This window comes from Stylophora pistillata, chromosome 14, assembly GCF_964205215.1.
Source record: "Stylophora pistillata chromosome 14, jaStyPist1.2, whole genome shotgun sequence".
In the NCBI taxonomy this organism is placed as follows: Eukaryota; Metazoa; Cnidaria; class Anthozoa; order Scleractinia; family Pocilloporidae; genus Stylophora; species Stylophora pistillata.
Window position 1 is genome coordinate 23,426,025 of NC_142532.1, and position 122,249 is coordinate 23,548,273.

The window sequence follows — 122,249 nt, forward strand, 5'->3', positions numbered from 1 at the left end:
AGCATTGTAACCAGTAGCGAACATCGTGAAATTCAACACAATTTTTTTTTCTATTCGGGGTTACCTTGTATTCTAAAGCACCGCTTAAGGGAATTATTACAGCTCCGCTATCATTAGAGTCCACCCACTCCTTTATTTTTGCCAGCCTAAAATGCAAAACAAGAAGATTTCTGTCAAATGTTGAGGTGCAGTTGTTATAAGTTGTTCCATGATATGCAAGTGACAACGACGTGAACGCAATATAACGAAGCCACCATACTTTCGTAAAAAGGTTATGTTTGTTCAATTAATTATTATCGTTTGTCTCACGCTGTGGTCTTTTGTGATGCTAATAGCGACGTTACGACTGCATACTGCTAGTCTTCATCAGGCAATAAGGTCGACTAGTTGCGGGTCTTCTTGTAAAGCAGGATGCTCCGCTGTGATTGGTTGATATTCCACAGCTGTGACTGGCGTGTCGCGATTCACATCACAAGTGAGACAAACCATAATTCGTTATCATTATTTAAGACACCTAAGTTAGCGATTGTATGTAAGTCATGTACAATATCGAAGAGCATAAAACACTGACCATTTGTTCTTTTTCCTGATGTAGTCTTTTTCAGATAAATTCACAAGATATATCACAGGTTTTGATGTGAGTAGTAGATGTTTGTTTAGGACTTCGATCTGAAATCAAGAAAACAACTAACATCATCGTTTCCATAATCATAGCAGATATGGATGTAGAATGGAATCATGCATGGAATTGTTTAGTTAATGGAGGGACAATTTTTCAAAAAAATCAATGAGCATGTAACTACTTAAATCTTTTTAATTTGCAAAACATTTGAAAAAATACCAAATAGTTATGCAGTACTTTTAAAAGGTAAACCACTTGAAAAAAAGGTTTCTATTGCTTCAGAAAATACAGTGGCCACAAAAATCAATAGCACTTCACTTTAAATGGTTCTGAGCTACTCTCCCTGGCATATATAACTGACTGGAACACCTCTCCAGAGCAACATTTGTGATGTTCTTGCACCTCTTCCCACTTTTGATGTCGTAAATTGTTTCTATGCCATCTTGACAACCAATTTTGAGAAGGCTGGGCGGAGGTGCAGGGGAGATGGAAAGAGGGGGAGAGAGAGGGGAAGTGGGAGGAGGGGTGAAGGAGGGAGAGGGGAGGAGGGGGAGGGGAAAGGGGAAAAGGCAGGGGAGAGGGAAGTTAAGTGTCCTAACAATCGTGTCCAAGAGTGTAGCTTGTTATTGTCTGTGACTTGGTCTGAAAACTTCTAAAAAAATCCCCTTGAGCTGATAAAAAGTTTGACACACAAGAGGATGCATGATTATGAAAAACAGTCAAATGCCTTACAGAAAATGGGAATGGCCCCACTCGTTAAATTTTGGTAGAAATAAGATTGCTCTCAGTGTGGATGATGATATATTATACTTACCTCATTGGTAGCCCAAGTTCCAAATCTGACATGCTTTTTTTCTTCAGACACCCAATGGTAAATTTTTTTCAAACTTTCCTACCAAAATTTAACACTCAAAATTAACTAATATACCAAGTGGATAAGAACATGCATGAATTTTTCTTCATAAAAAAAATTGATTCTCACAACAAAAATTACTTAACAACCAAGAGAAGAGATCATAAAACATAAGAAAACAAACTAAATTAATTACCTGATGAGGGAATTCCATGTTAAATTGCACATGAAAGCCGATATTATGCGAGTCGCACAGCGAATTTATGAGTCACATAATTGATTTTCTTTGAATCGTATAATTGAATAAAAATAAGAAAAAGAAAACAGCAATAACAATGTTTGTCTTTATTCTGAGTGCCAAACAAGAGATACCAAAAAAATATCACTTAGCCTTGTTTTCAACTTGCAATTCTACACTTAATACCTCACTCTTCATTAACCAATCAGAATGCCAGATTTTATGCAATTATGCAATTCTACTTTTAATTAAAAAATATCAAAATTACAGTTCAGGTTAAATGAAAATATTTCTTCTCATCCCTTTTATCAATTCATTACGGTAAAAAATTGACGACATACAAATTCCCCTAGTCTCTTCTTGTCGCCTCCTCTGACAACTGTTTTGTCCATATTGTTCTAAAACAAGAGATCAAAGGAGTAAAAACAATGTGTTAAGAAATGAAAATATCTTTTAAACTTTTTCTCCCAAAGTTTCATTTCACAGAGTCTCTTGTAACTTCTTAAAAAATTCACAATTTAACCCCAAATCTCCCCTAAGAATGACCAGCATCTAATTTCTCCTTACAATATCAGCCATGAATCACACATTAAGGTGAGGAGAATAAAGGAAATGATCACCAACTAATTTCTCCTTTCAATGCCACCTCTTAAGCTAACAAAATAGGTGTCATAGGGACTTTAATGTGTTAGTAACACAATTCTTTCAACCTAAAAACTATTTGTAGAACCAGTACATTTCAGGCCTCATACTTTAATTGCATTGTTAAACTTTGGAACCTTATTGCTCCGTCTTACCATCTACCAGCTTTGACAACCCAGGTTCGCACCAGAAATCTGTCTGCAATGTAATGCTAGACCGCCTAAAAACTATATGACATTGATTGGCCCTGCACGTGGACACTAGCCAGTATGTGCTCGTGCCACTAAGTTGAAATTATTTATTTATTCTGTATTTTTGTAATTTTCTACTTTATGGTGTTTTTTTAATTCATAATGGATGGCACCTCGCATGGGACTTTACGTCCCATTCGCGCCTTCCCTTTTGGCTGCAGTTTTATCTCAGTTTCTCTTCTGTTTTCTATTTGTTATTGTATTATTGTACTTTTGCCTTGTTCAAATATTTATCTGATATGCCCAATAACGTCATTTAAAAAAATAAAAAAATAAAAAAATAAAAAAATAAAGTCCCTATGACACCTATTTTTTTAGCATTAAATTATAAAAATAGAAGTATGTAGAGGGTGTCTGGTAAGATTTGTGGGGGATTCTGATACGTCTTTGTTATTTTACAAGGCAATAAAAGTCTGAAATTGTATTGAACTTAGGCTCCCCGTATCTCTTTGGCCATGTTAAAGAGGCACCCGTGACGTAACGGTAGTAACACCAAGTTTATCAAAGAAGCAAAGTGAGTGTGGAAGCTACTGTTTACAATCTTTTTAGCCAAAAAATGCCATTCTGATGTGTAGTTTGGGGTTTTTCGAATGCCCCAGACTAGATAAAGAATATTTCTCTCCACAAGATTCCTACTGTGATGTCATGGCACCCAGTCCCTCTTTGCTCGGCCTGACATTTTATCTGCGGATTATAGAGCTTGATAGAAAATTCAGAAAAGGGCAAAATACCACAAATGCTGCGAAAACAGGTTTAAGAGTCATTATATTTTGATGTAGAATAGAAATAGAAAAAAAAAAGAAGTGTCATTGGCACTTTAAGGTCAGGAGAGTAAAGGAAATGATCACCAGATAAAGCTCTTGATCGTTAAACAAATTCTCATTGTCAGCAAATAAGGAAATGTTTAGAGGACAGTATGGAGAATATGCATACTGATGCTAGAATGTAAATGGGTTATAAGTAATCATTAATTGGAAGTAACCTTCCAGTTACAACTGACCACTTTATCTTTGAGATACTCCTCATCCTAAGAGAAAAGAAAACCAGAACAATATTTAACTGAGAAGGCAAAATAATAAATAAAGGATATTACATGGTCATGCAGAGATACGAAATGTCTCTTTGAGTGCTGAAATATTTTTCAACACGAGAAGAGAAATTTTGTATATCTGAGCAGCTATTTATCATTCTACATAAACACCAATGAAAAACCAAACCACTTCACTTTTGCTATGAAAGGCACATTTTATAATGAACCATAGTTACTGTGTTATGTGAAGATAACGTGTTATTTTCATGCGCGAAGATATCACATTTTCACATGAAAGTCCACCTGGTATATCACTGGTGTTTATATAATAAACTAGATTATCTCACTCTTGTAATTGACTCTTTAATAAATATTCTTTCTTAAGTGTACCTTTTTTCTTAATTCCTCAGAAATAATTTCCAAGTCGCGTACAGGGTTCACATCACCCTCCACGTGAGTTACATCTTCTCCTTCAAATGCACCTACAGAGACAAAAGTCATGACTTAACCCTTTTAATCCCAAGATTCATTTGTAAACTCTTCCCTCCTACTGCTACACATTTCCTTGTATATCAGTTACCAGTTTTTGGCCTTGGATCAAGATAACCACTTCTAACTGATCAATTTGAGTATTCTCAGCACCTGTTTGCAGGATACCCTATCAATATTATTGGGAGAAGTTAGACGTCAATCACTTCTGGGAGTTAAAGGGTAAAAGTAAATGTGAAAATACAATGACCCCGCTAATCTATGCCTTTAAGAAGCATTTTACATTAGAAAGTACAAACCTACACTCAATTCCCGGGAAGAATGTAGTGAATTCGCAGACCTTCTATTTCAGTATTTTATTTTCTAGACCATTCTTTAGCGCTCTTAGAGGTCCTTTGTTTAGAGACAGTCCACCATTAGAGCCTTATGTTCCATTCACAGCTTATTTCTATAGCTTTCATACATGGTCACATCTTTTACACACTTCACTGTACACTTTCTTTGCATATATATAGTGCACCTGGAACATCTTCTTATCCCTGATGATGCCCTTGATCAGCAAAAGCTTGGATTTTAAATTTTGCCTTTTAGACAGCAGTTTAAGGCCTCACTGGAGGTGCTGTGGTCTCATGGTTGGTGCGCTCAACACCAGATCGAGTGGTCCAGGTTCGAGCCCCGGCCGGGGACATGGTGTTGTGTTCTTAGGTAAGACACTTTACTCTCACAGTGCCTCTCTTCACCCAGGTGTATTAAATGGGTACCGGCAATTTCAATGCTGGGGGGTAACCCTGCGACGGATTAGCATCCCATCCAGGGGGGGGGGGGGGGGTAGAAATACTCCTAGTAGCTTCATGCTACAGAAACCGGAGTTTAGCGCTGGCCTGATGAGCCACATGGCTCCTGAGTAGGCTTTACCTTTTTACCCTTAAGGCCTCATTGGAACAATTTGTATGAAAATACAACATTCACAAAAAGATAAATTATAAGAAATTGGTGGCCTCTTCTCTTAACCCTTGACCACACCTGGTTAACTCAATTGGTTAGAGCGCCAGATTGTGTTGTGCGGGAGGTCAAGGGTTTGAGCCCCGGCCGGACCAATACTCATGGTCTTAAAATAACTGAGGATAATTTGCTTTCTATAATATCAAGAAATGGATAGATATTCTAGTCTTCTCAGATAAGGACGAATAAATGGAGGTCCCGTCTCCTGCAGGGTTGGGATGTTAATTTCCCACGCACGAGATTACTGTGTGATGGATGTCCTCCCCTGGGGTGGGATGTGTGGGGGGAAAGGTGAAGTCGTTACATGGACTAAAGCGGCTGCCAGAGGCGCCTGATAATGCTGACGTCTGATCTCAACCTCAATAACATTGTAAACTTTAGCAATTCAGCCTATGCTGTTATTAAGGTATCGAATTAACTATTCACTGACACTCTGCGATCAGTATTCATATTCTCCATAGTTACTCTTCTCTATACATTTCCTTTACAGAGAGAATTGGTTTAACAATCAAAGCTTCTTAGGTTGGCAATCTCTTTATTTTGGTGATCTTAACAAGTGATTCTGCAGTATTACTAAGGGGAAATAAATGTTGGTTACTCCCAGCATTTAAAGGGTTGAAGGAGAGAAAGTACAAAGCCCTTTTGAGTTTTTAAAAGAATAAATTTTTTTCTAATGCAAAAGAAACACTTTTCACAAGAGAAGTTGACATTAAATTGGACAACACTTTGAAAGTGAAAGGGTTAGATAGATCAAACTAAATACTCGCAGACACGCGTGCAAGTTTACAATGTTACTAAGGTTGAGATCGGACATCGGGATTATCAGGCACCTCTGGCAGCTGCTTCAGTCCATGTAACGATCTAACCTTCCCCCCACCCAGACCACCCCAGGGGAGGACATCCATCACACAGTAATCGTGTGGTAAATTAACGTCAGTAATCGCGTGGGAAATTAACGTCTCCGACCCCTAACCCTGCAAGAGAAGGGGCCTACGGCTTATTCGTCCTTATCCGAGAAGACCAGAATATCTATCCATTTCTTGATATTATAGAAAGGTAGCAAATTCTCCTCAGTTATTTTAAGACCATGAGTATTGGTCCGGCAGGGACTGGAACCCTCGACCCCCCACACAACACAATCCAGTGCTCTAACCAATTGAGCTAACCAGGAGGCAGTTATTAGGAGTCCCAAAAGACATCTAGTTTGTTACTTACGTATCATATGAAAAATGGCATCACATGCCCAAATGTGTGATAAAAATGCATTTCCCAGACCCTAACAAAAACAAAAAACATTCACTGATATGAGCATAAGAATTCCCTTTTCAGCATGTCCCTAACTCATGTACAATCACTTTTCAAAACTTGACATATTCCCTTAATTTTTGTCTGTTTTTAATGGAAGGTAATTGTAACAAAACATGCCGGCATTAGTGCCACCAACGTTCACAAAATGCTGGCTGTTCTAACCTGTCCTTCGTGTGCTCCCTGAACCAAGCCTGCAATATCTGTCACGTGAAGGAAAGCTGGGACTTTGCTGAGAGAATCAATACAATTAATCATGATAAATCTTCACATTCAATTAATTTTGAGAATACCTTACTCTAACCTCTTGCTATTTAAAGATCAATAGAACCATAAACTAGTACAGATTATGAAAAAAGAAAACTATTTACCTTGCTGGCTTGTGGTAATCACATAGAAAATCCCATCTCACATCTGGAACTGCCACTCGACGTGCAAGGAAGAATGAAAAGAATTAGAGAATTATCTTTCATCACCAAAATATCTAAATGTCTGTGATTTAAAGGATCCTATCTGCCAGCAGTGGCCTGAATTTGCAGTCCAATCACAGAGTGTAGAAGAGTCAAGTCCATGAAATCAAAGATTACCTTCAACACTTTGTCGAAATTGCTATAAGGGTGCAGATTTAGTCTAGGAAATTCCAGCTCTGAGAATTTGGTGTAGATTTGCATAATTGAATAAAAACTTGCATTCTGATCGGTTAGCGAAACAAGGTATTTAACATGGAATTACTAGTTGAAAACAAGGCTGAGTGATATTGTTTCACATCTCTTATTTCGCACTCAGGTTAAAAACAAACAATATCTATCTGTTGTTTGTAAATAGAGTAAGGTGGTAAGTTTTTTTTTTTAAGTTATTGCTGTATTCTTTTTTTCTAATTGTTATTCAATTATGCATTTCATGGAAAATCCATCACCTGACTCGTGTAGTCCATGATAAATTGCACATGAAAACCAATGTCACATTCACCACTTGAAATTTGTGCAATATCACTTTCGTTTTTTCAAGCAATTTAATACAGAATTCCCTTGTCAGGCAATGAATCATCCTGTAAAATCATCTAGTATTCCCTATTTGATGATTTTCTTTCGTTTCAATATTTTTCTGGTTTGAAATGTACTGGTACTGTTTGGAAGAACTATTTAATGGTCACAGTTACAAGTGCAAGGGCAGTGGCAGATCCAGGGGGAGGGTCTGGGGGTCCGGACCCCCCCTATCAAACCTGATGCTTATAACTTTGCGACAGGATCGTATATCACTTTTAACTGGCTGATTTTTTTAATGAATCCAAATAAACGGTAAGCGGCCAAGGAATTATAACGTGCAACTGCGACTGGTGGGAGGGGGTGTGGGGGGGGAGAAGTAATTTGCCTCAAAGAGTCCAACAGTCCTTTCTGAATCAAAGTTTGGACCCCCCCCCAATCAAAAATTCCTGGATCTGCCTCTGAAGGGTTAAGCCCAAACGACAAAAATTTTTTTTTTAGCTACATCAACAATATACAGAAACTGTTTGGTCTCCTGAGATGGTCTCCTCTTCCTATTAATACCAAATTAACCAAAGAATTATCAAATATCAAACAAAAAGAAAATACTTATTCTCATTAGGATCTGAAAGAGAAAGAAGAAAAAAAGTGATTTTAATTCATCTGAGAGCTATAAAGTTTTCATAAGTATCTTTTTCATGCTGATGAGTAAACAGGTGACAATAAAAAAATCTCATTTCTATTGATGAAATGTTTAGATGTCTGGATGCACAGGTTAACCAGTCCCTCACTCCCCACCAAGCATTTGCACAGGTTAACCACCCCTTGCTTCCCACCAAGCATTCCCATTTTATCAGGTTGCCTTAACTTTTTACATCCTAATGTTGGTATGCATTTTCTCCATGCTGTTCTTTATACATTTCCTAGGGTGTTGACAAGGAGAATTCATTGAACAATCAAGAGCTTCTTTAGTTGGTGATCATTGCCTTTATTCTCCTGACCTTAATGTGTGATTCAGGGGTGCTATTGTAAGGAGAAATTAGATGCTAATCACTCTTCTTGGTCAAATCAGAAACAGATTATAATGAAGAGTTCTTCAGTCTTTTCAAGAGAGCTGTGATTTGACAGATGTGCCTCGTCTCGTATCTACAAAAAAGTACGGATCTATGCTAAGGGCGTTTCGATCCGAAATGGTGCAAGTTTTAGATAAAACTTTGTTCTAGCTACAAAATGTGTACGAATGAAATCACTGTACACTGACCTATTGTACAGAAGGGGAAATTTTCTGCTGCTGCTGCACTCTTCGTTAGCACATTGAAAAACGTTGATTTCCTGAAAAATACACGTGTATAAACAACAGGCCTCATGTGAATTAAATTAATGATCGAGTGTTCCGATCAAATGTTCCATATCCCACGTGAGCCACTCACCCAACGTTCGGAAGCCCCACGATGCCACATTTCAATGAGGTTCCAAATCGGCCCATCAGAGGCGTAGGTTTTTCTTCTTCTTTCTTTTTAGGGGGCATTTTTAAACGGAGTGAAACAGAAAAATACCGTAAAAACAACCTGCTTTCAACGGTTACTAATGTCGGTGGAATAGCAAAATGGCGGAACAACATCACAGAGCATACTCAGTTTTGTACGCCGCTGAGATACCGAACCGACTGCTGTCGACAAGGGAAGGATTCGCATTCTGATTGGTCCCTGTTCAGCAGATAAAATTTGGCGGGAAATCTGCGAGGTATTTCACTCGTTCCTAAATCGCGTTTAGCGCTTTCTTGAATGTCATCACTTATTTTCCCTGATCTGAACGAGAAGAGTAAACCATTCATTGTTCAGAGCGTTGCTAAACGATTGAAAACTGTTTGAATATGATAGCGTGACTCGATGACCGGGCGCGCGCGCGCGTTATCTGATGAAAGATTTCCCACACAGACACAATCGGCAGAGTATCGAGCAGTCGTTGGGCAAGGCTTTTCGACAAACTGGTTCAAGACCAGGGTACAGTTGTCTCAATACAAAAGCAGATCAAGAGCAGATCTCTATGCTCCATCGTATGACGCCATTAACTTCACCTCGTTTCTTGGAAACCTGACAATCGCGGTCGACAAATGTCTGGAGAATGGCGTGGTGCCATCATTGCTGATAATGTCAAGAGTATTAGGAAACATTCAGAGTGTAATGTAAAAATCATGCGAAGCAGTTTTAGCTGAAGAGATGTTACCTTAAGCTCTAATTAATTAAGCACAGTGATTTGATGACGAATGTGAAATATAGCGCGACTTGCAACATCGCTGGATCGACTGCGCCACACAGGTGATGGGTCACGAAATTCGTAACTGTTTTATGTAAGATGAAAGGTGAAAACCAAGTATAATCCCTACAACTTTACTTGTGGTTAGTTCTATTTTATTTTCTCGCATCAATTTCCACTCTCGCCGTCTTGCATTTATTTAGTAGGCATAAATATTTAGGCTTCCATAATTCTCAGCCAATACCTGATTCTGGAGGATTCATTTAGACCATTTCTTGCCGCAATAGATATGTCACCCTGAATAGTCCATTTCACGGTTGTGTGCTTGGTTGCCAAGCCTTTGAATGGGAGTGAGGCTAGGGTTGACCTTGTTATGATACAAACCTTGCTGCCTTTCAAATGTAAATCACTTTGTTATCATGCTAAGTAGATACAGGTTTCTATCACAACAAGGTCACCTTCTATGAGGGGTAATCCCCGCCATAACTGTCTTTTCATTTTATGGCACTGTTTTCCTGTTTATTGTAGCACGTTTCATTTCACTGTGGACGTCTCTTTTCCGTGAAAGGCATATTCCGCAGTTTTGCACAAGTACATTTTATACAATTACATTAACTACACCTTAAAGCGCTAACAAATACAGTTGTGACCAATTTAGAATTGCCACTCTCGTAGAATAGGGAGGCTTAATTTTTGCAGAATTCGGCTTCGTGAATTTGTCTCTTGAATTTCGCGAAATTTAACTCCCTGGGCTGCGTTGTCAGCGGTTTTACTGCAAATACAAGAAGGGGGCGGTCACTCAGCATAAAACATGGCCTCCGTGTGCAAAGTCGGGGAATGTCTCCGTGTTCACCTCAATGATATAGTAAGATTTTTAGAGAGTGGTAACCACAACTGCGATACCTTAGATTATGTAATTTTCCGATTAGATTGGGTCTTAAATGTGCTTGCGAGATACTTGGACACTGAAGGTACAGGAGCGATAAACGCACGCGTAATCGACCTCGTTTGCGAAGCGAGAGAAGCGGTTATGAACGCTGACCATAGTATGTTTAGTTGTTCGGTAGCCAGAAAACAGTGACCTGAAATTTTCAAGCACCCGGTTTTGGTCATGACTCGAACTGGATACAGAGTTCGTCACCACTGTTTCAGTCCCTGTAACAACTCTTCCTGCAGTTGAAACAGCCGTGTCGTCAGACTCTCTATCTCCACCGAGAAAACTAGCTGCTTCTCTCAGAAGACTAACAACCTTGTCAGTGTTACCGTTCAAGACATCTCGCAAACCCAAAACTAAAAAACGTTCAGTCGTCCAGTTATTAATCTTCCAGTTCGCGCGCCAAGCTGAGTGACCGCCCCCTTCTTGTATTTGAAGTAAAACCGCTGACAACGCAGCCCAGGGAGTTGAATTTCGCGAAATTCAAGTGACAAATTCACGAAGCCGAATTCTGCAAAAATTAAGACTCTCTATTCTACGAGAGTGGCATTTCTAAATTGGTCACAACTGTATTTGTTAGCGCTTCAAGGTGTAGTTAATGTAATTGTACAAAATGTACTTGTGCAAAACTGCGGAATGTGCCTTTCACGGAAAAGAGACGTCTTCAGTGAAATGAAACGTGCTACAATAAACAGGAAAACAGTGCCATAAAATGAAAAGACAGTTATGGCGGGGATTACCCCTCATAACCTTCAGCCTCACTCTGAATCAAAGGCTTGGCAAATAAGTACACAACTGTAAAATGGCCTATTCACTGTATGCTGTCGCATAAGATACATTGCTGAAGATTAAGCAAAGTGGGGAATGGGTGAACTAAGCAGAAGCTGTGCAAAACAATGGGTCAATTTAGCAAAAAATATTTCAATATTTGAATTTTCTCCATCTTGTTCTTCAAACCTTTCTTATGGTGTGGACAAAAATAATTTGCTCCCTTTACAGCCTAACATCAGTATGTATATTCTCCATACTGTTCTCCATTCATTACCTGAGGTGCTGACCAGGAGAATTTGTTTAACAATCAAGAGCTTCTTTAGTTGGGCATCATTTACTTTTTTCTTGTGACCTCAATGTGATTCAGGGATGATATTTTGGGAAATGTTAGATGCTACTCACTGTCAGCAGTCAAAGATTAGTATTTTGTTCAGTTGTGATAATGCAATGAGAATTTAGATGCTAGTCACAATCAGGAGTCCAAGGATAATGTAACTCCTGGTTGATATTCAACTTGTTTTTCTCACCACTTATCTGCTAAATAGTTGGCCAATACTGTCAAGTGTAATTTTTTTCCCAAATAGTTACATGCATGTTGAACGCATGATTCAACCTCTGGGATTACCGTCATTTCCAAACAAACACAGAAACATCACAGCTGTTCTGTAGGCTACACAAGGTAAAGGTTAATTCTTTAAATCCCAAGGTCGGATTGTGAATTCTCCCCTCTAGCAGCTACACATTTCCTTGCAAATTAGTTATAAGAATTTGGTACTAGATCAGTGCCCAACTTCTACTTGGTAAGTTCAAGTATTCTCATTACCTGTTTGCTGGATAATGTATGGATATTTTAGGGAGACGTTTCATGTTAATCACCACTGAGAGTTAGAGGGTGGAGTCTAGAGCTTATCTCCAATATCCTCAGCACAAAGCCGCAAAGAGCATCACCACCCTCCTCTAGATGGGATGCTAGTGCATCACAAGGCTATCCTAGACTTCCTTGATCATTTCCCATTACCCTTTTACATTCCTGGGTGGACAGAAGTGCTTTGTGAGTGAAATGTTTTGCCTGAGAGCTCAAGATACTGACCCTGCCTGGTCTCAAACCTAGGGTGGGGTTGTTCAAAGCTGGGATAAGGTAACCCAAGGCTAGCATGAAATTTCATATCATATCTGAAAGCTTAAAAGGAAGATTCAGTTTAATACCCATTGTCTACAGTTTGGTGATTGGATGTCCTCAAGACAAAAGAGAAAATTTTCCCCAAAATGGCTTTTGAACAGAGCTATGATGAAACCTGGATTAATATTTAACCCTGGGCTAGTGCTACTCAGCCTTCAAACAACTAGGCCCAAACCTCTTGCCTCAGAGTCCAGTGCACCAACCACTTGGTCACCACTAGGCTAAACAAGAGAATACTAAAATCTTCAAATTCATATAATTACAACACCAATGAAATGCAGGAAAAGAGCATATGAACCAAAGCTGCACTGGAGGCTTCTAGCCCCAAATTTGCAAAGAGCAAAGTGCTGCTTACTTATTCTGTTCATTAATTTTTTTTTATTGCATCAAGAGAAGCTGTCAATAGCTTGTGTGAAAGAAGCAAAATGGGATTTTTCTGGACTGTGGACATTGAATCAATACAGCTTAATTCTGACATCATACATATAGTGTACTGGTTTCAGGTGGATTGGTAGAGAAACACTGGATCAGCAGGGCTCTTTCCTAACCCTTTAACTTGTGGGAGAGACCAACCATTCTTACAACTTTAATACAAAATCAAGCAGACAAGTAACAAGAATGGAGAAAAATATCAGGGGATTATTAGTTGATCCGATACCAAATTCTTCAAACATCATAAAAATTCTATTGCAGAAAAGAGATTTACTACTCAGACCTTGGTAGTGAAACGATCATGCACCCCACAAAAAGATGTTTCACAACATAACAATGAAAGAAAAAATTCCAATAAGACAGTTGTAAATCATTTTACTGACATTTCAAAGCCATAAATTCCTTGACTAAGTTTGATAAAAATAGATTGGTCAGAATACGACTTCCTCTTTGTACAAATATACATTTTAAAAAAAGATATCCATGATTCCAGCAAAGATCTTTTTCATTCACAGCCAGCAACTTTAAAAAAATCCTAGTTTTCCATATTTGTTGTATTCTGTACAGGTCACTTTTGGCAAGATTCTTGTTATGCTTAGAAGTATGCTTAGAAGTATGATTACAACTTTCAAGTAAACTAAAGCTGATATTAAAATTCCTTTCTGTTTCGGGTGAAACTTTCAAACAGTTATAAATAATTCAATAACTTCTTACAAGGCCTCAAAATTTCAGTTTGAATCGTATAAAAAAATAATCACACATAAAGTGATTTCTTTGTGTCCAGAAGATCACGAATCCTTTGACTTGAAGACAGTAACTGGTGCGGTGATTTTAGAATTTTCTTACTTACTTCGCTTCAGTTAGGACATCGCAAGCTTTTGTTTACTTTCCAAAACATACCTACATAGATTGTTTGAATAAATTGTATACACAACGCTTTTCAAATTGGGTTTGATCCAATTTTTTTGATCGACTCGATAGAAACACGAAAATCTTGCGCCCTTTAAATCGAAAAATCATTTCATACCCGTTCTCCATAAATCTAAAAGGCCTAAATACTTCTGCAACATGTTTCAAATTTAAATATATTGAACGAAATGTTGCCGCGTTTACATCGATGCTTTTTCTCATCTTCAAAAAACGGATAGTTTTATTACCTCCCCATTTTCCTTAGACATCCTGACTAATGTTTAAGTTTTGAGCCTGTACTAAAATAGCTGTGCCAGGAGTCCCATCCATTCGAACTGCAACGAATTCGTGAGCAACACTCATGTCGTCTAGATAGTGTTCTGTCGCATCGCCCGTAAAATATTCATTCTCACTCAATTGATTCTGTTCAACAGCGACCGCAACATTGGGAAGATCTACTTCCACAACTGCCGAACGACCACTTTCCACTTTAGTTTTAATCTCCTCAGGCCGTGGTTCAATTGCTGGCAAGTTTGAAATTTCTTGTTGCGGGATCGGTCGAATCGCGATGGTTTCTCCAGAACCCATCACGCCATTCCCTTTGACCGTCTTTCCGTTTGAGTGTGTCCGTACATGCTTTGACAGATGGTCGCTTCGCATGAAACGTTTGCCGCATTCTGGACATGCAAAACGTTTTTCACCTGTATGAGTTCTTCTATGGCGTTGCAACTCGTCGGATCGAGTGAATCGTTTTCCGCAAAATAGCCAATTGCACACAAACGGCCGCTCGCCCGTGTGCCAACGCAGATGCGCCCGCAAGTGAGATGTCTTGCCATAAACTTTTCCACAACCTGGAATATGACAGATATGTTGCTTGCGGCCATCAGCTGTTCGTCCTTCGCCTTCTCTACAATTAGGACAAGTGCATGCGACCCGTCGAAGCCGCCGATTGTTCCCTTGCCCGACACCAACGCTGACATTTTGCGTTTCTTGCGGCGATTCGGGATGGACTTGTACCTGAATAGCTGCATTTCCGTTCGCAGCATTTGATGCCGCAGCGATTACATTAACCGTTCCAGTAGAAAGCCATTTATTCGGTTCTGAGCTTTCTTGAGTTAAAATAATCTGCCCTTGTGGTGTCCTGGTTACTTGAACGTAGGCGGGATTCTGTGAATTGTTGTCCACTGCCGCATCTTGTCCCTGTTGTTCTACCATGGAAATACCTGCGTCGCTAGTTCCCACAGTTGTTGGGTAAGAAGGAGACACCACAAATTGATGCGAAGGGCTACTTGTGCTTTTAGCCCAAGATAAAGGCTTTCCGTGCCACCACTGTGTTCCGATCGCAGTATTAGTTTCTCCTGAGTCGGATTTTACAGTCCATACGCCATCCACCGTTTTAGACAAGTCGTATTCCGGGGTATATGCGAGATTAACGCTGGCTTCGGTGTTTGTTATAAGTCCTTGTTGTGAAAGAACAGGACTTGACGTAACGGCTGCATAATACATCTGGCTTTGTTCCACCTGGTTTATGGAGGCATATAGACCCGAGTTGGAGTGATTTTGCGTCTGGAGAACGTTCGGTGTATTGGAGTTGTAGACATCGTCATTTGTATGCGTCGATCCGCTCTGTTCCGTAGCCCACGAGGTCGCGAACTCATGGTGTGTCGCTAGTTGGTTGATCGGCGCTTGTAGGATGTTTTGAGGCGCTTCAAATCCCTGTCCGATCTTACTACAAGTCGCAGCTAGCAGGGCCAGAGGAGAGGGTTGGATTTCCTGTCGATTAAAAGCGTTTAGTGGGCGGGCACAAGGAAAAGGGGTGTGAGTTTGAAAAGTTGAGTACATTTTACGTGTTGCAAATCAGAATGCTTCACAAAAGGTGCACTCCATTTACCTGAGAATTCTGTGGCGGTTGTATATACTCCATTTGTCCCCGATGGAATGTCATGGCCGTCATTACGTTTGAATAGTCTTCTGATTGCTTTCACAAATCATTTTCTGTTCCTGCTAAACGCTGCACTCGAATCCACGAGCTCCCTTTTTATGACAAACGCTAAGTTCGAGAAGACAGCTGCTTACAGAAGCACTCAAATGGCTTCGAGATATTGGCCAATCACTGAGCGTTCTGCTCCTTTTGACTGACAGCTCTTAACGCAATTGTAAAAGGAAACCATGTGCCTCAGCTGTCATTTTCGCTGCTTCGCAACAAGGCCTTTTAAAGCGAGAAAGAAAAATTTACTTATCGAGTAAACATCACGTTTAAATTCGTTCCACTATTTGTTTAAAGCGTGGGTGATCTATAAAAAAATTCAGTTTTGATTGCCAGTGTCTTTTCTTTCTGCGGAATTTACTTCCTCTCGCAGTTCCGTTTACTGATCGAGGCTCTGCCCTAAAACGGACTTTTTCTTTCAATCAAACGTTATAGATTCAAAAACTAATTTTAATTTTAGTCATTTTAATCGTGTTTTGAAGGAAGCTTCATTTAATCTTATCACTGATCTCGCCGATAAACAACACTTCGTCGCTATTTATAACGGCTGGTTACCCCGAAAGTTATTAATTACGGTATTTTGACAAAAAAGAATTTCCCGTCGATCAAAATGCTCTCGCAGAAATCTCCTGGAAAGCCTTTTAAAAGCATTCATACCACAGTATTTTACAATCTCCGCTGAATCATCTGAAATCCTCCGGTAAAATATTAACCTTTTTTTCGGTTTGTTTTAGCTTTGATCGGGCTAATGCGCTTAATCATTATAATTAACTCTTTGATTACTTTTCGGGAGATGTTTATTTGAATCAGACAGTCCTAACCCCATGAATGACGAATGAAGTTTGACATAGAAATAGCTGTAACCATGTTAGGAACTGGTTTACAAGAACAACAACTAAACCAGTACGCCTGTATTTCACCCAAATCTACTTTGTTTATGCATCAGGGGACATACAAAAGAGAGCATTGATTTCATTCTTTAATTAAAATAAACTCCGTCACGGTTAATCCCTTACGTTGCTCTCAGCTATGCTCATCCTCGGAGACCCAGGGGCTGAGTCGATTTCAAGGAAATCGACTCACAGCCCCTGGGTCTCCGAGGATGAGCTATGCTCAGCTGCGGCCGTATAAAGCAGCAAACTTAGAAATGTTACGAGGAGAAGCAGTAAATTTTTGACGAGCTTTTTCCCATAAATAACTAATACTAGGTGTGACATTCATTTTCTGTCCAGTAGTTTTTTTTTACCGCTTCGGAGAGCTAGAGATTAAAAGTGAAAGTTTTTTTTATTGCTGGAACAGTCCTGTTATAAGTTTTTTAATATGAAAGGTTATTTTCGAATTTACTTGCATATCGTAGTTATAAAGTTCTCTTGTTTATATAGTATTTGTTTAAAGATTATAGCATCACTCTGTGTTTCATATCCTTTCACATACTTTGAGTGTTTTATCATTTTGAAATATTGGATCCGAGTCAAGCTATTCGTATGCAATATTTTCATGGAGTCCCCTGTATCATAAAAAATTAATTCCGCTCAAGCAAGGTCTAATAAGCCCATCAAATAACCATTTGGATAAGTGTAAGCCTAGTAAATCTCCCATAGGCAGAGGTTTTGTCAGATTTCTTTTGTCTTTGCACTTCGTCCAATTCATTCCCAAACCGGCTTTAAATTTTTCGCAGGGAGGGGAGGGAGGGGGGAAGCGGATATAAATATGAGTTCACAAACGCGCTTGGTTGCATTGTTATACACTAGCAAGTTACATCGAACGTTAAATTACAAATTATCAAATTCTATTATCAGTCCGTAGAATTCTATTACAAAAATTTCTTACAAAGCTGTTCAAAGTTACAGAATTGTTGATACATGCTAATATCAACTGGTCTGAAGTTTCATTATGGGTTTACAGTCCTAACTTCCACAGATGATCAACATGGAACTCTTTCTTAATTCTTCTTAATTTTCAATGTCTACTAACTGAGTTTGATAGAGCCGGCCGGGAAATTATTTAGCTCACGGTTATGATTCATGGACCGTGCGCAATCATAACCTCGGGCCAAATATTTAGGACCCGTCCGGCCCTTCCACTCAAGCCGGCAACAAGTCCATAATATTCCATACGATTTTTATAGACGAAAGTATTTAAAAAGGAAAAATAAAACAAAATTCAAAACACTGCGGTGTAACACCTAGTAGGTGAGTAAGACCTTGGTTTATTCGGCGAGGTGAGTCTCAGAATTTTAGATTTTTATTTCGAGCTTGTCCGAGGAGAAATATTCCCTTAAAAGAAAGATAAGAATAAAATTATAGAAACTAGATGAAAGTGAACAAACGTGTCCAATACTTGGGTGCATTGGACAACCCTCAAAAATGAAGTAAACAACGAGAAAGTATCAAATCTTACTGAGAAAAAAAATATATATATTTAAGGGCATCGGTCAAAATATTAGTGCTATTTCAGGTGTTTATACGGCATCACAGATCGAATAATACTCCGGGTAAATTTTGATGGCCCTTTTGTAAAATCTGCATTTCATATAACAATAAAACCTTCCGAAATCTTTTCTTCTTCACAATATTACTGTCTCTATTTGAAAATATAATCTTTCTTCGTTACCGCTGTTTTCCCTTTTTCGTCTTACCACCCTTCAGGGCCTCTATTTCGTCTTGCTGTGAGGTGAGCTTTTCGTTCATTCCACACAAATGATCGCTCATCATTGATAACTGTGTCTCGTAGCTTCGCTTGATTGTCTCCGCCTCGTCCTAAAAAAACGCGGGAGACATGTGAGCGCACGCGTTCAAGTGGCGGGAAAGCGGTGAACACACACGCGTCAAGGAGAGGAAAAGCGATAAGTATAGGTAATCGCATGGGGCCGAGTAAAATTAAGGATTAATATCACGCGTGTTTTCGGAAGTTGCTGAAATTTCTGCAACTTCCGAAAACACAAGTGATATTAATCCTTAATTTTACGAGGAACCATGTGATTACTTGTTTATAATATAAGGGGCAAAATGTTTTCTTACTGATCTCGCGCAAAACGGGACGCCATTGTTACAAAACAAACAGAAATTTCTTTACCTTGGGAGCCGTTGCCAAGCGATTTTCAGCCAATCATTTTCAAGTAATTTTGCCCGGGGCAATTACAAAAATTAAAAAAATATTCCCTCTCTCTTAACCAATCACAATTCAGTAATTTTGCCCCTTATATGATAAGTAAATACACGCGTTTAGAGGCGGGAACACAGTCAACAAAGGTGTGTTTAGTAGAGGAAAACAGTGATCAAAGACGCGTTTGAAGGCGGGAAAACAGTCAACAAAGGCGCCTTAATTGTGGGAAAAGAGTAAACATAAAGACTTTAGTGGCGGGAAAAGAGTGAACATACGCACTTAGTGCGGGAAAACAGTGCTCATTTTCGCATTGATGGAAAAACAGTGAACACAAACGTGTTTGGTGGCGGGAAAAATGTAAACTCACGCAAAAAAAAGTGAGTACACACGCATTTAATGAGAGGAAAACAGTAAACAAAGGCGCGTTTAGTGGCAGTAAAACAGTGAATAAATACGCGTTAGTGAAGGAAAAACAGTGAACACATACGCCTTCAGCTGGAGGCGGGAAACGTACGCACATAACAGCGTTAAATTGCCACGATCAGGTGGCGGGAAAATATACATCCCCGAGAAGTAACTTTTTTTCTGAGAGATTCTCAGCGAAATATCGTGAAAAAAATTGGGTACATATTCGACATAAACAATCTTGTAGGCGTTTGTTGCCAGTTTTAGTTTACCTCAAGTTGGCTGACTTTTGAGGTAGCTGTCTTGAGATTTTTTGCGAGTTCTTGTTTCGTCTTTTCAGCCTGTTTCATGCGTCGGTACAGGGCGCGGCACTGATAAAAAAAAAATGAATGAATAAAAAAATGAAATAAACGCGTAACTAAATTGGTATATGGGTGGATTATTCCTTTAATTTCTACCATATCAAGGAAACAACAGTGGATTGCGTTGGTTGGTTTTACTTCGCTCGTAATTGGTCAAGAAAACTCGCGCCAACCTCTCGACCAATCAGATGAAAACTATAATCAAGTGCGACAAGTTCTGATGAGACGTTGAGATTATCTAAGTGGTTTTGGCTTTAGGAGCCTTAATCGAGGTGATTTCAATCACTGAACAGACTGCCTCGAAGTTTGACTCTACATTACTCTCAGTAAGACACATTCACGCTAAATAAGGACTTAAGTAGCCTACAGTGCAAGCGTCTTATTAAGGGGAATTAACAATAAGAAGCGCGCGATCGTTTCTTCAACCAGCCATGTTTAATTTGGAGTTGAGCCGATGGTTGAGGAAGGGGTAGTAGGTGCTTCACTCCCCCACCTTCATCCTCCTTCTTATTATTTCACTATGGCTCACCCCCTTGGTACAAATTCTTTTTTCTCCCCAGCCTTCCGCTTCCATTAAAATCAAATTGAGCGCTCGGTCGCCAAAATTACGCCCGCTCTACTGGTTAGGACTTAATTATCAGGTTCACGAATCACAATATGTGACTACAAACAATAAACGACTGAATAATTAAATGAAGAACCAAATAAATACTTGAAAAAGTAACAAGAGAGGACTTGAAAAGCTGGTTATACCTCTGCAGTTATGGATACAGTCTTGCTCTCCGCAAATTGCATCTAAGAAAAATAAGCAATCATTAATTATTCAAGATCCAAGAGGTCGAGAATTGCAAAATATTTCCCGGTTTCTGTAACATGAAGTGACCAAGAGTACTGCTCCTCACCCTATCAGGGGGGAGGGAGAAGAGAGGAAATGTGACGGTACAGTGTTTTGCACAAAAACACAACACAATGACCCAGCTAGGTTTCGAACCCAGACCCCGTGATTTGGCCTCACTACCAGGCCACCGAGTTCTCTCTCTACACCCCTTGTACTAGAAGCGTACTATACACTAAGACAACTGAGAATTTATAATTTTGGTAATTTACCTGTGAAGTAAGCTCAGCTACTCTTTGCGTAAAATGATTTTTGATCAGTGTTTCCCGTGTTACATCCTCTGCTCCCTAAATTGCATTGAATAAAAGCAAGTCACTTTACAGTCTCTTAAAAATCTTGGGCAAAATATCTCAAAAGCTGTGACCAGCGCATGCGCATTAATGGCTTGCAATCGTGGCCACAGCCAACCAGAGAGGTATATCGTCACTTCATCGTAAAATGAGTATAACTTTATTTCTGTATAATAGATTCAGGCTAACTCCCAACCAAAACGAGAACAGTGAATTTAGCAACGAAGGAAGAAGGCTTCACCTTCAAGTTAACAAGAATGTACAAACTCGGAAAGTCACTTTAATTGTGACAAAATGCAACATCTTGGTTCTCACCTCGGCTTGGTTGAGTAGCGCCACTTCTCCAAGCTACAATCATAAATTTAAAGTGAAAAACAGCACAACAGTTAGCACTTGTGTTCAATGTCATTTATGATAGTTCTAGATAAGCATAATTTGTCTTTTGGCCAGCTGGTATAGGAGGCCTGGGAGAGAGAAGAAGGAGCGCACAGAGTCATGAGATTGTGGCTGGTCGACGCGGCCAGAAGAAAAACAAAAGGTCCCAAGAAATGAAAAGAATAAATTGGAGCAAATCAAAGGCAGAAGATAAATTCATACATCAGACGGCGGGGCCTGGACCTCGTAACTATGTGACGTCATTGATGAATGCGATGACGTAGATCCAGTTTCGTCCGAGATAGACTGGAACAGAACATAAATAAAAACATGGCTGATGAAGTAAAGCAAAACCAAAGCAGTTATGTATAACTTTCGACACCCAACTGGGAAGAGAATTGCCACCTACCGACAGGCCGTCTACTGCTGGAAGTACTCCTTTCGCAGTCTGCAGTTTGTTTATCTCTTCCTCCAGAACTCGTACTTTCTAATGAAAGTGTTACGAAAATGAATCAATATACGACAAAAAAAATAATGAAATTCCTAGTTTGCAACAAAACTGTTTGGTAGAAAAATACTGAAAATATCTTACATATTTTATAGTCAATGCAAAGCCTTGGGATCTTTTACTGTAAACTTAATCTATGTAGATGCAGAGGCGGAACAAACCTTAACTTCCTTTTCATATTTTACTTGTGAAAGTTGAGACTCTAACATCCAATGTTCCTTGGCTTGTTCCAGCTTGGAAACTTTCTCGCGCGTCAATGCAATCTGTGCAAGTGAAAAAAAAAAAGTCTTACACATGTAGAGATCCAATGTTGCCGAAGCATATCCCATTTTCAGTAACAAGAAATAATTAGGAGTACTGTCACTTCTGCTGGATGGGGTGCTTGTTGAACGCTTCGTCAACTTTCCCTAGCAGCTGATACTTCTAGGCGGAGAGAGGCACTGTGAGGTGAACTCTTCTTTTCCAAAGGGCAATCTTCAATTGAGTGTCTAAAGTTAATTCCGGGACTAAATCTGGTTTGGTTTTGCTTTACTTCGCTTTGTGATTGGTCCTGAAAACTTGCGCCATTCTCTCAACCAATCAGATGCAAAACTAAAACCAGACTTGGTCGCCCACGTTTCCCGCGCTTTACGAATTTTTTCTTTGAGTTCTTATTGGCTTTTAGGAGTATTTTCCTTTCTTCTGATTGGCCGTTGTGGTTACTTTGGTGTTGGTTTTACGACACTTAATCGAAAGGCGCTCCAACGCAACACAAAAATCTGGCCAACGCTCGAGAAAGGAACTCGCGAATTTGTTGACGATGAGGCCCTGTGTCTTCCCAGGTAAAGAACAACGAATCAAAATCATACAAATATAACAAGTTCCCGACTGATACCCTATAGCCTAACCATGGAAAATTAAGCTCCCTATGAAAAAATCCCAAGATCTGATCCCAAGATCTGAGAAAGTCAATAGGACGTTCACCGAAATAAATTTTTTTAATCGTAACACGGATTCACTCAAGCAAAAGTGAAGAAAATGTACAAGAACCTAAAGGAGAATGAGTATCTCGATGTTGGCTTACCTGCTGTTCTAAGGAATCTTTGCTTTCTGTCGAACTTATCAGGACCTTGTGATTTCGAAGTGCTACTCTGTAAGGAACTGACTCCGGGGATGGCTTAAAGAAACAGAACAAACATCATGCTTTTTTCCTTTCTTTTTTATCAAGGTCTCCTTCCCGCGAATCACACGAGAGGGGAGGAACGGGTGACTTTCGCTTAATCCTCGCCTCACACTTGCCTCCTTTGTCTGAAAAACGCAAAAATTACGCCCGCCGGCCAGGATGTTTATCACCAACTTACCCGCATTAGTTTTTGTATGTAGTCGGCAGCGTGATGTCTGAATTCCAAGACAGCTGGCGATGAAGTGAGCTAAAAGAAAATGAAGAGAGAGGCTCCTAGTACATCATGCGAAACAGGCAAAAGTCTTCTACCTGTTCTATAACTACTTCACTCTTGGGGATGATTAGCGTGGAATTTCTACTTAAAAGAGTTATACACAATTCAACAAACAGATCAAGAGAATAAAAAATTCATCAGCTAAAAGATTTCATCTCGACGAAGGACCAAATTATCTTTACTGCTTCACATGGAAGCCTATAGAAGCTTGAAGGGAGAAGAAAAGTGTTGATGTCACAACACTCACCTCGCTGTCTGCAGCAGAAGTCATTCCTCTTGTTCTGACGCCAGATTTTGTTGACAAGAAATCCAAGTTGCCACTCATAAATTTTCCTATCTGAAATTTGGTTTAAACGAACACTGAGTGAGTAATGGGAGCGAAATTTTAACTTTTTACACCCCAACATCAATATGCATATTTTCCATACTGTTCTCTATACATTTCTTAAGGTGCTGACCAGGAGAATTTGTTTAACAATCAAGAGCTTTTTTTAGTTGGTGATCATTTTTTCTATTCTCGTGACCTTACTGTGTGATTCAGGGGTGATATTGTAATGAGAAATTACATGCTAGTCCCTCTTGAGGGTGAAAGGGTTCAGGGCAAAACTGCTGACCATAAGGCAAGGGCGTCTTTTAGACTTTACAGCAAAGCAAATGTTATGGCAAAAAATAAAAAGAAGAAACAAAGTCCTTGACGCCTTTCAACTAACAACGATAATAAAACAAATTAAGAGGTACCTTGGCACTTGTGGTCAGCAGAGACACTAAAGAAGAAACAATACATTCGTCTGTACTTTTCATAGTCTGCAATATTAAAAAAGGAGGTTAACTAAGCACGACTACAAGTTTTGCAAATTTAGGCAAATATGAATGACTATTTCTAGTTTTGGGTCTTCGTTCTCCTTTTTTCTCACCTGTGTTGCCGTGGGTAGCTGATGCTCAAGAGATACCTTGGACTGGAAGTTCGTTGATAATACTGCAAAGAAAAATAAGTGCCTGGTACTGTTAGATCAATTTTTAATTCAGTATTTAAAGTAATTCGATGTTGCTTAGGTTTTGCTTCATTACAATTGGCCCAGAAAACTCGCGCCATTTTCTTAACCAATCAGATTAAAAAATTAAAACCAACTGCGCCTTGACCACCTGTACTTTGACTTCTTCCTAGTTGCCTGTTATATTTCTCTTCTTTCTGATTGGTCAAGAAGTGCTCCAAATCTAACTTAATCGCACAGGTTATAGGTCACGCACAGTTCACTAAGGGGATAGCAATGAATGTGAATATACCTTTGACACATTCATGAAGTTCCTGCAGGGCAGAGTTAAGATGCATAAAGGAAACATTATAATTGGTTGATAGAATTCCTTCAGATCCAGAGCCTGGAAAAAAGAAAAAGAAACGATTCACATGTGAAGTGTCACATAATGCGGTGCTACTACAGAAAAAGACAGAAGACAAAAGTAATCCAGGTTTGCAATGGTTTTGCTACGTGTCGATCTATGATTGGTCTACAAAACTCGCGCTACCCTCTCATCCAATCAGAAGCAAATGCAAGAGCTCCCGCTGCTTGGTCACTTGCGTTTTCCGGCACTTTCTATGAGTTCTCATTGACTCCTTGCGATATTTTACATCGTTAGCGGAGCTGGGAGGTCGGCGAAATAACACGCACATGGCTGTGTGCAACGAGCCCCGAGCCCCCCCTCCCCTCCCCTCCTCATTCAATACGCTCCCCCGTCTCTGTTTTTATTTGATCTAATGAGCAATAGTGATTTTTTTTAATTCAGATTTTATTTCATGACACTGGATGGAAAAGCGCCTCACTATCGACTCACTTGCTGAGGCCAAGGCGCCAATGTGAGTATCGATCTTATTGAATACTGTGATAAGCTTCCTGAGAGAGTGCAGCAGAGCGTTGTTGTACGCTTCTAGTGTGGTGGAACAAGTTGAGGCCTTACATTCCTCACTGGTGCTTGAAATTAGAAATAAAAAATACATATTTTAGAATGAACTCATTTTTTCAACAGAAATAAATTTGAAAATCATCATGCAAACAGGACTGGCCTACATAGCAGCCAGTGAGTGCTTCACTCAGTTCCCGCAGTGTGAAGTAACTAGATGTATTGCTACTCCCCCCTGGATGGGATGCTTGTCCATCAGAGGTCTCTCCCCTCCCCCAGCATTTCATCAGGTTTCCGTGTGTTAAGAAGACAGTTACCGAACTTGCGTGACGCGCTATTTGCGCGCGTGCGCAAATAGCGCAAGTTACGCGTACGATTTCCACGTGTCACGGCGAGTTTTACTTTTTGAGTCGCAATTTTCGAGGTCGTTGGTGTTTTTATCTGAATTCACTATTTCACCGTTTTTCCCTCGAATAAACCTGCCTGCTTTTTAAAGAGATCTTCCATTTCCGCTTCCGAGCACCCCGTCAGCTCACTAGTACCTAAAACCACTTGGGTGGGGAGAGACACTGCGCAAGTAAAATGCCTTGCCCTAGCCTCCCCCCATTCCCCTCGCTTTGTCACGCGTCTTAAATCTTCCACCCGTCCAACACAGCGACCGAATATTCACCGAGCTGAATCTCGCGCTTGAAAACACAAACTACCGCCTGCAAGCAGATTAGCCTTGCCAAAGAATAGATCACAATGATTAAACTCCTGACTAAGAATCAGAATTTAACTTTTCGTTCCCATCTGGATTTTCATGTGAGCATGTTAAGTATTCAAAGTTTGGCCACCATTTCCTCACAGATAATACAAATGAGAAGAATAATGATAACAACAATAATGACTATAAAATCAAAATCCTTTACCTCAACACAAAGTATGGAAGAAGCTTCTTTAAGTAATTGCTGTATCTATGGAAAGCTTCAGAAAAATCATAAAAACCAGGTATGGTTTCCTAGAGAGACAACAAAAACAACGGCAACAGTTATCCATAATTTCAAGGAAATACTCTACTTAACTTCGTTAAAAAGAAATTATATACCTAGACTACGAACAGTCCCTCTCTTCGGCAAAGTCCGTGGCACAAGAAAAAAAAATTAAATTAGCAAAAAAAAAAAAGAAAAGAAAATGATGTTAGTGTGCCAAGCAGACTTCTTGGAGTGAGGGGCAAAACAAACCAGTCAGATCTTACTGGTGGAGATCCAGGAATTTTCCATGGGGGGGGGGGGGATTCTCCATCCAAACTAAGGATATTTACCTTTGTTTTCTATTGTTTATTTTTGTCACCCTTTTAGTTGATAACTGAAGTATGACTGAGTGGTGTAATAAGCTTACATTGTCTGCCTGTTGTCTTAATATACCAAACAACTTAAAAAGCAGCATGGTCACTCTTACCAAAGAAATCAAAGAGTCTGTTTTGATGCTACTGTAGAATGAAACAAATGCTTGATCCACAGCTCTCAGTACTGTTGCATTTCCATGAAGGTAATCACAAAACTGGAAAAAAACAGGATAAATAAATAAATAAATAAAAATGTGTAGGCCCCATCAATCAAGTAAAGCCACAAATTGTTTAGATCAAATTAGATTCTCTTTACCCTTCAACTTCCAGAAGTGATTAACATGTAACTTCTTCCTTTAATATCCATACATCACCCACTGAGCAGGTAATGAGAAAACTTAAACTTATCAGGTAGAATTAATCTTGATGTAACACCAAATCATCTTAACTAATTTACAGGTGAATGCATAGTAGCTAGAGGGGAAAGTGAACAATCAAATCTCCAGAGTTAAATATTCCTAGTAAAAAAATAAAAAAAATAATAATAATAATAAAAACAACAGAAAAATTAGAGAGTAGTAAAATTACTGACAACGTATCGCAGGCATATTACAACCTGCCTCGCAACCACTGAACACAGGTCAACAATTCAGTTATTATTGCCCTAAATTTAGTTGCAAACATTTCTTCTACCAGCCATGGTAATCAAAATGGTCATAGGAGGGTTGTTTCTACAACATTTCATAGCAACAAACCTACTAATTTTCAGGTTATGCATATACTACTAGAGGTAATCACAACTTATCAAGTGTGTTTGAGTTAACAGTTGACTCTAAAGTCTGGTGCGGTTGTACATGTCTACTTAACATAGGAGTATCTTAATCTGTGCATATGCAGAACCCACTTATTGAAAAAGAGAACAGTAGAACTATCACCTTCTGTGTAAGAGGGCTGATCTGCAACTGAGCTGATTCTACAAAGAAGGTCTTGAGTCGCTGTAAAATGGAGAAGAATATTGTTTAAATTATTTTACAAAATCTATAGTTACTTGTTATTCAGGGCAAAAAAGGAAAAAGTTAAACACAAAACTGACAAAATCTTCACAACACTAAAATGCTATTTAAAATACAAGTTAGCTTGTTTGAAAAAACAATACATGACACTCAACAATTGAAAAAAATAATAATTTTTTTAATACCTGTTCAGTGTAGGTAAGAAAGTTCGACATTCCTGACACCAGCTCACGAACAAGTTCAACTGCTTGGCAAATTAATTCCTTTGCTTTCACCTGTGGGAATCCAGCAAATAATAAAAAATTAGTATTCCTTGCTTAGGGTTAGGGTTCTGAATTTGATAATTTTAGTGAAGGATTACTACATGTTTCCTGTTGGGGGGAGGGAAGAGGGTGGTTGGAAAGTTGTGGTAGAAATTATAATAAGTATAACTGTTATTATAATTGTATTAATTTATTATTTTATTTATTTATCTTTTTATTTTGTGGGAAACCTGTAAACTAGCCCTACAGCTAAGTGTTTCGTCCCCGTTGAACAAATATCTATCTATCTTGAGATTCACAGATAACAGTTTAACAACCAAGCTTTCAGTTGCCCATTCATAGATAATAATATAATAATAATTTACATTTCTAAAGCGCTAAAATTATAAAATATTCTAAAGCGCTTTACAACATTATTAACTACAAATATTAAAATGATAAACGACAAAATATCAAAACAAACTGTAAGCCAGCTTGAATAGATGTGTCTTAAGCTTTGACTTAAAAATCGTTACACTTGGACTGTTTCGAATTTCAAGCGGCAGTTCGTTCCTCAAAAAAGGTCCAGAACAGGCAAAGGCACGATCACCAAAGGTCTTAAAGTTAGTTCTTGGGACCTTAAGGAGACCCTGATCGCAGGAACGTAGCTGATGACCCTTGACACTATGTGGCTGCAGATATTCTTTTATGTATAGTGGGCCTTGGTTATTTAAAGCTTTATAAATTAAAAGTAACAACTTAAAATGGACGCGATAAGCCACAGGAAGCCAGTGAAGATTATATAAGGCGGACGAGATGTGGTGAAACTTGGGAATCCTAAAAATTAGTCGAGCAGCGGCGTTAAGCACCTTCTGAAGACGCTCTGTCTGGTACTTGGGTACGCCAAATAAAAGGGAGTTGCAATAGTCTAAATGCGAAGTCACAAATGCGTGAACAAGAGTCTTCGTGGACTCAGGACTGAGGAATTTCCTAATTTGGCGAATTTTATACAATCCATGAAAAGCTTTGCTGCAGATCTTACCAATGTGAATGGACATGGACATATTGGAGTCAAACCAGGAACCCAGGTTTCGAACACTGTTGAGAGGCTGAATGGTAGAATTACCGACTGTGATGGAATCAATTGCGATTTTTGATAATTGATGGCGGGAACCAACAACTAAGAATTCGGTTTTAGAATCGTTAATTAACAGGCGATTATAAATCAACCATGAGCGGACATCCGAAATGCAGGCTTCAAGAGCAGCTATGGCGTGGTCTTGCGAAGATATGTCATTGGGTCTAAACGACAGATAAAGTTGTGTATCATCGGCATATCCGTGAGCAGAGGGGAGATGGTTAGCGATCACGTGATATAGTCGAGATATGTATAATATGAATAAAATAGGACCCATACAGCTGCCTTGTGGGACACCGCAGTTCAAATGAAAATCATCTGATGCTCGATCGTTTATGAGAACACGTTGTTTTCGGCCAGACAGATAAGACGCAAACCATTTATGGGCAGAGCCAATGATTCCAAAATCGCTTTCAAGAACATTAAGGAGAATCTGATGATCGATTGTATCAAAAGCAGCGCTTAGATCCAGTAGCACAAGAAGCGTAATTTCCTGATGGTCCATTGACATAAGAATATCACTTTGAACCTTAAGCAAGGCAGTTTCGGTAGAGTGAAATCTTCTAAACCCTGATTGTAACTTCGGCAGAGGAGCATTGTATTCACAGTGCTTAAACAATTGAGAAAGAACCGCCTTTTCGACGATCTTGGAGATGAATGTTAGATTGCTTACCGGACAGAAGTTTTTATAAGTTAACTCTAGACCGGGTTTCTTTTAATAGAGGTTTCACAATTGCAGTTTTCCAATCATCGGGAACATAGGCGTGGCGAATAGACAGATTTACCATGCGAGTAATGGAGGGCGCAAGGACGTCAAGACAAGACTTCACAAGCCATGTAGGGATTGGATCCAGGGAGCATGAGGCATTAGACGATGTACTGATTATATTGCAAACATCTTCCACTGATAACGGCGAGAAACTGTCAAGTTCTACAGCTGGAGCAGCAGTATCAGAATAAGGAGGATTAACTTCAATATCACTGATGGAATCTTTGATGAGTTCAATTTTTTTAACAAAGAATTCCCCAAATTTATTCGCAAGTAGAACTGGGTCATCATGAGGTGGTAGATCATTAACATTAGGACCCTTACAAAGGAATGAAACCAATTTGAACAACTTCCCGGAGTCACCAGCGCACTGACCAATTAAATCTGAGTAATAAGAAGCTCGAGTAGACTTGAGAAGAGCAGAATATCTATTACAGATTTTACGATAAGCAAGCCAATCTGAAGAAAGACCACTTTTAAGAGCTTTCCGCTCAGCCTTGTGACGAATACGTTTAAACTGGAGAACATCAGCGTTAAACCAAGGGATCTTTGCACGAGTAACAAGAGTTTTTGTCTTTATGGGAGCATGTTTATCCAGGATTTCTGTTAAAGTCGAGGAGTACTGCTTGGATAAATCGCCAAGGTTGCTCCAGTGTGCAGTGTGTGTCACTGCAAAGTACAGACGAGGTGATGTCCGATTTAAATGCATCAATGTCGATGTTCTTTAACCTGCGATATGACACAGACTTGGTAGAGATTGATGAACTTGGGAAGCGAATAAAACACTCAACAAAAAAATGATCCGAGATGGGTAAGGTGACGTTAATGGGACCCAAAATTAAGTCACTGGTGGATCGAGTGATGATAAGGTCCAAAATATGCCCAGAAATATGCGTGGACATCGTTACGTGTTGTGAGAGGCTGAAGGTTTCCAGCAACTCTTTAAATCTTATAGCACAATTGCTATGCACCAAATCCATGTGAAAGTTGAAATCCCCAGCGATAATAAGAGGTTCAGGACACATGACAATGTTTTCAAGATACGACGAAAACTCATCAAGAAATACCGAGGCAGAAGAGTTGGGAGGGCGGTAAACAGCAACAATACGGATAGAGCGATTTGTTGTCTTCAAAATCCATTCGGAAAATTCAAAAGAATTATGTTCCTTCCCGTCCAGAAGTGTGGCATCAAAAGAGTCGCGGAATAAAATGCCTGTACCACCGCCAGATCGATTTGATTGCCGTGGAAAACTCTTGAATAAATAGCCATGACGAGAAAGATCAGCAATGCAGACAGAATCTAAATCATTTAACCAAGTTTCAGTAAAAATACAGATACCGATATCATTGCCAACAGCATGGTCAATGATTGTTTCCACTTTGTTCCTGATAGAGCGAGCATTACAGATTGCAAAGCGAAGATTATTTGAAGAAAGACTCGATGACAGCAATGATCTCAGAGGCTTCAAAACGGACGGATTGACACCATTAGAGGTGACAAGTTGAATATTTAATGATCTACAATCCCGGCGTGAAGAAGAAATCGGAAGAATATTATGAACAGCATGTTTCCTAGCTTTATCAGCCTTTCCAGCGCGACATCCTCGGTACTTAAAAATACCAAGGGCTTGAAGTAGACATAATGAAGATTGATACAAATAGCTTGGACCGGAAGAGCGCAAGCGAAGAAGATCAGTTCTGGAGTAAAACTTTGTAGCAATTTGGGCTTGACTTGATGGCTTATCGGCAAGCAAAATAGCAGAAGGAGGCGGGTTAGCGCGACCAGTAGAATGATGAGTAAGTGGGCCAGGATTCCTTTCAACGTCCTGACAAATAGTAAGGTCAAGGGACGGCAATAAGAAGCAAACGTAACCGTGTTTGTGCCAGGAAGAAATTGGTCGTCGACGAAGCCCAAATGAACTTAGTCTTCGAAAGTGAAAGGAAGGTCGATCCAATCCAGCTGCTTGAAATGAAACAGGAGCTGTGTTCAAAGTGCGACCATCGTGTAACCAAACTGATAAAAAAATTGACTGAAATCCGAGTAAAATTAAAAATTTTCGCAGAACATCAAACGTGGCAGCCATACTTCGGCGCGCATACATTATCATTAGAGAAAAAAGATTGTCACAAAGTTAACTATCTCACAATGATAACAGTGCTGAGAGAGATTGCCATGACAACCGCAAATACAATGATGATAAATATGACCACCATAACACAGACAAAGATGACGATGATGACCTCAGTCCATAAAATCCCACCACAACATACACCGCTGGCAAAAAACTAAACAGGCAAAAAGCCATAAAAAGACATGCTTCATTAAATTAAAGTGATTTTTTTTTTACCTGGTGCCTACGATCATGTGTTGGTACATTAAGCTTGTTTAGCTCTCTGATGCCTGCAATTTAAAGAAAGGGGTCATGAAGGGAGAAAGGCAAACTTTAATCAGTGCAGCGACTTTTGCATTAACAATCAACTGGTTTGTAAAGTTCCAGGGTTTGTACCCTTTTTCAGAGGATATATTTTAAGGACTTTTCCATGTATTTTCCAGGACTCAGATTGATTTTTTGTGACTCCAAAATTCACCTTTCATTCCAAAGACTGTGAAATCATCATCATTTCTATATGTAAATTCTGAAAACTTTTACTGTTTGAGTAAGGTAGATTTCTGAATCTGAGTGGATTCAGGAGCGAGCACTTAGGGCGATGTACAAAAACTAGATCAGCGTCCTATCAAGAACTGCTAAGTCGCACCAAACTACCGATGTTGAACAATTGGTGCCTACAAGACATTGCCACTTTGATGTTTAAAGTTAAGCACAGTCTCGTACCCGAGAATATTTCTGACTTATTTAATATCAAGAACACTCAGTATAATTTACGGAACAGTGACTTCGAACTGCCAAGATTCAAAACTGTAAGATTTGGTAGGAATTCTATTACATATATGGGACCTCTCATCTCTTCGAAGTTACCAAGACACCTAAGAATGATAGAAACTCTAAATTCATTCAAGAAGAACATAAGAAAACTCAACCTTTCAACTCTCGTTGAAATTTAAAACTTAACTAAATAACTTTATAACCTTTTTAATTATCTACTGTAAATAACTATTATCTACATATGTAAATGTATTTGACTTTTAAATTTTTTAGTCTCCCCCATTAGCTTATAGCTAAAAACATACACTTAATTAAATTTTTTCTTTCATTCATTCATTCATTCATTCATTCATTCCAGGACTTTCCAGAAACTGTATGAACCCTGAAGTTACTCAACTGCCACGATGAACTCACTTGTATCATTAAATGGAAGTTTTTCAGTGACAACTTTAGAAACATCATCTGAAAGGAGAGTGATTAATTAAAAATAATTATTTAAGTCACTAATGTAAAGAAACATGTAGCCTTAGATTTTGTATTTTGGAGGTTCAGTTGCCATTCTATATTCAGCAAAACTTGCCACGTTAACACTTAAAATTACATGTAAATAATTTTTGCTATTAAGACACAAAACTGGAAATGTGCATTTTTGTGACAAAAAAAAAATTGGAATCAGTGAAATCAAGAACATTTTTTCAACTGCATGAGGAGGTACAAAAATCAGTGATGTATCACTGGTAAAAAATGGCTGATCACCAACAATTTCATCTAAGATTTCTGATTTCTGTTCCTGTAACCCCCTCTCAGTAAAAGAATCTATGTTTAGTGGTCACAAGATAGTAGTAGTAGTAGTCTTTACTTCCTCACAAGATAAAAAATACAAATCTTATGTTACAATATTTGAATAAAAAGTATAGATATCTAAATTATAAGCTCACATAGCTAAACTGTATTTAAAAATTAAGCGATTAATGAAAGAGTTCTTGAATCTATCTGTATTAACTTTCGGATACTGACTTGTTCGATTCCTCAAATTGTAAGTCAATACTTTCTTCTCGGGTAATAGTCCCCTTAGAGGGTGTCGGTCTATGCCAGATACTTTACCTTTTCTCCTACTTAATTCCTACTGGTAATACACCGAATGCAAATATGGTATCAAAATTTGAATTGCCATTGTTCTGGACTGACTAGCCTCATCTTCATGTGGAAACACAAAAGGATTGTTACATGTGTGAGAGGCTAGTCAGTCCAGAACAACAGCAATTCAAATTGGATGCCATATTTGCATTCGGTGTATTCTAATATGCAAAATAAAAAAATAAACTGAACAGATGTGCCCAAAATTCTGTCTCACCATATCTGGATGTCATCTCCTTGTGTAAGAGCTTAAGTTGCTGGTGACTGTCAAATAGGAAAACAAAATTGTCACTCATAGCTGTTACTGTTACAGTAACATTTATTAACCCATCTACTATCTCCTGCTTTTCTTTCTTGAGTCATCCTAAGCCTTTAGGCAGTGTCAACCCTTCAACTATCAACTGAAGATGTAACTGTGAATTCTCCCCCCTAGTTACTACACATTTCATTGTCAATTAGTTATGAGAATTTGGAGCTAAATCAAGATTATCATAACAACTTCTACCTGATGAGGTTAAGTATTCTCATTCGCTGTTTGCTGGAGGACATATGCATATTATAGGGAGAAGTCACATGTCAATCACTTCTGGGAGTTAGGGGGTGAAAGCAAAGAAAAAGTCCTGGTGCCAGGAAGTTCTGTTACTATAAGACATCACAGATTTATAATCATTAAACATTTTACCCTTTTTCTGCTTTTAAACTTGCAACTTTTAATTCTTCTTCTGTCTTATGGAGTTTTGCCTGTTGAAACAAACAATGACTAAAAATGAATCTTGGTCACTGGATGCAAGGGTCATTTCACTCCTCATACCTGATTTATACTTCACCTTTCCACCTCTTTTAACTTTTCTTATTGATCAGATGGGAAATTTTGGAGCTATGTTTGTATCTAAGCAAATGCACACCCACCCCTCCCCTAACCCAACATTATCCCCCACCCCTCCTGATATCAGTCGACTGTTGTTGTATTAGGGGAGGGATATATACACAACTGCTCAGGTTTGGCACCTGTAAATTGCCTGAAAACCTGAGAATCAAATGGTTAGGGTTAAGGATCAAGATATAAGTTGTACAGAAATTTGGACAATTAATTCAGCTACTAGGCTAACAAAGATACATGTAAAAATACTGCACAAACCTCAAGTAAAGCTCTCTCCTCATTGAGTTTATCAACAACCATTTTGTGCTTCCCATTAGCTTCATCTAAAATCTTTTGGTGATCAGTTGAATTTCTGAGAAAAAAAAAAGACCATTTTTTATTATAATTATATATATCAGAAAGGGCATCCCATTGAGTATATATTATTATACTTATTTTTAACTATCATCATGATTATTATTGCCACTCTACTCCTCTCTAATAAGTCCCCATCTTTAATACCCTCCCTCTCCACTGTGGCCCCAGCCCCCCCCCCCCTCTCTTGAACAGGCACCCTGCTATAATATATGCCCTTTTCTATGGGGCCTCATCTCTTATAAACCTCTTTCTATCGGCTCCCCTCCCTATCACGTACCACCAACAGCTTTTATAAGCCCTATCTTTAATAAGCTTCCCTCCCTAGTAAGCCCCTTCTTGGATAATAAGACTCCCCCCTCCCTCACTAGTAAGCCCCAAGTGACACTCTCTTCCTTTTAGAAGCCCTTGTAATTACTAAGCCTCCTTGATTGGGGTACGAGACGTTAATTTCCCACGCACGAGATCACTGTGTGGTGGATGTCCTCCCTTGGGATGGGATGGGTGGGTAATAGGGCCCGCAGTAACTGGCGCAAGCTGTTGGGGGGTCCCTACCTGTTAGCGAAGCTAATAAATTAAAATCAAATTAAATTAAATTGATTACAAGAAAATTTACAGCATTCTGATTGTTTGCAAATTCTAACCTTTCAAATGATTCTAACTTTTCCTGAAGAGTCAATATTGTTCCTCTGTGTTCCTGTGTGGTTTCGTACAACTGCAAAATACCATGATTAAACAGGATTAAATTTACTTAATGAACTTGTGGCCCAGTGAAAGCAAAATTTTGATAGCAACCTCCCGCTGCAGCCTCTCGTTTTCTTGGATTTTTATCTGAAGTTCTTGATCTTTTACATCATTGACATCTCCCTTTGCCACACCATCAATTCTTGACTAAAGTGCATAAAAGAAAATGGATAAATAAACAAAACCAGATGACAAAGAAGCAGTAGATAAAATCATCAAGAAAGACTGATTCATTCATTTTAATTCATTAACTAATTTTTTCCAAAAGGGGATAACAATTAACACTTCCCATCTGATAGAAAACCCACTTAATAGTGGCTTGTCCCAAGTTGTCCTAAACTTCTGCCACCCAAAATGAAAAAAATCAGTAAGTCTGCCTCTTTATAAAAAGCTGATCACTTTGCAGGACTCAACACTAATAGTAGCCAACTAGCCACAGACTTGTAGAAATTCAGTTTTGGCTGGTGTTTATTTCCACTAGCCAGTTTGGCTAGTAAACAAACCGAAATTGTCATAACATCTGAGATGTCGTGAGCCATTTAGCTAGTAAGTTGAAAAGTTGGTGTTGAGCCCTGGTTTGTCATTGCCCTTTTCACTTTCAGTTGTTTGCTGTTTGTTTGACTGGTTCTGAGAATTTGTTATTACACAATCATGTATCTAAACAAAATACAATTTCATTTTCATTCAAGATAGGGATTTCAAAAGTTTTGAAAATGATACAATAAAACTATCAGCTAAACAAGCAATAAGGATTGGTTTGGGTGCCAAAACCTTATTTCCTATCTATTAAACTTTGATTTTAAAACACGACTTTGAGCATGTTAAGCTACCAGGACTTTCAAGAAACAGGCCCTAAGCCCTGGAGTCCAAAGCACTGACCATAAGGCCACTATGTCACCCAAAACCCTAAATAGTATATGAACAATAACAACCTTTCCTCTTCTATTCTTTCCATCGTAATCATCAAGCTCTTCCTGCAACACTGCCACTCTCTTTGACAACTTGTAAAATCAAGGAGACATACAGAAGCTTCAAAAAATTTTGTTTTAATAACTTGTCGTGAAAACAGAAAAGTACTGTATCACACTTCTTTAAAACAGTTAAATCCTTTGATTTTTATAATATCCCTGTATTCATCAAACAGGTAATGAGAATACACAAACTTATCAGGTAGAAATTGTGTCTTGATCTGACACCAAATTCTTATAACTAATTTACAAGGAGGAGTATACCAGCTACGGAGGAGAATTATCAATCAGATCTTCAGAGTAAAAGTTTAATTCAGTGATTCCTGTCTCACCTGGTCATTTCTGAACTGTAAGCTGTCGATCTCCTGTTCATATTTTCTAATGGCCTGGTCCTTCTGCCGCAATGTTTCCTAGAATCAGTAAACAATTTTAAGACAAATCAAAGACCATTGAAACGAATATTGATGATGAGTGTGTGTATCCATTAAAAAGGGACGCTTAAAGATATAATTAAAATACTAAATCTCCTTACTTGAAGGGTCTTGGTTTTTTCTTGTTCCTCGATAACTGCCTTCTTTAAAACCGTGTTCTGTGCTCTTTGCTGAATGAGTAGAAAAATAAAAATTATGGATCAATTACTGTGATATATTTCTCTTTAGCTGAAAATCGCTTAAGGTGACTTATGGGTATAACATGGAAAAGTCAACTTTGATTCAAAAATGCTTCATACATTCTTTACATGGACGATCGAAGAAAAATATCTTAATGAAGTTGAGTCATCTTAATTAGTTTTACTTGACAAGTATATGATCTTGACTAAGATGTTTCGTCGCGATTCACTGTAAAGGTCTATGAAGTACCTTTGCAAACTCTGCAGCCAATTTCTGATACTTGGCTTGAAGCGTTTGAGAGTCCGCACTCATCGTAGCAACTTGGATGTCTTCTAATGAACATCTGATCGCAGAATATCTTCAGAAGACTAGATTATTTCAGATGTCATTTCCGTACCTCCAGAAGCGGCCATCTTCTTTTTCTCGATGAATGATCACGTGATTTGCCAACTACTTCAAAGTCTCATGGGAGGGGTAACACAAAACAAAGATGGCGGGAGCAGCTAGAGACAGGTAATGCGAGAGTTTCTCTTTCTTTGCAACACCAAAGGTGAAACTGAATCATTCAATGTTTGAAGAAACGCAAGAAATTAATTCGACTTAAGTGAAGCGCTGTCTTATGGCTCAACTTTGGTTAATACTGAACCGATTACACACTACTTTCACTTTAAGTTCGACTCCACTCTTATTCATTTGAATTTTGCGAAGATCAGTGTGTATCCAATGGATTTCAAAAAAGCAATTGCTAGTAACAGCGAGGGGAAAAGAGAGGCAACAGAAGCTACAGATTGCACAAAGCCCGCCGAGAGCAGCGCTCGTGCTGAGAGCATCGATGAGCGTGCAGGAACTAGCGATCCACGTGCAACGATACCGCAATCAAAAGAGAAAGCAAATTTCTTGCCTGATGCGACACATGTGGACAGAGACGATCATGCGGGGAAGGAAGAAGATGCTACAGATGGCAAATCTCAAAATCAAAAGAAAAAACGGAGGAGAAGGAAAAAGAAAAAACAAGATTCTGAAACTGCAAGCGCTGCGTCAGCGGGTACAACCTATGATGCAATCGTAGCCGATTGTGATGTTACTAAAAGGATTTCTCCTGACTCAGCCAAACAGCAGAGCAATTTTGCTGATCAAGAACACAATCGTGCTGATTCAGAATTAACTGCTAGTCAAAATCAACCAAACGCGGACGGCAAGAAGAAGCGAAAATCGCGAAAAAGACGAGGAAAAAGTGCACAGCTCAGCGAAGAACCACCATCATTACAGGGAACAGAACTACCAGTTGAAGTAACAAAGGAAAGCATGGCGAAAGGAGACGGTGCGAACGCAAACTTCGCTGACAGTGGAGAGAGAGAAGATCGCCGAGATTTGCAGACCACTGAGAACGCGAGTAGTGGTAAGAGAAAAAGGAAAAGACGAAGAAAACCCAATCGAGGTCAAGATGGCGAGGAAGCTAGCGAGGGAAGTAGCCATCAGGACCTTGTGGGAAATGATTTAGATCGTGGTCAACTAGCAAACAACAGTCCACGCAGCGGTGAAGTGTCCGCCAGAGATTCAGAGACGAGAAATGCGGATCAATTCAACCCAAGTACTCAGGGGAAATCTACGAGTAGAAATTCAAATCGAAGAACGCCCAACAGTGGGAAAAAGAAACAGAAACCTCTCTACGAAAAGTACTGGTCTGTAGAGAGAGTCTCAGATGGATTAAAAAAAGGACAGCTTGTGAAAGGAATATTGAGGATTAGTCCCCGAAACTATGAGCTGGCCTGGGTAACAGTACCTGGTATAAAACGCGATGTACTCTTGGAAGGCATGTTGAATCGTAACCGTGCTCTCAATGGCGACATCGTTGCGCTGGACATCTTTCCGAGGGAGAAATGGAAAATAATGCTGGAAGAACTGGAATACAACGGTTTGGTCGCGAATAAAACGGAGCATAATCACGTTGACAAATTAGCTGAGAGTTTGGACACTGTTGCTATGAGCTCTGGGAATGTTATGCAATCCCCTTCAGCAAGGAGGGTCCGTATGGAGAATATGGCTGGCCATACCCCTGAGTCACATTACATCGATATCAATCAAATTCCTGACGAATTTTTGCAAAGAAGAGCCAAAGTGATCTACATCATTGAGAAGAAACACTCGCGAGTTGCAAGCGGACACCTAACACCTTTCTCCCACCCCAAGGAAAACCCCGACGGGTGTTTCTCCCCAACTGACAGTCGGTTGCCAAGGTTTCGCATCCCGCGGAACAACTGCCCACCGGGATTTTTTGACAGGCCGCGTGACTTCGAGAACACTTTACACGTGGGACGTATTGTGAGTTGGCCTGAGAACTCTTCAAGGGATTCGTTTCTCGCTATTGGTTCAGTATCGCGGAGCCTGGGCGAAGCAGGTGAAATTGAACCGGAAACAGAGGGGATCCTTTTGGAGTATGGCATAGATTCTGGGCCATTTTCGGACGAGGTTCTGGCGTGTTTACCCCAACAAACACCTTGGAAAGTACCCGAGAAGGAACTCGAATATCGAAGAGATTTCCGTGATGATTGCGTCTTTACCATTGATCCTCTCACAGCCAGGGATCTAGATGACGCCGTTCACTGCAAGAAAATTGCAGATAACCTCTTTGAAGTTGGCGTCCATATTGCTGATGTCAGCTACTTCGTTCGTTCGGAAACAGCGCTAGATGAAGTGGCTGTCGAGAGAGCAACATCTACGTACATGGTACAGAAAGTGGTACCTATGCTTCCGCGGCGATTGTGCGAAGAGCTGTGCAGTTTGAATCCTGGGGAAGACCGCCTGACTTTCTCCGTTGTTTGGAAAATGACAAGCAAAGGAGAAATTATCGACGATTGGAAGGGGAGGGGAATCATTCGCTCGCGAATAAAAATGGCTTACGAGCATGCGCAAGATATGATTGACAAGCCGAACAGGAAATGGAATGAAAACGAGCTTCCCCCGATATCAGACGGCGCAATTGCTGAGGAAATTTCTGCGCAAGTCAATCAGCTTCATAAATTTGCAATTCGTCTCAGGCGCAACCGCTTGGAGAAGGGCGCGCTTCGTTTGGATCAGGCAAAAATCCGGTTTGAGCTGGACAAAGAAACTGGTCTGCCTAACGGGTACCACGTGCACCAACAGCGCGACGCGAACAAGCTAATCGAGGAGTTTATGCTGCTGGCCAACATGGCGGTCGCGCACCACATTTACAGCGCATATCCCGAGACAGCGCTTCTAAGGCGACACCCAAGACCGCACCAGAAACAGCTCGACGATCTTCTTGAGCTGTGTAAATCGCTTGGTATTAACTTCAACACTACTTCATCTAAGACCATTCACGAGTCGCTCGCCAAATTTCCGCTCTCCTCCCCTGAGCGTGAAGTTCTGGTCAATTTGGCCATGCGTCCCATGAAGAACGCGGAGTATTTTTGCACGGGGTGCGTAGATGACGGCGAATATGGACACTATGCCCTAAGCGTGCCTCTGTACACTCATTTTACGTCCCCAATAAGAAGATACGCAGATATTGTGGTGCACAGGCTTCTGGCTGCGAGCCTTGGAATCGATGAACCGCTGAACCAGGATCCCTCTATCGTAGACATGATCGCGCACCATTGTAATGATCGCAAAATGGCAGCGAAAAGAGCCGGCGAATTGAGCACTGAAATGTTCTTTGGTATTTTTGTTCGTGAAAGCGGCCCTCTGGAGGAAAATGGGATTGTACTTAACGTAATGGACCAATCAGTGGATGTTCTTGTGCCAGAACTGGGTATGGTCAAAAGGGTGTACATGAAATTCTGTCCCGGGGTGAAACGCTACGCTTTCACCAAGGGTGAGAGAGGAAAACCAGCCGAGTTGCGTTTGCTTTGGAGCGTCGAGTTGAAATCAGGTGATGTGATTCACGAAGAGGAGCAAGTGTTGAAGACTTTCAACCAGGTACGGGTCATTTTGACAACTGAGAGTGAAACGGAAAGTAAGACTACAAATCCCTTTAAGGTTATGGCCAAACTTGCTCCATCTCTCAAGTGCGGTCACGAATTTTACACTCCATCAACCCCAGCCACTGAAAAACCTGTAAAAAAGAGTGGTGCCAGGGAACATTTGAGAGAAACCGGAATTCCGAACTCTTCCGACGACGTACGAGAAAAACTGTTTGATTCCGAAGACTCCGATGCCATTGTCGGGTCTAAGAAGGCTCAAGAGGTCAACCGTTTACTCGTGAATCAAAGATCTGATGAAGAAGAGACTGCGTCACATGGCTCCGATGACGTCATTATAGAAGAAGAAGACGAAGAGGCGAATGAGGGCACGTCACATGACTCCAACGACGTCGTTGTAGAAGACGAAGAGGCAAATGAGGGTACGAACCTAGCCGACGATGATTCCGATGATGTCATCGTGGAGTCGGAATCCGATAACGAAGTGCATTGAAAACTGTGGTGCGAAGTATTTTTACTACCATCCCCATTATTTGAACTGCTCTTAAATTCTAAAATTTGTATGTAAAGAGATTTTTTCTTAATGGTTTTACCATTGGTCGAGTTTTTTTAACTACGGAGTACAACTTTCACGTATACCTTTAGAAGCAGCTTAACTGTAGGACACTTAATGCAAAATGTTCTTGTTTGAAACCTCGCTCGCTCCTTATGAGGAACTGTTAAATTAGCCCATAGAATACATTAATTAGCTTCGGAAAGGTGAAGTAGATCTGATTTAGAAAGTAGAAAAATCTCACGGTTTTATAGAACACTGACAAATTTTCCAACATTAGCTTCCCAAGAAGGGAAAATAAACGTGAAGAGGAATTATGAGTCGAGTGTCAATAGTAACCCGGGTTTTCTTTGGTTTTGCTTTACTTCGATGTGTGATTGGTCTAGAAAAGTAGCGCCAATTTCTCAACCAATCAGATGGAAAGCTACAGCTAATCGCGCATTCGTCAACCGCGTTTTTCCGCGCTTCGGAAAGTTTGGTTGATTTTAGTTTGAGTTCTTTCCTTTATTCCGATTGGCTTTCGCGGAGTATTATGTAAAATAAAGGACGCTATCGGTACAACTATTCCTTTGTTTAATTTTTCAATTACGAGCCGTTGCTCCTTCCCAACGCGAGGAAAGACTGAAAAAAAGAAATGGGTTGGTTCAGAGAGTGCGAAGCACACTTAAGCATAGAGCCGTGTTGTAGTTTCTCGCTGATTCTTTTCCTTAGCGTTACAGATTGAGATGCTACTTTTTCATACAATTCTTTTAATAGTTACAGTTAAATAATGGTTTTAAGAGGAATTTCAGTGGATTTCATTCGGTCCAAAGTCGGTTCGATCAATTTTTTTATTATTCTGGATCTTGAAAGTTACAACTTCTTTGTTTCGAGACAGTTAAATAATTATCTCCGGGTCGGCATTGTGTTAAGAGTATGAATCAAGTTTACAAAAAAGGAAAGAAAGCCGCTTACTAAATATCAAACCAACAAAAAACAAATCAACAGACACTGATATACAAGAACGATGACTTCTAATAAGTTGGAGAAACGACACAAGATGGCAACAAAACAGTTGAACAGTTGAGTTGATTACTAAGTTCGTGGAGCGCGGCTTCATTAAGTAGCATAGTCTTTGGTCCACCGCCATCCTTCATCTTGAATAAGTTAAAATGTTTATTCTTTATCATTATAGTACGTTATTTTATTCTAGGTTTCCTCAACTTCCTCGGTTTCTTTGTCGGTGTTCCACTCACTTTGCAGCTCAGACGCAACTTCAGTGAAGAGTCGGTCCCAGTCCCACCGTTTGTCTTCCTATGGGATAAAATAATAGAAAAGAGAGCAATTGAACCCTTTCACGCCCAAGAGTGACCAAAAATGAATTTCTCCTCACAACTCAACACACTTTCGAGCGCCTTACATACCCAGGTCTCGAACCCATGCCTTTCGCATACACGTCCGGCGCGGTAACTGTTCGGCTACAATGCCTCTTATATCGTAAAATAGTGTTTTGGTCGGTCATCGTGGTAAATAACACTTCAAAAGAGAAATATATGTCGTTTGTGATCTTGAGACAAACGATTATATTTCTTTTACAGTCATAGTTCATTTGCATACAAAAAAAAACCAATTGACCTTAAGTCAGCCAGCACCATGGTATTGACTAGGTTGATCGCAGGATTCTGAAAGAACATTTACTCAAGTTCTTTCAGTGGCACAAATTACTGCTTTTTCTGTAGCGCTACACTTGCAACTTCAACATTGTGCCTAACAACTAATAGTGTGTAAACATGGCCATTATGTCCTACCTCAAATACCTCCGTTTCTGGTGACAAAACGTTCGTGAGAAGTTTGAGGTCGATCTCGCCATCCTTCAAATTCAAAACAGAAAATTGCAATGTTAGTTAGTTTTCCATTTCTAGGAATAAATCAAGTCCAGTAAAATAGATAGCCAAGAACAGTTTTCAATTAAACTAAAACCGAAGTAAACACAACCACCAATCAGAGAAAGGATTACATCATTAACCAATGAGAACTCCAAGTGAAAACAGGCGGCTACCTCGAGGCGCGGGGAAACGCGAGTAACCAGTTTGGGATTGGTGTGAGTTTTGTAGCTGCGGGACAACGCCAGTAACCAGGTTGGGATTGGTGTGAGTTTTGTAAGCGCGGAAAAAGGCAAGTGACCAGTTTGGGATTGGTGTGAGTTTTGTAGGTGCGGGACAACGCCAGTAACCAGGTCGGGATTGGTGTGAGTTTTGTAGGTGCGGAACAACGCCAGTAACCAGGTTGGGATTGGTGTGAGTTTTGTATCTGATTGACTGACGTGATGGCACGAGTTTTCAGTGTTAAATCTAAAACGACTGCTAACGAAGACAACAGAGACGAATATTTAGAAATACTCCCTTCTTTTCGTACGTGGGCAGAAATTAGCACCGCAAGGACTGCTTGGAATTGAAAATAAAACTAGTTCAACAGATTCCCATTTTTAAGATATCTGAGGATTTCCCGGTTCACTCTAACACGAAAGTACCTCCGTTGCGTGAAAAAAGCACTAGTATAATCCTCTACGTTAAATTTGAATACTGCTGCATGGTTTCAGGTTCTCTGCCTCGAACTTCCCTCCCCTCCTGAAACCCAGATTTTTCTACCCTTCCTGATCTTTAAAAAACACTCACCAGTAAGTTAACGTTGAAGAGTGCTGATTGTTTCTGAAAATAACTATCCAGTTCTTTGTAGGTAGCCACTCTGTTCACTTGCACACTATGAAGGCAAATAAAAGAAATCAGATTTTCGAGATAGCTCGTTTGTGAAACGATGGTTCTCTTATGACACAGCTAAGATAATTTTTGTTTAAAAGAGTTTCCTTTGAAACGACTCCTGTTTCTCCTGCAAAGAATTCACTCTACTCCAATGGGTGGAGCACCATCTCACCTAGGCGGGGCTGCAATCTGTGTCATCATGTCCTCTTCTTGTACATCCTCTAAGTCGGGGATCACAGGAATATCTGGGGAAATTTTTAAATTTTGTACAAGAACAGGGAAATAACATTATTTTCTTAATCTATGCAGACTAGAAAAAGGGACCGAGCACTGTGAGGGGGTTACGTGTTCTGGAGCAAAACAGATCATCGACATAGGACACATAGACTAACTGATATTATAACCATCGAGATATTAGTAAAATATAATAACAATTTTCTGGTAAGTGTCAATTTTACATAGTCTTGGATTGCTTTGGTTTTGCTTTATTTCGCTCTCTGATTGGTTAAAAAAAAACTCGCACTGCCCTCGCAACCAATCAGATGCAAAATTTAATCCAATTTGATTTGAACACTAGGATTTTCCCGCGCTTCAAGCAGTTTGTCAATTGAAACCTTGAGTTCTCATTGGCTTATTGCAGTGTTGACCTTTCTCCTGATTGGCCGCTGTCATTTTGAAAAATATCTTATTAAACTCCAACGGTGCACCAAATGCAGTCATGCTAATGCCAGAGAAACCGCAAAAGTGCCAAACGATAATGCGACTTAACACGCATAAAATAAACCTACCGCCTAGCAGTGTGCCAGTAAAATAGAACAAAATTTGATAGAATTAATTTTAATCTTACCACCATCATCGTCCTCTTGAGTTACTGAGTTATCAATTTTGAGTCTTTCACTACACAAGAAAAACGAAAGATTTCAGTTTAGTAAAAATGTGCGTTACTTTGGATCATTTAGAAAAAAGAAAAAATATAAACATTTTTATCAAATCTCACTCTTCTTCTTGGAAGGTTTCCACGTCTCTTCTCCTACAAAAAAAACAAAACAAAACAAAAAAAAAAAACAAAAAAAACAGAAAAAGCAATCAATCGTGTCTATAAATTCAGCTCTACAAATTCAGCTCTACACTAACTTCCGATTTCTAAAACTAACATCTGATTTCAGATGCTACTGTCTGAATTCAAACACTAACATCCAATTTAGGATTCGACTTTCAGATTTTGGATACTTCCATCCAATTTCTGACACTACTGTTCGATTTGAACAATACCTTCCAATTTCAGGTACTACACCACGATTTCGAACACTGCACTCCGATTTAAGATAATACTGTCCCATCTTGGACACTACACATTGATTTCGGACAGTACTAATTCCAGTTTCAAACATTTCTGACTAATTTCAGACATTCCATTGGAATTCAGATGACCTCACCCTTTCTTCTTCTCTTTGGGTGTGTCATCTGCCCAGCCTCCCTGCCTTCTTGATGGTTTTGGCGGAGGCTAGAAGATAAAATCCAGAATATAAATGCAAATGATGGTGCAAAGCTGCCCTGAGCCCCCTACCCCAAATGATGGTGCAAAGCTGCCCTGAGCCCCCTACCCCAAATGATGGTGCAAAGCTGACCTGAGCCCCCTACCCCAAATGATGGTGCAAAGCTGCCCTGAGCCCCCTACCCCAAATGATGGTGCAAAGCTGCCCTGAGCCCCCTACCCCAAATCCCTAGTAATTTCTTAATCTGTATCTGTGTCAGCATTAACAAACCTGATCCTTTTCTATGGCAGCTGATGCACTGTTACTTTCAGTCGCTATGTCTCCAAGAGCTGCATCTAAAACATCCTCGTCAGCGTCCTGTTGAGGTTGGGTATTCTGTACAGCCCGCCTTCCCTGTTTGACCTCCTGTTTAAAAGATCAAAATTAAATTTAACCCCCCATCCTTTATTACTCAGCACTGGAACCTTAATTTTGAGAATATTTGTCAATCAGAAATGTGACTCAGAGAAGACACTTTTCAGAAACCCTGATTTTTCCAGTCCCTCATTTCCACACGCTTTTAAATACAACTCCTAGAAAAGATGATCTGCTTAAAACTGAATGAAGAATTAAATATTACTTGATTCTCCCACTTGTATGGCAATCTAGAGACAAGTTTACATTGGCAGATTGGCAGATTCACTTCATGTCCAGTAGATTTTCAGAGAGATGATTTATAAGTTTCTGTGGAATTTTGCAGTAAGAAAGTCAGGGTTGGTCTTGATGAAGAACCTCTCAAGGCAGAGAAATGAGCTGGAAACAATTATAATTATAATAATAATAACTATAAGAATAGTGGGAATTTAAAGGTGGACATTCCACTAGGTGACTCTTCTTGTCCACTGTTTCCAGGTCAAATTAATTATTGTGAAGGGAGAAAAACTGGATGACCTGGAAAAAAGCCTCAGAGCATGGAAGAGAACTAACAACAAATATAACAAGCAGATTAACTCCACAGACTATGAATGGAGATGATAATTAGCCAGAGGATCCACAGACAGAAGGAAGAGGTGTTACCAGATTGAGGTTTGTACCGTCATCAGCATCAGAAGAAGCAAAAGATGGAGGGAGATCAACTAACAGCATGTTATGACCAGCAAAGTTCCCATTACTTCCCTCATCAGATGAAGACTACTCAGGCATAAAAAACAGAACACACACCCAGAGTTACTCTCAAAATGGTTACTGAATAGATTAAATATTAAGCAAAAGAGAGTTGTCTTCTAATTGAAAAAGTTGCCAAATTTAACCTGAAACAGATTATTCAGAGGAGAAAGGTAACCACCAAGAACACTGGATACATGTAGGTAAGATGAAAGATAGAGTACAATGTTAAGAACTTCTGTCAGTGTGAAAGAACAGATAATGTTACTTTGTATTTGATATAAACTAAGAAATATTAAATTTTTTGAATAGATCATATGCATGTTGGCTGTTTGGCATTTGTAGTAGCATTTCTCCTGGTCAGAATGGATTTCCAAATGGGTTCAATTTCAATTAATGATACTTATCTGTTACAGATCAAAATTGTTCTCAATTTAATTTTGACCATGCATGCAAACCAGAGTTGATCTTTCTTACTCTTAGCCTTACATTTATCATAATTTGACACAAATTGAACAATTGTTAACCTCACTTTAAAAAATTTAAACAATGAAAAATTTGAGTTGCAAGATAAACAATACCAAAGAATTAATTAAAAGAAAAACTGATAACATCTCATGTTCAGGTTTACAATGATTTTCAATTTAGAAGTTACATATAGAATTAAACTGAGGTTTGTTTGAATTAAATCTGAGTTCTATGATAATCATAAGAATTAATATATTCAAAGTGTTACTGACAGTAACTCTTCACAGCCTAACATCAGTATGCATATTCTCCATACTGTTCTTTATACTTTTTTTAAGGTGCTGATGAGGAGAATTTGTTTAACAATCAAGATCAGCTTGTTTAGTTGGTGATCATTTTCTTTATTCTCCTGACCTTAATGTGTGATTCAGGGCTGATATTGTAAGGAGAAATTAGACGCTTATCACTCTTAGAGGTCAGAGGGTTAAAATTAAAGTAAAAATTTAACATAATTATATTTCAGGGGTTTCATTGAGGGCTGGGTACCAGGCAAATTTGACTGGTTATATGAGGACAGTTTTGCCAACCTGGTTTGATGATCTGGAGGAAAATTCTATTCAAAAAGTCTTGCCCACCTGCAAAAACCAATTGCTCTCCTAGGCCTGCTGAAAACATCAATGAAACCCCTGACATTTAGTGGAAGATTTAAAAGTTTATAATTACATTTAATTTACCAATACCTTAGCCATGTCCTTGTTTGTCTTTAAATTGTCCTCGTTGAGTGAATTAGATTCAAATGAATTTTTATCAGAAGGTGCAGAAGAGTGCAATTCATGTAACAGAGTATCTGTCCACTCATTAAGTTGCTGTAATCCACTAACTCTCCTATGTGTAAAGTGAAAGACACATAAAAAAGAGATAAACTGTGCATCAAATTTAGTTTACCTTGGAGTAGAATCACTGCGAGACATGATATTATCATTGTATATCTTACATGCAGCTACAACACACCGTTTAATACAAAATAAATGCAATGGCCAGCAGTGCAGGCATCTCATTAAGGCAAGTTAACATGATTAGCTTGTGATCATTTATCTGAATGCCATGCTTGATTTGGAGTCAGAGCGGACAGTGAAGGTAGGGGGTGGGGGAAAGGCAAGAATATTTCCTCCCCTACCCCAGCCCCAGTCCTTATTTTTGACTGTCACTTACCCCCTTGGTACAAATTTCTTTCTCTCCCCAGCCTTCCGCTGCCATTAAAATCAAAGATGGCAGCCATTTTTCACTAAGATTACTGAGCATTCGCACGTCCAAATTATGCCTGCTCTGAAGGCTATTGATGCAAATAATTTCCATACATTCCAAAGTGAAACAAAAAATTTGTCATCAAAATGAGAGTGGGCTGATCTATTTTGATGTTTAAATTTAAGTTGAAGTTTAATTCATTTGCCACAGGAATGGCAGGAGAAAGGAACAGAACTTTCGTCCCAATTGACACCTAACCCCTTTGTACCCACCATCCCACCCCCAGGGAGGACATCCATCACACAGAAATCTTGTGAGTGGGAAATTAACATCTCCTACCCCCAACCCTGCAGGAGACGGGACCTCCATTTATTCGTCCCTATCCGAGAAGACTAGAATATCTAACCATTTCTTGATGTTATAGAAAGGTAGTAAATTCTTCCCAATTATTTTAAGACCTTGAGTGTTGGTCCAGCCAGGGCTCAAACCCTCGACCTCCCACACAACAGTCCAACGCACTATCCATTGGGCTAACTGGGCAGTGACATTTCGAGTGTAAGCTCCTCATCAGAGCAAATGAAAACAACTTAAAGATATGTTAATGTAAGTTAAGTTTAGGTATGAAGAAGAATTCTGCTGCTGTTATTCATATGATCAAAAATATAAAGCTATTATTAGATGATGCACCTGCCCAATTTAAATTTTTCACCTGAAGGTGTTCATTAAGTACTATAAGTCAAAGATTTCTTCAGTTACAAAAAAATACCTACTGATTTTGCTACCCTTTTAAGCCAGACAAATTCTTGTATAATCTATTCTCCAGCTAAAAATAAGAACTGCCACAATTTTGTATCAACTGCCTAACATCAGTCTAAGCTTGCAGAAAAAAGAATCATAAGAATATCTCACTTTTGATCCTCTATCATTGAGGACAATAAATCTTAATTCATAAAAATGGAAATAAGTTAGAATACAGCCAGACCTTTCTAGCTCAGCAATCTCTACTGGCCAAATCCTTAAGTCCATTTAAAAAGGAGTCAGAAATCTTGTGGCAAATACATCAAACTAACCTTTGATTTATGCAAATGTTACATATCTCCATTCGCAAATGAAGTAAAACATGCCATTTTAGCTGTCACGTCACTTAATTACTGTCAATTTTTTTTCTAGATTAAGAATTATTTTTAAAGCCATTAATTGCTTTTAAGTGATTTTGGTAACCTTAACCACAAACTATGAGTTCTCCGTTTCTGCAGTAACTGAAACTTGTCCTTTAAAATGTCAAAGCACTAAATAAGCTTAATTTTAAAGTAATTTTAGCGAAGAATTTTTTTTGGCCTTTACATTGTTTCAATTAAGCTGCCTCTGCCTGAACCACAAAGTTTCTGTTCATCATTTCAGAAGTCATTTTAAAAGAGTTAGAATAATGTAATATGTTCACATTACCATTCTTAACTTCTCAATGATAACAGTTAATGAGAAACAACTAAAAGCAAATTAAGATGGCTCAAATTGTACCTTATTAAAATTATTTTTCAACATATGCATTCGGGAATAATGATTGCGACAATTTGTGTAATAAATCTTAATATATCTGCGACGAAATCTTATCATAGGGTAATTTCGCATTTTTGTTTTTTGTTTTTTTTCTTATGAGAGGACAGTCTGACAGTACATATGTGCAGAAAAAATTCATTTGTCAAATAAAGGGGATATCACTAGGAAGGATTTCAACATATGATTTGTGTACGTTATCAAGTGAAAGAAAGATTGGACTCAACGAGCTACAGTATTAATTATTCGAATAAACCCGTGTTGTAAAAGGATTTTTACTTACCCTCTTAGGCGAAAAGACATCCATCAATATTACAACTTAATCAAACCCCCAAGATTAGACCTCGTTTAGACGACTGCATACAATTTCCAATCGTTAACGACGCTAGACTCATAGAGCTTGCAAGAAAACACTCGTCCATCTCTTCCTGTGTGTAACTGATCATGAAATGTCTCAGGTCAGAGGAAGTCTGGGGTTGCGTGCGTGCAAACGTAAACATGTCGGCGTGGCGCTTCTTTTCAGAGTCACGCTGGATTGTAGTATTTCTATGCTACTCCCACACCTTCGCATTCAAAGAGGACGTCGGTGAAGCCAACCGTGTTTGTGTTTCAGGCTCACAGGTTGTTCACGTGAATTTTGGCGATGGCGGGATCTCGCAGTGTGGACTCACGAACTACATGCCTGATGGTCACAGCGCACGACAAAATCGTGATGAGAAAGCAAAAGACCACGAAAGGAAATCTCACGCTTCAACGCCTTATCAAGGTTTGCACGTGAGGAAAATGTTTAAGGTGGCATGGTGTGGGAGTTTTATATGATTTTGGCTTGAAAACTGAATAAGTTGATGAAATTTTGAGATACATGTCAGAGCGCATTTTACACCCTCCTGTATACTGTAGGTTTACGTGGACATTTCTTCACAACCAGAGCAGTATTTAAGCAACAATTTTTTTCTATCCACCTCTGTTACACTTTGAAATAGCTTTACAAATACGCAAGTGTTTTCCAGTCTGTTTGTTTTCGGCGCAGATGGTTTTATTCTTATTTGCGCGCAATTTAAATGGTCCTAAGCGACGTGAATTGAATGAATCAACAAACAATTTGTCACATGCGCGCAATTAAAGACAGGTGATTACCTATCATAACACGATTCAAAAACAATCATAGAACTGTTTTCATTAAAATTGTTGTTTATCTTTTTCTTCGTTGTTTTCTGTTATGTCAATAATGGTTTTTAAAATAATTCTTAATACGTTCGTCATGGATGATTGAATTACAGACGGTATAAAATTAGAAGCTTCATCTTGGAGACATTTTGTTGAAGGAAACTGTGAATTTTTAAAGAATCATGAATCAAACACAGAGAAATCGTAAGCTGTTGTCAGATGTACAAGAAATTAACCGAATCTGTCAAAATGGTCTCAAAGTCTTGCCATATGCATGAGAAAAGGCGATATCTCAATAGCTTATTTACCAATTCACTACATTACAAAGCACTTGTTGATTTTTGTGATCAAGAAGTAATATTCAAAGCAGCAAAGATTAAGGAAACAGAACATCTTGGCATCTGATGGTTGCAACTTGGTGCATTACACAGTTAAAAGACCATGTCACATTTTTTGCACCTTGGAAAATTGGTCCTACTTTATTCAAGTATGTTTTCTGCAATATATTTTGATCTTCTCTGTTATGCCCAGTGATCTTTGATCCTGCCTCCAAGCTACATATAGTTATAGTTTACATGTTGTCTAAACCAGCAGGAGGCATTAAACGTACTTGATGCTTTTTTCAAATTTTAATTGATGCTTGACGCTTGACGCTTTAACAAATTTTTCCTCCAATCAATGACTTTATACCAATCTATTTATACCATCCAAACTTTGTCACATTTTCTTTCATGCAAGATAATTACCTGTTGCAACTTACTCACATCAAATTTAAAACCTCAGTGGACATACTGCATTTATGTCCATATTTTTTGTAAGTTGCTAAATTTTTTAATTTTTTTTATTTTATAGATCATGGATCTAAGCTAACATCAGCAGCGGCTAGCACCAAAGTTAAGCCACAGAAGTGTGATAATGGAGGGGTACTTCTAAGCAGTCCTTGTGTGAAACCAGCAAAAAACAACAAAAAACACTTCATTATTCATACGCCAGAGCGTGACAAGGTAATTATTATGTAATAATCATTTTATGAACTCGATAACACAAGGTGGGAGACAAATAATCACTGAGTGGTAAATGTGCAGTTCAGACTCCTTTTTCTAGTTTCCCTTTAATAAGGAAGCTTATTACACGACTCGGGCAGTCAGAGGGCCAATAACTAAAATCAACCAATCAAAATGCTCTATTGCCGGTCAATATTCTCTCAGTATTGGACCGGGCACTGTGCCGAATGGTCCCGAATGATGCCGCACTTGAGTCCCCTTGAACTTCAGTCATATAATAAGTCTCTTATTAACCAAGCTTGCTCGGAACCATACTGAAAGAACATCGGCCCTCGGTCTTTTTTGTATGGACCTTGCTGCGCTCAGTCTGTACTGTCAAGACCTCATGCCGATATTCTCCCAGTACGGCCCTCGCGCTTGGTTAATAAGATATATTTAATGGAATGAGAGACTCCACAAGCACGGCTGTTGCTAAGCACCAGCTGTTGGCGAAATTCAACGGATGACAAAGTGATGATCACCAGCTGAATTTTTGGCCAGTGATCGCTTGGTAAAGTTCATTGGGCACTTCTGAGGTTACACACTTACAATCGTTTTCCAAACTTTGAGTCACCTCACTTGAAATTTCAGCCAGCAGTGTAATTTCTTAGCTAGTCAACACTTTATAAGCTTGTAGTATTTCCTGCTGTGCATGAAATCAATTGTATGGATTTGTACAACAGGAAGCTAGTTTCTGCATGGCTACATTCGTCCCACATTATGATCCTGCAGATTGTATACAGTCAATAATATTTCTGGTGTTCTCATTGTATCGGCAAGGTTTTTAACTTAAAAGCACTCTGAGGTTATAATTTTGTTAATAACCCATTTCTGAGTCACCAGTTTTTTTCCATAAAAAGGAGGCTATATTTAGGTGCAACGCAATGTCTATGAAAATGAGACAGGTTAATCTGTATGTAAATGAACTCAAATGCTCATTAACATTCACAAGAGGTAAATCCAAGACTCACTCGGGGAACAAGCTCCAGTGCAATAAGAAAATTTCCTGATTTGAAAATGTTTTGAACAGTGAAATCAGAATGCCACTTCTTACTAACTACAATAAATTTCCTTGAATGTTTGTCATTTGGCGCAGCATCAAACAAGGAGTCCTTATCTACAATTGCGTATTATTTTTGTACCTTTTTCTTGTGTGTGTGGCTTCCTGTCTAATCATTAATTCTTATTCTGATCAATAAATATAAAATCAGATGTTGGTAGTGAAAAGATCACTTACCTTTTCAGAAGCAGATCTAAGGAGGGGGGGGGGGATGCAGTTACCAGTACACAAAATTTGTTGTATCATTTGCTATGTGTTCGCAGTTGTTCACATTATGTTTTGGTGTTGTCTTAAGTTGTTTGCTTTTAAATAAGGTTTTCATCAACTGGCAGTTACATTATACTTAAGTTGACAAGGTGTACCCTCTCTCCATCCCCCCCAAAAAAATGGATCTCCCCCTCCCCACCTTTACCTGGGCTTACAATTGTAAGTATATTTAAAGGAGAAAATAGTGACAGTGTGTAAAATTAATAGTCTGTTGTCATTACAAAGGGTTGAATTATTCAATAATTTTTTTCAGAGTCTTCATCTCGTGATTGCACATGATGCACAACAGAAAATTGTATTGACTGGAAATAATGAAATTGATAAAAGAGTCGGTAAGTAATGAAAGTGAGCACTGAATGCAGATGCCATCTGCTTATGAACTCTGCTCTCAGAAAACTGCTTTCACCTCTGAAAGGAATGAATTCAAAATAAAACAGGTTCTCAGTCTTTAAAATGTTTTCCTCTTAAAATAAATTGAACTCAATCTCAGCATTGAGTAATGTTAGGCCTGGTTCAGACACTGATCTTTTCATGAGCCAAACCTAATTCCTTGAATTAAGGACATGAAAGGATTGGCATTGGAATCAATTTGGAACCGCTATTTCAATTTGGAACAGCTCACCTGTTCTTCCCACCTGGCTTGGCCGAGAATTTCACCTTTGGAATGGCTTTGATTCAGATGCCATACTTTCCATGTGCCAATCCTGGTACATAAATGATCATAATGTATTTTGCAAGCAGTTTGACTGGTTTTACTGAAACTGCATTTGGAACGGCCAAAAAAGGACAGCATCTGAATTAACAAGCATACTTTTTTTAATTTGGGTTTATCCAAATTAGAATTGAGTTTGGCTCATGAAAAGTTTGGCGTTTGAACCCGGCCTTTGTAAAATTAAACTTATAAACACATTTTGCGAAAAGTAAAATTCCATGTTTATAAACCTGGTTACCACGATGACATGATTATTGTTTACAAACAAATGGTAGGTTCATTTACAAACAGCAGACATTTTGGTGTCTCATTAATATCTATACTTGAAAAAAATTTCTTTATTTCATGAAAATTAACTTTTAATTATAGTGGAGCTCATAAAGCATAGCCCCTTAATTATACAAAATGGTAGTAGTGACCCATTAAGCCGAAAAAATTTGGACTTATGACCGTCTGGGCATCCGCACAAAGTGCTACTTTTAGCATGTGTGGTCAACTGTACCATGGGCACGACAACACCACAGCTTTGTCCAGTAGTCCAGTGGTCAGAGCACTGGGCTCCGAGTTGGACAACCTGGGTTCTAGTCCTGGCTGGGGTAAGGTGTTGTGCCCTTGAGACGTGCGGAGAAAACAAATGCGAGCTCTGCTTTTAGGGGTTAATGAATGATACAATTTTTTAGATGTTCTGAGAGCACAATATTGTTTTTTTTTTTTGTTTGTTTTGTTTTTTTAGAGTCCTAAAGTTGATTTGAGTTCTTGACATCATGTTTCAGGTTATGCTATGCTACTGATGAACACTGGAAACTTGGATCAGGCAATTGGAGAATTCACTGATATAATTAAGGTGGCATTTGCTTACTATTATTTTTTATTTACAGTTTAAATATACCAGTAATACTGTTGTATAAATGATGATTTCTCTTTAATGATAATAATAATGATAACAGCAATACTTATGATTGTAATAATAATAATAATAATAATAATGATGATAATAATAGTAATAATAGATGCACATTATCCTAAAGTTCTAAGAAGCTACACATCAATACAAATTCAAAATTCAAACTGCATAGAAAGAACCAAATTGAATATAAACAAGTCTTAATCAGTGGTCAAGTTTACTGAAAATTTCAAATAATCAAGGAGGTCAGTCACGAGTGTTCAAGCATCATTTGGACATGAAAGGATCTCAGCTCTTACCTAGAATTGGACCAAGGAACGTTCAGGAGACCTCAGATGAAAATTGGCTTATCCCTAGTACCAGGCCTCAACACTAACGACAGCCAACTAGCCACAGACTAGTAGAAATTCAGCTTTGGCTAATGGTTGTCGATTTTCACTGGCCAGTTTGGCTAGTAAACAAACTGAAATTGTTATAACATCCTAAGTTGTCACTAGCCACTTGGCTAGTAAGTTGGAAAGTTAGAGTCCAGCCCTGAGTAGCATGGCATTTGCAATTTATAGTTTGTTGTAACAGTTATCATCATCATCATCATCATCATCATCTTTATTTGCCTTATTTTAACAATTAAAAAATAGTTAATTATAGCGATAATAGTTAGAAGGCGAGGAGACCCAAGAAGCCACCAGGCTTATGGGAGAGGCACCTCACTTACAATAATAAATTAAGTAAAGAAAAAGTGCTGCGAATGTGCGGCTTGGCCAATTCAGTGATTATTTAAGTAAAAACTCTTGCAATTTCGTTTTAAAGCTGAGAAAGTTTGACGAACGAGCGACTGAAATAGGGAGAGAGTTCCAAATTTTAGGACCTTAGTAGAGAATTGTAAACTGCTTGACATTTGTACGGCACAAATGCGTTCGATAATTACTGGCTGTTCTGGTACCATAGTTGTGAATTTGGCTATTCAGACAGACAGACATCTATATTTATACAGGATAGCCCCTTCAGTGTAGTAAACACTGGTATCAACGGGGGTCCTGTTACCCACCCATCCCACCCCAGGGGAGGACATCCATCACACAGTAATCTCGGGCGTGGGAAATTAACGTCTCCTGCCCCTAACCCTGCAGGAGACGGGACCTCCATTTATTCGTCCCTATCCGAGAAGACTAGAATATCTAACCATTTCTTGATGTTAAAGAAAGGAAGCATATTCTTCTCAGTTAATTTTTTAAGACCCTGAGTGTTGGTCCGGCCGGTATTGAACTCTCGACCTCCCGCACAGCAGTCAGGCGCTCTCCCAATTGAGCTAACCAGGCGGCGGTCAAAAAGATCGAGAAGCAATCGGGTCAATAAGTTGTTTTTGAAATAAAACATAAATTTAGCGATTTCAAACGGATTGACTTGGAAAATATCTAAAATTCCTAGTTTGGAGAAAAAAGGGGCAGAGTGGTCTCGATAGTCTGAGTTGGTGATAGCCCGCACAGCTCGCTTTTGCAAATAGTAAATTCTATTTAAGTTAGATACGTATGTGGACGACCAGACGGAGTTACAATAGACGATATAAGGATAAACTAAGGTGTAATACAAAGTGAGCTTGGTTACAGAGGATAAGGAAAAGCAAGACCTAAATATGATACCTATTGATTTAGCGATTTGTTTACATACATAGCTTATATGGTATTTCCAGGTGAGATGATTGTCAATATAGACCCCAAGGAATTTAGTTACATTAGCTTGTTGTAGGGGTTACCTCCAAAGGAGAGAGAAATGCTGGAGTTAAATTTCTTCTGTCTTGGTTTAAAAATTATATAATTGGTTTTCTTTACATTAACTGAAAGCTTGTTACATTTTAGCCAAACGTCAAAGTTTTGGAGTTCATCATTAAGTATGAATTCTAAGCAATTTAGATTTGAGTGAGAATAAAAGATACTGGTGTCATGGGCAAAAAGTAGAGGGTCTGATAATTCAGAGGCATTAGGAAGGTCATTAATGTATAGAATAAACAATAGTGGGCCTAAAATCGAACCTGGAGGGACACCACACTTGATGGTTTGCATCGGAGAGCAAGCTTGATTGAATTGGACAAATTGCTGGCGGAAAGAAAAGTAACTTTTAAACCACTGCAGAGCCACGTCACGGATACCATAGTGCTCCAATTTGGCAAACAAGAGTTGGTGGTCGAGAGTGTCGAATGCTTTGAAAAGATCTAGGAAAACACCCACCGTTGTTTGGTGTTGGTCGATTGCAGATGTTATGTTTGTCTACAGCAAAGAACAACATGAATCATGGCATCTGGGGATGGAGGGGGGGGGGTATCTAGATTCAAGTTTGTGTTTCTTAACCATGCAAAATGCTTTGGCTTTTTTTTTTTTTTTGGTATGTTTGTCTTGAAAATGGTTATTTTATCTTGCAGGAACACCCTTGGGTTACAGCAGCGTACTTTGGCCGCGGCACAGCCTATGTACAGAAGGGTTTACAGGTATGTACTTCGCCACTATTTACTAGTGCTTCCCCATAAAACATACCTCCATGGTCGATTTGAAGAAATTAATTCAATTTTTTTACTCAAACAAAATGGTGGTTTCCTTCCAGCACAAGGAAAATGCTGAAGCAGCAATTGAAGATTTTTCAACAATTATTAGGCTCACCCCGGACGATCCTGAAGGTTGGATCAAGAGAGCAGAGGTAAAGGTGTAAAATACTCTCCATCCCTCCCCCCCCGGCTGCCCATCAGACAGCTATTTGAGTCAGTTTTAGATCCATAATTAAAAATGATTATTATAAAAATATTTTTTTGCATACAGTCACTGAAATATTTTTATTTAATTGCAATTATAACTGCCATGGACGACTGATTCTTCAAGTAAGGACAACTCTAAGACAATTTTTAACACGAGTTCGGAACGTTTTAATTGACCCCCTCTTAAATTCACTGGAAATCATGGAGCTAACGATAACAACCTAACGATACAAACTTACGATATTGTAATACACTCCCCTCCTAAAGTCGTTTTACCACAATTGTTAGGTTCTCCTACACTCATAAACGAGTGGCAAATGTGTCGTATACGTCAAATATACGTATATGTCAAATGCGTTGTATACGTTTCCATCTCTGCGTTTCCATCTCTGCGTTTCCATCAAAAAGGATTGTTTTTCTTCGACCAAAGCGTGAGAAACCGGAAGTTTAAAGTGTTTTGGTAGTGCCAGGTCACGCTCTCCTCGTCCCTTAGGGTATTCTCGTTTTCCAATATGGCGATGTCTTTTCCTTCGTTTCTTAAAAATTGCGTATTACCTTGTAAGTCCATTAGTCACGTCCATTTATCTTATTATATCGTAATTTTGTATCGTTAGGTTGTTATCGTTAGCTTTCATTCATGATTTCCAGTGAATTTGACAGGGGGTCAGTAGGGGGTCAGTTGACCCGCGGTAGGTGTTTTGTCCTAGCCCTGCACGAAGCGATATGACAAAATACAGTGGAACTTACTGGACAAAACTGCGCAAACTACGATGAACAATACGGTTTAAACACACCCTATATGACTTAACGTTACGAAATGACACAAAGAAAGCGCACGCAAAAGTTTTACTACAATTAACACTGTTTGAACAAGAACAATAAAAACAAAGGAAAAAGAATAAGGCGTTTGCGATCTACAGCAATGTTTCATTTTTTTTAATTTCATTTGTCTGACTCGTACATATACTCTGTTGCTATGTATTCTACAGGTGTTTTCTCCTCTGGGAAATATCAGAGGGGCCTTAGCGGACATAAAAGTTGCTTTGGATCTGAAACCAAGTTCTCAGTTGTACATTATGAGTGGCACACTGCTGTTTATGCAGGAGGTGAGATTAGGGGTTTGAGGGAATTCTGTCTCCAAGGGTGGGGAGGGAGAGGGAATTGCAAGAAGGAAAGGATAAATCACAACTTGAAAGAGAGAGAACTCAAGCTGCAATAAGCAATAATTGTTAATAAAAGGTGTTAGATACGATGAATATATGAAGTTCACATGTTTGAACTGTGGTTATAGATACGTATGATGCACGATCCTCGCACCAGAGAGCGCTATTTATGCAGTAGCGAAAATCAGACCTGAAAAAAATCAGGCCTGTACGGGATTCGAACCACTGACCTCTGCGATACTAGTGCAGCGTTCTACCAATTGAGCTAACAAGCCAACTGGGAGCAGGCCGTTAAGTTGATTCGTAGTAAACCCGTGATGATAAATCAGATACGATGAATATATGAAGTTCACATATTTGAACGTATCTATAACCGCGATGAATATCTATAACCGCAGTTCAAATATGTGAATTTGAATTATCTCGAATTCAACGGTTTTCTCTCTGAACATCAGTTTGGATTTCGCCGTAACCGCTCGACGGAGTTAGCATTAATTCTCTTTACAGACCTTATCCGGAAGGAAGCGGACGGAGGTAAAGCTACAGGAGCGATCTTCATTGACTTATCTAAAGCGTTTGACACCATCAGCCATTCCGTTTTGTTAGAAAAACTGTCTCGCTATGGAATACAGGATAATGAACTGAACTGGTTTACGGACTATTTATTCCTCCGAAACCAGATCACTCAATTTAAGGGAGTATTGTCAGAATCTAACCCTGTTTTCACAGGTGTTCCCCAAGGAAGTATTCTCGGGCCGTTATTGTTTTTGATTTATTTTAATGATGTCCACAAGCCGCTCCGTTATTCTAAGATTATCACCTACGCAGATGACTCAGTAATTTTCACATCCTCGAAAGACTTGGATATTATTCAACACAATCTCAGCGAAGACATAAATAGCCTTCCCTCCTGGTTTCGAGATAACGAACTTATCATTAATCTCAAAAAAGGAAAAACTGAAGTAATGCTATTCGAAACAGCAGAAAGATTAAGTGGTTTTGGTGGCAAAGAACTAAACCTCTCAGTAAATAGATCTTGCATCGACACGACTACAAATTACAAGTACCTAGGTGTCTATCTGGACCCTACATTGAATCTTGACCAGCACTTTTACAAAACATACAAGAAATCTGCAGGAAGAGTGAATTTATTACGACGAATCCGTTCTAACACTGACACCTTAAGCGCTGAACGAATCTACAGAGCAATGATAATGCCCATATTCACTTATTGCGGTCAAATTACGCTTGGTTGGTCAGAGACACGAAGGTGCCAAATAAGAAACCCGGAACAACGTAGTCACAGGATTATTCTGCAAAACGCAAAATGTCTAAACTGTGAACTCCGTCTACCCACAATTGAAAATTTTTTAAAGAAAAAGGCTTGTTAATTTGTTTTTGATTGTCTAAAAGGCAATGTTTGTAGTCCTTTCAAAGAATATTTTAAATTGTTAACCCACGATTTTAATACGAGGAACAGCGGGACCACCGTTGCTCTGCCGAAAGTGAGACTTGACTTTGCTCGGAAAAGTTTTTATTTTTTAGGGGCTTCAGCTTTTAATTTTTTACCTTAATAATCAAGCAAATTAGCAGTAGGGTACCATTTAGGGAGTCTTTAGATCAATTTTTTGCATAGGGCATTTAATTAGGTGCGTAGTCATTCTTATCTCATTCTAGTTTTTATCCTTATATTATGTTATTTAGACAGGACCCCATTGATAACAGTGCTCCTGCACTGAAGGGCTATCCTGTATAAATATTCGTTATTATTATTATTATTATTATTAGTATTATTATTATTATTATTATTGTTATTATTATTATTCCTCGTATCTGATTTATCATCACGGGTTTATTACGAATCAGCTTAACGGCCTGCTCCCAGTTGGCTTGTTAGCTTAATTGGTAGAGCGCTGCACTAGTATCGCATAGGTCAGTGGTTCGAATCCCGTACAGGCCTGATTTTTTCAGGTCTGATTTTCGCTATGGCATAAATAGCGCTCCCTACCGCGAGGATCGTGCATCATACGTATCTATATCCGCGGTTCAAATATGTGGACTTCATATATTCATCGTATCTGATTTATCATCACGGGTTTATTACGAATCAACTTAACGGCCTGCTCCCAGTTGGCTTGTTAGCTCAATTGGTAGAGCGCTGCACTAGTATCGCAGAGGTCAGTGATTCGAATCCCGTACAGGCCTGATATTTTTCAGGTCTGATTTTCGCTATTGCATAAATAGCGCTCTCTACTGCGAGGAAAAAAGGTGTTAGCTGACGAAAGGTAACTTTTAAATTATAATTGAATGTTTGAATGTTTTTGTTTTGTCTAGGATTACGAGGCAGCTTCTAAAAGCTTTGAGAAATGTTTAGAGATTGAGAAGAACCAGCCTACAGCCATGTTGTATAATGGTCTATCATTGTATCACAGAGGGAGAGTGGAGGTAAACCAAAGATTCCTTTAGTTGCAGTAGAAATAGATGTGCATGTACTTTTCTATCTTGACCACAGTGAAACAGAATTTTCTCTCCTTTTAGGAGTCTATTGAAATCTTTAAAGTGGTTCTGCAAACAAATACAAATCAGGCAGAATGTCATCGCAGCCTGGGTCATGCCTACAGGTATATCATGAATGAGCAATGTTTTAAACTGACAGATAATTCGACTGACATTCATAAACTCAGAGACAAACAAATAGACAGACTTACAGGCAAACAGACAGACACATAGACAGACAGACAGATAGATGGACAGACAGTCATATACACAGACAGATGGACAGACAGTCAAGACAGACAGTCAGCTAGAAAGAGAGGTGGGAAGATAGTTAGACAGACAGATAGAAAGATGGACTGATAGACATAAAAGATAGCCAGTCAGACAGATAGATGGATAGATAGACAGGCAGACATAATAGACAGACGAAAACAGACGGACAGATAGACAGACATAACAAACAGACAGACCGACAGATGGACAGATGGACAGATGAGCATGAAAGACAAACTGACCAGCAGATAATCTGAAAGACTTATGGACAGACAGGTTGACAAACTGATTGACGGAAAAGAAGAGAGAAAAGACAGATGGTAGACAGATAGATCAACACAGGGAAAGAGCTAGTACCACACTCACAGGCACACAGACATTTCAAGATCACGGGCTGATTAATCTCGCTGATAACTTATAGGTGAATAATTAGATAGAAAGAAAAATTAACGACAAAGCAGTGGTAAACATTTACCAATAGCTGCTGAAAGAGGAAGTTAATAAGTATCATTTACAAGAAAACGTTTTATTTTATTTCATACAGACTGTTATATTTGATTTCTGATTATTAGATAATTTTTTAATCGTGACTGATTTGAAAAAAATCCATGTTGTAGGGAAATAGGAGAGCCAGAACTTTCGCATGAACATTTCACATCAGCTATCAAAATGGAGCCAACTGTTGCACAGGTTCGGTGGTCATGTTTTCTTTTGGAACAATCATGGTAGGGAAGGGGCCATAGTGAAAGGAAAGACGAGAAAAGCACATCATGCAGCAAACTGATTATGTTGTCATAAAAAGAAAAAGTTGACATCTCCTGATGTCTATTTGAACTATTTCTTCAATCAATCTGACGCCGGCCTCTTCATCTGATTTTTCATTCCGCTAAATCTGGACCATCCCGTTCCATTCCATGTCGTCTCGACCCATTCTTTCTCACCTCAACTTCTCCTTCATTTCTTTCTTCCATTTTCGTCCCATTCAATCGTACTCTTTTGTTCATGTACTGTCATCTTTTACGTGCACCTGTAGCATGTACGTGTCATTCTATTGACAAACTGTGCTTCTCTTTCAGAACTATCATTCCAGAGGAATCTTAAATTATATGCGTGGATGGCCCGACAAAGCCGTCTCAGATTTGGAGGTATGTGATATAATTTCACGAGAAATATATGAATTATTACAACGATGATGAATGATAATGAGAGATGCTTGAAAATTTATGTAATTCTAAATGATAAAGCTATCAGTGAGTAAAGTTACTTTAGATAAGATAACATTGTCAAGTTATCCGTGTTCAACGCACTTGTGTTAAATGACATAGAAGTTCACAATGCGTCATATTTTGCTTCCATTAATAAAATTTTTTTGAAATTCACGGCAAGTGTGCCTTTCAAGTCCTCTACAGACTTTGATTTGACTGCTTTATCTTTGTGATTTTGCTGCAGTCCTTTTTCATTTTGTCACTGGTTAATTTGGTGTTGTCATTGCCGTTTTCATTGCAGGCATGTCTGAAATATAACCCAGGCAGTGTCTCTTGCAAGTATTGGAAGGGAGTTAGTCACGCGGCGCTGGGAAACTTTTTCGAGAGCGTAAAATCAAGCACTCAGGTCTGTAATCAAAATTGCAGTGGATTATGCGATGTGATCAATTCTCTAGCACTCATCCAATTTCTTAAGAAGTTGTTTGAAACAGTAATGTCATGATATTTCTTTTGGGAGTTTAAATAAGTTAAATTACTGCAGAGAAAGAAAGATAACATCAGTGGTAAGGAAATATATCGAGTCTTTCCTTGACAAGAATGGTTATTTTTTTTTCTTTCAACTTGCAGATCTTACTAGACGAGGCAAGCTCATCTCCCTTGCAAAACATTGATGTGATAAAAAGTTATTATCTCAAAGGTGAATATTGAACGTTACGTCATAACATGTGGACATGATGTATTGCATGAATAGTATTTTTACATGCAGTGGAGGAGTTTCTTTTAATATATATATATTTTTTTTATCGTGGTGAAATAAAAATGGCGAAGCAGTAAGCATTATTTACCTACTAAACAAGCATGTTCTGTTGCAGCACTTTGACTGGTTAAGAAAAAAGCAAGGTCAAAGTGATTTTAAATTAACCAGTCAAAGAAGAGCATCATTTTGACCAATCACAATTTCTTAAAGCGAGTGGTAGCTACGTAGATTTTCCCGCGCTTTAATCGCGCTGCGGGTTTTCCCGCGCTTTGTATTGGTATCAAGTATGCTGCGCTGGTCGCCAACTGTTTGTTTTCCCGTGCTACCCATTGGTAATCACTCGCGCTTTCCAGCGGTTACTCGTTTTCCCGCCCTTTTAGGTCTCTGGTTTAAAGTCTCTGGTTCTTGTTTTGGCACTCTACATAAATTTTTCATTCATAGAGTGCCCATAACTTGCTTTTATTGAAATTTTATCATCGACAGAATATTCACGCTATCTTCACTCACACCTGGACACTCCACTGTCAGAATACTCGCCGGGCACTGATCTTGATGGGAGATTAAGAGATTTGTGGGTCAAAGGCTTGCCTTTTAATGCTAAGGTATTTTATGATAAAAGAACAATCTGTTTGGTTTCTTCTTTCTGAGGTGAGGGTGCGTGTTTTCCCTTTCGCGCGCCACGACGGCGTGGAATGTATCGCGCGATTACTTTAAATCGCATCGAAGACCATTCTCCTTTAAGGTGGCTCGTACTAGTTTCCTCGCGCGGGGAACAGAGAACTCTTGTGTCACGCGCGAGAGAAACGTGCGAAAGAAGCGCGAGATCAAAAGATGAAAATTCAAAACAAAGATGGTGGCGCGTGGATTTTTTTCTACTTTCGTGAGAAGTTCACCTAAGAACGTGTATTTGATGTGTTGAGCGGCCACTGTGAATGCAGGAGATAGAAACTAAGATAAAGAAGACGAGTTTCGGAGAAGTAAAGGTTGCTTCACTTCATATGTAAAAGAAATTTTCAAACGATATGAAATCTTGCGATGGCGAAAAAAAGAAAAGAACTCAAGTGAAGGATAATCTACCTGAAGTGGAAGAAGACTTTGAAACTTAAAGGAAAATAATATGATATAGCCAGAAGTCGTGTGTAGGATTTTTAAGATAAGCCCGGGAGGCTGTCTTTGACAGCTGTTTAAAGATTTTCTTAGCAGGAAACGATTGTAAACATCAGATTGTAGGCGCTCGCGCGAGCACACGCAATTGTCAGCGGTAGCTATAACAGGTCATGAGCAAACGTCGATCTTGTAGAATCCAGATTTTTGAATGCGCGAGAACGCGCGTGGCAATTGCTAAACTCACGAAAGCTATTGCATGAAAACAAGTGCGGTGACCCCATTTTTTTATTGTTCCAATATGATAATAACGTCGAAAGGAATCATCAGAAAAAAAAATAGAAAATTCTACGGAAGGAAATTTGCGATGTGTGAAAATTGCCTTTTTTCTATATTTTCTGAAATTCCGCTCCGTAGAATCTTTTTAAAATCTTTGTGTATTTTCCTTTTCAAGTGCCAAAAGCAATCACTGAAAAAAATCATACGGTCACCGGGTTATTTTTCGAATTATTTAAGCCACAAGCTAAAAAATGCGTCTGAATAAGCCTCTAAAAGCGTTGCCATGGAAACTGCTAGTGACGAAATGACACCTATTTTTGGATAACCAATAATTATATAATTCAACCCCGTAAAAGTTTTCAACTGGCCTTGGTCAGTGTTTCTGTTGTATTCTTTCAAAGTTACAAACCATCAAAAAGATGAAAACCGGTACGAGCCACCTTAAATACTTCTTTTCCCTGTTCTAGCTCATTGTGGTTAGAAAAATCGACATTTATTTGATCTTCCAATTGCAGAATTTTGTGAGCATCTGAGTGATTTATGTAAAACATTCTTGCCTTTACGGTGACAATTAACCATCATTTGTTGTGTTGTAGAATTACAGTGAACAGCCAGGAATACAGCCGCATACACGGTTAATAAATGAAAATGAATTTATTAAGTTTAAGGATAAGAACCTCTTTGAATTGATAACTTATAGACCTTTATAGACCTTACATAACTTATAGACCTTTTCAATGCATTACTAAGTTATCTGCGGAACTGTACGGACTTTCGATCCTTTAAGAGTAATTTGACATCATGTCTTTTTACTAGCACTGGAAAGAGATTAGAAACATGAATCTCAGGCCTTTTAGCTTGTTTATATTTTAATTCTTAATTAGAATGTGATTTATTGTAAACTATATGATATAGCGTAATTACAATAGTATAGTAATTTTAGCATAGAAGAGCCAATTCATTTTTGGAATGCTAATAAACCTTTATTATTATTATTATTATTATTATTATTATTACTATTATTATTATTATTATTATTTCATTTGTCTTTTGTTGTCGGGGTATTCTGTGATACCCGTTTTCGAGTGTCCTTTAATTTTAGTTTCTTTCCTCTGCCAAATGTGTTTATCTTTGATTTTGTTTTTCATAAACAGAGAGGTCGAGAATGTTTCGTTCGGCGACTTCAGTCCAGATGCACAGGTGAAGTGCAACTTTCTGCTTTGGATTTTGACCAGACTCGAAAACATGCCCAGCAGTTAGATAGATAAACACTGAATCATTTATTTCGTTGACTGTCTTTATAGCTCTTGTTGTGCAAGTCATCTGTTCTTGGTCCTTTAGTCCAGTACAATTCCAATGGATTCTTACCAAGCAGTAGACATCACCGTGCTATGGGTCTGGCCATGTTGGATGTAGCCCAAGTAGTGACTAAGTACTGGAGAGCTGGCAGATCATCGAAAACCAATCAGAAAAAAGCCTCCTGGAGGGACATGTTTGATGTGGTTGTCAAATGGAGAAGGTAAGGGAATAAGAAAGGCTTAAGCACGATGTGGCACCCTTCCCAAATCAATCCTTCCCTTTAATTTTCTGTCAACTCGTGCCTGACTTGTCCACTCCTAGACTTTCTGATGCGGAGCAGCCTGTTTATTGGTTGGACCTTATGCCGGAGAAAAGTGTCAAAACAGGTTTTAATTTCCGGATGAACCTGTTAAGGTAAGATGGAAGGCTTTCGTAATAGTACCGACACAAAATTAGATGAGTTTGTTTTTGTTTTTCTTTAATGTCCTCGTCTTCGAATGTATTTTTTGACTCAAGTTGAGTATGGAACGCCTCAGTTCCAATGGAGAGTCGTGATTAGAAGACCTAGAGTTACTATTTCGAGGAGGCAATAACAATTCGAAATAAATACATGTCAGTGACGTCAAGAAGGGGAAATTTTGGAAGTTGGAGCACAATTCCCTTTAGTTTGCAACCCACCTTGTTCTTCGTTTGCAAACAAAAACTTTCGAATATTTGATTAACGTGATTTATTTCTTAATAGGGGACAGTTAAAAAGCGTGAGGTACTCAGACTACTTTGACAAGATCTTCCAATTTACCAAAACAATGTTACAGCATTTGTACAGGTAAATTTTGTTTTGCTTTTGATTTCAATCTTTTTTGAGTTATCTTTTTAGCGATTTACGTCGAAGTTGTGCGAATTCTTTATTGCTACAAAATGTTTCGGTCCTGTACGGCCAACCACACAAATTCAACTGAATTTTTGGCGAAATCCCACAGGTTTTTCCTTAACGGGCTCTTTCATCCTTGTTTTTCTCTGAGCCAGACTTTGCAGCGATGCGCAAAGATACTGCGTCGAGTGTGTGCACCAGAAGCGCTAAAGGTGATTCTGAGAGATAACATCTCTTTTGTTATTATTTTTAGAGTGGATGAATTTAATAAAAAGGATTTCAAGAGGAAAATAGAGAAGGCGAAAAATTGTCGTGAGCTTATACAGGTTCTTAAGGTGAGACAATCTTTAGTTGATTTTTCATCGCACTATTCTAATAAAATTTGTCTTGTATTAAAGTTCATACGGAATGCAATCAAGCTGTATGGTATCAAATTCTGATTACTTCTCCTCCATTTAATTTTCTGGTACATATAGTTAGGCATAACTCTTTCTGTCTTCAATTTGATAATTGGACGCTCTAAAAGAAAGATAAGGAAAACTATCCCAAAAAGCCTTTGGAACGAAGAATAAAGAAACCCCGATTAAAGTTTAACCCTTGGTTTGCGCTAATCGGTCCTTAAACAACTGGTCCCTGCTCTGGATTTCAGTGCGCTGGCCGTTATGCTCCGTTCATTCTAATGTCGGATTGCTTTTTCACTCTCTTTCAGCAACACGATACAAGAAACCCGCAACCCGGTATGATTTTATCGACCCATGTGACAAGCTCAAAAGGAGGAGGAAAAAAGAGTTTAGAAGGATTGAATTTAAGTCTCTCTGAGAGGTAAATTACGGCTCATCGTTTCACTAAGGCTCCATAAGGTGTGCCAACCAAGAAAAACAAAGAGAAGAAAAGAAGAGTTGTAAGAAAGGCAGGGAAAAAAAAGTAGAAGCCAATTTATGATTGGTTTTGTTATTTAAGTGACTTGAAAGACTTTCAGTTTTGTTTTCGGAACAAATGGTTGGTTTCAAAATTCAAGTCGTCCAATTGTTCTCACCAAACATTTTGTAAAACTTTTGTGTTACATCACTTTGAAATTAAATTAATTTGTCGAAGTTTCTTTCTTGCTTGTTGATGATAGTGATGCATTGACGTTCTGTTTCCAGTGGGACAAACATTTTGTTCACAATGGACACTCCTACGACACCGGCGAGAACTGCATCTTATCATTCGGAGCTGGATTATATTTGGGGACAACTGAACGATGAATTGAGAAAACCTGGCAACAAGGTGATATTTTCTAACTCAATTTGCTGACCTTTGCTCGCGTTCAATTTCAGTAGGCACATTGTATCGAAGAGCAATTTCCCATTTAATGTTGAAGGGAATACGTAATGGAATTGCTTTTGCTGCTTTCTGTTGTGTAATTTGTTGAGAAAATCTGTGTCCACTTCTTAAACAATCAGATGCAAAACTATAAGCAATTTGCGAAGTGATCATCCGCGCTTTAGGTCGGCGACACAATGTTACTGTATTTTAATTTTTCATAGGTTCCTTGTGAAGACAACCTTCGTTTTAATCGACTGCAATTTGCTTGTAAGGGTTTTGGTTTTACAAGAAGCTTAAGTGGATTTCTTTTCCACGCACCCTCTAAGCGTTCTGTTTTTGTTTTGTTTTTTTTCCTTTCTTTTTTTTCTTCCAGGATATAGATGTCATTGGCAATTACATCCTCTCCTTGGTGTATTATTTTTTCAATTTGATGCCTCTTTCACGAGGATCAAGGTAGTTAAAGAGCTTTTTTCCCTCAGTTGACTATTTAGAGTCGGCGTTTGTCAGGTACACCGGCTGTTGATACAGCAAGGTGTTTTGAACTCTTTAGCTCCCCCCACTGGAGAAACACATGCTTCAAGCTTCTCGAACCAAACCTTCAAACCCAACCGTTTGGCTGAGGAAGTGATTCCTCATTTAGTGTACCTTACAGTTGCTAATAGTTTACGGTTACTGTATTTTCTCTCAAAGGGTAGCGTCTCGAAACATTAAGCGCAATATTAACGTTCTCGTTTCTGTAGGGACTGTCATTGACCGCACGTGAAGGCGTTTGCTTTTTAAAACTTGATTAGTCTTATCCAGTTGATCATTTTGAATAATGAAGTTATTTCATCTAAAATTTATCGTCTTTTTGTCAATTTTCTGTGAATAGTGCTGTGGCCTACACCGTGGCGTTGGGCCTTTTCCTCGCTGTGGGTCGGGAAACAACTGGAAAAATCCCTCCAGGAAAGGTAAAATGCTAACCCACCCCTCCCCCCCTACTAATCCCTGCATCCTTTCAGTATATTGTTTAGAAATTTGAAGTGTATAATAACTTGAACATGCATACCAAATGTTGTCAAATGGTGCATGTTTGTTCATTTGATTTTCTTTTATTATCAATTAATTTATGTATTTATTTATTGTCTCTAGGAAGTGGATTTAGAGGCCATGATAGGAGGATCAGTGGAGAATTTCATCAAAAATGTCAAAGGATGGTTAGGGCTCAAAAAGTAAGGAACACAAAATTTTTACGTTGATTTCTCAATTAACAGACTTTGACAAATCTTACGGGAAAAAAATGGAAAAGTCAGGCCATGTACCCAGTTGCCCATTCGGCTAGAACTGATCTGGGTCGCTATAGCAGGAAGCGACTAATAGTATTGCTATTCTCCTTAGATGGCATCCTTGTTTATCGGCTGAAACCCCCCCCCCCCCCCCCTCAGAATTCAGTTAGTATTTCGGACGGGCGGGTTTTGGCAAGTTCTGAAGTGAAGAGCACGCTTTGGTCGAGTGTTGTAAACTTTAAAGCCAAAACCAAAGAAATTGACACAGCCAATTAGAACTGAGGTCTAAATCACGAGCCAATTAAAATTCAACGTTGCTGAAGTTAAGCGCGGGAAAACGCGGGTCACAATTTGCGATAGATTTGAGTTTTGCATCTGATTGGTTTAGAGGGCCGGGTATGTTTTCTGGACCAATCAAAGAGCAGACCGGTATAATCCCTGACTAAATTGCTAAAATTGCCAAACTAGCAGCTTGCATTTTATAGCATGTAATCTCAACTTGTTTTTATTGTAGGTTTTCCAAACCAGTGACTTCCTTACCTCTTGTGAGCGAAGTCTTCCCAACTCTGAGAACTGTGTTAGAAGCTCTCAATGCTCAGTTCACGGACGCTAATTGCAAAGATATAAAGTCCTATTTTTAATGAAACCTTCATAAATATCACAATTTTATAACTAAACGAGGAATACTGTCGGAGTGATAGGGGATAAATAAATAAATGTTATTTTTTCAAATGTAGTTAACCTCTTTCCTGCCCAAATCACCGTTTTAAAAAGTTGCCGCCAGCAGAGTATAAAGGGGGACTAAAAAAAAAAATTGACTCCCAATTGACTAGGATTACAGGAGCATTACAAAGGGCGGGGGGGGGGGGGGGAATCAGGGAAATGTTATCATAACACAACCAGAGTCCTCACCCTCCGCCTACCAAATGCGCTTGCACAATTATTTTTTACTTGTTTCTTTATGCATGATTAATAATAAGAAATCAAACGTTGACACTCAAGTGCAATCAAGCATTACAGGAAAATTTAAAAATAGTAGAATATTACACAGTTTTTTCTGCTCTTCTGAACCTTTAGATGTTGTGTTCTGCATCAGAAAAAATTTCTGATACTGACTACTTCAGTCCTTTTTTGCACAGCCCGTGCAAAAAAGAACTCATGGCAGCCAGCAGAACCAAGCTGAAATTCTTTTAACATAAAAGCTATTCGATTAATTACTTCTCATGCATGATGTAAGTCGATCATAACTTTCTCAAAATCAAAAGCTCGCATTCATTCTAGCTACAATGTTGCGGCCAAACTATGAACAAGAATCACCATTAACGATCGTCTTAAATTATCAAAGAGTTCATCGTTTTCTATACTCAACAACTTTTGTCGTTGCAAGACCACAAAAGAACATATGCTGATTACAAACAGGACAAGAGGATGTTCATAGAAACGCAAAGATTCATTTTGTGTATTGTTCCCATCTTTGAGGTGTGTGATCTCTGGCACTGAAATCCACGGTACTTCGACTCTAAGAGGATTCCAAGGAGGTTCGTACATAACGCCATCAATAGCTTTGAATTCACTTGTATTTTCGTTGTACCAGCCACCTTTTTTGTGCAAAGAAATTAAATATCTATGAGTTGTGCAGTTCCTGAAGTAACGCAGCAGATTGATCACTGTTGTCTCCGCTCCGCATTAAGACAGGGCTACTAACCAATTCAAGCTTTATAAAGTAGATCTTGGATGGGTTAAAATAACTTTGATTGCCAAGAGTCTCATATTCAAATCTTTGAGCTCGCACAAGTCTTGACACCTTGTTACTGCAAGTTCCATCATGGGGACATAACTGAACATGATGTTCACAGATCCTCACTGTCCTCCCAGTTCGGTCCACTCCTGTCACAGCCTATAGAAACAGTGAATTTTCCTGAAACTCCTTCAGATAACTTTCCGGTATTCTTTGGTCACGCTGATAATCCACTCCAAATATAGCCTTGCAATGGTCTGTCACGAGGTCTTTACGTCTTTTTTAACAACCTGACTGTTTTTCGCGCGTGGGATCAGCAGACCATTTCAGGTTTTCCCTAAAAGGTGTTTTGACGTTTTTCGCTCCATTTCGATGTGAGGGTTCTGGTTTGTTTCGAATATTGAGGTGAACACTGTAATGACAATGATCCATAACCAAACTCAAGATCCACATTATCTCAGCGAAAAGGAATTCACATTCCAACTCATTCAAGTCATCACACAGCAAATCGTCGACTTCAGTCAAAAGCCTTGTCCAGCAGGAAAGCGGTCTTCCTCCCCACGTCAACTGGTTGACTAAAATAATTTTCAGAAGACATGATGCCAGCTAACAATCGACTTTGCTTATCAAGAGACTAATTGATAGGACACGGGGAAGACGGAAATAAATAACCCGGATAATGCAATAATACCGTTGTACGGGTATAACATAGATTCCCGGATCGAAAAAAAGAAGTTATGTCACGTGTTTTGACGGTTCGATAACAAGCCACTGCTTGGGAAATAAGCCCACGTTGAGGAGAGATTAGGGAATAATTTAAGCAAAAACAATAGCTCTAATTGGCAGAACAATAGCCCGGCACGTGTGTTTTAAAACTTTGTACATTTCTTAGCCGTCCTTTGAAAAACAACAACGTGAAATCACCAAAATTTGCGTCGTCTGCGAGGCGAAACCGCGGCGGCAAATTATTTTAGTTTACATTTGGAACTCAACGCTACTTTTATGGGTTATGTTGAGTTTGAGGTCTGGAGCCCTATGAGACGGTTAACACATGCAGCCACTTTCGAAATTCTGACTAAAAGTAGAAACTCATTTTATATTCCAAATGAATGAAGGCTGATAGTTTCGAAAGAAACTGTTTGGGGCTGCGTCGGTGGGAGTAACGAAATACGGTGGCCAATTTACCACTTCAACTTTGTTGATATATCCAAATTATTTCATTTTTTAATCGACGTCTTCCGTGGCGTTGCCGTCCTGACTGCTAAAAGTCCCTACTAAAAGTCCCTACTGAAATCGGACTTGGATCGGAAACAAAATTAAAGATATAATTTCTATGGAAGGTTCCTCATCCAACCGATAAGCTGAACAAGTGGGATTTCTTGAATGCGTACAAGTTTTTCCTAAAGATGGCGATCACCATCGCGAATTTTCATTAACATTGCTGATGTTATTTTTTTAAAGAATGTTAATCGAACTTAGACATTAAGCACTACTTAAATCCAACTTCCTTGGTCTGCATCTTTGAAATAACAATATTAGAGATGACTTTCTTTCTCTGAAAGATATTAGCCCTACCCTTAAAGACGTAAGAAAAACAAACACTCGAAAGAGTGATCTCAGCGTGGAGGAGTGGCCAACAGGAGGGGGAACGGAGACGAGACAAGAGCGAAGGAGGGCATTTAAGGGATCCCCCAACGTAATCAATTTCCTCACTTACATCCACACAAGTATTACACAGTTACATACGCAGGGATTACTCTATTTTACTATTAACCACTTGCTGATTTGAAGCACCACTAAAAACATCACTACATATCATAACATAACATATAATATCACCTACGAATTTACATTACAATCAACCAGTTGTACTACAATATGAGTGGAAACTCTACACTACAATGGATCAGTTATAGAATTAAAGATTGCAAAAGACTTGACAATCCGGAAGCTTAAATCTTATTAGGGAAGACCACATTATAAAATTATATTACAGTAAAATTATCATTAGTGGATCTTAAAAGGTAAGTGCACTTTAGATAATTACAAATTTCAAAAGAACTTTCCTTACTTTTGATAGCATAGCGCACACTACGCCCCTTATTTTTTTTTCCTCAGAGGCTTGTTAAAAAGGTATATTTGGCTTGGTAAGCTAGACTTGCCATGTAAATGCAACTTCGTGAAAACTGCTCCATTAGCTGTGATCTTGCCATTGTGAAGCCAACATCAATCCTGACTGAACTGATGGACAGCACTCTTACTTATTTAAATTTAATTTTAGTTTTTGTTTTTGCAGGTTTGTATGCAGTGTGTGAACGTGACATGTACGGAAAACTAAGCAATCTGGGTTACCTATTTCAGGCTAGCTTGACCTCAACGGAATCTGGATCAAAAATAATCTTGACAAAATAGTACAGAACGGTGAAAATACCAACAGAGCTTGTGTAATCACTTAAAAATGTAAATTTTCCACAAGCACCTGTATTCTCACAATACTCAATGAGAAAACAATAGGTATCGTTTATAAGAATGGAATGTCTGTATAAACTACACAGTTGTTTAGTTGAAATGATTTTAGCCCTTTAGCTCCCAAGATCTGATCACCAATTCTCCCTTCTGGCTGCTACACATTTCCTGGTAAATTAGTTACAAGAATTTGCTTGTGAGATCAAGATAAAAAACCTCAGCCTGATAAGTTTAAGTATTCTCATTACCTGTTTGCTAGATACTGTATGGATATTACAGGGAGAAGTTACATGTTAATCACTTCTTGAGTTAAGGGGTTAACACCTCACATTTCCTTGCATTGAAAGATGGGTAAGAATCTAAAAGGCTACACGTCTAAGACAAAGCAAATAATCAATAGAATCATTTTGAACAATTTTTAAGATAGTTAACTGGGCAAGGTACAAGGCTAACCTTCTTCATTCAGCCCTTTAAACAATCAGGACATGTAATGTTCTGGTATGCACTAAATATTTAGAATAGATTCTTGTCACCTTCATAAAATTACCACAAACCACATTTTCATGTCATAAATTCAACCTAAAACGAAAACACCTGGACGTCTTATTAGTTAAATAAAAATTTGCCGTTAAAAGATTTTGTACTATTTTTTCGTTCAAAGTGCATGTAGGTAAACAACAATTTTTTAATTGTTCACTTTTGGGGGATGACTGACCAGTAACCTCAAAGTCTCTTCAAAGCAGCTGATACTTTTGGGAATGAGCAAAAAAAAAAAAAAATAATAATAATAATAATAATAATAATAATAATAATGTCATAAGCCAACAAAGTCCTAAGGTAGTTGCGAAGTCATTTCACAAACCCTCTACTTGCATTAAATTCAGAAACATCAACCTTGTATTTGTACAATAAACATATTTATAAGCATGAAAATTTTTATATACCCAAATTATGTTAAGAGAAAACCTCTGCAACTTCATTTCCACTTTCAAAAAAAAAAAATCTCAGAGATATACATGTGTGAAATGCAGGAAATAAAGTAGATCCCATGCTTGTTGTGTGAAAAGATTTCTACATATTTGGAAACATAATAGTTACAGAGGTTTAGGTCATATGAGCTCTCAACAACAATTCTATTAGATACTCGATGTGCATTATCTGTACAATCCTTGCCGGACCAAATTCCTCTCTAAAAACAAATAACACTCTTTTGATAAAAATGTGTCATGTGGTCTTTAAATTTTGGTGTACAATCAGTTTGAAATACAGTACTTATCATTTGTAGTCATCTTCCAGAGATGTTCTTGAGCCTACTTTATTTTCACATTCTTATCATGTCGAGTGTTAGAAAACCTCCTTATTTCTCAACCCATTCTTTGAAATTCTGAAATCAGTGACTACTTCACATACTGAGGTACATCTAAAAATCTTGCTAAAAAAAAAAAAAATGGATAAAAAAATTTTTAAGCTAAGGTCCTTTGCACAACTGTCGCTCAAAAGGTAGTTCAAACCTCTTATTATTGTTCCGTTTGTACAGTATGAGGCTTGAAAATAAGAGCTGACTGGGTGGCATGATCACATCTGGGTGAGGGCAGTTCTGAACAAGACTTGACCCTGCTCAGTTTCACAAATGCCAATGACCATAGCTGTTTAAATTCAGGACCACCATTAACAGGATGGCCATGCTGTTGAAATTTTCAATTCTCTGGTCCTGGCTTGGCTTGTTATTATTTTTTTTTTTTTTTGGTACAGAGACGAAAGGTTAAAAGGATCACTATTCATGTTAAAAGCTGTGTAAAAATTCCCGCCAAGAACTAAAAATGTCACCTTGTCCATGAATTTCCTCATCACACCCAGAATACTTGATCTTGAGTTGGTGAAAATGGGTTGGAATCTTTCTTACTGAGAGGTGCGTGAGGAGGGGGGCTTGTTTGCCTTGAGGAAAAGAATGATGCGAAGTCATCTTCTCCATTTGTTTGACGTACAGCACTTGGTCCCCATTTTGATGATGACGACCAGCCAGTTGTCCCTTGTGGTGACGCACTTGGCAGTGTGGACTGCATATCACGTGTCCATGCATTTGAAAGAGCATCAATGTGGGATGCTGTTTCTGCAAATGGATTGACTGTAGTCAGCAATCCCTGATTTGGTTGCATTGTCTTGGCTGGCTGTGTGGTGTCGACTGAAGCAGACGCCAGCCACATTTCAGCCTCTGATAGAGGCTTCTGCCTCTGTACTTGGCTAGAGACACTCCATGAGCCTGACCCATTGACTTGGGGAGTTGCCCCCTGAACAGGTTGGGGCTGTAATGGAGGCACTGTATTTGGAACACTGCTTCTTTGACTTAAGTTCAGTATAGTATTGGGTTCTTGCATTGTTGATGTTGAGTTAGAATTCAGCCCATTAAAGATGGAAGTTGGTTGACTTGGAGCACTGTTCTGCATTGCTGGTCCTTTTGAGACTGGTGTTCCAAATGAGGTTGATAAAGGGGTGGGTGTGTTTTTCTGTAGCATAAGGGCATCAACAGTTGGAGGCAACTGTGGAACTGCTGGTTCTTCTGTTAATGTTTCGTAGCCACTTGTGTCGTTGCGTAGAGGCATAAAAGACAGAGGATTTGAGCGGTACCTCAGTGACATGTGACGGGTAAAAGGTGAAGGGTTAAAAGGTTGTGGACGTGGTCTCGCAACTGAGGGAGGAGGTTTAAGTATAGGAGTACCAGCATTACTTTGCTTTGGTTCAGCTGGTGACGGTACTTGCTGTGTTCCTGTTGTCACAACACCATTCTTAATCGGAGGCGTCGTCATACTGGATGGGACTGAGGCCACAGCGATTGGAGCCGTGGTGGATGCTGGCATAGGAGATGGGACAGGGACAGAGGGTTTCATTTGTGCAGGGGATGGCTGCTGTGCAGCTGGATTTGGAGGACTGGAGCCATTAACTACTGGTGTGGTGCTTGCTGCAGCTGGTGTCCCTGTTTCAGCAGCTGCAGTAGAAGCCTGTTGGGTTGGAGGCTGTCCTTGTTGTTGCTGTTGACCCTAAATCAAAGGAGACCAAAGTGCAACAAAGTGAAGGTAAATATTGCAGCTTTGTTTCCTTCACAAACAATAACTTAAGTTTAGGTAGCATCCATATTCACCCAGGACTAAATGTATCATATCATCTTATTTTTGATTAAACGAAATAAAAAATTCACCAGGGAAAATAATCTGATCTCAAATACAAACAGATGAGTCTAAAAGCTTATTTCAACTCTGAGTGAGCTTTTAACCCTTTCAATCCCACAATCTGATTATGAATTCTCCCCTCTAGCTACTACACATTTTCTTGTAAATTAGATATGAGAATTTGGTGTTAGATCAGTGTACCTCAGTTCCTGTTTGCTAGATAATATATAAGCATTAAAAGGGAGAAGTTACATGTTAATCATTTCTGGCCTCAGTACTGTAAACAACTCCCCTGAAATTCTCATAAATATACACAATGAAAGGAGAATTGGGATGTATAAAATTCAGAAGAGAATAATGGTGTTTTTCTGACCTCCTTATGTTGCTGCTGCAGAGCTTGAGCTTTCTGCTTTCTCTGCAAACAGGCTGTGAATGCACAGCCAACTGCATGGCTTAAACGTTCTCCCTGACAAGAAAACAGAGAAAAGTTGCTCATTAGTAGTCTACAGGAAGTGCTGAAATGTTAATACAACCAGAATTTACCCTAGTATCAATAACATTGACAAATTAGGATGGTTGCTTCCAGAGCAGATAATCTCTCCTCTCCTCCTCCCTTAGGATTTTGTCAGGTTTCTGGGTAAATTTCTTGGTTCCTGTCTGGGTACCCTTCTAGATCATTTTCTTTATCCTCGTGACCTTACCGTGGGATTCAGGGGTTGAAATTGTACGGAGAAATCAGATGCAAGTCACTCTTAGGGTTTCAGAGTTTAGTGCTCTATTGCATCCTGTTCTAAAAATTATCACTTTTTTTGTGGTTTTCCTAGTATTAAGCTTTGAGAAGTTCTGTGAATCTTCAAAGAGAATTGCCAAACATTTTGTTAATCTCAATACAAGCAGGTGTCCACTTTCATTTTTACTTTGTTTCTTTTTCCAATAAAATATTCTTGCTAACAACTGTTTAATTATTTTAGGTAACCAAATGAAGAATTTGAGAAAAAAAATTCATCATAGAGCAATCAGAGGGAATCAATTTGATGGGAGACACTTTGTTCTGTGTGTAAGATGCCATGGTTCAAATCTATGTAAAGTTGGTTTAAAAATTTCTAAACCAGTTCATTTTTCCATTTTTATTTGTCTATCAGTGTGAACACTAATCCCAGCTCATAGGTCTGAGAATTTTTAACACATGGAAAAATTTTAACCACAATGTTGAAGGAAAGTCAGTTTGTCAACTTACTGTGTCTCTCAAAGCTATAAAGCTATGGCACATCCATCTTCTTGTAGTTCCTTCACGGCAGATGTAAGAGAAGACTCTGTCATTACTTGGATCAGGAGTACAAAATGATACTTTCTCAATTGTCTGGTCAATGACCAGGGACTGAAATAAAACAGTTCAAGAAGCGATTATGTACTATCTTATCATAAAAAATTATGTGAGCTTTGTAATCTGATGAACCAACAAATGTACATGTACCTTAAAAAACAACTCACTCTTAACAGTTTAAATGGAATAAAATAAGAAACTTTGACACCGTTGATTGTCCAAGACCCAAAGGATCTCAATAGCAAATGCTTTCAAGTTCACTGTAAAATGGCTCACTGATGGAGGCTTTTATTGTACTATACAGTCTTAAAACAGTCACAGAAAATTGTGAAATTATTATTTCATGCTAGTAAATAATGGAAGTAATTGTTTACAAAAAAAAAATGATGAAAGCACTCCAGGAGATCTAGAAGAACTCAAAGTTCATAAGATGAATGCCCATTCCCAGCCTTGCATGCACTTTGAAGCAGTTTATACTCGACCTTTAGTGTGTTTTACTGGTCATAACACCAGCACACAATGTTAACATCTGACAAATATGATAAGTGAGTTAAGCCTCATTTTGACATCTAACATAAACCTTCCATGATAGGATTTCCTCTGGTTGTTGTTATTGTTCATGATAGTTCCCATTTAAGATTGACATTACACAATCTAAGAAACTGGATGAATGTGGTACAGAACAAAAACTCATACAGCACATTTCATTAATCGATCATATAAATGTACAAAATAAGTAAGCTTACTAAAATACATATTTTTAGAATAATACAAGCACACAATTAAAAGACAAAATCAAATCTGATTTATTCGTCTTTATTACCTCACTGGCTTTCAAACATTAGTTAATCCATTATTTATATCACAAGGTTCATTGCTGAAGTGTAGTTGTCAGATATTCTATATAAATTATCTGCAGAAACTTATGCTCAAATGTCTGTAGTCAGCATTGCATTCTTTAGAAGTAATCCAGCAGATTTCTTTTAGACATATAATTTTCAGAAGGTTGGAAATGAACCACACTGAACTGTCTTGGTGCGATGGCTTGTGAAGAGTTGAAATTAAAGTTTCATTTCAAGATGTTTGTATTCGAAAGTTAGGCGAACAGAAAATAAGCATACTGCCTCAGAAATCACAAACTCTCTGGGAAGTACCATATTTCAATTCAGTGTTTAGCACCTTGAAGAAAAAAAAAAGCTGGCAACTAAATTGGATTGAAAGAAATTCTATAAAGAATGAGGAAACGATGACAGAAAAATAGAATTAAATTACGATTCCGACAGAAAAAAGTCAACAGTTTTCCTTATGGGAACAGATTGCTAAGTACAAGAGGAAACAGTTTCATTAAAAAAGAAACGTGCGATGTCTTCCCAGTGGAATAAAATTACTATATTCTTATTTTGTTACCATTAATGAGTGTGAAAAAGCACTATCAAGCTGAGAACTGAAAGATAGAACGTCGATATATTGATCAAAGATGCTGAATTTTCGAGAGCGGCATTTGATACGCAGCTTCGAGCAAATAAATCAAAACGAACGAGTTCGGTTCGAATAAATTTGACGGTCAAGTATTTAACGCCTGTGTTGTGAAAATTCGTTTAATCACAATTCGTGATGAAAGAAGGTTGGATTGATTGTACTTCATGCATAGGATGAGCACATGTCGAAACAAGATAGGTTGCATGTTGAAATGATTGCTGAAAATACAAATTACACGAAATAATAATCTAAGGAACGACTCACAATTCCCAGAGAGATTTAATCCACGAATGGAACAATTTTTAAGAACGTTTTCAACAGTAAATATGGTGCTCTTTTATTTGAATTCAGCTGCTTCTAGGTAAATATGCATTTAAGGGACTTCTTCGAGTCGAAAGTATAAAAGGTGGGTACTATTAAAAAAAAAAAAATCGAAAAGAATTATTCTGTTTTGAGTAAAATATCACACAACGAGCGGTAGAGAACAAATAAATGAACATTTCAAACAGACTATCTTCATATCAATGGTCTGTTTCAAGTACCTTCGGTCTTTTCGATAAAATTAATCAGCGATGAAATAAAGAAATACAAAAACATCAATTTGCAGTGTATACGAAACTTTTCCTTAGGCATTATGTAAAATCCGCCTTCTATCTAAAAACAGGAACAACTTATGACAGCCAGCTAATATAAGCTGATGAATTTTCTCAGTAAGTCTAGATTTTTCCGCGCAAGGTAGTTCAAACAAAATCCAACAGATATACTTGCGATCATTCCAAATCTCGGATTCTTTATCAATGCACATTGCTCATATATATTACCTCGTTGAAGGGAAAATTCGCCGAAAAAGGACCCGAATTTTTTACAAAAAAAAAACTAAAGGTGAACAATATCGTCTACTCTCTGCCTCTCTCTTAGATATGCCACATGACACACGAATACTTGCGTAGTTACATCAGCGCGATCAAAAATATTTTGAGCTTATAGCTTAAAAAAAATACTTTGCCTCTCTCACCTTGGTTTGTTCGTCCACAACTCGTACACAATCTGCCGTGACAAGCAACTGCATTCGCTTCTTTTTTCCTGTCCCGACCTGAAATAAACGAGAGATTGATACAACCGTTAAGCCGAATCGCTTATATATCCATGACCGAAGGAAACCAAATTCACCGAGACGTTATTAAATTTCAAACAATTAAGAAAAAAGGGCTTCAGCTGAAGACCTCGGTCAAGCTTCGTAGTATCTGTCAAAAATGGAAACAATGCGAAAAAGAACCGCTTACTTCTTTCATCTTTCTGAAAGCTTCTGCACAAACTTGTGTACCTCTGGACTCGGTAACTTCGATCGATCCCACGTACTAAAACAATAAGTTTACAAATTAATTGAGGATTTGAATATCGTATTTTAACGCTGTATTCTACAACGTTAAGTACCATGCAATCCTTACATTCGAAATACCGCAAATATAAAGAAAAATTCGCGATAAATGCTAACCTTAACTGGGAAACTAACGCCTCCATTCCGAACTTTATAACTGTCGTTCTCCCAAATTTGTGGCCTCACACTCTCCGGTATGTGTCTCTTTGAACTCCTTAAACTTAAACTTCTCTTCAGCCTATTCATTCTAGTAAAATCATATAAAAATACTGACGAAACAAATAAAGTTACGACAAGAACTCACACACAGTTTTCGACTGCATTAGAAAATACGAAATCTGCTTACGATTGACCGGATGATTCACGCATGCTCAGTGGTTGCGTAATTCAGTTCAAAATGTATTTTGCTAATGAGCAAACAGATTTGTGTGCATACAGGTTTGAAACGGATTTTTCCGTTGTAATATTAGCGGATTAGCACATATTTGTGTTAAGAATTACAGCATAATTTTTAAGTTATTTATTAAAACTGGAAAATGATCGGAATGTGTCTGAGAACTAGGAAGACTCTGCGAATCTGGACGGGCTAGTTAAGCTTTGTTCATGACTTCCGGTTTGAGTCATCCTCGCGGTTGGCGGTACTGAAGTTGGAAGCGAGCTATGGAGTGCACTTTTCAATCAGACCTCACCCACATTGATCAGCACTAAAAATAAACAATAGATTTACCTGCCTTGGCAGTTCGCTCAGTTCGTTCAGCGCAGGCAAGGACTTCCGGTCATAGTTTATTGTCTCGTTAGATCACAGGACAATGGGGACGGAAATGCTCTCCAAATAAACCACGTCCTGCTAGCGACTCCCAAGTTAGAAATGTTTGTTTCATCTGGCTTAGATTATTTAAATGTCCTCAAGCTTCACGTGAAATAAAATAAGAACGGTTCCGAAGAAAAGAAATTTAAAGCGTTTAGATGTAAGAAACTAATAATTTATTCAATCCTTATCTTTTTTTTATTTTTTCTCTCAGGATTGTAAGTGCTTCCCGAGTCCCGTGACAGAACTTATAAAGAACGGAATGGTTCATTGTTGTTGAGATGACATTTTTTACATTACAGCTGTAGATTAGATTACGTTTTAACTCTTGTTTAACGCATTGTCGGCGTTTCTTTAACGTTCTTCTTGAAGAAATAAAAATTAAAAAGCATCTCATTTTACTATTTTCGAAAACTCATTCGACTTGCATTTAGACTTAACTGGACAAATAGTAGGCACTATCGGCGTTGAGGTTCATGAGTCTACACACAGCCTATATTCGTCTCAAATTTCCACAAGACTTCAATGTGTCTCTCTTTAAAAAAAAAAACCTTGGCGGAAACTTCTAGACCACTTAAGAAACGTTTCTTTTTTTTTTTTTTTTTTCCGTTAATTTTCATGGAATTTTGGCCTTCTGAAGTTCTCTTCGCCGTCGTAGGTCGCCGTAAATCACCGGAGCTGTTCGGAAGTTACGGTCCGAAAGCCATTTCGTGCGCCTGCAGTTTATCAGCAGTAAGCACGAAGCAATCAATTTTGGGAAGCGACATTGGTAGCGACAAGGAAGCCGCGAAGCATAGTTTAGTAAAGTTTTTTTCGGGAATTCTTGGTTTGTTTACGACCGATTTAGCGTGTAATGTTTATTACCATTTGTTAGACACCGCCACTATCGAAGAATGCTGAAAGGTCGTACAAACTCTGACGAAAGCGTTTCTTCAACGTAACGTCGTTTATTTAAATAACTCAGCACATTGCATGGTTGGTGATCAATTTAATTATTGGCTTAGCAAAAGTCGAGTGTATTTCATTTTTTCAAATGAATTGGTAAAGAGAAGAGCTGAAACTTGGAAACAGTAATGGCAAGTTTTGATTCAACCGACCTGAATTGTGAGTATGCGCAGTACAAAAAAAATAATGCGTTAATTGCAGGAATCTCCGTCCATGCCATCTTATTTCGTTGATAGATGTTACTACAGACTTAGGTTACTTTTTAATGGGATGCCTTATTAGATAGAATCAACTTTCTCCGTTTATTAGCTTTTAAGGATTTAGTGTCCAGAGAAAGAACTACTTTATTTACCAGTTTGTTACCTCAAGGGATATTGATCAAGACATCTTTGATACGACAGAAATAATATCTCGCCTGGTGTTAACATTTTAAGCTGAATATTTGATTCAGGACTTCAAGTTTTATTTGCATATGGAACTCAAATAGATGCCAAATAGAACCTGCGTTTAGTTTGACACAGTATGGACCCATTTAGCTCTTTCTTTTTTTACCTTTTTGCCTTTTGAATGGGGTGTAACTCAATTCTAGCTTAGTTTGGCCATTGCTGGTACCCATTTACACTCCTGCCAGGCCTGGTTGCTCAAAGGGGGGATGACTCTATCCAATATATAAATCTCTAATCAGCAGGCAATGAGGTGGGAGGTGGCGTGGCCAAGTATTTAGGGTGCTGGACTTCTAATCCAGTGTCCCGGGTTCAAGTCCCCCACCTGCCACTCACTAGATTTGTTCTTGGTTTCCCCTAGTTCAATTCCTCGGCTGCACTCTGTAAATAGCCCTCTAGTCTGCCTCCTGCCAGTTAGGATTTTTAAGCACTTAGTCTACATTGTGGCTGAAAAGCTACTATGGGGGAGTTTCATTTAATTATTATTATTATTATTATTATTATTATTATTATTATTGTTATTATTATTATTATGGCAGTAAAAACTTCTGGATGCCCAGATATCCTGAACAATGATTGGGCAGCAAGTCATAACCAATCAATGCAATGACCAAAGTCCTTATAATTAAAATTCTTATAGCAATTCCTAATTATGGAACCCTAGTAATGAAAGTCCTAAACTTAATTGCAATATAATAAAAACCTCAGTCAAAATACTAAAGGTTCCATACATCACTATCGAAACACTTAAATGTAATGAAACATCTAGTATCCCTTATTTCAATCTTAAAGCGCCTCGCCATATTGAGTGAACTCTGGCAATCCCTAATCATAAAAGCCGTAGTTCTAAACTTAATTACTGTTCAGTAAAATCCTCAATCTAAATATTAAAAGTTCTATAATATCACTATGGTAATGCTTAAATGTGATAAAACATTTAACATCCCTTATCTCAAAATCTTAGAGCGCCTCGCAATATTGAGTGAACTTGTGATGACTGACTTCTGTATCTGCAGAGCTGTTGTGTCACTCTCATCTCACACTAGCTCTTTAAGTGTCTTTCTAACATTTCTTGAATAATCTCCGAGTACATCCACAATAATGTTATATTGTTTTGCCCAATAATCAGGGTATCTCTGTTCAAGCTCCCAGCACAGTGGCCCCTACTTTGCTGTTTTTTCGGCAGCTTTCTCTTCCCTGTTTTCTACCCACAGGCAGCTCATGTTGATCACCAATACTTTCTTGTTCTCCCTGTCCGTATCATTATTATTATTATTATTATTATTATTATTATTATTATTATTATTATTATTATTATTATGTTAACAAAATGTACTGCACTATCCAAGGGGAAGAGATTTATCCAGTTGATAGCATTATCTCCCCTTTGAACAGCCCAGGCCTGATTGGCAAGAAGTACAGTAACATTAAAGTAACTTGCCCTAAAAACAATACATTGATCCAGCTCGGGCTCAAACGTGGACCTTTCGATCTACAGTCCAATCTGTTTCAGTAATAGAACTCATTTTTCTGGGTGCTATAGCGCAACAAAACCATGGAGGATGTTTGGAGAACATGAGGAAAGCTAAAAATCTTGATCCTATGTTGAGCAATTTATAAGCTATGCAATTGTTCTCCCAAGATTCCAAGCAGCTTTCTCACATTATAGAGCCCATTAAAAATGCATTCCATTGCTTTTATGATGTAACTAGTTACATGTGGGCTCTATAACCTAATTAATAATATAGATGAAAAATTTCTCAGTTCTGATTGGTTAAGATGAATGCAGTTTTCAGTTAATTCAGTGCAGAAGAGGGTTAATTCAGTGCAAAGAAAGAAAAAAACCGGACATTCTGATTGGTCAGAATGATTGGTCAAGGTTAATGTCACTTGCAGGGTTTGAATAAATTATTTTTGCACATGATGTGCATGCTTTTCTTCCGCGTAGTTATGAGAAGCTACCTCGTATTTTTTTCATGTATATGAGCAATACATAATCACATGATTTTTTTGTGAAATTTGGAATAAATAAGCACTTGTAAATTTTTTCAAAGACCACAAATTGCACTCACCCTACGGGCTCATGCAATTTTGTTAGTCTTTGAAAAACTTTACTCGCGCTTATTTATTCCAAATTGCACTTGAAATCATGTGATTACCCATACAAAACATCTGCTTGGAAACTGAAATGACCAATCAGACAATGTGCAGTATGTTCATTCAGTTATAATAACCATTAGTCAAGAATAGCTTGTTTTTTCCGTTTTGAAAATTGGAATTTCAAGGTAATTCTTGTTCATTTTTTCAGTGGACCAAGCAGTAACTAACTTACCCAGACACCCCATAAAAAGATTTGAACCAACTTTGCGCAAATTTCAAGTGGCACTTCCAGCAGATATTGCCAGACTTCAGCAACACAAGACAAACATGGAAAAGGTAAGTGATCTGTAATATTTTAGTGTACTATCTGCAATGAAATGTTGGGGAGGGAAGTAAAAGGATAAGATTTTGGCAAAGGGATTTGAAACCACCTTGTCTGAGCTGGTTGAATGCCTTCTGTTTGTGAAACTTTGGCCTCAGTAGTCAGCCATAATCTTACCCTGTTACTATGTTCAATCTCACTTCCTGAGATGACCAAGATGCATGCACACATCCAAGTTTGATCTCAGCGGTGGGGGGGGGGGGGGGGGGGGGGGGGCAGAGGTTTTTGTACACACATGTAGGAGAATTTTCTGTGTGTTTTTAACCCCTTAACTTCTAAGAGTTACAAGATTCTAAATTCTCCTTACAATATCATCCTTGAATCCACCTTTAAGGTCACAAGAAAATATAATGATCACCAACTAATGACACTCCTGATCATTAAACAAATTCTCTTTGTCAACACCTTAGAAAATGTATAGAGAACAGTACAGAGAATATGCATACTAATGTTAGGGTGTAAAAGGTTAAGGAAGATTAATAGATAGAGATCTTGTAGACATGGCCAATGTGGCTGGTTAGATTCTTGTGAAGAGTTCTGAGGTCCTTGGAAAACAGATTGCAACTACCTGTTTATGCCAATTTGTCTATTATTCATTATTTTCGTGTCAATTTTTTTGTCTTGCAGTTTTACAGTTCAGAAGCTTGGTTTGAACTAAATAAAGAACAAATCAATGCTGCAAGGACAGTTCAGGTATACTATTTGAAGGTTGTAGTAATTGAGGAAATGATCACCAACCAAAGGAGATCTTGATTGTAAAACAAATTCTCCCTGTCAGAACTTTAGGAAATAAGTTGAGAAAAGTATGGGGAATATATGTGTGCGGATGTGAAGGGTTATCTGTCTTGATTTTACAGCAATTGAAATCCCACTTGAAAGAGATGGAAAAAATACGAAAACAAGTACAGGTGTCAGATATACCTGAGTTTGACCAAGGAGTTAAGCCGCTGCAGGAGGAAATCTTGGCTGGAGTCAGCTCTTTTAGAGAGGTGCAGCAGATGTATGCTCGGGAAAAGCAGGACAAGGAACCCAAGAGAATGCCTTTTGCCAGATACAGAGATACTAGTAAGATGTCAGAACATTATTAACAGCTAGTTTTTCTTGCAAATTTATTAGAACGGAACTAAAAAAAAAAAAGTCTTTTTATAGGATTACACAATTACTGGTGAACCAGTAGTTTCCATTGTGGTCCTTGCAAATGAAACAAATGGTCTAAATTGAACATAACATCATTAAGAACCCCAACCGGCCGGAGGCAAACCAGTTGGCTATTTACAAGCATCATGCCAAGGATCTGAACTCGGGGCTACTGTGAAACAGATCCAGTGGTCAGGGTGGGACTCGAACCTGGGAGCGGCGGATTACGAGTCCAACACTCTGACCACTCGGCCACGCTGCCTCCGTCAATAAGTACTTGTCTATGTACTTATTGACTGATTGGGAGGCCTGGATGGGAAAATATTTGGTTGTATAGACCGATGCACATATATCATGATGTATAAACCGATGCACATATATCATGATGTATGGACCGATGCACATATATCATGATGTATAGACCGAGCACATATATCATGATGTATAGACTGATGCACATATATCATGATGTATAGACACAGCACAGCGAGGTTTGTGTCTCATCACCCAGAGCCAAATATTTTCCTGTCTGGCTGGACCAAACTCAGTTAATCAGCATGATAAACCACTAAGTGTTGAAAATTTCAACCTAAATAGATGAGAACACAGCCACACGAGCACAAAAAAACTCTGGAAATACAACTTTTCCTTTATTTTTCAAGCCAAAAGGAGAAACTCCCAATCCTGGAAAAATGCAACTTGGTTTTTTTTTCTCATTTCTGATTTCCTTTAAGTTTTCTAGAAAGCAGTAATATATACCAATCGATCTAAGCATGGTAGTAGAATTTTGACTTCAGGTCATTTGATAAAAATTTCAAGTTAGTGTATGACCGAATAAATCACCGAGCTAATCACAAGCAACTTTAATAGTTTCCAAATCACAAAGTTTACCTTAGCCTAGTTCATTCTCATAAACACCCAATGTATCTTTGTTAATAAAGTGATGTAATTTTGTTCAGTTTTTGTTAAACTTTTTAAATCTTTTAGCATTACCCCCAGTGACTACAACAGAGCCAGATGGTAACTCTCAAAAGCTTCAGACCTTAGTTGTAGTAGACAAAGATGCAGTTGTATCCTGGGACTCGCTGAGATCGGTGAGCTTCTTTTATCATCTTCCCAGGACTGACTAAAAATGAATTTCTCCTAACAATATCAGTCCGTGTTCCAGCAGAAAGGTGAAGAAAAGTATCAAATATGATTTTACGCAAAATTCTCTGATATAAGATTATAGGAAATATATGGCAAACAGTGTTGAGAATCTTAATTCAGATCTAGAGAGTGAATTGAACTGATTATTTTAATTATTCAGAAAACTCAACTTCAAGTGTAGTTTCCTTTGCAGTTGTCGTTTGATCTTGTCACACAACAAAGAGCAAGCTCATTGCGTGGCCAGACCAAACAACAGCTGCAAAGCAGTGTATCTTTCATTTCTTTTTTATCTTTGCAGGGTTTAGTAGAATTGAATGAACTAATTCATGACTTCTCAGCTATAGTTCATGTGAGTACTGTAGTTTCCTATCATGAAATTTTAATATAACATAACCAAAGTAAAGCGCGCGCTCTGATTGGTCAATTCAGGGTCTCCCATTTGCCCATGGGTGTACGCTGCTGACGTGAGCAAATGCAAAGACAATTTTTCCGCGCGCGCTTGTATTTTCTGGTCACGTAAGATTTGTTAAATAAAAGGGAACTCTTTAGCTACGATGTATCAATGTTATGTTATAAAACAAATGGTAAACACCACAGCGTACACTATTGAGTTATGGATGCACTTGGGAGGTTTGCTAAGCACTCAAGAAGTTAGAGTCGCTCTCGGCTATCGCCTCGCGCGACTCTTACGCTTCTTTCGTGCTTAGCAACCTCCCGCGAGCATTCATAACTCGATAGTGTATGCTGTGGGGTTTACCATTTGTTAACTGTAGTTGATGACCGATGGATTTACGCGGCATACCGCAAGAGGTTCTGGTAGCAGTTGCCGTCTTAAAAGAAATATACACTCGATTTCAAAAACGCATTTTCAATAAACGGTGGGACATGGGTCAGATGTATGTAATAACCACCATCAGTTACACGCGATAAATGATGGAAGCTATCTAAGCTTTTCTGAAAGAAAAGGATTATCTTGGGAAAAAAATTTTGACATGAATAACGAGGAGATAGAATCACTGCTAATGTATCTGTGCAATGATTTCCCATGAAGCCGTTGGGTCTCTTTTGTGATGTTAAATCATTCATTTGTGAATTTTAGGAGCAACAAGACACAGTCGACTCCATAGAAGGCAACATTGAGAGCGCTCAAATTAATGTAGAGGAAGGCACCAGAGCATTGGGAAAGGTGGGTGAACATTATAGGGCGTGGCATAGAGGATCACAGGTTCATTTGATCCCCTCTTTGAATTAATGTAGAGGAAGGCACCAGAGCATTGGGAAAGGTGGGTGAACATTATAGGGCGTGGCATAGAGGATCACGGGTTCATTTGATCCCCTCTTTGAATTAATGTAGAGGAAGGCACCAGAGCATTGGGAAAGGTGGGTGAACATTATAGGGCGTGGCATAGAGGATCACAGGTTCATTTGATCCCCTCTTTGAATTTAGTGAAATTCAAAGATGATTGAACGTTCAATTGCGCGTTTGCCATTCGGATATTTTCCACCGAATTCTCTCTTACACTGTAACTGCATCATACAAAATGATACAGAAAGGAAACATAATGAACAAAGAAGATGTTTGCTGTGATGTGAATAGTTTCATCTTGTAAAGTATAGTGTATGTTCAGGATTGAATACTTGTACGACGTGAAATATTCCATTCTGTTTACATACAAACACAGATCTCTGCTTTTCCAAGTTTTTGAAATGTTTTTGATTTATTGGTCAAACCCGAGCAAAAACTAATCCGGCACAGATTACGCGCAACATTGGAGAATTGTGTCATTGGTATGGAACTTGTGGATTATTCCCCGTGCACGCCAGCTAAACATGTTTTGTTAAACCTGGTTTAGCTGAATAAAACTCAACAAAAGAAACTGAAAGACTGAATGCTACAGAGGGTTCACTAACTCTTATTCTTCACTGCGCTAAATTGGAAGTCGAGAAACATCAGTTTAGGCGGCTTCTGTTAAAAAAAAAAATTCAAACTGCGTTTGACAAAACAGCTTTAAAACGTGTTTTTGCTTTGGTGTGAAAGGCGTACAAGTTTCGTGCGTCCATCGTGTGAGAGGAAGGATTAAAGTGAGCTAAGACGTGATGATGTTACTTAATAAAACGTGTGTTTTTTTCTTTTACTTTTTCAGGCCAGCAAACTCAAAGGATTTGCCTATCCGGTGGTTGGCGCGTTAGTTGGTGGAGTGTGTGGCGGTCCTTTAGGCTTAGCCATTGGAATAAAGGCCGGAGCAGCCATAGCGCTTGGGGGAGGGATGTTGGGATTTTTTGGCGGAAGATACTTCAAGAAGAAAGAAGAAGAATCCGTTGATATCCAGCTTGACAACTTGAGTTCCAGCAGAGAAGTTAAAAAGTATCGGTGAAGTTTCCAAAGAGAAACTTTTGATACTCAAGGCGGAATATGTTTTGTTCTAGATGGCTGTGAGACAATTTCCAACGCAATAGTTTTCTCGTTTGTTCCGTGTTCTCTATTTAAGTGTTCTCAGCATAAATGTAAGGAGTATAAAGCGAGTGGCTGACGAGCAGGGAATATCAACACTACAAAATGACTTAAATTAGTCATATTTTCAAGCAAAGCTTCAAAACGGATTGTTTTGAACTCACATGAAAACTTAGACGGGATTTTAGTGAGGTATTTACATCATGAATCAAAGAATCATTTAGCGAAAGTGTAAATAATTATAGGACTATATGCACTGCTAAGAATTAGGTCTGACAGAAGTCCTTCAAGTTAACGACAACGGATTCGTTATATTGGGAGTCAGGTCTAGATTTGCGAGAATGAAAATAGATAGTCTAAAATTTTTGTAACTTAATAAACTACAGGTTACAGAGACCTGCGCTTGGAGTGAAAAACTGATTTTTTCTTTCTCATTACGCATACCCGGTGCAAACAGTTTCGAATTTCCTCTGTGCGAGCACTTGTATCTTATTCCACTTCAGACTGAATTTAATCGCAAGCGCGACCCTAGCGTGCAAAGAGTGATGTATATTTACACTGGCTTCGGTCCTGCCAACAGACAGCTAAGAACCCCCAATTTCAAGATTTCTTTTTCTCGGGAATGTAAATTGGTCGTAATCTGCGCGGTTTGTAAATACAGTGTGGTGACGCAGGACAGCCAACAATTAACACGTGATTGTCATTCAGCCACAGTCGCCACAAACTTTTATGGACACCCCTCGGATCTAAATCCCATATTTTCAAGCAGTTCGCTACGTTTGACCATGTTGTGAAGTCGTAAATGCTGTCCATTCTTATATAGAACACGTAGATCTTGTTCTTCGCCAGAGGAACAAAATCGTTTGGGTTCGTACATGGAGTTCTTGAGTGATCTAAGACTACAGCTTCTCTGAAAAAAAAAAATTAAGAATGGAAAAAATTTAAGATAAAAAAATTATCGCCGTAGCGGAAGTGGCAGTGCGTGTACGCTAGGCTCTGGGTTGAGAGGTCTGGGTTCGAGATCTGGCCAGTTCATTGTGTTGTGTTCTTTAACAAGAAAACGAAGCCCTGCTGGATGAGCCACTTAGCGCGGGTGCAGACCTTACTTTTTATTTACATCACTACTTAATGTTTTTCAGTTCTATTTAGCACTGATTGGCTGATGCAATAACGTTGGCTTAAACAAATATCACATGAGAGCTCAATAGATGTGAACAGCGGTTAAGGCGCGGGAAAAACGCTTTTGATTCAACTTTGAATATAAATGGTTGAGAGATCCGCGGGGATGTGGTCGACCAAACACAGTTCAAATCCAATGAAATCCTGAATTAATTTTGTCAATAAACTGAAACGATTTTTACCTAAGTAACCGCTGTAGCTCCTTTTCATAATTCTCCTTGTACATGATATCCACGTTCAACTTTACATTTGGCTTAGTATTCAGCGCACGGGCGGAAAAGTAAGTCCTCTGCATGTATGGGTTCACATTCAGTCCCCTGGCCCCAAAATGATAGGTGCGAGGGATGTCCGGTATAATGCACTCTCGGCCCTTTCTTACATGTGGGCCCCTTATCCACATGTCCCAATCCCACATCACTTCGGGACCTGGCCACTGAGGTTCAAGTTCTTCTTTGTACAGTTTTCGCCCCAGAACCCTAAAGATCAAGTGTAGAAATTAGCCTTACAATTTTCCTTAGCAGCGGGCAAGATGGACCATCTTAACTGCTTGGTTAGCCAATCAGGACACAGGATTCACTCCATATTGCCCACGGGCGCTGCCAGCTATATAACAATACGTGCTTTTTATGACAAAGGCTGATAGTTTCTAAAGAAACTGTTTGGGGCTGCGTCGGTGGGGGTAACGAAATAATTTGAATATATCAACAAAGTTGAAATGGTAAATTGGCCACCGTTACGATTATAAAAGCTGACGTTTCTAGCGTTGGCCCTTCGACGAATATTCAAATTATTTTTTTATGACAGTGCGCGCTAGTGTGTGTGTGTGCGCGTTATTGTATGATAGTATTCCGTTGTGCTTTTTAGTGTGTGCTACATCAGCATAGTGATAGAGATTTCTGGTCAGTGGTACTGCGCAAATGTCGCACTATTCCGTAATAGTGTTACTAGTCATAAAAATCGCGTGAATAGTGCGGTAACTGGCCGTGCGTGATAACAATCTATGGTGTCTGGTAGCGCGTGATTGTGAGCAATGGTGCGTGTTAGTCTATGGTAGTGCTATTAGTAATGTGTAACTGTACGTGAAAGCGCGGGCTACTTTGTGAAAGTAGGTGGAAGTGTGGGACAAAGCATAATACCGAGTGATAACAAGCACTCAAGTCAGCCCTGTTTGGTCGCTAGACAGTAAGCCTGTCGACCAAAATTAGAAAAATACACTCGCGTAATCAGTTACCATCCAAGTCCTGGCATTGTCTCAACTCTGTAGATCATTGCTGGATCCTTAACGGCGTGTGTGTAACCCTGATAAAGAGAAATTTTTATCACTGGAAGGTTAGCTATATTATTCTTTTTTATTCGTTACCGTGGCCAATTTACAATTTCAACTTATTTGATATAACCAATTAACCACAGATGGCTACGATATTTCATTTGCATGATTACCATGGTACTCATTCGCATCGCTAACAAACAGTGATTTATTGGAGGCTGATTTAGAGAAGTCAATTGAATCCTTAAGAGCTTCTGCCGTTGTTTTATAAAGCGGTCTCTCCATTTTTTTCCTTGGCTTGCAAGCTATTATTTGCACTGCGACAAGAGCGGTGAAACTCGCAAGATTCGTGCGCGGCCCTCGTGGACCCTGTAGATCTCGCACGTCTGTTATCGCAGCGCCAATTAAAGCCTACTTGCAAGCTGTTTTTCCTTTACTCCCTCCGCTTCCTTTCTCTTATATTTTAATTTCTCCCATTCTGCCTTTTCTTTAAATTCCTTCATTTTCCTTTCTTCTCTTTTCCTTCTCTCCCCTCCCTCCCCTCCCCCGGGCCTTTCATCGATGATTTTTACTAGTCAGCAATTTATCCGTGTATTCATCTCTCATTTTTCATTCATTGCTTTCGTTTCTTTCATTTTTAGTTTTTTAAAATCTTTTGCCAGACACACAAACTACTACAGTGTCGGAATTATTTACCTGATCATTCCAAGCTGATATACAATAAAGGCTGTCATCGCTTTCCAAGACCGGAAGTAACTGATTAAAAAAGGTGAGGATATCTGGAGATACGTCAAGGTCTTCCTCGAGGATGACCACAACACTAGCATCAGGATAACGAGCAAAAGAGGCTGTGAGCGATCTTTTGTAGTGCTGAAAAAAATAATGAATGTCAAACTTAAGGGAAAGCTTGGACGTGTGGGAAAGTACACTTGTGGGATTTTAACTCTCTCATGTGCGCGCAGGACTTTTCTGATAGGCAAAGTCGCTCGGAGAATAGCAAAACAACTGTGTTACGAAATTGAGCAGATATTTGTTTTCAGCACGTTCTGAATAGCATTTCGTGTTTATTAGTGAGTGTTTCGGTACGTCTCATGATTTGTAGTACCGTGTTATTTAGCGTATTTTTAAATTAAAAGTTAGTGCAGCATGGCACCATCTTCAATTAAGACTTCTATTACCAAAGCTAAAGTGATAAAATTTCGAAAAGCCAAGCGCGGTAAAATTCATGTGATCACATCGTGATTGACTTCACCTTTGCATCTGATTGGTTGAGAAAGCAGAACAAGCTTCCTTAAACCAATCATTGAGCTCTGCATAGTACCTGCGCGATCCTTGCATTTAGTTCACTGACTCCCTCGTGTTGATCGACATTCAGCCCATACAAACCGGCAAGTAAAGCTGGCTCCTCCAGGAATCCGTCGATAAACACTGTTACCATCGAACCATTCAACCCATGGACCTGTCGTAGCGTCTTAAGCATTCTGTACAAGTAATAAGGGCGGTTACTAGCCATGATCAGCACTGGAAGGTTGATTCGACTGCCATCCGGTAATAGGGGAGGCTCAAAGTCTAACACATCTGGATTCTCGCCTGCGAAAGAAAACAAAAAAAGAGACTCCTTTAGTGATAGAAACATGCTTCAAAGGGACGGGTCATTAGCTTTCACCTGAGGGAGGGAGGGGTTGGGGAATTTTGGTTATGCTACAATAAAATTTACCCGATCCCAACCATAAGGCTTTATAGTATTCTAATGGTCCTTTCTTATTGACAGTTATAATTTTGGTGCCTCCCTTCTCCCCCACCCCCCTCCCCCATGGTGGTTGCGTACAAAAATTGTTATAAAAAAAGTCTGTGCTAGTAATTGCATAGTTAACGAGCAATAATTCCAGCTGCAATCATTTCAATTCTGGCAAGTACTGATTAAGTCCAAGGCAGCCAAAGATGAGAGAGAATTTGAGTAAAATTCACAGCTCTCAGTTCCCAGTTATCAGATCGGTCAGTTTTGTACGTGTAAGTGTTTCCGGTAATCAGTTTTCTCAGTGTAAACCCTTACATTTACAAATATCTTCGTAGCCGTCAAATTTATCGCAAAACTCCTTCCTTCGGCGGTTATCATCCTTTTTTACCCATTGGCACTCCGTCGTGCTTTGCTTTGAGATTGGAACTGTAGTGTGGATTCTGACAGGAGCCGCCCACTCCTTGTTACTGGCTGAGTGCTGATAACCTTCAGCGCACACCAGGTTTTCATTGTCTACATCTTGCGTCACAAATGCCCACATATCACGCCATTGTAGCTGTTGTATGTAGCTGCTACCACGGCTTCGGAGGAAGCTCCGAGTGGATGTCAACAGACTTACAGTGGCTTCATCCTGTTGAGAAAATATTTTCAAGATATGTTTTATTTTTGTGAGAAACATGAGATAATTAGACACAGAATCGTAGAATCGCCTCGATTTTTTCAACCACATCGATGAACAAACTGATAACAAGAAAGTATAAGCGGTCACGCTAAGAAATACCTTAACAGCCAGACAAAGTATCCGTCCATCTGGCAGACTGCTGATGAATTCCATCATCTCTGTGGACTCCTGGTTTGTTGAATACGTATCAAATCTCCTCCAAGCTGTGACAGCTCCAGTGTTTTGATTAAGAACCACAACATTCATTCCAAGACGATTCAGCTCCTGATAAACCTGATATAAAAAAAGAATTGAAGGCACTCAGCTACATCGAGGTAGGTTTGACCGTTAGACAAGGGAATCCCTAGTCACATAACTTTGTACTTACCAATTTCATTGCGTACTTACTATTTTTCCATTCACTACCACTGACGCGTTTTCTTTGCTGGAGTAAACTTCTATGTCTAAAAATCCTACACATTGAAACAAGAACCAGACGACGAATTGTTAGTTCAACAGGACACACGTATCTTCAAGAATGTTTTTAATAATACAATACACCCTTTAAGAGCTATAATGCCAAAAAAGAAATCAACCAAGTACAATCTGAGGAAAGAGACAAGTCACCATCCTAAAATAAACACTGATAGGTTCAAAAACACGTTTGTTAATCGCTTAATTTTTAAACATAATCTAGTCTTATAATTTTTATCTTGATTTTCTCTGTAATTTATATATATACCTTCTTTTAATGTTGTAACATAGGATATGTGATTATTTATCTTATGACTTAATAAAGATTCAATTCAATTCAATTCAATTTCATTAAGAAAAGGAGGTTTGTTCACAGACGAGACACGATACTCTAGCGCGAGACCGGGGACTGGATGAACTCAGCTTAGGAATGTTCACACAATGAGACGCACTTTCATGGATATCATCCCTTTTCACTCTCCTCATGTAATTCGTCCAGTTTTTCCAACTGAAAATTTAAAGTTTTGCGCAATTCAAGGCGTTCTCTACAAAGAAAGGACTGGGAACACTGTCTCTTGCTATAAAGAGAATGACGTAGAATCATTATTAGTTTGCGTTATACAGGAAATTTCGTTGTATTACCTCTAGTATCTATGCACAGTCGAGAGTTTATAATTTTTAGTCTCTTGTCACAGCAAGAGATTATAAACAGTTTCTATTATCTCGTCACAAGATATTCCTAGGTACTAAAAGGCATTGTGAGAGAAACATTTCCTCCCTAAGACCCCAGCATGATGATCCATCCCAGATTTCTACCCTAAACCGCTGGATCATGAGGTAAACTTCTTAATTTATAGAGACTGACTTGGTCGTAATAGATGGTAGTTTTGCCAATTTTCACGTGTATAAAATTGCCATTTAACTTTGACACAGCAAATGTACGCACAATCACACGCACAATATTGAAAACACGACCTCCCGCGGTATTAAAATTAGTTCCTTTCACCAGTCATAAAAAAATATAAACATTAGGGAGCCGATAAACTTACTAAAAATTATCCAAACCCAGAGAGACTTATTACCTTTTGTAGTTGTCTTTACGATATTACTTTTGGTTGCTTCATGATCTCTACGAGATGATCGGTGAGGATCTTCCCGATAGGTTAAACGGTTTTCACCTTCGCTGTTCATTTTTCGCGTCTCCAGTAGGAATATTATATTTCCGAAAAAAGTAAGACATACTGCTGCACACAGTAGCACTCGAATGAGAACTGCCAATGTGAACTTCTGCTTGATTCTGAAAACAGCTCTCGACGAGGATGCCTGTCGAGTCAAACTTGAAACCAATTTTGCCATTTGTTTCTTCATTGTTTTTTGGCTGATTTATCTACGAAGCGATTGTGCATGATTTTTTAGACAAAGCCATCAGCCGAAATAATTTGCATTCATCGATGACGTGGAAACAAAGAAAATGAAAAATGTTCGAAATTTTTACGATTTCGATTTCCGTAGCCTAGGAACCATACGATAAAATCTCCCAAAACAATGCAAAAAAACAAACACACAAAAAATAATAATAATAATAATAAATAAAAAAAAAAAACAGAGCCGACCTCCAGCGCCAAAATTATCAATTATTATTATTATTGATCTATCTTTTTGTGAGATTTCATATTTTACACCGAGGGGGGTGTTTTTAGCACTGTTTTGAGTTGTTACATTTTTCGAGGTTGTTGTCACCCCCTCTCTCATAGAAACTGTTTAGACAGATGTCGCCAAAAGGCTCTCAGTCTCCGACTTAGAAACTTCATCGCCAAGAAATGTAGTAAGTTAACCGGTTAACGGTAATATCTAATTGTCCTCATAAAGATCTTTTGTTATTGATACAAGTTCTTATGATGAAAAACGATCCAGAGTAGAAAGGTTTGCACCGGTAACTGAATTGGTGCAATAGAAAAGTTAAAAAAAAAATAATAATAATAATTCAAAGGAGGATAAGCAGCTTTTATGCTGAGGCTCGAAAAGAAATTGTGCAAACGAGGTCTTTGAATTGAAGTCTAAAAATGTTTTATTATTGTGGTTCAATTTCTTGTGAAGCACAAATGTGCAAAAAATATAAAATTATCTTCATGATTGTTTACTGTTCGGGATTTTCAAACCGGTGAACGTGATTCAGCATTTAGAAGACTTTCCAGGGGAGTGTTGAGAATTCGCCAAAATTGCTCATGCCTCACTTTTTATCCAGGCTATGCAATTGGTTTAAAAACTCTAGCATGTCACTCACTCAACCAATCAGGTGCAAAGCTAATGCCACTCACGATTTGACCACGTGTGTTCTCCTGCGCTCGGCACTGATGATGAGATCGTGTCTGCGACTCCAGCAATTAGATGCAGCCAAGATAGTCTGAGGTAGATCATTTCATTTGCCTTTTGTTATTGATCACTGTAATAGTGTCGATGTTAAGCTTGTAAATCAGTCACACTGTGACGGATATCAAAACGCGTTTTACATCGATGCGTTTTTGAATCCATCCTTAACACTTCCAGGCCCGCTGTCAATGGGTCTTGGAAGACAAAATCTCAAACTCCAATCTTACTTGGCAAAGAATCTATCATCGGGCGGTCTTGTTTCCTTATTTGGCATATAAATAGCATCGACATTAGTCGGTTTGTGACTGCAATAAGGTGACGCAGGACACCCAACATATAAAACATGATTGCCTTTGATCCACATCCTCCACAGACTTTTATGGAATCCACGGGCTTCTAAATCCCAGATTCTAAAACATCTAGCAACGTTTATCCATGTGGTATAGTCTTTTGGCTGCTCCATCCTGATGTAAAACACGTATACCTTGTCTTTAGTGTCAGGTATGAAGTCTTTAGGGTTTGTACAAGGTGTCCTTGAGTGATCAAGAACTTCAGCTTGGCTGTTGTGATAAAAGAAAAGAGTTAACGAAAAGCAAATTAAGGTTGTCTTTCCCACAAAAATGTAGACAATTTTCGAATTGAGTATTTGAAGACATTAAGAAATCGACAGTCTGGACTATTATGGACAACGATATTCGTCATCACAGTGGTCAAAATGTTGTGTACTCACGAGCTGAAACCAGTTTGCTTTTGCTTTTATCGACTTCGTATCAAATGATTGTTTAAGTGCGCGACACGTTGTGTGACGCGTTAACACGAGCAGCGCTGTCTGTACACTTGTCGACAAAGGAAAATTGGCCAATCAGATTGCGACATTACTGCCAATTGTGGTAAAATCTAGGATGGAGTGGGTTTTCCCTTACCTTGCTCTTTGATTGGCTTAAAAACTTAAGCAATCCTCTTCGCAAATCAGCCAATAACTTATGGACCACAGTTACTTAATAGGAAACCAGATAAATAAGGGGTAAGTTTCTAAAGAAACTGTGGTGCTGTTTCCGTGGGGGTAACAAGGTCATTTGGTAATATCAACTGAGTTGAAATTGTAAGTTGGCCACCGTAAAGGATTAAAAAGCTGACGTTTCGAGTGTTAACCTTTCGTCAGAGCGAATTCGCCCAGGAAACCAGATAGTTTGCTTCTTTCTTCTTTGAGTTCTCACAGGCTCTTTGTAATATTTCCCATTTTTTCTGTTATGGTTAGGGTTAGGCTTTAAAAATTCAATTACAGTGCACCCCAACTAACTAGTACGTGGAACCTTTAATTCAAGCAAGCCTTTTTTCCGATAGAGATAAAAGGGAATATGCGCTTGCGCATGTATTTAACGGGCACCCTTACTTGTAGTAAATCACTGGCTCCTTCACGCTGCGCGAAAGGGGATATGCCACGGGCCGTGCAGCTTCGCGCGCGCTTTTCTCTAAAAATATTTTAAACAATTTCTGCATATGAAGACCGAACGCTATGGCACAAGCAGGGTCAGACAAAACCGCACAGCCTCACCAACGGCTCAGGGAAGTGAGAACAGAAAGAAAGAAAGTGAAAGTGCGGTGGCTAGTGGAAATGTCAACTGATTTAGTTAGATCGTACCACGCGGGAAAATTTTCAGCTCTCGCTAGCTTGGTCAGCACGTCAGATATTTTCTCATCAGGTTCTACCCCTCGGTCGATAAAGAGGTATTTACCTCAGTAGTCGATTTATCTCCTTCTCATAGTTGTCCTTGTACATGAGATCTGCTTTTATCTCGACATCAGTTTCCTTATTAAGCGCGTGTCTTTTAAAATAAGCTTCGTTCATAGCTGGGTCTACGTTCAGACCCTTTGCCCCAAAATGATAGGTGCGAGAGATGTCCGGTATGATGCACTCTCGGCCCTTCCTCTGCGAAGGCATCCTCATCCACATGTCCCAATCCCAGAATACATTAGGAGCAGGCCACTTGGTTTCTAGCTCTCCTTTGTATAGTTTGCGACTCAATACCCTATAAAAAAAAATTAAAGTCTAAAAATTGAAAAAATCCTTTTCAGTGATCAGATAATGAAAATATAAGTACTTCGATATCTTCCATCGTCCCTTCCCTCCCCCCTCCACGGGATTCTCTTCCCCTCCCCCATCTCCTTCCCTGGCGAGATCGTTTCGCGGTTTGGTGCAAACCAAAAATTTCTCGCCTCATCGTGTTAACAAAATACTCAGCAAAGCAGGCTAAACCAGGCCCTATTTCAAGCCAGAAGATATCTTGTTTTTTTCTAACTAAGCCACGACTGGTTTTATTTCTGGATGTCTTCCTTAAAGGGCCAGCATGGTTCGAGATTGCAAGACCGATCTCACAGCTCAGTAAAGCAAAACCAATCCCTGATCCTTAAGCTTATTCCTTCCGAACGCTCAGTTGGTACTCACCACCCAAGGCCAGGCATAGTTTCAATCCTGTACGTCATTGATGGATCATGCACGGTGTATTCATAACCCTGCGTGAAAGCGAAAAATCATCAACATCAACTTGTTTTCTACTTATGTATATTGAAGCCCTATTAGTGCACCTTGAAGCAAGTCACAGCAGTGTCACTTGTTGCATAGCATAGTCGATTTGGTCTGTGCCCTGCATTTTCATAATCAGCTGTATCAATTAAAAATCTTTCTGTCTTATTTGGGAGAAGCACTGCCAATCCCATCCATAAATTCTTTTTCCTTCGTGGCCATTCTTTAGGATGTTAAGCGAAGCCAACGATTCGTTTGAAGGAAGATTGCGTGACATTCCAAAAAAAAGGCTGCAAAGGAGACTAGAAAACACCGCCCCCTATCTTAGTATCCTTTCTCCCAATTTAACTTAACTCAATTCATAGATATCTCTATCGAACCGTACGTTTTACGTTTTTCAAACCTGATCGTTCCAAGCTGATATACAGTAAACACTTTCATCGTTCTCATAGACCGGGAGAAGCTGTTTAAAGTAGCTAAGAATGTCCACAGACACATCAAGATCTTCCTCCAGAATAACCAAGAAATTAGCGTCGGGGAAATTGTCAAAGGAGGTTGTTATCGACTTCTTGTAATGCTAAATACGAAATAAGTAAATGAATAAGAGTTCAGATGAAGAGTTACTAATGCAAGATGAGATCCAAATGGGTGCGCGCGGGCGCGACGAGATCTCTTAGGTCCACTCGTTGCGCACGAGTTTCCACTCGAACAACGCGATTTTAAAAGGCAAAGGTTAGACAACACTTTTAAAGGCCTTACACCTCAGTAACATTCAAGTCTCACCGTCTCTCTTCTCGCTCTTGGAGTTGCTATAGAGGACGCAGGATAGGAGGGTACGCGTTGTATTAAACACCAGTGGGATTACGGGTTTAACTTTTCCCGCAAGCAGGTTACCGAGGGCTTGATAGGAGGAACAAACACAAAGTTACCCGGGTTACTTTCAGTCCTTGCGTGTGGAACTCTATGCGAGGGCACCAGTCCGAGAGTGCGCGATTGTAGATAAAGGAGAGAGGGGGGTCCCAATTACACGTCACACAAGTGTTATAAAAATTGTTAAAGAGATTTGAGTCAAGGTAACGTCCAAATTCTCTTCGATTAATTCAACATAGGGAACTCTACAGAAGTAAACTTAGGTGAATATAAAATAGGGTTTTGAGAACTCAGCATTAGCTCGACCTTCGTTTACCTGGCAAATCCTTGAGTTCTTTTCACTGACACCCTCATGCTGATCTACCTTCAGACCAAACAGCCGTGCAATTGAGGCGGGTTCCTCAAAGAAGCCGTCAATAAACACAGTTACCATGGCAGGATTCAAACCCCGGACGTTTTGTAGAGTCTTGAGCATTCTGAACAAGTAGTGAGGGCGATTACCGGCCATAACCGATATTGGCAGATCAAGGCGACTGCCATCTTCAAGAGGGGGTGGTAGGAAATCGATTGATTCTGAATCCTTGCCTAAAAAGAGCATTATTATAGTGGCATTGTCATTTCTAACCGAAGCTAAAAGATCAAGTCAGACGACGTGAAGGGAGTACATGTATGGGACAGCACGTGCAATCGAGTGGACGGTGCAATTGAAGGGAGAAACGCGAAGGGAGTACATGTATGTGACATCACGTGCAATCGAGTGGACCGTGCGAGTAGCCTTGTACCAGCAGTTGTAACTACATTTCAGTTACACGGTAGGATCTGGGTACAAGTTTGACGTGCGATTTCCTATTTAAACTTTTACGAGACTGGCTAGACTATTATCAGTTTTTCTTTTTTTTTTTGCTCATTCACTGTAACTGCCAACAAGTCCGGTTTGAACGCGCGCTTTAAAATTTATTCCCATTGCGGTCAATTGCGGTTGCTAAAGGAACAAAATTATTACTAGTTATTACAAAACAAAGCAATCGGACAAACGTTGTACGATTTTGTGGACACGAAGGACAGAAAACTAAGAGTTGATCGCAGCAAAGGACTCGACGTTGATCTCAAGGACTCCGATACTTCAGTCCTGAATTTTTTACTGAGAAGCTTAAACAAAGCAAAATCATACGAAAAAGTCTAACAGAATATAAATCAACGTGAGCGAAAAAATGCGAAAAACAATAAGAAAAATACGCGTGCAAAACACAAAAAACGGAACGTAATGGGAATACCGCACAAACACTCTCTTGAATTTCTATTTCAAAAAGGAAAAATCATTAATTTCGGGAGAAGCGGTTACGACATTTAGTTCTCGGAGTGCCTCTCTCTCTACTCAGGAGTATGAATAAATATTTGAACTTGAATGGAGTACTCACAGTGACAAACCCGTCCATATCCTTCAAATTTCTGGCAGAATTCTGCCCTACGACGCCCTGTATCGCTTTGCTCCCAGTTGCATTCACTAGTCACGCCTGTCACCCGCCTCAGATAAGCTCGAATTGTGACATTTTGTCCCCAGCTCTCGAAGTCTGGAGACTTCTGGTGGCTCTCGACAAATGCGTTCTTCTGACTGGTAGCTCGTTGGACTATAAACGCCCACATATCCCGCCAGCCAAGGACATTTATATAACGGCTCCCAAACTTCTCAATGTAGCTTCGAACGTCACTTTCCAGTTTGCTCGCTGCTTCGTCCTTTAGTTGAAGGAAAAGATTGGGGATAAGAGATGTCCTCGCTATAATCCTCCCCTTATACCTGAGTGCTTCTGAAGGGGGATTGGGGCGAGGAGACCTCAGACACTTCTTAGGCACTTCAATCCAAATTTCTAAAGAGACGAGCCAGTATGATAGAAAGGCAAGAAAGCTTAAAATTCAGGGTATTGGTTATGTCTTGCTCTGCTCCTTCAAACCATCTCCTCTTAGTCCGTTGTACAATTGAAATGATATGATTATCCCTCCCCCCCTCAGTTTCGTCGCAGGTGTCAGTCAACCTGCGGAACTGATGTCAACCTTGTTTCTAGAAAGGTTTGTCTGCCTCTTTCCAAAATTGCAACTTGAAATTAAAATCAATCATAACGAGTTGAAATCATGGTGGGCTTACTAGTTTGGGCGTTGATACATTTTCCCTTGTATTTAGATACGTTTGCATTCAAATTTTATTTAAGTCAGAGAGAGAAGTCTGTTGTGCTCAGTGACAATCAGAATACTTTTGAAATATACTTATGTGCGCCTCTTGGTAAGTTAACCCAACTTACCTTCACAGCCATGCAAATGATCCGTCCTTCTTGCAGCAGATCGAAAAATTTTATAAGTTCTTGTCCTTCGTCTTTAGATGAGTACGTGTCAAACGCTCTAACAGCCATGAGAGAGCCTGTTGTTTGGCTTAAAACAAACACTATCATACCTCGAACATTTTTATCCTTGATTTCTGATACCTTGAGTGTAAAAAAGCGAGAATGGTGTGAACTTTTTTACGTCAACCACAAAGCAGATATAAAGAAACAAGAAAGAAAACGTGGCCGTACATCCCTCGAATTAACAAACATATTCTATGTTGCCGTGCATCTGTTTAGTAACAGATAATAGATGACACCAAAACGTGGTAAGAACACAGAAGTGTCACACGAAGCTCAGCGGAGTTTGTCCTTGATGTTCTTTTCACATCTTGATGTCTACCGGCTATGATTTTCTGTGACGCTACTGACGCACGACAGGATGGAATCCCTTTGTGTTTGTTTTGTAATGAAGAGGCAGAAAGTTGCCAATGCGTCTGTCCTCCCACAGATCTCAATAGCTCGTCCCAGACGCTCAGTTTGTGATATGGCAAAATCGTAAACGGCATGATGACAGTGCAGCGAAAAAAGCGGGAGGCCTAGGTCTAGTCGCGTAGAGGAGAGAGAATTGGGTCGCAACTCGACCCGAATCTCCCTCCTTTAAGCCTGCCTCTTTTCACGCTCTACTGCTGCTATCGATTACTATTTCGCTCCGTTTTATCAACAGCCACAGATTAGGATCCCAATTAAGAACCAATCAAAATGCGTGTCTAATTCAGCATTTCATATAAAATCAGATTAAAGGAAGGTATAATGTTGAGCATTCACCACTTTTCCATCAACAACAACCGACGCCTCCTCTTTGCTAGAATGAACTTGAATGTCCATATCGATATCATCTGTTTGAAAAAAAAAAATGTCAAATTGTATTGCAGAAACACACCATTTTAACCGCGACATGACATGTCATGACGCGCGTGTTTGAAAGGTTTTCTGCAATAAGCAAGAGATGACTGATGAGCTTTATTTAAACGGTGTACCACATCTGGACGTTTCACTGGTTCTGAGCCATTACTGCATATGAGCTAAAACATCATGCCTGAGAAGTCTTTCCTACGTCATTATTCACTTGCTCTTTACCAAATATATTAGTTATCTAAATAAAACAGGATCGATCAAGGCTTTCCGTGGGTGCTCGTGGAAAAATTAACCTAGTGATTGGGGGACTGGAAACTAGGCGTCCGCCTAAATTCGTTCCTAGAGTCTCTTCGTGAATGAAAATGAGAGAGCGTGATAACGAATGTGGTCAACTTTATTGGATAAAACTTTAAAAGCTCTGTTTCTGTTTCTCAGCATTTTGGGCAAAATGTGTGAACTGCTACGAAGAGGTGATATTTTATTATACTTTCTTGAAAATATCACAGGATTGGAAAATTAGCGAAATGAACCGAGGTAAACTTTTCTCTTTTGCGATCCAAACTAATTGCCAATTTGTCTCACCTTATAAAAGCAAACAGAAGCCTTAGTGACATTATCACAAATTTAGAGAATTCACTATGACTTTAGTTGCTATAATTCTTGTAAGCTTGAATTTTTACATCATTACTCATAAGGAATAGTTTATTTCTGCAACCTTAAAAATCCATCATTTTCGCCTAGATTAATTCTCGATACACCTCAGACTATTCTGACAATTCAACTAGGCAACAATTGTTTTCCATTTTGTCCTCTATATCTTAGATGGTACAAGGAATACTAGAAATAATAAGATCAAAAGGGCTGATGCACGGAACGTCGACTTCAGAATCTCTTTACGGTGGTCCATTCACCTTCTCAACTCATTTGACGAACATGACATAGTTTACCACCCGCATTTGGTTTCTAAGGTTTCAGCACAATTGCTTTGCACTCATATCACTGTGAATTTTCAATTAATTTTCTCTTTGATTATATCTGAAATGCCTTTTATAAATTTCCCTGATGAAGACAAGGCGCTTTAAAAGTCGTTTACAAACTCAGTGAAATGTTCAGCAAATGAACCTACTCTATGCATCTATCATACGAAATTAATTACAATTCATAACTGACAAAAATGGTTCACCGCACACCTGTTTTTTTTTTTTTACCATTTACATGTCAATAAGTAAAACTGAATCATCTATGATCACACTGATTGATTTCAAGGAGAAACGATCTCGAGTTTGTCTCTTGTGAATTTTAAGGCATCGATCGATCAGGCTGTGTTTGAGAGCTCAAAAAAAATTATCAAACTTAGTTTCTTGTTCAGACAAACTTTTCGGACACCAGGCTTTGCAATTATTTAAATATCTTTTCTCACAAGACACCAGTTTCTTCTCGTCTTGGACTTGACTACCCAAAGAAAATAGAATCATTTTCATTTGATCGAAAAACTGAAGCTACCATAACTCAAACTGTTTCCACTTTTTGAACATGATTATCTCGCGCATATCAGTGTTCGCGATCCACATCCCAAGTGAACGCACCGTGAGACAAACGACTACAATTCCTCTTTTGAAATTGTTATATACCACGATGACAAACCACAACCTGTTTTACCATATTTAATGTTTTTGGATAAATTTTTATCCATTACACAATTCCTATAGCATACTGCTCGTCTTCGATATTGGTCCTCGAGGTTTACACATATACATCAGCCGGTCAAACTTTAAACTGTTTATCGCAGCTCTATCATTTAACACATCTCAATAAGATGTATTTCTTGTCAAAGTCTCAATTCAATATAGAAGTTGTTCCAGAATCATTACAAACAATTTGATTCATTCGTTAACATCAGAATGTCAGTCTGTTCCATTTCTGTTGCCCACAGCTAAAATACGTTTGCAATTAAATGGGTATACACAGAATACTTTCTACGTACCTTCTACAAAACTTGTGTCTAAATTAATTTCTTTCATCTCTCTTTTTCCTCTGTATTCAACATTTTGTTCCCACCGCGGTTTATTTTCCATGCTCCAGTTTTCAACAAGAAACCATACATTCGCAACAGTAGTTATGAGAATGACCGAGGCCAGTAAAATTCGTAAGGCTTTAAAAACCATTTTTTAAACTTGACCAGAACAAAAATTAAAAAAGAAAAATACTAGAGAGAAAGTTCGGAACCCTTCAATGTGGTATCGTGTATTTCCACTAAGCTCTGGAATAGAGCTCTACCACAAGCGATACCTAAATTTATGAGCCCTTCCACGCAGAAATGACTCAGGAAAATTCAAATAACATGAAAAAAAGGTGCGTTTTCGTTCCTTTGGAAACCAGTTTCTTTTCGCGCAGAATTTATCACTCATGCATCTTCATGCTTAAAAGATTTTTATTACGCATTCGAGACCTATAAAGCAGTAAAAAACAAACCCAGACGAAAAATAAAGCTTTGGTTTACTAAAGTTTCAAGCGTTGTTCATGATATGCTGTTCATAATATACATCTCGGATCACGACAAATTGTCAGAGTGGCTTTTGAAAAATATCTTAACAACAATATCCAATTCATTAGAATTCATTAGTTATCATTAAATGCATGGTCTTAAAAGTGGCTATTTCGAAGAATCTTTATTTTCAAGCCTCGTCCGCTTTAGGAAATTCTGGAAGAATGTCACATTGGTTATTGGATGGTTTCCGTCTCTTCCTGATTCAGATAATTTCGTGAACTTTAAATGAAAATTTTACCTCGACAGTTAGTTATTTATTTTTTTTTATCATCCTTCCTTTGAGAGCTAACTTGGATTTAATTACGTTGCCATTTGAAGATAAGTTATATTTCTATTTTATACCACCGCTGCCGTCGCCAGTAGATGTCGCAGCAGCCATACCGCCAACAGTAACCATTTTGTGATCACAGAGCAATGAGCTAGCGTGAGAGCAAGTCTTCGTTACGAGCCCTTCAATACGAGCGTTTCTTCACCCACGAATAAGTTTTGGGCCTTGAGTAACACTAGGTGAAGAGAGGTTTGCAGGGAGTCACGCCCGTGGGATTTTCACATGGCGTGAAAAGACAAAAGAAATTTAGCAAAAGAAAGCCGTCAAGAAAAATTTGAAGAATTTCTTGACGGCTCTCGCGCTAGTCAAAGTTTGGAGCTGGGGCTGAACGTTGTTATATTTTTAGACGCCTGAAAACGTGCCTGTAATGTTCTCACATCTTCTGGCGTTTGAGATATTTTCGTTTCATTAAATCAACGCAGACGTCACCAGCAAACGTATGTTACAATCGTTTATTGTAATGTGGTATGTCAAGTTAGTTTGTACATGCTGTGCAACTTTTTCTGCCGCGACTACAACTCATGGCAAATTTAGCATAACAAAAGGTAACTAAACAGGTTTACAACGCGAAAACGCAGCTATCTTTCATGTATAATAGTTCATTATTATTCATACCACTCAGCAAAAGAAAAAAAATTGATAACACTTTATTTTGGTCACGCGCGTTATCGTCGTGGGGATAAATGAGCCAAGCGCTTGAGTGTCTACGTACAAAATTCGCGCTGCATGCCCTGACAACCGTTCCGTGTTTTAGGATTTAGGGCCATTTTCCGCCGCTCCATGTTTTAGGATTTAGGGCCATTTTCCGCCGCTCCATGTTTTAGGAGTTGGGATCATTTTCCGCCAATCTACCGTTCCACCGTTCCACCATTCCTGCTATAATAAGAGTCGTATTCCTTTTCCTCGCCTTTCTTCTCAATACGCATGCGTGGCCGGGCTAGTTTCCAGGTGACGACGAAGGACAGCGTGTTTGCGTTGAAGGTTTGAATATTTGAATTGAAGGATTGCGTGCTGGAAATGGCGAGTATCATGTTCGCATCGAATAATTGAATGTTTGGAAAAGGAGTTCGAATATTTGAATGAATAGGGTTACCAAATTAAACAACTGGATGTCTCCATAGTCGAACAGCAGATCTGACCTAAAAGATTAAGCGTTGGAATGGAAGAATTGCCGGTTTGAATAGTAGAGTGTTGGAATTGCAGAACGATTGTTTCAAAATGAAGGATTGCGTGTTTCTGTCGACAAAAAGCCTGTTTGAACTGGCGAATAGTGTAATTAAATTGACGAGTAGTAGGTTTGCGGTAAATAATTACATATTGGAAGAGAAAGATCATGGGATTTTTACTTGCGGAACTGACTATTTTCTCGGAATTGCGAGATTGAAAATTTAAAATGCTCAATCGCATGTTTGAATTAGACGACTGAATGTTTGGGTAGTAGAAAAACATTTTTTGAAACGAAGGATTGCACGTTTGAATAGAAAAACAGCATGACTGAATCGAAGAAATATTGCTTTGAATTGAAACAATGGATGTTTCAGTAAACAAGTCTGACACGAGGATTTTAATTTTGACACTAAAACCGCGCCATAGAGGAGCCTCGTCTGTTTTCATATCCAGGCAAATAGATTTTCACACCTAGATTTTCACACTCTCTCGTGGTGGTTAAGGGTTCGTTTCCTCTCAATCAAAGCTTTTTTTTAGTAAAAAAGAACAGAATTAACGGCATCTAAGGGATCAGTCAGGATTTATAACCTGGGATGGAGGTGGAGGATTCTTAGAGGGGAAAAATGCTTTTCAGGTGGAACAGGGGAGAGATATTCGTCGCCAACAGATAATAAGGGTTCGGAGAAAATTGAGTACCACTTCACTGCCAATGAACTGTTGATGTGGGGGGGGGGGGGGTGCATAAGAATATTACAGGGCCTTATGTGGGAATCTTTAAACTGGTGACACAACTAAAATCCTCTGGTTCCATCCTCCTCCCCCCTGTGATAATTTTGACCAGTCCCTAGAAGAGAAAAAGCGAAGCAGCTGTTATCTCTCGCTGCATCAAATCGAGATGCATTAAACGGAAATTTCTTTCTTTATCGTGGTCTTGTTATTCCAGTTATGTTGTGCAAAATGACCAGTCAGCATACATGAACAAAACTTTTAACGTTCGACCAACAGCCACCTTCTTACTTGCACTCGAACGATGACTACTACCGGTAACTCCTTGCCAGGACTTCTCCGTTCACCCCGATGATACCAGACGACACAAAATGGCTCTTTCCTCCATATATACGTTTTTCTTTATTTTTTTCCTTCAGTAAAAGCAGAAATATCAGATGGCAAAAGAGCCATCCATTGTAAGTTCACACATCGTGTGAAAATGACAGATAAGTCAGCTCCTATCACGAATAACAGCTGGCCTTAAAACCTTTTCTGACTTCTGCTCTCCAACAGCCTAGGACCCTCTTATTGGTCAATTGAACATCATGTAAAATAATACCTCTCTTTCCCGGAAGCATTGAAGATTCCGAGAAAAAGCGGTAGAAGAATTTTAAAGATGTTTGTAAACAGACTTTGAGTGGGTAAAGCAAGAGGGGTGGGGTGTGGATGGCGTAAAGCGAAGCAGGGAGTGAGCCATCGTTTGGTTTAAATAGTAAAAACTCAAAAAGACTTCCTAATTTTGACTTCTGTATGGAAAGAGGCCAGAGGGGCTTTATAAACGTTAACAATAATTTGATATCTTATTGTGATAAAATCCCTCTTGAAAATTTGCAATTAATATAACTGCTTGGACGCTCTTTCTTGGAAAAACTTGAAAAGCCGTCTCGCTGTTTTTCATTTATAACCATTGTTGTGACAGCTGATGACTAAAAACGGAAATCTAATATTTAAATCAGAGCAATTTTACAGACGACTGATCTTTTTTCCAAGAAAATAAAAAATAATAAGAAAAGAAAAATTCGCGGAAATCGTTTCGGTGTCGATTCCTAGAAACTGAAATCAAGGTTCGTAGGTAACCGCTCCGACGAAGGGCTAACGCTCGAAACGTCAGCTTTTGTAATCATTACGGTGGCCAATTTACCATTTCAACTTTGTTGATATATCCAAATTATTTCGTTACTCCTACCGACGCAGCCCCAAACAGTTTCTTTCGAAACTATCAGCCTTTATTCATTCGTAGGTAACCACCGATTTAAAACAATTTTTGGGTAAAGCTTGTATGAAACGAAATTTAGTGTTCCAGCGTGGTTTGTCGCAGACACTACAAAACACGAACTATTTCGTTATCTGACTCATCGATCAGCTGCATCTCGCGGAGTTACCTCAGTCTGCCGTGTCTTAGGCCGGCTTATGTCTGTTAACCTGGAAAAGTTTCTCGTTCTATCACGGAGACTAAAATATTTGTTTCTGATTGAGACCGTTAGTATTTTAAAATTTAGATATATCGATTTGCAAAGCTTTTCTTTGTTAATGGTATCTTTTATTTTTCATTTGGCACATAAAAGTATTGGATCCGACTTTTCGAAATCTAGTCAGTCAGTCAGTGGAGGACTAGAAATAACTTGGTCGAGAATAACGAGTTTCGATTTTCGCAGGTAACCGATCGAGGTTATTCCGAACAAGACCCTTTTAATAGATATAACGCGTCAAGACCGAAATTATTTATCCTAAAAGGAGGTTTTACCGTGGACAGAAAAACTCTGTGTTCGGTCACTTAAATCTTATAAAAGTGCAGTGCAATCCGACATTTCCGTATGGAAACTACAAAGCATCTTAGAGAGAATTTTTCAACAAAAGCAACATTCAGAGACTTTACTTAAAGATTGAATAAAACGATCGTGAAATTTGTGCTGGGCTGTCGTGTAAAGAAGTTAAACTGGACGTCGAACTTTTTTCCCGAACATAAGGAGAAAACGAACATTCTGAGGCTCTTCTATGAGTTCGAAGTCCAGTCACGCCCCATCAAGTTATACGTATCTACGGAGATTGTTGGCGGTTTGGGATTCGAAACCTCACGTTTTCCTTTTTCGAATGTTCACACCACATGTTATTCAATACAGTTCTTAACCTGAGGCTATTTTGATGAAATCGAAAAAGATATATAATCGGAAAAGATTAAAATAAGTTGAGGACATGAGGCGGCAAAGGAGAAATTACTCCTTAAAAATTTTGAAATTATTTAGTACCACTTGATATATCTTGCAACTGAAATTTTCGAAACTCACTCATTTCATACTTCATCTGCAATTCGGCACCAATAATTTCCTTTAATTTCCGAGAATGATGTTTTTTTTTTAAGTGTCAACATCCCTTCTAGGGTGGGGGAGGGGAGGAGGGGGTAAATATGTGTGATGTATTCTCTCCTTGGGGTACCCCTTCAATGCAAAAATCGCCTTTCGATGCCAGCTCAGTCTTATTTAATTACAACGCCCACCAAACGTTTCTCTTACAACTAGCATATATCATTAGCAGTTGTGCCGGATGAAATAGTTTATATTTCACGGTGATAAAAGTATACTCGTAATCTTGAGATTTTTTGTCTAAATTATCCATAACATTACCGCTTAGATTTTGAAAAATATTTCATAGTATGGTAAGAGAATTGGTATTGATCATCATTCAACGGCGGAAAAAGGCGTAGCCAGGGGGGGTCCTGGGGTGCCCGTGACCCCCCCCCCTTGGTGGGCCTTCATTAGAGCAAACAACCTACAATATTCAGGTGGCGAAAACGCCATGACAATATCTTGGCCGTAAAAGCCATTGTTGAAAAGCCCACTTTTTTAAAATTTGTTTTTTTTGTAAAGTATTTTCGTCAACGACTCTTGTTTTTAGTTAATGTGGGCCTTCATGCCGTGTTAATACGACTGAGCCCGCTGATACACGCAGGAGAGCAGCGGTGTAAATGGTGAGTAGCCTCTGTGACCCCCCCCCCCTTTGAAAAATCCTTGCTACGCCCCTGGAGGAATACAATGTTAAGTGCACCACTAGCAAAATAAGTTTTATCCGATTTGCTCTACTGAAACTCATCGTTTTTGGGAAGGCTTGTGAAAACCCATCTGCGTATCTCTGAGTTTTCCTGGAAATTTCTTTTGAAAAAAGGATCAGTTTATTTATACCAGCCAAAAGCAGCAATTGCTCCCCAATTCGGTTAAAAATCTGTCAATTTACAGCTTTTTTCCTCTCCCACAAAATATGACTTGTCGAAGCCATCAAGAAGTACTGCTTTCTCAGTAACATAGCCCTATAATCGTACACATCGTGTCGCTGTACAGGTTATCATTCTCTTCTCCACGTTGGTGATTTTTCACCGTTTACTCAAGGGAAAAAGACTGGGCCTGATGCCAAGATACCCCTCTCTCCCTCGCTAAGCCTAAACTACCTCCCCGTCCTATGGAATTTCTAACCATTTCTCGGAAAGTCGGTAACCCACATCAACTTTGAGTTTCTAGGAAAGGGGACACATCACTTCCTTCATACACGATTCAACTCGTTTGGATGATGTGTCGATGCAACTGTCTGTTCTAGCGAAGATATTCAAACACAGAAAAACTTGGGTTGTTTCGCTGTAAAATATTTGTCGTTCTCTGTACGTGCTCCTTTTGAGAAATACTTCCGGTATTTCAACATCGCATTGTCTTAGTGACTAACGTTCAGCGCCAACTTTCGTGATTATTGTAGCGCTCGTCCAAGCTCTAAGAAAACTAACTTCAATAGCAGTAAAGTAGATTATTGTAGCGACTCACTACAAGACAAACCGTGCAATTTTTAGACTTAAATTTCTTGTATTTGCACCGTAAGACAAGGAAAATATTGAGACAATAGAAAGCCTTTGAGACTATGCTGCTCAGCTTGTCCAAGTCATTAATTCTTTTAGCATCGATAATTTTAAGCTACTCTGGTATCTTCTTTGAACCAATTTTCAAGAAAACGGAAAGATATCGTTCTCTATTCTTGTAGAAATAGTAGCGAACTGTTCCCCACGCAAAATTGTTGCAGTTTCGCTGAATTATGCAGGTCAGATTTTAAAAACAATAATGAAATTAAATATGGAATTCTAAAGTGTTCCGGTTTTAGGAGGCTCTGTCTCCACGTGCGAGATGTTCCTCAGAGAAAATGTGCGAGATTTCACGTCCAATGGACACTAAGGTTTTCCCCTTCATGAGATCACTTGTTTTAGATTTAAAACGCCAAACTGCAAGTTTATACTCAAGTTTGATTGTTTCTTTTCCTAGAAAAAACGTTTTACGCTCACAAAGCACCTTTTTTACTTCCGGCCAAATTCTACGAATCGTCACCGTGGTGACAACGGAAGAAAGCTTTTTTCCCGGAAATACGTCGTTGTGATGGTTCAGATATAAATACGATAGCTATGTATCTTACGAAATACAATTTTAACATCTTCAGACTGGTGAATCATGGTCACAAATTCAAGGAACCAGCAGTAACAAAACTATGTGTAACAAGAAACATGAAGGTCATTCGGTGTTGTAACGAGCTTGGCGTCGGAACTCAGAGTTACTATAGTCGTTTACGAAATCGATGACTGCTGATATACAAGCTGTTTCTTCGCTAGAGGTTGCTGTCAAAAGATTGGAGAAAAGTGGCTTTTATTGGGGAGCCATAAGTGGAATCAAAGCGAAAGCTGTTCTCCGTGATCAAGCGGTTGGGACGTTTCTTGTTCGCGACAGTTCAGAGTCACGGCATTTATTCACCATAAGTTTAGTCACTTCTGTTGGGGTAACAAACGTTAGAATAGTATTCTTGGAGGGTTTATTTTCACTGGACAAAAAGGACACATCAAAGACAACAACAAACAAGGAACTTCATCATTGTGGTCCTCCAAAGTTTGACTGCGTCGTAAAGATGGCTTTCTATTATATGCTAGTGACAAGAAAGATTTTACAAGCGAGGGGAAGGAGCTCGCTAGATGAACTCGAAACGAAAGGAAGCGCAAAGTTTTTCCTTTGGCGTCCGCTGTATAAGGAAGTTGCCAGTCTCCAGCATTTATGTCGTAAGGCACTTAACAACCAACTTTTGGCTGGTGGATCCAAGGAGGGCGCAAAAAGTATTCCACATACTGTCAAATTTTTCTTATCGAAGTACCCATACCCAATTTAATATGTACATGGTACGAAGTATTTCAATTAGCTTATGTAATCGCTCCTCATTTTGACGGAGGGAACCGAGATTGACTCGTGATTCGTAGTTAACATTTCAAAGAAGGCTGTGTTATCAGAGTGGAAATATCTGCCTTTTCTCTGTACATAAACACTACTGCATTGTAAATGTTGAGTATATAGATATGTAAGACGTTGCATTTATGATCAATTTGTTCAGGACTCGACAAATTATACTACATTCACGAATTCGTGGGAGAGTGGCAATACCCACCGGTCGCTTTCTAAAATATAAAATGGAATCTATCAAAAAAAAAACTTCCATCCAATATCGTCATTCCTTTGAAAGTGGAGTGAAAAGATGTGCACATATTTCGTTTTGTTTAAAGTCTATAAATACAATGTAAATTATTCTTTAAGGAAGAGCAAGCGACATTGGATATTCTTTTTACTTGTAGTTAAATAACTTCCCGTCTTTCTCGAAAACGGTTATTTTCACTATTGAAAGTGCTTTGTTCGCAGCCCTGTGTGACCTCTCTCTTCAAGTTTGATTCTAAGAAAATTTCCACTTCCACCCGTAACCGGTTTCGTTTTTGGTGACCGGTGAACAACTCACGTTTCGTTCAATTTAATTAGCGTAGCAGTTCATAAACTGAAACTTAGTAAAAAGAAAAAAACAACTTGCATCAGAATTTTACGAATAAGTCGAAGATGAGATATATTTTCGGTACACAAGACAACATGAAAGAAAATTGTACTTTCAGATTAAATTTAACTGTCTTGATACCGCTTTAAGGTGGCTCGATAGTCTAAAAATGCTCATTTTGGCAACAATTTTACCAACACTTAAACTTTAAATCATATCATTATACTTGTGCCACAAACTTAAATAGGTCTTACCCATTACTTTCCACTAAGTTAGGAGAGCATTCCATAAAATTCAGAGGAGCCACACCATTTATTCTAGCCACACCCAATTCCGAGAGACAAAAATAGGTATGTTTTTTGGCAAAGATATCTCTACTCTGCTTTATGCTATAGAGCTAAAACTTCAGGTGCTTGTTGTACTGTATCACAGCTGTGCAATGACCTACTTTGAGGTAAGTACTATGTTGCATTCATGAATTAGCTCTCAACAAAGAAAGACCAAAAAATAACCCTGACTACACTTCAATTTACAAGGCATAACCCATGAGTGAGAAGTCCAAACACTATAAAAATAGGTCATTGCACACAGCTATTGACACTTGAGATGCTGTGAAAATTTGATCTACTTATCGTAAATATTTTTTGAGATATTATTGTCACAAGGTTTCAAAACCTCTGAAATACGGAAAATTAGAAAATAGCAAATAAAGTTCACAAGATCATTGGGCAAGCAGTCAAGAGTTGAAAACAATGTTAGAAGGCACCAGCACCATACTGTTGTCCTTCTATTGCCTCTAAAGTGTCACTGTAACCTTTTTTGAAGTTTCTGATCTGTTTTCTCCTTTTTTTGGCTTGCTCAGAGCTTTTACGGCGAGAATGGCGAATTCGATTATGATCTTGCTTTCGGCAAGCTTTGATGCAATGAAATCCTGGGTCAATTCCCAGGTTTCGAAGAACTAAAATGATAGAAATAGTGCCATTGTTAAAATGTGAGACTGCCAAGAAGGTAGCAAGTTCCACCACTGCTAGCCCAGAGTGGGTTTCCTTTGTAGCACGCTGCCAGATAAGGGCATTGATGGCCTCATTTTGGTTTTGCGTACCACCATGTAGACAGCGTGCAAGCAGACTTTGCTCACTCAAGGCTTCAAAGGTGGGATAGATGGCATTAGCCACAGCCGTTGGAAGGGGATGGTTATGTCTATAATCAGAGGTCCCCTGTGCAACATCCCTTTGAAAGCCACACCATGAACTCTCTCCAGGGGGGCACAGGTCGTGATCTGGGCTATCATCAGTTGACTGTGTATGATGCCAAATTGCCATTACAGCATTCTCCATAGCTTGGATATCATGAGTATTGTTCCTAATGGCTTTCCCATAATATACTTGCAGTTTATCAATGACATTGTCTGTTAGCCTGCCCCTTCTGCCAATTGACTTTCCATCTTGAAGACGTGTCTGACCAGTTCTCTTCTTCAGTGAGCGAAGTCGCGACCCCAAACGTTTCTGGACATGGCCCACACATTCCAATTTTCTTACTTCAACAGGCCCATAAACGGCTTCTTCAACAATAAGTTTGTGGGATTTACTGTCTCCATCCCCAAGAAATTCTGTATAACGAACAGAGTAGTTTTGAACAGACCGTTCAAATATGGCAAGCATTCCAGAAGCATCCATCGACCCCGAAGAACCAAAATAGTTTGCCTGGCAAAGATGCTGGTGTCCTTCCCACCACTCCTGAAACTCAACAGTTCCTTCTTTGCTTCTCCAAACCATGCATTCCTTGCACTCTTTGGACATTACTTCCACATCGAGAACTTTACCAGTAACTGTGGATATTGCAGTGACGACCCCATAAGCTGAAGAGTACCCCCTTCTTCTCCAAGTTCCATCCCCTGACACTCCAATGTCAAAGACCCCATCTTCTCCTGGCTCATAAAATTCTTTTGCCTCTTCAGCTGCATTTTGCATGCTCTCCTTGGCTACAGTCTCCGCAGAATTGCGAATTGTGGCAACATGATCTCGATAAGAGTTCTCGTTCATGGGCGGTAGCATGTTCATCACCGCAGCGAATTTTACAAGACTCTGGTGTCCAATTCCAATGTTCCTTGTAGCAAGGACAACTCTTCGGTTGACTTCATAAGCCTGACTCCCTTCGATTTTAGCAGAGGAAAAAAACCTCTTCGAGTATTTGCACTTTTGGGATGTGCATTTTAGCACAAAAAGAGTAGCAAAACCCATCTTGGCGCTGCAATCCTCCTCGAACGTGACGTGGCCATATTTACACATCGGACACCAAAATGACTCGAAGACTGAAGCAAGTACAGAGATATCAATCAAACGAAAACCCTCTATACTTGCCATCTTTTCCTCCTCATCGTTTTCAGGGTCTCCAGAATCGCTAGACTTATCGTCCAACTTTCTCAGGGTAGCAGGCATCGATTTAGTACGATCAGAATTCCGTGTGATGTTTTTCGGAATCTTTTCATCTTCGATATCGGTGATGTCTGATTCCTCGCTTTCTTTCACTGATTCCTGATCATCAGTTCCTTCCATTTCTTCAGAATTTCTTTTCTTAGTATACTTGTTGCCTGTAAACCTCCTTTTTTTTCTTCTAACGTTCCTAAATTTCCTTTTTGGAGGCATAATTCGCTTCAACTCTCAGTAGATAGATCGTAAACAAGCGAACACGTTTTTCTCATGCCAAGTACGTCATGTATCAGCACACAATGTCCTCATTTAGGGCCTAACTATTTACCAGGCCCCTGAAATCTATTCTGGTCACTCCTGTGAAGATTTCTTTGAAATCATTGGCTTTTTTTGGTGGAAAACGACGCGTTAACAATGCTGGTTTCCATAGCAACCGCTCAAACAGATCCAAAAACAGTTGAAAAACATACAATAGCCATGGGAAAAATTACAAAAGACTTACTTTTCTTGAAACTACAATGACTGTTGGTGCCCAGAAACTTATTTCCAAAAATATGAAGTTTTTATGATTTTTTGGCCTATCGAGCCACCTTAAGGAACCTTTGCATGCAAGTCTCTCGTGTACCTCAAGATTACATCGATCATTTACGACTTTATGGAAGAAAATATCTTTTATCTGTGTTACTTTTTTATAATACCCTCAATTCATTTGTGTTTGTTCACTAAAGGAAGTCTTTGGACAGCTGTGGTACACTACGTCGAAAAATTAAAACGATCTTGAGCAGATGTTCGCCTCTCTACAGGAAGAAAACAATGAGTATTAAAGGCATTTTGATATTTTCAAACATAGTATTGGTTTACCATAATTGAAAAAAGTTGATTTTATTTACTTAATGAATAATTTTGGTGAACAAATATGAAACTTAACACGATTCAGTGTAAAAAAGGATACATTACATTCTTAAGGCCACCGAAAATTAGAGGAAATGTGTCATTGACCAAATTAAGCATGAAAAACGTTGATATCGCGAAATCTTCCCTCCAATCAAGTTGTTTTGCGAATGTTCAATCAAGTTGTCATGAGCACCAAAATCTCCTAGTATGGAGATGTCAAGTGACGTCAATAATGCTCACATCGAATAGTTACGTCACTACGTTGTACAGATACGTGCAGAGTTTGCAAACCTAGATACTAGGGACCTCAAGAAACCACGACGACGACGGCAACGAGGACGTGGAAAAACAAGAGATCTAATTGGCAGAACAATAGTTCAGCACGTGCGTTTTGAAACTTTGTACATTTCTTGGCCGCCCTATGCAAAACAACAACGTGAAATCGCCAAAATTTGCGTCGTCTGCGAACCGAAACTGCGGCGGCAAATTATTTTAATTTCCATTTGGAACTCAAAGGCTACTTTATACGTCATGCAGAAGTTGAGCTCTGGCACTGTATGAGACAGTAAGCTCCTGCAGCCATTTTTTAAACTCTAACTAAGAGTAGAAATTCATTTTTTAATCGAAGTCTTCCTTGGCGTCGCCGTCGTGGTTTCTTAAAGTCCCTACTAGTACACCGCTGACCTTGATAATTTCTTCGAGAGTGCTCAAGAATTCTTACACTTGCAATGTTTCACATCACAGCTAATTTTTCCTTGAAAGTAAAACTGTTACATTCAAGTTAACTGCTCTGACAGAGAATAGATGGTGTTCACTTTCCACGTCCTTTGGAAGTTAAATGTGTTCACAAAATGAAGGCCTTGAGCAATTCACTAGCCTGGCTTATGGCCAACCTGGCTCGATCGGCCTTTAAGATCTCGCCTCATCGCCCTTTTCTTAGCAAAAAATTTAACGGAGCTCATCTGATAAGCTGCAGGTTGCTGCAGAGATCGGCATTTACTGCGACCAAAATCTCGATCCTAACCAGTCTGGAAAATTTTTGATATAATTGAACACATCAGTTTACTAATCGCCTTATCGGACGAAAGTTGAAAGATTTCGCCTTGTCCATCCTGGGAACCGAGCTAAAATTTCCCACATTTAAAGTCAACAGGCTGAAATTACTCACACGGTTAACCAAAACTATCTTCTAAGCTCATTTTGGCATGATTCGAAAAAGCCCTCAACTAACTGCCGCCATCTTGAATAACAACAAAATCTTAGAGACATGGAAAACAAATTTTCACGTACCTTATAAATGGATTGCAATCTGAGCTTCCTTTTTTTCATGGGTTGCTTCACGTCATCTGCTTTACAACGCTTAATCATTTGCCTTTGCTTGGCTCAGCAAGCAGTATTCTTTTCAAAAACATTGTATACGCCCTTAACCTAACGCTCTTCGGTAAGGGGCCCGGAGTCGAGTTTATTGGACAAGCTCGTGACATCATAGGGAGCTGAGGGGAGGCTAGGGGAGGGCCTGGGATAGAACATTTGACTTGTAATGAAGAGGGAAGGAAATTAACCGACTTTAAATAATTTCCAAGGCGCATTTTGTGTCATATTAAGTTTTCCAAGTACCAAATCATTTGAACTGTCGGTTCTGTCCTCGTGTACCGGTTCACAAGAGCCAATACAAAAGACCAAACAATACACAATAGCTAACCGATGACTCCTAAACAAAGAAAGAACAATGGTAATTCCCTTGTGAACCGGTACACCAGGACAGAACCGAACTGTCTCAGAGGTCAATAGTCCTTCTCTTAGTCATCAGGGACCTTAAGAAACCACGACGGCGACGGCATCGAGGACGTGGAAAAACAAGAGATCTAATTGGCAAAACAATAGCCCAGCACGTGCGTTTTGAAACTTTGTACATTTCTTAGCCGTCCTATGCAAAACAACAACGTGAAATCGACAAAATTTGCGTCGTGTGCGAACCGAAACCGCGACGGCAAATTATTTTTTTTTTAACTTCCATTTGGAACTCAACGGCTACTTTATACGTCATGCTGAAGTTGAGCTGTGGCGCTGTATAAGACAGTAAGCTCCTGCAGCCATTTTTGAAATTCTAACTAGTAGAAATTCATTGTTTAATCGAAGTCTTCCTTGGCGTCGCCGTCGTGGTTTCCACAAACCCACCTGCAGGTCAGGATTTTCTGCAAACTACGAGTCAAAGTTTCATCTGATGCTCGGGGCATTTAAAATTCACCCAATGAAAACCATACAGAACCTGAGATATTCTAGTCACAGTGCTGGCGAGAATGAAAGCAGGCATTAATTCATGGTAATCATTCGGATGAGGGGAGCGCGTTAGTTCTACTTCCGTAAATGTATAGATCCACAAATTTTCGTTGTTGAATGCATTTGCATTAAGTCACCCGTTACGCTTAGTTCCCAGGGCCCCTCTTCTCTGCCCTCTTTTCCCAATGAGTGACACGCTGGTTACAAGGTAATTCCACCTGTAGTAACAGAGGTGCATATAGCCGGTTTTTACCATCACACCATCATCAAGACCATTCAACGAATAAAATCAAGAGTCAAAGAGATAAATGGAGATGAATATTCATACCGTCTCGCAAAGATTCAGGTCTATGCGATGTTTTGTACCGGAAATATTCGAAGAAATGTTTTCACAAGAATTTGTATATAAACACCATGTTTGTGTTCCTCCAAGGAGCACGGATATGGAGGCCGGAA

General features: G+C 39.0%; 11 protein-coding genes across 17 annotated transcripts in view; 4 read left to right on the plus strand and 7 right to left on the minus strand.

Annotated features, from left to right (window-relative positions):
- Positions 1-9,060, minus strand: part of LOC111325633 (obg-like ATPase 1) — a 13,151-nt gene extending 4,091 nt beyond the window's left edge. The window contains exons 1-12 of the mRNA XM_022929467.2: positions 8,846-9,060; positions 8,677-8,747; positions 8,029-8,040; positions 6,804-6,864; positions 6,598-6,664; positions 6,343-6,403; positions 4,027-4,118; positions 3,607-3,633; positions 2,055-2,111; positions 1,437-1,514; positions 572-669; positions 65-146 (exon numbers count right to left, since the gene is read on the minus strand). Coding sequence (XP_022785202.2) covers positions 65-146; positions 572-669; positions 1,437-1,514; positions 2,055-2,111; positions 3,607-3,633; positions 4,027-4,118; positions 6,343-6,403; positions 6,598-6,664; positions 6,804-6,864; positions 8,029-8,040; positions 8,677-8,747; positions 8,846-9,036 — 897 coding nt within the window. The 5' untranslated portion in view covers positions 9,037-9,060. The remainder of the gene's footprint in view (positions 1-64; positions 147-571; positions 670-1,436; positions 1,515-2,054; positions 2,112-3,606; positions 3,634-4,026; positions 4,119-6,342; positions 6,404-6,597; positions 6,665-6,803; positions 6,865-8,028; positions 8,041-8,676; positions 8,748-8,845) is intronic.
- A 4,286-nt stretch (positions 9,061-13,346) lies between these two features.
- On the minus strand, positions 13,347-16,900 carry LOC111325630 (uncharacterized). The gene is made up of 2 exons (XM_022929461.2): positions 15,789-16,900; positions 13,347-15,670 (listed from the first exon to the last, which is right to left on the minus strand). Exons 1-2 carry the CDS (start codon positions 15,849-15,851, stop codon positions 14,159-14,161), a joined length of 1,575 nt encoding a protein of 524 aa, XP_022785196.2. The 5' UTR covers positions 15,852-16,900; the 3' UTR covers positions 13,347-14,158.
- A 249-nt stretch (positions 16,901-17,149) lies between these two features.
- On the minus strand, positions 17,150-37,667 carry LOC111325634 (protein phosphatase 1 regulatory subunit 21). The gene is made up of 30 exons (XM_022929468.2): positions 37,474-37,667; positions 37,146-37,214; positions 36,946-37,023; positions 36,578-36,646; positions 35,697-35,792; positions 35,546-35,616; positions 34,806-34,899; positions 34,350-34,408; positions 33,885-33,931; positions 32,945-32,992; positions 31,994-32,046; positions 27,682-27,771; positions 27,419-27,478; positions 26,597-26,698; positions 26,068-26,156; positions 25,091-25,227; positions 24,545-24,637; positions 24,175-24,236; positions 23,999-24,064; positions 23,508-23,597; positions 23,165-23,233; positions 22,888-22,980; positions 21,986-22,087; positions 21,726-21,803; positions 21,539-21,622; positions 21,257-21,289; positions 20,864-20,938; positions 20,510-20,551; positions 19,667-19,765; positions 17,150-18,643 (listed from the first exon to the last, which is right to left on the minus strand). The coding sequence occupies exons 1-30, from the start codon at positions 37,534-37,536 to the stop codon at positions 18,494-18,496; spliced, it is 2,361 nt and encodes a 786-aa protein (XP_022785203.2). The 5' UTR covers positions 37,537-37,667; the 3' UTR covers positions 17,150-18,493.
- A 25-nt stretch (positions 37,668-37,692) lies between these two features.
- On the plus strand, positions 37,693-42,038 carry LOC111325629 (DIS3-like exonuclease 2). Its single transcript, XM_022929460.2, has one exon. The coding sequence runs from the start codon at positions 37,948-37,950 to the stop codon at positions 41,656-41,658; it is 3,711 nt and encodes a 1,236-aa protein (XP_022785195.2). The 5' UTR covers positions 37,693-37,947; the 3' UTR covers positions 41,659-42,038.
- Positions 42,039-42,530: 492 nt separating this feature from the next.
- LOC111325571 (intraflagellar transport protein 43 homolog A-like) lies at positions 42,531-50,805 on the minus strand. Of its 3 annotated transcripts, XM_088745661.1 has the most exons (11): positions 50,646-50,805; positions 48,304-48,448; positions 47,009-47,122; positions 46,223-46,357; positions 45,893-45,960; positions 45,454-45,486; positions 45,304-45,353; positions 44,629-44,701; positions 44,373-44,457; positions 43,506-43,568; positions 42,531-43,011 (listed from the first exon to the last, which is right to left on the minus strand). In XM_088745661.1, exons 1-11 carry the CDS (start codon positions 50,663-50,665, stop codon positions 42,907-42,909), a joined length of 891 nt encoding a protein of 296 aa, XP_088601787.1. In that variant the 5' UTR covers positions 50,666-50,805; the 3' UTR covers positions 42,531-42,906. The 3 variants fall into 3 exon arrangements, with proteins under 3 accessions (XP_088601787.1, XP_088601788.1, XP_088601789.1); XM_088745662.1 differs by lacking the exon at positions 47,009-47,122 and having other exon boundaries at positions 50,646-50,804; XM_088745663.1 differs by lacking the exons at positions 47,009-47,122; positions 48,304-48,448 and having other exon boundaries at positions 50,646-50,803.
- Positions 50,806-50,825: 20 nt separating this feature from the next.
- On the plus strand, positions 50,826-71,010 carry LOC111325570 (tetratricopeptide repeat protein 13). Of its 2 annotated transcripts, none has more exons than XR_015995540.1 (26): positions 50,826-51,128; positions 52,382-52,533; positions 54,153-54,231; positions 55,385-55,455; positions 57,932-57,997; positions 58,111-58,203; positions 59,248-59,364; positions 61,756-61,866; positions 61,960-62,042; positions 62,808-62,880; positions 63,267-63,335; positions 63,697-63,801; positions 64,023-64,092; positions 64,636-64,754; positions 66,132-66,169; positions 66,690-66,735; positions 66,840-67,054; positions 67,156-67,248; positions 67,577-67,660; positions 67,959-68,040; positions 68,415-68,527; positions 68,826-68,974; positions 69,387-69,466; positions 69,885-69,963; positions 70,145-70,224; positions 70,793-71,010. XR_015995540.1 is itself a non-coding variant. In XM_088745654.1 (26 exons), exons 1-26 carry the CDS (start codon positions 50,861-50,863, stop codon positions 70,917-70,919), a joined length of 2,637 nt encoding a protein of 878 aa, XP_088601780.1. In that variant the 5' UTR covers positions 50,826-50,860; the 3' UTR covers positions 70,920-71,010. The 2 variants fall into 2 exon arrangements, 1 of the variants encoding a protein (XP_088601780.1); XM_088745654.1 differs by having other exon boundaries at positions 68,851-68,974.
- Positions 71,011-73,759: 2,749 nt separating this feature from the next.
- Positions 73,760-82,198, minus strand: LOC111325603 (uncharacterized). Its single transcript, XM_022929434.2, has 6 exons — positions 81,945-82,198; positions 81,733-81,807; positions 81,465-81,542; positions 78,884-79,024; positions 78,020-78,112; positions 73,760-77,517 (listed from the first exon to the last, which is right to left on the minus strand). The coding sequence occupies exons 1-6, from the start codon at positions 82,071-82,073 to the stop codon at positions 76,330-76,332; spliced, it is 1,704 nt and encodes a 567-aa protein (XP_022785169.2). The 5' UTR covers positions 82,074-82,198; the 3' UTR covers positions 73,760-76,329.
- Positions 82,199-83,368: 1,170 nt separating this feature from the next.
- Positions 83,369-91,639, plus strand: LOC111325607 (syntaxin-17). Its single transcript, XM_022929440.2, has 8 exons — positions 83,369-83,739; positions 86,332-86,459; positions 87,133-87,198; positions 87,363-87,570; positions 88,630-88,736; positions 89,090-89,140; positions 89,891-89,977; positions 90,936-91,639. Exons 1-8 carry the CDS (start codon positions 83,709-83,711, stop codon positions 91,164-91,166), a joined length of 909 nt encoding a protein of 302 aa, XP_022785175.1. The 5' UTR covers positions 83,369-83,708; the 3' UTR covers positions 91,167-91,639.
- On the minus strand, positions 91,249-99,015 carry LOC148717128 (protein O-linked-mannose beta-1,2-N-acetylglucosaminyltransferase 1-like). 2 transcript variants are annotated; one of them, XM_088745657.1, is made up of 9 exons: positions 98,881-99,015; positions 96,497-96,561; positions 96,209-96,382; positions 95,743-96,058; positions 95,011-95,279; positions 94,386-94,559; positions 93,654-93,721; positions 92,605-92,898; positions 91,249-92,153 (listed from the first exon to the last, which is right to left on the minus strand). In XM_088745657.1, exons 1-9 carry the CDS (start codon positions 98,978-98,980, stop codon positions 91,844-91,846), a joined length of 1,770 nt encoding a protein of 589 aa, XP_088601783.1. In that variant the 5' UTR covers positions 98,981-99,015; the 3' UTR covers positions 91,249-91,843. The 2 variants fall into 2 exon arrangements, with proteins under 2 accessions (XP_088601783.1, XP_088601782.1); XM_088745656.1 differs by lacking the exon at positions 98,881-99,015 and adding an exon at positions 97,645-98,469.
- On the minus strand, positions 98,613-120,978 carry LOC111325569 (protein O-linked-mannose beta-1,2-N-acetylglucosaminyltransferase 1). Of its 3 annotated transcripts, none has more exons than XM_088745659.1 (9): positions 120,804-120,952; positions 105,467-105,537; positions 104,621-104,800; positions 103,745-104,060; positions 102,643-102,911; positions 101,860-102,033; positions 101,379-101,446; positions 100,669-100,962; positions 98,613-99,492 (listed from the first exon to the last, which is right to left on the minus strand). In XM_088745659.1, the coding sequence occupies exons 2-9, from the start codon at positions 105,524-105,526 to the stop codon at positions 99,156-99,158; spliced, it is 1,698 nt and encodes a 565-aa protein (XP_088601785.1). In that variant the 5' UTR covers positions 105,527-105,537; positions 120,804-120,952; the 3' UTR covers positions 98,613-99,155. The 3 variants fall into 3 exon arrangements, with proteins under 3 accessions (XP_088601785.1, XP_022785134.2, XP_088601784.1); XM_022929399.2 differs by lacking the exon at positions 120,804-120,952 and adding an exon at positions 107,541-114,497; XM_088745658.1 differs by lacking the exon at positions 105,467-105,537 and having other exon boundaries at positions 120,804-120,978.
- Positions 114,814-119,464, plus strand: LOC111325619 (suppressor of cytokine signaling 3). Its single transcript, XM_088745664.1, has 2 exons — positions 114,814-116,340; positions 119,216-119,464. The coding sequence occupies exon 1, from the start codon at positions 114,967-114,969 to the stop codon at positions 115,543-115,545; it is 579 nt and encodes a 192-aa protein (XP_088601790.1). The 5' UTR covers positions 114,814-114,966; the 3' UTR covers positions 115,546-116,340; positions 119,216-119,464.
- Positions 120,979-122,249: the final 1,271 nt, after the last annotated feature.

Excerpts from the sequence above, each read along its gene's own strand:
- LOC111325630 (XM_022929461.2), bottom strand. The coding sequence starts at position 15,851 with ATGACGGCCATGACATTCCATCGGGGACAAATGGAGTATATACAACCG. Across the intron at positions 15,671-15,788 it reads AACCGCCACAGAATTCTCAG|GAAATCCAACCCTCTCCTCT; the intron begins GTAAATGGAGTG and ends TTTAATCGACAG.
- LOC148717128 (XM_088745656.1), bottom strand. The coding sequence starts at position 97,930 with ATGAAGAAACAAATGGCAAAATTGGTTTCAAGTTTGACTCGACAGGCA. Across the intron at positions 96,383-96,496 it reads TGGTAGTGAATGGAAAAATA|GTTTATCAGGAGCTGAATCG; the intron begins GTAAGTACGCAA and ends TTTTTATATCAG. Across the intron at positions 93,722-94,385 it reads TATCAGCTTGGAATGATCAG|GGTTACACACACGCCGTTAA; the intron begins GTAAATAATTCC and ends TCTCTTTATCAG.
- LOC111325569 (XM_022929399.2), bottom strand. The coding sequence starts at position 107,721 with ATGGTTTTTAAAGCCTTACGAATTTTACTGGCCTCGGTCATTCTCATA. Across the intron at positions 104,061-104,620 it reads TCATTTGCATGGCTGTGAAG|GACGAAGCAGCGAGCAAACT; the intron begins GTAAGTTGGGTT and ends CTTCAACTAAAG. Across the intron at positions 100,963-101,378 it reads ACTATGCCTGGCCTTGGGTG|GGTATTGAGTCGCAAACTAT; the intron begins GTGAGTACCAAC and ends TTTTTTTTATAG.
- LOC111325571 (XM_088745661.1), bottom strand. The coding sequence starts at position 50,665 with ATGTCTTTTCGCCTAAGAGG. Across the intron at positions 45,354-45,453 it reads GAAACCTTCCAAGAAGAAGA|TGAAAGACTCAAAATTGATA; the intron begins GTGAGATTTGAT and ends TTTCTTGTGTAG. Across the intron at positions 44,702-45,303 it reads TCAAGAGGACGATGATGGTG|ATATTCCTGTGATCCCCGAC; the intron begins GTAAGATTAAAA and ends AAATTTCCCCAG.
- LOC111325570 (XM_088745654.1), top strand. The coding sequence starts at position 50,861 with ATGTCGGCGTGGCGCTTCTTTTCAGAGTCACGCTGGATTGTAGTATTT. Across the intron at positions 62,043-62,807 it reads AGCCTGGGTCATGCCTACAG|GGAAATAGGAGAGCCAGAAC; the intron begins GTATATCATGAA and ends TCCATGTTGTAG. Across the intron at positions 67,055-67,155 it reads GTGGTTGTCAAATGGAGAAG|ACTTTCTGATGCGGAGCAGC; the intron begins GTAAGGGAATAA and ends GTCCACTCCTAG.
- LOC111325619 (XM_088745664.1), top strand. The coding sequence starts at position 114,967 with ATGACTGCTGATATACAAGCTGTTTCTTCGCTAGAGGTTGCTGTCAAA.
- LOC111325607 (XM_022929440.2), top strand. The coding sequence starts at position 83,709 with ATGGCAAGTTTTGATTCAACCGACCTGAATT. Across the intron at positions 83,740-86,331 it reads TGATTCAACCGACCTGAATT|TGGACCAAGCAGTAACTAAC; the intron begins GTGAGTATGCGC and ends TCATTTTTTCAG. Across the intron at positions 86,460-87,132 it reads ACAAGACAAACATGGAAAAG|TTTTACAGTTCAGAAGCTTG; the intron begins GTAAGTGATCTG and ends TTTGTCTTGCAG.
- LOC111325634 (XM_022929468.2), bottom strand. The coding sequence starts at position 37,536 with ATGAGTGCGGACTCTCAAACGCTTCAAGCCAAGTATCAGAAATTGGCT. Across the intron at positions 24,237-24,544 it reads ACTTCATGAATGTGTCAAAG|TATTATCAACGAACTTCCAG; the intron begins GTATATTCACAT and ends TTTTCTTTGCAG. Across the intron at positions 21,804-21,985 it reads AATATGAAAAGGAAGTTAAG|AAAGTACGAGTTCTGGAGGA; the intron begins GTTTGTTCCGCC and ends CACTTTCATTAG.
- LOC111325603 (XM_022929434.2), bottom strand. The coding sequence starts at position 82,073 with ATGAATAGGCTGAAGAGAAGTTTAAGTTTAAGGAGTTCAAAGAGACAC. Across the intron at positions 79,025-81,464 it reads TTGTGGACGAACAAACCAAG|TCCCTGGTCATTGACCAGAC; the intron begins GTGAGAGAGGCA and ends GTTTTATTTCAG. Across the intron at positions 78,113-78,883 it reads TTATAGCTTTGAGAGACACA|GGAGAACGTTTAAGCCATGC; the intron begins GTAAGTTGACAA and ends TTTTCTTGTCAG.
- LOC111325629 (XM_022929460.2), top strand. The coding sequence starts at position 37,948 with ATGGATTTCAAAAAAGCAATTGCTAGTAACAGCGAGGGGAAAAGAGAG.